Source organism: Pseudonaja textilis, chromosome 2, assembly GCF_049901715.1.
Source record: "Pseudonaja textilis isolate UNSWEBS1 chromosome 2, rPseTex1.2, whole genome shotgun sequence".
Taxonomy (NCBI): Eukaryota; Metazoa; Chordata; class Lepidosauria; order Squamata; family Elapidae; genus Pseudonaja; species Pseudonaja textilis.
Window position 1 is genome coordinate 176,325,565 of NC_141991.1, and position 144,179 is coordinate 176,469,743.

The 144,179-nt window shown below is 38.6% G+C and overlaps 2 protein-coding genes across 2 annotated transcripts; one reads left to right on the forward strand and one right to left on the reverse strand.

The window, feature by feature from the left end:
* The first annotated feature begins 36,711 nt into the window (after window positions 1–36,711).
* Window positions 36,712–101,154, forward strand: LOC113444610 (atrial natriuretic peptide receptor 1-like). Its single transcript, XM_026713442.2, has 25 exons — window positions 36,712–36,720; window positions 44,314–44,410; window positions 48,654–48,786; window positions 48,837–48,845; window positions 50,350–50,473; window positions 56,836–56,940; window positions 58,618–58,720; window positions 59,933–60,078; window positions 61,679–61,751; window positions 62,391–62,406; window positions 64,008–64,139; window positions 64,972–65,058; window positions 67,097–67,240; window positions 70,178–70,299; window positions 71,770–71,899; window positions 75,573–75,621; window positions 76,854–76,958; window positions 79,573–79,692; window positions 82,154–82,247; window positions 83,987–84,074; window positions 87,511–87,650; window positions 89,315–89,467; window positions 90,107–90,205; window positions 95,262–95,353; window positions 98,657–101,154. The coding sequence occupies exons 1-25, from the start codon at window positions 36,712–36,714 to the stop codon at window positions 98,786–98,788; spliced, it is 2,502 nt and encodes an 833-aa protein (XP_026569227.2). The 3' UTR covers window positions 98,789–101,154.
* A 3,044-nt stretch (window positions 101,155–104,198) lies between these two features.
* TMEM215 (transmembrane protein 215) lies at window positions 104,199–106,769 on the reverse strand. Its single transcript, XM_087926530.1, has one exon. The coding sequence runs from the start codon at window positions 106,081–106,083 to the stop codon at window positions 105,340–105,342; it is 744 nt and encodes a 247-aa protein (XP_087782656.1). The 5' UTR covers window positions 106,084–106,769; the 3' UTR covers window positions 104,199–105,339.
* Window positions 106,770–144,179: the final 37,410 nt, after the last annotated feature.

Below are 144,179 nucleotides of genomic sequence, written 5' to 3' on the forward strand. Positions count from 1 at the left end.
ATGTAAAGTACGCCCTGGAAGGTTTGTGGTGGCACAGGAACCGTCCTACTTCTATCCCATAGCTGGAGATGGAGGCATGGTTCTTTTAGTGAAGAGAAGGACCAGGGGAGACATGATAGCAGTGTCCCAATATCTGAAGGGCTGCCACAGAGAGGAGACGGTCAGTCTATTTTCCAAGGCACCCAAAGACCAGAGAAGGAATCATGGAAACTGATCAAGGAGAGATTCAACCTAGAAATAAGGATAAATTTTCTGACAGTGAGAACAATCAACCCATGGAACAGCTTGCCTTCAGAAGTTGTGGAAACTTCATCAGGCTTTCAAGAAGAGATTGGACTGCTATTTGTCCAGAAATGGTGTAGGGTCTCCTGCTTGGGCGGGGGGTTGGACTGGATGACCTCCTTTCCAACTCTGTTGATTTGTAAATCTGCAAATCCCAAAATACTTCTGGGACAGCAGATTTGGGATCTCCAGATTTGCAACCTCTCTGCCATTCACTACAGCAGTTTGCTTGTTTCTCTGTGCTAGACACACTATCAATTTGACAATTCATCTTAAACTGATTCGAGCTTTTCAATAATTCCAAATCATTACATAATTATTTTTAAATTCTCCAATATTAACATCCATAACGATAATGAGCCTCGATGGCGCAACGGTTAGAGTGCAATACTGCAAGCTACTCCTACTGCAATTTGGCAGATTGAATCCCACCAGGCTCAAGGTTGACTCAGCCTTCCATCCTTCCGAGGTGGGTAAAATGAGGACCCAAATTGTTGAGGACAATATGCTGACTCTGTAAACTGCTTAGAGAAGGCTATAAAGCACTATAAAGAGGTATATAAGTCTAAGTGCTATTGCTATCCAGGGGGAAATATGAAATTATATTGCAAATCAATCCCTAGAAGATGACAAGCTATTAGTAATGATTACCATTAGCCTCTGTTTATTTAACTCATTTTAAGCCTGCGCTCTTCTTTCAAGGAATTCCCAACAGCACTCAAAGTTCTTCAATTGTTTAGGCCAGGGGTCTCCAACTTTGGCAACTTTAAAACTTGTGGACTTCAACTTGAATTTGAACAAGTTCAACAAGTTGAAGTCCACCAGTCTTAAAGTTGCCCAGGTTTGAGACCCCTGGTTTAGGTTAAGAGTTAATGTTGAACAAGGTCACCCAATGAGTACTTTGGCTGAGTGGGATGTTATTCTGGCCTAAAATGTTGACTCTTAGACAGATCATCCACGGAAGTACTGTATAAAAGTCCAAAATCTCTTTTCTCTATTACAAATAAACGACCTATGCTTAGACAACTTGCCTACCATTCCCTATCATGTTGCGATATGCCAATAAGTTTCATTGCTTATTCATCCGGATCCCATTGAAGCGACATACAGGTAGTTCTTGACTTACAACAGTTCATTTAGAGACTGTCCAAAGTACAACGTCACTGACTTATGACCATTTTTCACACTTAAGACTATTGCAGCATCCCCATGATCATGTGATTTATGTTTGGATGCTTGACAACTGGTTCCTATTTATGATGGTTGCAGTGTTCTGCGGTCATCTGAGCATCTTTTGTCAACTTCTGACAAGCAAAGTTAATGGGAAAGCCTCATTCAGTTGAGAACTAGCAAGAAAAGTTGTAAAATAGGGCAAAACTCACTTAAGAAATTTTTTTCTCACTTACCAACATAAATTTTGGGCTCAATTGTGGTCGTAAGTTGAGGCTTACCTATACTTTTATGCCTTTTGGGTTGCAGAAGAATGTAAGTGGAAAAGTGATTTCAGATATATATATACTCTTGTTACATTTCCCAGCACACAAAAATGTTGTGGAATAAATTATCACTCTTGTTATCTCTAGGCTTATTTTCTCTTCTGGTATTATCTTCCCCGATACAATTTTTTTTTGAAAAGTATGTAAAAATTCAGCTGAAACAGCTGGACCAGAAGAGCTGAACTGGTAAAAATATGCTCCACACACATGCACGAAAGATACACACAAATACATTTTAGCTCAGCGCTAAGAGTGAGACAGAATTGGCAGGGGAAAAAAAAAATCAAGGGAATTTCCATTACAACTAGGCACATGTTGAACCAGACAGACTTAAGCAGACATTCTAATTGTTAGGATCCTGCACTCTTCAAAAATCTTCTGAGAGAGTGTTTTGGATCTTGCAAAGCATAGCATTTTTCTGGCTTTGATAAAGCAGCCCATCTTTTTCAGATTTTCATGCAACTCTGGAAAAAACTCTGGTGATGCCTGAAGGAATCCACTTATTTAAATTAATTTACATTCAAGCAGCAGATTTTTTTTTTTCAGGCTCACATCTGAGCAAGCTGAAAAATTCACTGGCTGCTTCAGTGAATAATGCTGTGTTTGTGCTTGGGTGAGGTGTCAAGTGTTTCTTAACCATTTTTAAAGGACACACAGTCTTATTAAATCTGTATTTGCTATAAATGTACCATCAATCTGGAATAGTTTGTAAAGCAATACCAGTTTCTCCTCAAAGCCCTCTAGCTTTCTTATTTTTTTACAAATGCACTCAGATTTTGTCTTTTGCTACTCCCTTTCGACCAAGTCAGGTGTTTTCTTCGGCATTGACTAAAGTAACAGAAAAGGAGCAGTTGCAGTTAACACAGTACATTCATTCTCCATCACTGAAAAAGGAAAAAAAAAAATCCCATCTAATTTTTCAAGACTAGCCATTCACAATACTGGAAACTAGACTATAATTTCCATACGATATAGTGATGTGGTTTTGTCATGATGTGGTTTTGCATTGCACTTTATAATATTTTGCCATTATATGCCAAATAACATGCCATTATCAGAATATAACAGAGTAACAGAGTTGGAAGGGACCTTGGAGGTCTTCTAGTCCAACCCCGCTGCTCAGGCAGGAAACCCAATATCATTTCAGACAAAATGGTTGTCCAATCTCTTCTTAAAAACCTCGAGTGATGGAGTACCCATCAGAGTTTTTGGGGAGCATCGTATGTTGCCACAGTTGCCAAGATCGCTCCCCAACTTCATCTTGTGTGTAGGAATTATTTCCCACAATAAACTTTGTCTTGTGTGTAGGAATTATTTCCCACAATAAACTGCGTTTTATAGCTGAAAAGTCATTACTTTTGAAAAACTGAACCCAGGGGGTTCCTGTTCTCCTTTGTGGAGAAAAAAAAAAAAATAGGATGGCAGTTGCCATTATTCCTCCTGTTCCTAATATGCTGTGGCGAGCAACAACCATAGCTGAAGTCTATAAATGTCAGCTTCGTGTCATCAAAAGAGAGGAAGGGAGCAGCCGTGCATTCAGAAGCAACTTTTCAGCTTCCCTCAAAGGGAAAACACTAGCAGCTTTGTCAGTTCCCTGCTGGATCCTAACCAGCTTTGCTGAGTACCCTGTGCTTTCCAAGAACTTGCATTTGAGTGTAAAGTCGCCTGTCAGCCTTCTGGATTTTTAAACCTCTTCTGAATGATTTGGATGAAGTAATTGAAGAAAGGTGGGGAGGGGAAATGCCAACAAAGCAGACATCTTTTTACTTTCTTTTGTTCCTGTGCCAGACGTTGCTGGAATTGGCAAGGCCAGCAAAGCTTCAGGTTGCAAAGACTTTCAATACATGCAGTTAGGTTAATGTTCGCTGGAGTGCAGGCTTGCCAATCAAAGAACAGATTTTTTAAAAAGTAGCTTACAAACAAGCAGCTGGGCACATTATTTACCACAGGTAAATGGTTGAAAATACTTTTGTGTGTGTGTGTGTGTGTGTGTGTGTGTGTAGCTAGCGGTAACAGTTGCCAAGTCTATGAAAAGAACCAAATGAACATTTCATTGCCTGGAACACATTGAAATTAATTGTTATACTCTGCCATTTGACTGGGTTTTTTTTTTTAATCAGATAGTTTGAAAGGTCGCATAATTAACCCATCAGTAGGGAAAAAAAGAAGCAAGGACAGATTAAATGCTTGTTTTGTTTATAGTGTGTATATATCTCTGGATATACGGATGTTTGTGCTTGCGGAGATTAGGCTTCTATATGTAACAGAATATGCCAAATATTCAAACTGGTTTTTTAAAAAAGGCCAAGGGGTGTGAGATATTATTGCTGATGCATGCTGGATTATTGAGGAAACGGCAGAATGTCCAAAAGAAGTCAATATGTGTTTCATTGTGTTGGAAGAAATATCCTTCAGTTGCAAGTGGAGAAAAAGACATTGGAAATATGGAGGCTGTTTGGAAAGATGGTTTAATGGTGGACAGGACCACATGCCTTGGAGCTCCTGAGTGAAAAAGGACAATCACATGCTTCAAAATGTTGGGTGAAGAAAAAAAAAAGGGCTGAGATGCTGAGAGTGCCTGAGTTTTATACCCTCAGTTGGGCCCCATCTTAGTGTTTCCTGTTCCTGTGCAAGAAATGTATCCCACTGGCTGTCAGACTCCCAGGGGGCGGGGGTCTTAGCTAACTTTGTAGGCTTTGTCTGTGTCCCAGGCTTGTTTGAGTGCTGGCTGATGTAATATTCCCAGGTGCCATGTGGTGAGATGGGTAGAGGGCTAATCCTACCTTTGTTATGTAGAATAGACTGGCTCATAGATTAATGGCCCATAGACAAATGGGGTGGGGTGAGTTTCTGCCTTTTTAACATCTCCTAGGATATTTTATTTCTCTAGGAGAGGGGTGGGTTTTAACTTCCAACAATTGATTACAGAAAGGCTTTTTTGATGGTGTTGACCATGTCTACCTGTGACATGAGCTTCTTAAAGTAGGAATTTCAAACATATCATTCTCCACACGAGGAAGCTAGACCCAAGTCAGAAAGGCGTGGTCCAAATGAAACAAATGGCAAAATATTTGGATTTTGAAGAAAGAGCATAGAAAGAGTATGAGTGCTTTTGAATCAGAGGTGGTATTCAGCAGGTTCTGACCAATTCTGGAGAACCAGTAGTGGAAATTTTGAGTAGTTTGGAGAACCGGCAAATATCACCTCTGACTGGCCCCACCCCCATCTATTCTCTGCCTCCCATTGAGTCCCAGCTGATTGGCTGGGTCTTCTTTTGTTGCCCTGCACAGGAGAACGGAGCTGGAAAGCAGGTTAATGGGGTGGGGAAGGAATGGAGATTTTGCAGTAACCTTCCCCTGCCATGCCCACCAAGCCACACCACGTCCACCAAGCCACACCCAAAGAATCAGTAGTAAAAAATTTTGAATCCCACCACTCTTTTGAACATTGGTGTTGGAGAGGGCTCCTGAGAATTAAATGGACAGCTAAGAAAAGAAAACAATGAACAAAACATCCCAGAATTTTCACTGGAGGCATAAATGATGGGGCCGAAATTATCATGCTTTGGATACATTATGCGATATATGCACTGTTGAAAGGCCAGAAGAACCTGGAGACAGATTGTCCTGGAGAAAATCTCTGTATGTGGTTGCTAAAAGAATGATAGAAACTTGTTGAACACATTATTCACTATGTGTGTGTTTTTGTTTGCATTAAATGGTGAGTTGTAATTATCATATTATTTTGAAGATGATTACATTTAATAGTTTTGATCAAAATCACTGTGCTAGAAGCTCTTGCTCAGGAGCACGTTTCTTTATATAATAATGAAAGCAAAAATGAAATGGTCAATATTTCTACCCGACAAATTTATAATATACTATTCAGTACGAGCAAATTAAACAAAGAAATAAAAATTGCTTAATGCATGCTTTTCAGCAGCGAAAGAAGAAAATACCTATGTTTATCTCTAAAAAGCTTGACGTGTTAGCAGTCAAGATTTCACCCTGTCATTTATCAAATATCAACGTGGCAATCAGCATTGTTTGCTCGGCAAATGAACACAACACGGCCCGAAACACTACCTGGAATTTAAGTTTAGAATTGGCTGGTTAGATCATTTGCTAATACAAGCAAGACTCTGAATGGTTTCTTGACTAGAAATGCTCCTTAATGGACAGTTTATTTTTCTGTTTTAGATGACTCAGGCAGGAGGGAACCCTACCTCTTCTTTTGATCACTCCGGGGTATCCAGGGAAATGGCTCAGGAGTGCCTAATCCCTCCCAAAACAAACTGTCATTATAGGAGACCAGGTGGACAGATGCCAGAGCCTAATTAACAGCATGCAAGTTAATGAGGTGTTCAAGGCCTTTAGTGAGGGATTAGTTTTTTAATTGTTTAGATAATGCTTTTAATGCCCGCTCCTTGACAGTTTTTATCCTGCTCAATTTTTTGTTAGCACACTGTAGTGGGAAAGCCATGTTACAAAATTATAGCTGGTGTGGTGTAAGTCCCCATGGTATGAACCTGAACACCGGTTATACAGTTCCAACAAACTTAGGAAATCGTTCTGCCTTTAGGCAACTGTCTGACTTCACGCAATATTCTAAACCAGGCTTAATAGAATACAACTGCAGTGTTTGTACTACGTTCCATTCACTCAGTTGTAGTAATTTATACTACAACTGAATAGGGTGAGGTCCGATTCCTACAGGTAGTGCTTGACTTACCGCAGTTCACTTAGTGGCCATTCATTTAGTGGCCATTACAACGTCACTGAAAAAAAAAGTGATTCAGGATGATTTTTCACACTTATGACGGATGCAGCATCCCCACGGCCAAGTAATTTACTTTCAGGATCTTGACAACTGACTCACATTTATGACGGTTGCAGTGTCTCGCGGTCACGTGTTTGCCTTTTGCAACCCTCTGACAAGCAAAGGTCAACAGGAAAACAAGATTTGTTTCACGACTATCTTAATAGCTGCAGCAATCCACCTAACAAACGTGGCAGGAAAAGTCGTAAAATGGGATAAAACTCACTTAGGTGGTTTCTCACTTAGCAACAGAAATTTTAGGCTCACTTATGGTGGTACATTGAGGACTACCTGGACCATGATCGTTGGGTCCCATTGCTTAAACAATGAACTACCTCATACCAAATAAAGTGAGGCACCTTGAAAAGTACTTCAGCATTTTTTTTTTAATGTATTCTTCCATGTGTGAAAGGAATCAGTACTGACTGCAGATAGGAGAGGAAGGTCAAACTAGGATAGTATATTCCCCCCTTTACCCTCGGCATAAAAGAAAGGGATGGATGCCTTGGATTTTGACACTGCATTTGCCATGTTTCCTGCTTTGGCCTATCCTTCCCCCAAGGATAGAGGTCTCTGCTCCTGCTTCCATTGGAAAGAAAGTAAATAATATCAGCCACAACCTTGGAGGTTTCTGTGTAGCTGGCAGGGGGTTTCTGAGGTCAGATTCTCACCCGAAGGGTAAATTTCTTTCTCCACCTTTAGAGATGGAGTCCTGAATATCAGATAACTCCAAGGATTATCCCTGTGGAGGCCACATGTTTGCTTCATTAACTAGGGTCGATTTTCTTTCTTTGTTTCTTTCTTTCTTTTTTACATTTCTCCTGCAAGCTATACTTTGCCTCTGAAATTTCACTTCCTGCAAAATCTACTGGTCCTTCTGATCAGAAGTTTCCCTTTTCCAAAGTTCTGTTTCAATGAGAAGAAATATATCATGAGGGAAGGGCTCCATCTTCTCCTGAGAGAATTATTTGGCCTGAACCAAATGTTTTCCTCCGATATTTCATTTCCCAGCCATGTCAAATTTTGCTTTAAAAGCAATTCTGGTGCAGAATCTATACGCTGACAGGAAAACAATTCTTTTCCACACATAACTGCACTACACAATTTTTAAAATTCTTGACAGGGGACGGGGGTCCTGTCACTCTGTGAGAGTGTGAGGATGAAATTCCACTTTATCTGAAAGTAAATGATTGGGGAAGGGGGCATCTTGTCCTCATTGCGTGCCAATTTTTCATTAGCATGATTACATTCATGGAAGAGGCGGACGGAGTGGTTTCCTCAATTTAATTAGGGATATTTCGAGGGGCTCAGGCCCCTGCTCTGATTTACAGCCACCTGGCTTTCATTAAGTGTGGAGCAAGGAGTCAGAACTTTTCATGTCATTTTTCAAATAGAAACCAGGTGCTGCTTTGCAAATGCTAGATGCCATGCAACATTCTAGCTCTTGTTGTGTTTTCGTCTGGCAATGTTTTTAAGAGCATTCCCCAACCCCCACCCGGATTTAGGAATTTTGCAGGAACAGTGTTACATTTCTTTGCATGTTTTTCAAAACTTCTTCCTTGGAATACAATTAAGTTTTATGCAGATCAAGGTCAAAGAGAAGCCATAATTTTACTCTACCAAGTGCATCTTCAATATTTGGGAAGGAAAACAAAAATATACGCAGTACAAAGTGGAAATACTCATTGAAAATACTCAGGAATGCTGACTGCAATAAAATATCTCTAAAAGCCTCTGGGTACCATATTTCCATCAAGAACAAAGTAGTAAATTTTGGATAGCAATCTTGTAGCCATGTGTAATATCAGTGCTTTGGAGGCAGGTAATTGCCATTGTCAGTTTTTCTCTTTTTGTTCAAAATAAGATTAAAGATCAAATGGTTCAGGATCTTTTAATGTTAGTGATTGTGCCTTATTGTGGAAGATTTGAGTTCTTCAGGTTTTCCACACATGTGGGTTTGTGGAAGTTTAGTTCTTTGTATTCTCTCACTGATGACTTCCAGTCTATATGTTTTAACACAGACACCTACACACATACCCTTTTGGCTGCTTTTAGTTTGAATAAACCAGAAGCATTTGCAAAGGAGATCAGATAAAGATTGTCTCTAGAACAGAATGGTTGTCTGAACTTTAGTCTAATATTTTGTACAGTACTTTCTGTGTTCTCTTTTAAGTAGGCTGTAGAAATATATGTCCCTGAAAGATAATGAAAAGCTGTACTTTTCCAGAGCAGAGAGATATGCTGATTAGTGGATAGATTTATAGTGGCATAACAATAATTATGTTCGCTCCTATTATTTGTCCCTACAGCAGGAACCTCATTATGAGGTCTGTTGGGTTGAGAGAGAATGAGTGAAACAACCACTCAGTGAGTTTTGTGATTGAGAATAGGCTACAAGTTGGTTGTCCGGCTCTACATCTTAAGTATGACACCATGTGCGTCGGGGTGGGCTTCAAAAATTTTAACAAAGGGTTCTCTGCCCAGTTGCAGGGTGGCGTGGCCATGATGGGCGTGGCCTAGTCAACTTCCTGCACCATGATGAGGAAGCGTTTTTGCCCTCCCCGGGCTCTGGAGGCTTTCCTCGATCCTCCGGGAGGGTGAAAATGGCCTCCTCAAGCTCTGGAGGCTCTCTGGAAGCCGGAAATGGACCCATTTCTGGACTTCCTGAACTTCCAGGAGGCCCATTTTTCATCTCGCTGAGCCTCTGCACGCGCCATGCACTTACCTGCATCCAAAATGGGCCATGGGGGGATTCCTTGGAATGGTGGGGTGGGCAGGGCGGGGCCAGCCAGGAGTGGGATTTGGGGATTCTTTGAACTGCACAGAATCTTAGCTAGGGGCTCTCCCGAACCCCTGCAAATCCCCAACAGCCCACCCCTGATGTGAGTAGGCTTACCTCTCCCTTCTTTTTGGGGTCCTCCAGTCATACTTGGCTCTTGGCACTGCCTGGACAAATCCCTGTAATATTCTTGGGAAGATTTTTTTGGCCACAGCCTGGTTCCTAGGACTGAAAAGAGTCAGACACCCAAGAAGTCATCCAGCTGGAATAGAACTTATAGGCAGTACTAGAACTTGTAGTCTGCCAGCCCAGGGCCCTTAGGTGCTACCCAAACTGGCTCTCTCCCATTGTAATGCATATCCTAAGTATCAAATACTTCCTTTGCTGTATTGTTTGGTACAACAAACTACATATTTGGGGACATTGTCTGAATTATTACAAAAGTCAAAGTTCACATTGTAAAGATAAAGTTTTTGCAACTGAAAATAGCGAATATATGGAAATTTAGCAGCAGATTCCAACACAGCTACATTACACTGGAAAAGGAAAAATTCTAAAAAAGGAGAAGATGTGTAAAAAAAGAGGTTGAAAGGAAACATCAGGAGGTGGCCTAGTGATCCTGTACTGAACATGAAGCTGTAAAAGATAGGAAGGGTTCCTTCAGGAAACCATCATTTTAAAGAAAAGAGTCCAAACTCCAACAGAAAAAGTAGAAAGTAGCAATAAGTAGAAAAATAAAAAGAATTCAAAAAAACAGACTAAGGGTTGCAATGAGAATTTCATTAAAATATTAATAATAAGAAATCAGCCAGGAAATTGTGTAAGCTATTAGACAACAATAAAAAAGAACCAAGTTGGATATGCAAATTGAATGGAAACTGAATGACTTTTTGTGTTGTTGTATACTACACAGATAGAGAATGGGAAGATAGTCATTGAGGCACCATTTTAAAAAGGAACCCAGAAGAGTTTCAGCAAATTAAAGACCCGTTATTTTAATGTTCTTCTAAGCAAATTGATGGAAACAGTAATCGAAGAAAAGTTATTAAACATATGGAAGAAAACAGTTTGTTGTAGAAAAATAAGCACCTGGAGGGAGATGACTCTTTCAATATTGTCTATTTATATTTTTAAAAAATCCTATTCAAATGCTCTTGAATAAATAGTCACAGAATAAGAGAACTGTCTTTTTATCGTTAAAATCAGAAGGCCAAAAAATAAACAATAAAATAACGGTCTTCAAACTTGGCAAGCTTAAGACTTGTGGACTTCAACTCCCAGAATTCCTGAGCTAACATGACTGAAGGAGGGATTCTGGGAGTTGAAATCCACAAGTCTTAAAGTTGCCAAGTTTGGAGACTGCTGTTCCAATGATATCAATGGTAAATATAAAGACGCTCATCTGATTCAGAACCGCAGTGGAGTGCCAAAGATTAAAGACTATCATCATTCATGTTCTCCATCCAGACTGGGCTGCAATATTTACTCTAAACTTTCAAAGTATGTCTGGCTCTCAGGAAAATCTCAGTGGTTTAATGCTGGAGCGATATGTATCCTTCCATAATCATTTTTGGAAAATTACTACTTTTCTTTTCCCGGCACATGTATTTTTGTTTACAAGAAGTGAATAACTAAGGAAGAAAATAAGTACATTCAGGCATTTGCTTGTCATATCTGTATGTTTTTTGTTTATTTTGAAGCATAAAAAGGAGTACAGAAGCACGCTACAATCCATCAGTGATTGAACTCAGGGCCTCCTAAGATTCTTATGATAAGTGGAAGGCAGATTATTCACAAATATAGCATTGTCTCCTGCCTATCAGATCATTGTTGCAGAAGGCAAAGAAAAAAAAAGGACTATATAGTAATTTGGGGGCAGGGGGGCAAAGGATAGTGGAAAGGTTTTTTAAAAAAAATTTAGAACATGGATAGTTTGCTAAATAAAATGTTTTAAAATGAGACTAGAAATATCATTTCCCTACCAAAGGCTAATGTTTTAATTCAGAGTAGAGCTGGAAGGGACCTTGGAGGTCTTCTAGTCCAACCCCCTGCTCAAGCAGGAGACCCAACACCATTTCAGACAAGCAGGGCACCCATAACTTTTGAAGGCAAGCTGTTCCACTGGTTAATTGCCTCTCTGTTAAGAAGTTTCTCCTGAATTCCAGGTTGCTTCTTTCCTTGATTAGTTTTCATTCATTGTTTCTTGTCCTGCCCTTTAGTGCTTTGGAATCCCCATCTTCTTTGTGACAGTCCCAGAAATTCTGGAATACCATTATCATGTCACCCTAGTCCTTTTTTTCCCCCCTCTAGATTAGCCATAGCCAGGTCCTTCCAACCCTTCTTCACATGTTTTCATCTCCAGGCTCTTAGTCAGTTTCTCTTCTCTGCACTTTTTCAAAATATGGAGACCAAAACTGTATGCAGTATTCCAGATGTGGTCTGACTAGGGTTTTATAAAACGATACTAATACTTCACGTGATTTTGCATAGACAAAAATTCTGCTAAAACATTTTATATACAAAGAGTCACAGAGGCCAAGCTCCAACAATTGAATAGCTCTCCTTCGGCTATTGAAAGCATGGATTGCATGGGGTGTCTCCTAGTGAAAACAGAAAAGGAAACTTCCTTCCATCTGTCCTTGTAAGACTAGAAAACTTTCAGACTTGTGAATTGAACTGAAAAGAGTCTCCTTCTGTACCCTAAATAGCTTTCTGGGGTTTCAAGCACAGCTGCAAAAGTTTGCTTTAAAAACAATCAGGTATTGATGTGACTGTTTATCCTAGGCACACATGCAGTGAGGTTAGGGCTACAGTTAGTTATATGATGGAGGAGCTGTCAATACACTTCCAGCCTTATCTTCTCAATAAGAAATATTTACTGTTGCTTGCTGCAACATTTGAAAGCCATCAATGTTCAAATATTTATATGTGTAAGTTATATGTATGTGAAAAATGGATTATTTAAGAATAACCGGAGATTCATACTACTGCCTTGCATATTTTTGATCTAGTTTGCAAAAAAAAAAAAAACCCACCTCTCCATTAATGCTACCTATTATGTATGCCTGTATTGTCTAGAATAGCTGTTCTTAGGCTACCAAGGGAAAATGTTGATTAGTGAGTTAAAGATGAAAAGATTGACAAACTGAAAACTGGAAGGTGAATGATGGGTAGGCACATTTCCTGGCCCTCTGAAGTATCATAATAAGATAAGAGCCATGGTGGCACAGTGGTTAGAGTCAACGGTGGGCTGCAACCGGTTTAACAAATGGTTCTGTGAGCACGCAGCATTCAAAATACAGCAATTTGAAGCTCAGCTGCATAGGGCAGCCCCGGTAAGTAGAACAGCTGAGGCGTGGAAATCAGCTGCACTGCGCGACTCAGCTGAGGCCGGAAAGAAGGAAACATAGGATAGGATAGGGCGAGTATGGGTGGGCAGGGCCAACTGATGGTCGGAACTATTGGTTCGCTAGAACCGGTCTGAACTGGCAGTAGCCCACCACTGGTTAGAATGCAGTACTGCAGGCTAACTCACTGCTCACTCCAGGAGTTCGATTCCCACCGGCTCAAGGTTGAGTCAGCCTTCCATCCTTCCAAGATCAGTAAAATGAGGACCCAGATTGTTGGGGGCAATATGCTAATTCTGTAAATCGCTTAGAGGGGGCTTTAAAAGCACTGTGAAGCGGTATATAAGTCTAAGTGCTATTTCTACTGCTATAATGTTTACAGTATTCAGAACAGAAATAATTGAATTTTTTGCAGGTACAATATTTCTTCCAAACTTCAAAATGCTGGATTTGCCGAGTCTTAACTGACTATTCTGTCATCTCTTGTCTGCATTATCTAGAGGCCTATTCTTCTGTAAATCTTTAGTCTCATTTTGGAAATGCTGAGTAATACATGAGGAAAGCAGTGCACTTGTAGTGACTGTCTTTTGATGTGTCTGTAGCAGCCATGGGGATGCACAATCAAAGCAGCCCCAGAACTCAGAGCACTGAGCGTCAAAATTGTCTGTATAGGTCCTGTATAGGTCAATGCAAAAATGGGCTTATTCTTCAGGATTTTAAATTATTTCCATCTCTACTGCTGATATTATCTGATAATGCTGTTCAGGACTGAATATAAGTTGAATAAGAATTGTGTTACTGTTTCTTAGCAACATTTCGTGTATTATCTTGCAATCTTGTCTTTACATGTATGTCCTTTTCTTGCAAATCAGAGTGAAAGGTTGAAACTGAAGTTCATTGCCTCTGTTATGGGAGCGCTGGAGTTGAGGAATAGGTGAGAAAGGGATAAGGATTCATTTAAGTTATTGTACTTCTTCATTCTTTTTGCATTGCTTATGGTTTGTGTTGGACTCTGTTGCATGGTAAGAATACATTAAAACTATCAAAAACGATAATCTCTCTACAACAGAGATCAACCGTTTTATTATAGCTTCAATGTTCTGCTTATCAGCTCTATTTAATGGTCTTAAAATTGCTGTATTTGTATATGTGTGTGTGTAGGGTTTCCTGCCTAGGCAGGGGGTTGGACTAGAAGACCTCTAAGGTCCCTTCCATTCTATTCTATTCTATTCTATTCTATTCTATTCTATATTATTCACTTAAACATCAGTTTCATAAATTTAGCCAACAAGCAGCCTACCTTTTTATAAATTTGTTATATCTATTTGTCTTGGATAGGGATTTTTCTATGTTCTTGTGGTACTGTACAACTTTATCCTTTCTGAAATCTTTTTGTCCTACTCTTTCATTACTATATGTTTCTGCCAGGATGCAAATACCTCTTCATAAATCAGAAAATGCCTTGGCTTTTCCATCAGATTCCATCAGAATTGCACGGATGTTATGAACTATAGCAATAACTTTAAGAGATCAATAAAATGTTACCATGTCAAAGAAAATGCCTGCCATGTTTCAGATTTGCCACCTCTAAGTTCAGTTTCTTATTTTTATAACCCATTAGATTCCTACCCATTCCTCATATTTAATTCCTGGACCAACTGATAACTTTCTCTTCTTTCAAATAAGCTGAATTGCAAATTGTTTGATTTCCTGAACACCTGCACATTTCACGCTGTCAAGTCAGCATATGCCACAGACTCAATTTAATAAAGATGAAACAAATTAAAATGAAACGGTTCAATAAGAACTTTTCTAAAATTGGGGCTAATGTGTTTATAAGTTCTTTATGAAAACTGATTATGAACTTTATGAATATTTAATATAATGATTCAATCTTATTTACTGTCAAAAGACACAGACACGTAAGTGGAGAAGAAATGGACATGGCTCTTTTTGACATTAACTGAGTATGTTTGTACTTCCAATTCTTTGTTTTTAAATATCAGCCTTGCAATTACTGATGCCAACTTAAACAGTATCTCAGATTTCAGTAGTAATTGTTGGAACGGTTTTAATGCTCTAAAATAAATTGAAATAAATAAGGCTTCTTATTTAATTGCTGCATTTAGTTTTCTCAAAAATGCTTTGAATATGCCTCCCTTGCCTTGACTGACGCATGTTTATATAGCGTTAGCATTTTAGTGAAATGGTGGGCTAATAAGAAATACTAGGACGCTCACATGTTACAGTACTTATACCTGCATGTGGCGAAATGGATATGGAACACAGCCATGGTGTTAAATTGTATGTTTATACCAGGCACCCAAACATCTGTATAGAGAAGACGGAAATAAGAGAATTATAGTTATTGTTTGTGGGAAAGCTGTGTGAGAAACATGATTTCTCCTTCAATAATCACCCATACTGTTGCCTTTCCTTCCTACTCTATGAATGTCTCTCAACAAAACGGATCCCTGTAAGAACTATACATGTGATAATTTTTGCCTGAATTTGCTTTCTTCCACTTTCTCTATTCCTTTTTCTTATGAATCTTGAGTTTGTGATTATACAGAAGGCAAGATTGCCCCAGTGATATTTGTAAGCTGCAAATTATTATCCCATTGATTAAAGAATAATCAGACAGGGCACCAAATTAAATCTGGGATAAGTTGATATGGTGTTTCTGAGCAGGTAATGCATCAAAATGGGCTGCTATATTGAACAGGATACATTACATCTCTCTCACCATTGGCACGGCTATTTTTCTAAGGAACATAATGTTCACTATGAGGAAAATTTTATAAGGACATGTAACTTGCATTGCAACAAAAAGATAACCAGGGACATGGGGGTGGGTGGGATTTATTTATTTACTTGTGTGACTTATAATATTATATACTTCAGATTTTACAAACTTTTTTCAGGTGATGGAATCTGTTAGTTAAAAAAAAATATCACACAACCCCTGATCTGCAAAATGGTGGATTTTCTTTCTTTTTTAGGATGTCATCTCTGTCATCTTTGATGATCCTGTCCTGATCACCATAGCACACATTCATATTTGAGATGGTATCTGTTGTACCAGGCATCCTTGTTTTCTGCGAGGACCATTTCAGGCATATCTTTGCCAATTTCATTTCCCAGAAATCCTTAGAAAACCAAGAAGCCAAATGGGATTGATGAGTAGGAGCAATCCACTCAGGATAATCCATTTCGATCCCAGATTGGTGGTATTTGTGTTTTAAAATTTCCCAGTTCCAAAAGTCTGGCCTAGTCCAAAATTATCCTGCAACCAGAAGGAATGCTGACATGAAATTGGGAGGATAGTACAATTGCACTACCACCCGTTGTCCTTTTAACCAAACCTGAAAAACATAGCCTCACTTCTGCTCCCTGCAGAACAATGCTTCTCACAACAGCCAAGGTACCCTGGCTCACAATCCTCACACAATCTCCATATCCCATTTTCAGTAGTGACACAAGACATTAAATCTGCTGCCTCCCTTTTCATCCAGCTAAAGGGACTGGGACTCCTGTCAGGGTTGCTTTTTGTTTATCAAGTCATAGATGAAGCTGGGTTTATTATAGATACTCAAAAGCATCAACAAGCAACAATTTGATTTTGGGCACCCAACAATCCAATTGCCTGCTTCCTCTTAAATAATCTGGGAAAGAAAAAGAATTATAACAGCAGTTAAAGATATATACTTTCCTTTCCAGAAACGTGTATCAAAACATTTGTTATTATCTTAGTCAGTTAGCCCATGTTTTATAACACTGAGGAACAGATGAATGAGAAAAATTGTTGTACATATTTCATTTCCACACAGCTTTTGTAGTAGGTCATGGTACTATATTACTGTACCTTAAAGAAGAGCTTATCAAACGAATTTTGATCCTTATGTGAAAGTCACAGTGATACTCTTCCATTTCATGTAGAGATTCTGTTGAGGTGTCAGTTAGAATCTTGGAATAGTATTTTTCTTCAGTCACACTTGGCCAGTAGCCAATATAGTGAAGTGGAGGCCACTCTATACACACATGATATTGTCTTCCAGCACTTTACTAGTCACCATTAATACCTCTCCCAAGCCCATTTCTGCTTCCTCAAGTGATGGCACAAAATCATATATTTATAAAGTAACATTGTGAAAATTATAAGTGTAGACCATAAATAACTATACCTCACTATTCTTATTCCTCCCAACCTTCTGGATTAAGATAATGGCTAGGACAGTCTTCCCAACACTGAAACAAACAAAATTAAATTCTGTTGGGTAGGAACCCTCTGCATTACTACACACTTCTCTAAATACAAACAAAAAACAAGAACTTATGATCACAGGCCTTTTGAGGGAGCATGTTGAGTCAACTATTTTCTTGCCCAATGGCCTCAGAAAATTACTTTCATTTTTTCAATGGCAGAATAAGCCAATGCTTAGCTCTCCAAGGCTTTTGGTCATGACTATTGATGTAAAATAATTCTGCCACCAACTCCACTGAAAGCTATGTTGAGCATCTCATTCAAATGTGTACAAATGCCTGTCAGTGAATACTTCAGCTTCAACCACAACAATACAAGAGCACACAATAGATACAAACTCAAGGTAATCCGCACCAAACTTGATTGTAAGAAATACGACTTCAGCAACAGAGTGGTCAATGTCTGGAGTACTCTATCTGACTCTGTGGTTTCTTCCCCAAACCCGAAAAACTTTAACCTTAGACTGTCTACTATTGACCTCACCCCTTTCCTAAGAGGTCTGTAGGGGGTATGCATAAGTGCACCAATGTGCCTACCGTCCCTGTCCTATTGTTTCTTTTTTATTTGTATCCATTTCATGTATTCATAACCATGCTTATACCTGTTATCTAATACTTGCTTGACAAATAAATAAAATAAATAAAAAAAGTTCTGACTGACAAAAATAACTCTGTCTTTATTCCAGGCTCCATATATGATTGTTGAAAGATTTCTGAATGTTTTAGTGATATATGCAATGGTTCTAACTTATGGAGTAATTCTCTCATGCAATGAGAGACCAATGATGGTTTTCTTTAGGTGATGGAGCTTTTTCCTACCATTGTTGATCTGCCAGTGTGGATGGGATTATTAGAGTCTTAAGGATGTGCAGAATCTTAGACCCTCTTATGGAATTCTGACATAATTCTAGCATGAAAACAAAGATGGAAAATTAACTTGACTTTACATTGGAGTAAAAAAAATAAATGCCTCCCATTTTATGCCCTGGTAGCAATTAGCTAGCGTGGTTTAAGAAATGTCAGTGGCTCAGTCGGCGATTGTATAATTGGAGAGCCAATGTGGTGTAGTGGTTAAGGTATTGGATTTGCCCCAGGGAATTATAAGTTTCCTCCCAGAAATAGAAGGTCACAAGGTAAGTTTGGGCTAGTCATTCTAACTCAGCTCATCTGACTTCACAGGATTGTGGTTGTGGAGAAAACTAAGAGGAAGGAATGCTGTGTATGCTACTGACCTCCTGAACAAAAGGCAAGATACACATCTGACAAATAAATAAATAAATGCTCTACCCAGTTAACCACATTAAGTAATTACTCATTTACAAGCAAGATGATAAAACAGGATTGTGTTTTAGAATCCCCCTACCTCTTTACTTCATCTTAGATACTTTTTAGGGTATTTATGCCACAAAATAGTAATAAACTTTGTTGAAAAACGTAGAAGACGTGGAGAGAGAAGTAGATAACTCTCCATTGTATTGGTCTGTTTTTCATTAAATGGGACAACAGATCTGTGTAATTTGTAACTACAGGAAGATAAATGCTATTTAATGGTGAAGCGTTCATATATACAGAGAGAGAAACAAAGAGGAGTAATTGAATGACCAGCCAGTGTAATGGAAAAATAATTTGTGCTGACTCATATAGCAGCACCACTAAATTTACTCAAGAGTATCTTACATACGTACGCATGCAGATGTACTGGTGAAATAAAAATGATTGCCACATGCTGGGTCCCTAAAGCAAGTCATTTTTAATAAAGCAGAAAACTTAAATTACTATTGAAATAACAAATACTTAATAAAGAAAAGTAATTCTCACATGGTTTTTTTGGACTGGACTTTCATTGTGAGGTGCTGAACAATGTTTTATGTATTGTGCCAGCTGGTAGAAAACTTTCTAAATTGCTTGATTTTTCCTCTCTGCTCCTCCATTCTAGTTTGTTTTCCTCTGTTCCTTCCCTTCCCTTCCTCTCCTCCATCTCCACTCTGTATTTTTCTTACTTTTCTTTCTGTTTCAGTTGGAAGAAAGGAGTGTAAAGGTATGTGTATCCTTGTTGTAATATGTGTGTCCACCTTAGAGAAAGGCTAATAAATGTGTGAGAGAATTGATTAATCTCTATATATGCATATAGGGGATTTCTCAAATGGGTACTATGTTTTACAGGGAATTAGTTTTTATCAATAATTACAAACTCAATTATATGGTGTTTATTTGTTTGTCCTGTCCTATATGCAAGGGTATCACTTTATCAAGGAGTAAATAGCTCCAGGATGGTTTGAGCTGGGATAGGAAATCTAGGTTGACAAAATGAGGAAGTTGGTAACTGAGTAAATGTTTGTGTATGTTTATACCTACACTGCTGTCTCATATTCCCTTTGTTAGAAAATTATGGTGTTTTTTTTATTTTAAAAAGGAATGTCTTACTCTGGAGTGCTTGTTAAGCAAGGTGTAGCTGTATGGATCAGCCCAGCTTCTTTCTTTCCTCTAATAAACTTCTCAGAAGATTAATGAACAAGTTTTATTCTTGGGGGAACTTCTCAAGGACCATGGTTTATTGGGGTTTTAACCTGTCCTGTTTTTACTGTGGCCAATCATAGCTGTCTGCCTTGTGTTCTGAGAATAATCTTATGTAAATGAGTATAAAATAACAGGATAAAGCAGGGATGTCAAACTCACATCTTCACCGCAATGTCACGTGATGTATTAGGACTTTTTTCCCCTTCGCTAAACCAGGAGTGGGCATGACCAGAGCATGACGCATCCAACCCTGGGGCCAGGAATTTGACAGCCCTGGGATGAAGTGTTTTGGTTGGATCCCAGTGGGAAAAAATCATATTCCAGTAATTTGTCACTTAATAATATGAGCTGAAAGTTTAGGGTTTAATTATCCAGGTGTTGTGTATGTGAAAAAGTCAGCTGTTTTGAAGGTCAGTTCATCTATATATTACTAAATCACTTGGGTCTTTAACAGCAGGGCAACAATTTTTGAACCATGGCACCTCAAATGGGCTAACCTACTGAATGCATCCAAAATCTAACTCCCATGGAATTGAAATTCGGCAAATTTCATAAAACATTTTGTGACATAAAATTTATAAAACATAGTACAAACTGTCATAAAACAGTTACTGCGGCTATCCCCTGTTGTTTGTCTGTGCTACACAGTTCAACATGGGCAACTTTCAAGGCAGATATACCTCTGAATGGCCCCCTGAGTTTTTAAGAAATTTTCCAGTGAAAGCAATACATTAGAAATTCTGTCATTGTTGGAGGCATTGAGGAATCTAGTAAGGAAATATCTCTGAAACTATTGATGGGAGCAATGGGTTACCTAGTTTTAAACACAGCTCTAAGTGCAAGTCCTTTGTTTCAGAAATAAATCTAGTGGAATCTGGTGGGATTACTTCCAAATAAGTATTCACAGAATTACAGCCTAAAGGCTGGAAACTGCATAGTTCTTTGCCTGTAAATCCTGTAGCCATCCTGAGCATATTTTCTCAAAGACCGCTAATTTCAAAAAGAACTTCCTTCTGTGAAGATGTGCATACAATTGCCACCTTAAAAAACCTATTGACTAAAACGAAATCAATTGGTTTGGTTGATTTGCAAATCAGTTAAAGAATGTGCTGTTAATTTAGTTGACTATCCAATTTGGACTACAAAAATCCAGATGACCACTAGAAGGAGTTTCAACTCAAATGTCTTGTGTTAATTTACCCCCCACCCCCCAAAAAAACATGAGACAGCTACTACAGCAAATATTCCAAATTTAATGGGACAGATCAGGCTTTCACCTCTTCCTGAGCAGTACATATTTGAGAAGAACAAAGCCTTTTTCTGCTTAGCTGTATCCCATTATTGCCAAACAATTGTTCACTTTATTCTGTCTAGACTCTTATTTAAAACCAAAATGAAATTAAGATCAGATCTTAAAATTAACCCCTCAAATGTGTCCTTTCGTAACAGACTTTTTAAGATACATTTGTATTTGGCCGTAAAAAAAAAACTTGACTCAGAAGATAATAGTCTCATTTTCTAAAGGAAACATATTTAGAAATGTTGAATTGTTCCAGCATTTATTAAACAGGCTCCTTGTGTGCAATTTTGAAGCCTGGGATTTTTCATTACAAAATCCATTTAGAATTGTTTCCAGAGATGAAGATGTTTTGGTATATTATATAATTAAAAAGAAACAACAAGAAGAAGTATATTATGCTATGTGAAATGCTTGTCTTTAATTAAAAATGCACATTATTCCCACGAAGCAGCAACATCCTACAAGTCCTGCAACTCATGCAAATTAATAGAATCTATATTTGCTTTTATTATATTTTTCCTGGCATGAACTTTTGATGCAAGATTTGCTGGGGATTGCATTCTTTTTTTATTATCTCTCTCTTCCATTTAGAAAGCATTATCCAGAACACCAGACATTTATACTGAAGCAGATATTTATAATTGTATAGATATTTATGCTATAGTGATGTTTCTATTGCTATTAGCAATAACATTTAGGCTTATATACTGCCCCATAGCACTTTACAGCACTGCCTGGGTAGTTTATAAAGTAGAAGCATTATTTGCATATTGCACCCCCAACAATCTGGGTCCTCATTTTTCCGACCTCGGAAGGAAGGAAGGCTGACTCAACCTTGAGCCCATCAGGATGGAATTCCAATCTGTTTGCCTGCAATATTGCACTTTAACCACTGCGCCCCAAGACTCTTATTATTATTATCTCCATAATTTATGTTTAACAAATATTTGGGATATTTTCAACATGATTGCATGGTTGAATGTTTTGCTAATTTGAATGCCAGCCTAAGAGTGAGTTTTCAGGCTACATAAGCTTCTGCTGTCGATAGATACCTCTTGGAACAACTTAATAGATAATAGCAAATCTGGATCTTTTCTGTCCTGGAAGTTATTGGCTGATGTATTGCAAGAAATAGTAGAAGAGATCCTAAAAGAGGTAGGAACCCAGTTTGATCAAGAACATCCACCGGTTATTTCCAATACAGCAACAGAAGATGATTGAGACTAATGAAGAAAAGGGTATGTACGTAGTTTGCTGTAGGCGGAGCCAACGTACGCAATAGGCAGAATTTATGATAAGTGGAGTTGGGCTGCAATAAATAAAATCATTTCAAGTGAAAGATGCCTTCAGGATCACGAAGAGGAGAACTGAAGCGTTCAAATTCATTTTTCTGTTTAGGAACTGGTGGAGGCTCTATGCCAGGGATATTAAACTAGATTTCTTTGTGGGCCAGATCAGCATTGGAGTTCTCTTCTACAGGTCAGGCAGGCGGAGGAAATGGGATGGATACCTCCTGCCCCCTCCCCATAACCCATTTTTGGCCTCCTGCAGCGCTTTGCCAGCTAAAATGGGGTGCAGGGGGTGCTGTGCTAACAGAGGCACCATGGGCTGGTCTTTGCTATTTCCAGGCCAGTCCCGCAGGCGAGATTTAAACACCCCGCAGGCCATATCCGGCCCATGGAACTTGAGTTTGACACCCCTGCTCTGTGCTAACAGAGAAAGAAGTGCTATGCAACAATTGAATTTGGCAAGAATACTGCCAAGACACGTAACAAATCCATAATCGATGGCAAAGGATCCTCTTAGAAACATTAATCGATTAATGAGGGTCATGTGAAATATACAAGGCAAGTTCATTTACATTCATATTATTGTAATTTCATGTAGTAAAACTGGAATGAACACAATTGTGAAACTTGGGAAGACCCTTTCAGACCACGGGTTCCCAAGCTACAGCTAAATCCGACTCTGGATCAGGGAGTTCTACTCAGAATAGTGAAAATATGAAAGCATGGAACACGCTTCCATTGGGGAAGTAAGTAGTAATGTGCTTGGTGTTGCGTTGGAAACAGCCTGCAGCCTCCCTACAGCCTCCAAAAAGGTCTGGAACGCATATTATGAAAACATTCATAACTCGACTTACACAGTTGATTTAGTGACCATTCAAAGTTACAAGGGCATTGAAAAAGTGACCATTTTTCACACTCACAGCCATTGCGGTATTCCCATGGTCACGTGATCAAAATGCAGGCGCTTGGCAACTGACTCATAGTTATGATGGTTTACGTGTTCCCAGCAACTTTTTGCAACTTTCTGACAAGCAAAGTCAATGGGGAAACCAGATTCACTTAACAATCTTTTTTACTTAACAATCGCAGTGGTTCACTTAACAGCTGTGGCAAGAAAGGCCGTAAAATGGGGTAAAACTGACTTAACTAATCTCTCATTGAGCAACAGAAACGTTGGGCTCAATTGTGGTCATCCGTTGAGGACTACCTTTAATATAGAATGAATGGAAATTTGCCTAGTTTTTACTTGTAGCTATGACACTCCTCCAGCTTGAAGGTCTGGTGGCTTATTAGCTTACTAATAAGTAATTGGAGGCTTTTGTAAGCTACTAAGTAACTTTAGCCAGAGTTATTAGTTGTGCCCTTTCCTGCTTGAAGTAACATTCCTTTAATACCTTTTGGAAAGAACTAGAAGGGTCAACCACAAAATAGGTTGACCACAAATGTCTCCCATGTAGACTAGCTAACAGGTTGTGGCTTTGACACTTGGAGGAGATACCCTGCAAGTGAATCCATTACTAGAATCAAGGAAATGATGAGATATTTAACTTAAGGAGTGGTTACGGAGATCCAGAAAAAGGTCTGGAGAAAAGCAAAGTTCATCATTAGCATAGTAAAAAAAAATCACCCAGAAGTGATCAACTGATATGATAATGAAGTAGAATTAAATAATTAAGGGAGTATTATGGGATGGCTTTGGTTTGTGTGCATGTGCAATTGTTGTGTAACTTTGTAACCAATCAACAATCATCTTCCTTTTGTTTCCTGTGGTAAATTGTATAGCAATAACTCCGCCTGATTTCTGAGGCACTCCTTGGGACAGCATAGTGGCTCAGTGGTTAAGACGCTGGGCTTGCCGGCTGGAAAGCCAGCAGCCCAGGTTCGAGACCTGAACGCCAATAAGATGGAGAGAAGCCCCTGTCCTTGCCCCAATTCCTGCCAATCTGGCAGTTTGAATGCATGCAAATGCAAGTAGATAAATAGGTACCACTTCAGTAGGAAGATAACATCCCTCTGTGATGTCATGCTGGCCACATGACTGCAGAAATGTCTTTGGACCATCCTGGCTCACAGCCTTGAAAGAGAGATGATCTCCACCCCTTATAATCGGCAACGGAGTAAAATCTGCAGGGACTCCTTTACCTTTTACCTACCTTGGGTGTGAAGAGGTGACTTCGCTCTACCTTTTCTCAATCCCCCGTGGACAATGGCTTCTTCACAACAACTTCCTGGACCTGGCCAGCCTTCTGGCCAATGCTACTAGAAGGCCAGTTTAGAGTTCCCAGTCTGTGTTACATAAGGAAGAGATGAACGGACAGAAGGCCTCCTCTGTTACAGACCCTGTTCTTTGAAACTCCTTGTGATTGGCGTTTCAAACAGTTCCTTCTCTCCAGGTACTTCATAAAGCTGTTGAAACATGATTCCCCTATGGTTTTAACCAGGTCTGAATCCTTCATGTTGCAATCTGGGGATTTCTACTAATTGCCTTTCATTTGTTTTAAATTTGTACTGATTTTTAAGCTGACTAGAACAGTGTTTCTCAACCGTGGCAACTTTAAGGTACGTGGACTTCAACTCCCATTCTAGTTTTGGGACTTGAATTCCACACATCTTAAAGTGGTCAAGTTTGAGAAATACTCGACTAGAGTCTGCAAATGCGGGCAGCAGGTAACAAAACCTGTGAAACATGTAAATAAATAATACAGACACAGACACAAACACAAATGCAAACAATATCATGAATAGCATAAGCCAGCCATTCAATAAGAGCGGATGCTATTGATTTCCATAAATATAGAAACAAATAGCAGGTTTGTGTATGGGGGGATAGATTTTACATCTTAATAATTATATATCAAGAATGGAACATTTACAGCTATGGAATAATGCAGAGTTTATATGTATTATAAGATTTCAAAATGAGCCCATTTGTCCACATTTTTACATAGGGACCTGTAGGAGTTAACTTGAAGAGTACTTTATATAATACCTTCATTACACTGCCATTCCACGGTTTAATGAGTTAATTTTGAGAGAAAGGTTTATAACTTAGTTTTATACTAGAGTAGATTGGGGCTTTTATGAGTTTTATCAGTCTGGAAAGATAGAGCCAGCTATTACAAGATAGCTAATCAATGGCGCCAGATAAAGGAGGGGAGGAGGGGAGTGTGGAGATAATGTAAGCCCCATTGTGAACTTTACTCAGTAGATATTTTATCATGCACTACTTTTCACTGTTACATTTTGAATTGCTTGCCCTGTATTTGATACTAAAAAATGTGTATAATGTCTTTCAAAAAAAAATCCCTGCCCCAAATGATTTTTTTTTTAAAAAACTTGCTTTAGCCACATTTGCTAAATCTTTAACTAAAATCATTAAATATCTAAACAATTTTTCAGAAAAACATATTCCATATAATTCTGTAATTCATTACTCTCTAAAGATGGACATGTCATGTTGAACTAACTAATTATTAATTCATTAAAACAGAAAATTTCTATTTTTCCACTTGTTTTTCCTTTCTAGTCTGATTCTATTCTATTTTATTTTAATATTTTACTTCATTTTTTTATACTTTATTTATCAGATATGTACACTATCCATCTCATTATCCAAGAGATTCTGGGTGGTTTATAGGTTAGAACCATAAAACCATATTTTAAAAAGGCATAGTTAAAAAAACAATTAAAATAGAGTTTAAAACAAGGGTCTGGGTAACCCTAAACTGGCTACTGGATGACAGTCTGCAAATGCAAAAATATATTGGTATTTCCCTGCTCTTACTACTGCTAGGTAGCCCTAATGTTTTTGTAGATTTTGACGGGTACAGGTCTTGGTGTGTTTGGGTCTTTTCCCATGTAAGATTGAAAGTAACTTGACACCATTTCAATGAGGTCCCACTCGCCATCTTTAGGCTGGTGCTTTCAGCTTCCTGCTTTTAAGAAGATGAAGATATATATATATATATATATATATATATATTTTCAATTCGGTATTTGTATGTGGATCTTTGTTGTTCAGCCTAAGATTCAAGTATCTAGGTATGATGAAGTCTCATATCATCATCTTCAGGCTCCTGTATATAGCTCAGGAGCCTGAAGATGATGAATGAGAAGAGAGAGAGAGAGAGAGAGAGAGAGAGAGAAGAGAGATATAGATATATAGTATTCAGCTTTGTTCGGGTATTTTCCTATGTCATTGTAGTTGTGCTTTTAAAGTTGTAGCAATGTTTTGGCAGAATCTCATCTGCCATCATCAGGCTTCTGTATTGTGTTCATACGGACCAGAAGCCGTACCGCAGCTGCATCGCTACCCGCTTCAAACCCCTCCAACCCATACATGAAGCGAACTGATGCCCACCATGAAGATGTGGCACGACCATGAACGCGAAGCCAAACAACAGGATCACAGCTCACCAGCTCAAATCCCCCAGCAACTAAGACTAACCTGAGTACAACCAAGCCCCCACCTGAACAGAACACACCCCCAGCCAACCAGAACACAGCCAACCCCCCACCCAATCAGAACACAGCCAAGCCCCCACCCAATCAAGTCACACACATCCTAGCAGTTAAAAGGAAGAAGCAGCTGCAAGCTCACATTACTCCAAGAAGCACAAAGCCGAAGACACAAGCCTGAAGATGATGAATGAGATTTTGTCGAAATGTCACCTAGATACTTCCAATTTTACACGGGAGAAAACCCGAATAACCAAAGATCCATATGTGTGTGTGTGTGTGTGTGTGTGTGTGTACGCACGTGTGTGTCTGTAAATGCAGTATTTATTTTGGTAAATGTTAATAAATATGACAGTGGGGGGGAGAAGGGAACAGGAAGAGATTTTTTGGCAGAAAGAGGAGACGGAGGGAGAAGGGGAGGGAAAAAAAAGAGACGAGAAGGTAAGATGTGGGAGGATAACTACCTTTCGGAGGGAGGGGAAAAAGGAGGCCAAAAAGGATAGGAAATGGAGAAAGAGGCTTGGGAAAAGAGAGAGGGAGTGAAGGCAACAGGGAGAATAGGAGAGGTTTCTGTGGGGCAGGCCTGGGGGAGAGAAGAGGATAGGATAGAGGAGGCTTCTGTGGGGCAAACAGAGGAATCCATGAAGGCGCAGTGGAAGGAGAGCTCAGCAGGCAATTCAAGAGAGGGTGAGAAGAGAGAGAAAGGAAGAAGGGCTGACCAGCCACATGAATACCATCTCATCTTGTGACCTGCCAGCTGAGAGGAGACTGACCACCACAACACTACATGACTTAGGCCACCGAAGGTGCCTAAGAGATGGACCAGTGTGGGCTGGCAGCCGTACCAAGAGGGCAAGGAGAACCCGGACTCCAGCTGCCCTTTCAGGGGTAGCGCTACAAATATATTTAGAAATTAAGAGATGATAGCTAGCTAACTAGCTAGACAGACAGACAGACAGACAGACAGACAGAGTCTCCAAATGTATGTGTTAACATTTACCACAATAAGTACAGTATGTACTAACATAGCACTAACATTGCAGTAATTGGGTTGTCCCTTGGGGATTTATTTATGTATTTTGGATTCTTCTTGTGCCATATCCGTCATCGGAAGTTGGTGGTGTTGGCAATCCTATTTTTATCAACAGCCACATGAAATAGTGCTGTTGTGTTTTAGATTTTGAAGCCACGGTATTCTTTTTCTGCCTGGACCTTGTTTGCCTTCAATCTTTCCTTGGAGAATTAAGTGAAGTATGCCATATTTTTCTGGGTGTCGCACCACATGTCCAAAACATTCAAATTTTCTCTTTTTTATGTTTTTGATGATTTTCCTGGGCTTTCCCAGGTGGCTTTTGGATTTTGGATAGAGCATTCCAAATGAGGCACTAAAACAGAGAAGCCGTTATAGTAATTCTGCAAGTATCTCCAATATTATTGGGGAACATAGTAATCCTGTCCCACAATCTGACTTCATTGTATTTCTCACTGTAACAGATGTAGAATTCTGTCACTGACGGTATATCCAACATATGCTCCAAGCTGATATCTTGACTGTTTTTCATTTAGAAACCCACTTTTCCTTCCCTGTTTTATGACTATTCTTTAAAGCAGTCAGGGCTAATACAAGTACATTATGTTTCATAGATGTAGTCTTATTGGATATTTTTTTTGTGGGGGGGGGCGGTATGTTACTAAGGGAAGTCTCTATTTTAAAAAATATATATAAGGAGAAAAAACAAGCTTGAAACAATAAAATGAACTGGAAAGTACTAATGTTTGCTAGAAGGAATTAAATTTGGATTTGCTGATAAAATATACGTATAAAATCGAAAAGAGGCCAATGGTTGAAATGGTTGCCCGGAACTCTTCATCTCACTTAAGAATTGGGGAATCAAGAAATTAATTTCTTCTCCCACCCCTGTCCCTGAATTTTAAATCTGAACACATCTGCAGGTAGACAAAAAGTACCTGGCTTCTTAAGAACCTCCAGTACAATTATTTGCCTCCAGTACAATTATTTAATAACCTAAGTAGCACATCCTATTTCTCCTGAAGTTAGATGTGTGTCTCATACTCATTTTATAAACACAGCGTAAACTTGAGACATTATGCTAAATAACTCTATGCCCTAGCCCTTATCTTTGAAAATCCCAATGAGCTGCCCCATTTTTCAGTTGGCCGATTGATGAAATTATAAGGATGTCATTAATCTTAGCAATGTTTTGGTCATCATCAAAATGTTAGCCATATTAGAGTTATCACCATTTTATTCCAGTTGTATTCTGTAGCTGTAATCAATATTTTTGCTTGATTTTTATTATGGCTTATTGACTTCAATACATGAAATCTACAATGGATATGCTTTGGACAATGGATAATTTTGATCATATGACCATGAGGATGCTGCAATGGTTGTAAGTGTGAAAAATGGTCATAAGACAATTTTTTTCAGTGCCATTGTAACTTTGAGCGGTCATTAAATGAACTGTTGTCAGTCAAGGGCGACCTGTATATGATAAATTAAAATAAACTGGAAAAAGCTGATTAAATAAAAGACTTTCCATTGTATGAGGAAAATCTTTCCTGATTAGGCATTGGCTGCTACTGAATAGTGCAAATAGTAATACATTTCCATACTCAGAAATTATAGTATGTTAACTATTATTTAACTAGCATTTTTATTGTGGGTATACATTAGAGTCTTCCCCAAATGGCAAGAATGTTTGTCTCAGTTACTTGCTGGAATGGCTAGTTCTCATAACACAATGCAATATACATACAAAGCAGTAGCTTCTTTTTTGTAGTCATTTTGAAATGGACATAATTTACAACCCCTAAATTAAATTAAAAATTAAAAATAATACAGTTGCAGAGCCTCTACTTCACTACTGCTATATCTAAACAAATTACAAAACAGAAATTCATGTAACATTATTTTCAAGACATGAGATATATGTAGGACTCCGTTGGGTCTGCTGATAAAACTTAACTTAGTTTCCTTTTCAGCTATTGGAGAGGACATCTGGCTGGCATTATTTGTTTGATCTTTTATTTGTAGTATTTATACGCAAAAACCTGAACATCCAATAGCTACAAACCACATCTCTACTCAACAACCACAACCCAATCCACAACCCAATCCACAAAAAAACATAACCCAGACAAATATTGATATCCCAATCCTCATCAGAGAAGCTGTTGAGCGTGAACGGAAACGTCCAAACGCCATCTTATTTGGTCTAGAGGGCATCAATGATAATGATGACAACTGTCTGAAACATCATCAGTGATTATCAAGCATCAACCATCTCCCCTGATGAAATACTTGACATTTCCCGCATTGGCCGAGAGCTCAAAAACAGAGACGGCTCTGTGACCCCACGCTTCTGCAGGGTCATTTGCAAAAATGAATCAAGCAAACGCAAATTCATTTACACTATAAATTCACTCGCCAAAACCAACACCAACCATAAGAACCTCCGTTGTCGCCCTGACCTAACCATACAGCAACGTGCCCGCTCCCGTGTACTCCACACTGAACTCAAAAAACGTCTAGACAATGGAGAGAAGGGCCTGTACATTGACTACCACGCTGACTGTATCAAAAGTAAGTCACACATCCCGCAACTCAGCTTTAACCTTCAACCACAACCCTACCTCAACCAATCCACCATCACCCAAGACTAGGCACGCACGCCCCTAACTACCTCAATTCCAACTACTGCTGGCCTTAAATGCAAGCTCCTCAATGCAAGAAGCCTTGTAAATAAAATACCTGAATTTTTCCTCCTACTAAATATGGATAAATTCGACATTATATTTGTCTGTGAAACATGGCTCAGCGCATCTCTCCCTGACTCCATTACCACAGTAAGAGACTATCATGTTTACTGATCAGATCGTGAAATTCGTAGAGGAGGTGGTGTTGCTATCTTCTATAAAAAGTCCTTACATCTAAAAAATTTCCAAGTTACCCAGGAGCTTGCTCTTCCTGAGACCATTATCTGTGAACTATCCTTAAATATCACAATTCGATTCTTACTATGTTACAGAGCACCTGATTATGACATCGAACATGTAAACAAGCTAAACACACTACTAACATGGGCAGCATCCTGCCCATACCCTTTTATCTTTCTTGGTGATTTCAATCTGCCTCATATTGACTGGACCCTAAATGAATGTACAACTGAAACCATACATGCAACCTTTTACAATGCTGTTACAAATCTGGGACTGGAACAACTAGTAACCAACAACACTAGACTAAACAACTGCCTCGATCTCATCTTCTGCAATAGTTTGAATTTAATTTATGGAATACAAACTAAAGAACCCTTTTCCAGCAGTGACCACAATATGATTGACTTTTGTCTCAACATACGTCCACACAAAAACCACCACAATGATGTAATCCCCAATTATAATTTCAAAAAAGGCAACTATGATCTTATAAACAACGATCTCTCATCCCTTGATTGGCAATCTCTATTCACTGGATGCAATACTGTTGAAGACCATTACAACATATTTTTACTTGAAGTCAAAAGAGTCATCAAACTATATGTACCAACAACAGCTCCCAAAACAAAACAAAAAAAAAGATTGCCCATAATAATAAGGAAACTTCAATCCAAAAAGAGATCACTCTGGCGGAAAAACAAATCTGGTCACGTTGCCAATTTCAAAAGCCAATACAAAAATTTATGCCACCAAATAAAGACCAAATGCACCAATTATCACATTAAACAAGAGGAAAACCTTCTAAGCACCAATTCCACCAGTGCTTTTTACAATTTTGTAAACAACAAACTAAAAGATTCAAGGTCCATCCTACCCCTGATAGGACCTAATGGTAAAGACTGCAACGACGACACCATTAAAGCCAACATCTTTAACACATTCTTTGGCTCAGTATTTGTAAACAACAATGGATCATGCCCAGTATTTCCTAGCCGAACCACAGATAACTACAATGATCTAATACATATCGATTTTACAGAAGACAATGTTGAAAAAGCACTACGCAATCTAAAACCATCTCTATCTATTGGACTGGATGGAATATGTGCCTATTTCTTAAAAAAGCTATCCACTGCCATAGCCAAACCTCTAAGCATAATCTTTGAAAAATCTTTCAGGACCAGCTCCTTGCCTAACCTATGGTCACAAGCCACAGTCATCCCCATCTTCAAAAAGGGAGACCCCAGCCTAGTTGAAAATTACAGACCAATCTCCTTATGCTGCGTCTCCTGTAAAGTCATGGAATCAATTATTAACCAATCCATCATCCTCCACTTAGAGACAAACAACCTACTCTCCAATAAACAATTTGGTTTCAGAAAAAAACTATCCTGTAATCTGCAACTCTTACACTGCAAAAACATATGGACTACACAACTTGATCAGGGCAAAACAATAGATGCAATCTACATAGACTTCTGTAAAGCCTTTGATTCAGTGGTACATGACAAACTACTACTAAAAATAAAATCCTATGGTATCTCTGGACAACTGCATAACTGGATAGAAGCATTCCTGTCAAACAGACAACGAATGGTCAAAATTGGGAGCGTCCTATCAAATTCTGTATCTGTCAATAGTGGTGTCCCCCCAAGGCAGTGTTCTAGGACCAACTTTCTTCATACTCTACATAAATGACCTCTGTGATCATATTAAGAGCAACTGCGTTCTTTTCGCTGATGATGTAAAGCTGTTCAATACCACAGACAATACTGCTACCCTTCAAAAAGATCTTGACTGTGTATCAGAATGGTCAAACAAATGGAAACTTCAAATCTCAACAAATAAATGCTCTGTCTTACATATTGGCAAAAAAAATCCGAAAATAAAATACAAGCTGAATAGTCAAGATCTTGTTGACGATCCAAGGTCTGTAAAGGACCTTGGAATACTCACCTCTAATGATCTAAGTGCTAGAGCCCACTGCAACTACATAGCCAAAAAGGCATTAAGAGTTGTTAACCTAATCTTACGTAGCTTTTTCTCTGGTAATATCACACTACTAACTAGAGCATACAAAACATTTGCTAGACCAATTCTTGAATACAGCTCATCAGTCTGGAACCCACATTACGTATCTGATATTAGCACAATTGAGAAAGTCCAGAAATATTTCACAAGAAGAGTTCTCCACTCCTCTACTTGTTGTAGAATACCTTATGCCACCAGACTTGAAATTCTAGAACTAGAAAACCTTGAATTACGCCGTCTTCGGTCTGACTTAAGCATGGTATATAAAATAATACATTGCAATGTCCTACCTGTCAATGAATACTTCAGCTTCAACCATAACAACACAAGAGCACACAACAGATACAAACTCAAGGTTAACCGCACCAAGCTTGATTGCAGGAAATATGACTTCAGCAACAGAGTGATCAATGTCTGGAATACTCTACCTGACTCTGTAGTTTCTTCCCCAAACCCCAAAAACTTTAACCTTAGACTGTCTACTATTGACCTCACCCCTTTCCTAAGAGGTCTGTAGGGGGCGTGCATAAGCGCACCAATGTGCCTACCGTCCCTGTCCTATTGTTTCTTTTATTTTTCTTTTATTTTTCTTATATGTACCCATTTCATGTAGTCATAACTATGTATACACTTATACTTATTATCTTGTAAACAATTGACAAATAAAATAAAATAAAATATCCTACGTATAGGAGTTTCCCCTAATTTTATCCTTACAACAAGGATCCTGTGATATGAGATGCATGTGCCAGGGACTTACATTTGGTGGTCATGGGCTGTCATGGTACCTGTCTTATATTCTCCCACTTCTCCAAAATTAGATTAGCTCTAGCTCTTGATGATATGGAAGTCCCTAAAGATCCAGCAACATCACCAGGTCTGCAGTCCCAGGGAAGTGGAGTTGGCCATGGGGAGTTGGCCTCAGCAAATTGGCCATGGCAAGTTGTCCCATTCTCTGTTCAGAAGCCCTAGAGAGATGGATATATTTTCTCTCTTTGCTTGGAATTTTGCTTTTAATAACATTAAACTTTTAATGCTGACTTTTATATTTTTATAATGATCGTTTTATCTGATTGTTACACTCTGCCAAGGCTAATTTTTCATGAAATAGGTGGCCATACAAAATTGATTAAGAAATAAATAAGTAAAAACCATAATAGGTCTAAATTCTCTCAACAATTGTGTGAAGATATGAAATAAATTTCCTTGGTTCAAATGCCAATAACAGACACAGCATGAAGATGTTCAGATAAGGTCAGAAACCCAAGCAATAACAATTACTGAAGCAACTCCTTGCTCTCCTGAAGGTCAGTCTGTTAACATGTACTATATACATTTTTGCAGCGAACTCAATCAGAAAAAACATTGCTCAATTTTCTTGAAAATTGTAGCATATGGTTTGTAAAAGTGAATAAATTAAAAAGAAATAAATAAAATGTTGGAGAAAATGTTTTTCTGTTTATATCCCTTAAGTGCTGTTGAAGAAAGACCGATTTTGTAGTTTGTTCAACTGGTGAACTTAATTTTTTCCTAATTAGGGATTTCAATTCCATTCCTTTGTAGGTGGAAAAGCATCTTGGCAAGGAATTATTTAAGCCGAGAAATGACTGATAGGAAAATATTTCATGGTATTATTTTTTTAAAAAAAAATCTAAAGAAATAAATATGTACTTGAGGAGTTGACTGTATATACCTTGACTATTAAAATTAGCAAAGGCAAATTAGTCGGTTGTTCTGATTGCTAAATGTTTTAAAAGGGTAAAGACGCACAGACTGGGACACTATCTTGAACTCTTTGGAGAAGAAGCAAAATATAACTCAACTAAACAATGCAGATTAAAGTACTGTACCTTTCTGTTTGTATTCTGTAAAAATGTCAGTCTCTAAGTATTTTTTGTATGTTGTGTTAGTCCGCCATCTATCGGTATAGATCAGATATCCCTTACATGTGTTTGGGGGTGAGGGGAATGGAGGAAAGGGGAAATTCCATTTTAAAAAATTATGTGATTTAAATATTTGTTTTGAAAAGTTCTATACTGGTTGAATCTCTTTTCTGCTTGCTAAAAGATTCATATTTAGTGTTTAAAGGCCTCACACTTTCTAGATGTTAAACTTTGAAAAGCTGTTATATACGCAATACTGATGAAACATAAAATCAGAAAGTGCTACTATTATCTAACCTGGTCAATACAGTTTTTGATGTTTTCTAATCCCGTGCTTTGTAGATTTTAATCAGCATTTTAATAACTGGAAATCAATATGCTTCTGAAAAATAATACCTTGTAGTATCTAGTTCTTCTTCAAATGGCACCTCATGATGAAACTGATTATTGTAAATACCTATTTCCAGTTTAGGCCACTAATTTGTGAATGTTAGAAGCAGATTTATTGTATTAATATGTAGAATTAAACTTTCATATTAGATTTCAACTGGAAAAGATGGGAAAGATATGTATGTATGTATGGATGGATGGATGGATGGATGGATGGATGTTGTTAGTTGCCTCTGGAGTCTATTTAAGCTCACACCTACTGCTTCAGTGACTCCATCCAGCCACCTCATTCTTTGTCGTCCCCTTCTTCTTGCCCTCAATATTTCCCAGCATTGGGCTCTTCTCCAGTGAGTTCTTCCTTCTCATTAGGTGGCCAAAGTATTTGAGTTTCATCTTCAGGATCTGGCCTTCTAAAGAGCAGTCAGGGTTGATCTCCTCTAGGATTGACTGGTTTGATCGCCTTGCAGTCCAAGGGACTTGCAGGAGTCTTCTCAGCACCATAGTTCAAAGATCTCAATTCTTCAGCACTCAGCCTTCCTTATGGTCCAGCTTTCACAGCATACACACACACACACACACACACACACACACATCACATCACATCACATTCTCAAAAGTAGGCTAGACAAGACAGAAAGGAGGGAGGGCGAGACGCAAAACTAATTTGTGTTTGACTTAAAGTAGCATTAATTAAAATTCAATTCATAATGCTTATTATTCTACTTTTGAAACATGAAAATAATACTAATTGAAAAACTGGCTAATTCCAACAATTGGAAAAATGGCTTTTATATTACTGAGCTGTCTTCAAGACTTCATTTTCATTAAAATGATGAAAGCAAGCATCATGACACATGTATGCAACCATTTCACTATAAATAACATTCTCTGAATATAGGAGACCTTCATGACAGTGTAACATTATAGAAAACTTTCTATAAGCACCTTTTCTGTGCATATGATTGTTTTATAAAGGAAAGGATTGAAACAATAATCAACTTCTTTTCTCATGTGTTACAATTCAGCAAGCCTGTAATTCTTGAATATTTATGGATTTATTGTGTAAACCAGACTTGAACTATATTAATTTTAGATGACTAACAGTGGGTACAAGTTAAGAACCCCTCAAGCAGCATGTTTTGTTCTGAGTTACCAGTTACTGGGAGATCCAGAAATTTATAGAAACAAACAAAACCTTGAGATATCTTGTGGCAAAGATCCTGGATCCTTTATTGTACCATTTGATTTTGACACAGTAAACCTTTTTAATGGATGTATGAAACATTATGCTTTGCTGTAGGTACATAAAGGCATGCATGTTTACATTGTACATAATGAGACTGGAAAGAAAAAAAAATCTGTAAAAATACGGACTACACCATGTGCACAATTATTAGGCAAGCGAGTATTTTGACCATATCATCCTTTGTATGCATATTTTCTACCTTCAAGTTGTATAAACTTAAATGCTTAGTGGGTATAAGCAGATCAGATGATGTGTATTTGTATAATGAGGGAGGTCATGGCCTAAGGAGATCAACACCCTCTATCAAGGTGTGCATAATTATTAGGCAACTTTTTTCCCTCGGGCAAAATGGGCTAAAAGGGGGATTTAACTGACTCTGAAAAAGTCAAAAATTGTAAAAAGTCTTTCCGAAGAATGCAGCACTCAGCACTCTTGAAATTGCTAAGATATTGGGGCATGACCATCAAATGTTTTGTTGCAAATAGTCAACAGGGTCCCAAGAAAAAAAAGACACACCTTCACTGCCAAAGATTTGAGAAGAATCAAACATGAAGCTACCAGGAACTTATTATCTTCCAGTGCTGTCATATTTCAGAACTGCAACTTACCTGGAGTGCCCAGAAGTACAAGGTGTTCAGTGCTCAAAGACATGGCCAAGGTAAGGAAGGCTGAAATCAGACCACAACTGAGCAAGACAGAAGAATTGAAATGGCAAGACTGGGCCAAGGAATATCTGAAGACAGATTTTTCAAAGGTTTTAGGGACTGATGAGATGAAAGTGACTCTTGACGGACCAGATAGATGGGCCTGTGACTGGATCAGTAACAGGCACAGAGCTCCACTTCGACTCAGATGCTAGACAGGTGGAGGTGGGGTACTAGTGCGGGCTGCGATTATGAAAAATGAGCTAGTTGGACTTTTTCGGGTTGAACATAGACTTGAAATCAACTCCCAAACCTACTGGCAGTTTTTAGAAGACACTTTCTTCAAGCAGTGTACAGGAAAAAGTGTGCATCTTTCAAGAAGACCATGATTTTTATGCAGGACAATGCTCCATTGCATGCAATGAAGTAGTCCACTGTGTGGCTAGCCAGTAAAGGCCTTAAAGATGAAAGAATAATGACATATCCCCTTCCTCACCGGACCCTCACCCTATTGAGAACTTGTGGGCCCTTCTTAAACGGGAGATTTATGGTGAAGGAAAACAGCACCATTTTCTGATCAGTGTCTGGGAGGCTGTGGCTGCTGCTGCACAACAAGTTGATCATCAGCAGATCAAGAAACTGATAGACTCCATGAATGGAAGGTTTATGACTGTTATTGAAAGGAAAGGTGGCTATATTGGTCACTGGTTTGTTGTTTTTTGTCAGAAATGTTTATTTCTGTCAGAAATGTTTTTTTTTGTCAGAAATGTTTATTTCTAAATTTTTGAGTTATTTGTTTATTATTCGCACTTTAACAGATGAAAATAAATGAGTAAGATGAGAAATTTTTCATTTAGTTGCGTAAAAATTCTGCACGCTAATAGTTGCCCAATAATTGTGCACACATAGATATTCTCCCAAGAAAGCCATAACCTCCTTTTTATTTTCTAAAATATTCAGGTTTGAGGTTTATTAATATTTTGGATTGATCGAGAGCACGGTAATTGTTCAATAATAAAATGAATCCTCCAAAATGCATAATAAGTGTGCACACAGTGTACAACAATTATATTCAAATATTGTGATAGTTACATTAAAGTATTAAGTATTTACTGGCTCATTTCAACAAAAAGTAATTGGTGATGAAGCAGGTATTTTTAATGAACCAATTAATACTTCTTAGCAAATTATAGCCTAGAGCCATGATGGCGAACCTATGGCACGCATGCCGGAAGTGGCACGCAGAGCCACTTCTGCTGGCATGGAAGAGCCCTACCGTGCATGTGTGCACATCCCCCACCAGCCAGCTGATTGTTGGGTATCTGCCAAGCATGCATGAGGGAAGATGTGCGCATGGGAGATGTGTGTGCATGTATAGAGGCATGCACCATGCAGGGAGGTTGCGCATGCATGCATGGTGCACAGGGGTCATGCGTGCATGTGCAAGGGTTGGGGAGAGTCGAATGCACATTGCATCATGGGTGCAGGCATGCGAGCAAGCGCACGCATGCGCGCACACTTTTAGCATGCAATGTGGAAAAGGTTAGCCATCATGTTATAGGTGAAAATTTGGTTATTACACCTGAGAATATAAAGAGCCGAACTGAAGCCATTTTGTGTTTGCAGTCTGAACTTTTAAAGCTCAGAACATTTATGAAATGTGTTTTCTGCTAGAAAAAAACACAAGATTGCAAAAAACTATGTACTTGGCATAAGTTAGAGGTATGTGCTGGGGCGCTCTGACATTATAAATCACATTAAGAGATATTAATGGTTTTCTTATAATCTTCTGGTATTTGAATAACAGGAAATCTGACTATAATGAGAATGTTGGGAGTTGTCCATGGAAGATTGGAACTTCCTATGAAAACGCTGTATAACATCCATATATGGGAAACAGGAAGTGTTATGTAACCATGTGATTTGATAAACCTATATAAGCTGTATTCACTAAATGGGAGGGTCTCCTTTGCTTCTAAACATGGTTTTGGAGTCAAGGGGTCCATACTACAGTATTTTCCCTAATAAAGCATCCTATGGATCAGATTATCAAAAGTCTGTTGATTCATTTTTATGTACTTCTCACAACTGGGCTAGAGCAATGATTTGCAAATGGTCTGGGAACTCTTTGTGGTCCCCAAGACACCTTTCAAGTGTTCCACGAAATCAAATAAATATCTAAGCTATGGTCATTATGTTTTTTTTTTAATTTTGTTTTGAAGATCATACTAAGGATCATACTAAAACAGCATGACTGCCACATGCCTTACCTTCCCAAAGTAGCACATATAGATTTGGCTCTCGTTCTCCTTTTCTTACTGCCTGGCCTCTAACAGAATTCAGCCACGATTTAGCCATGAAAATGCTTCTCTGCCAGTAATATTGAGCAACTATATATCGTGCTGTGAAAGCTAGAATGTCAATAAACAAGGACAGATTAAATGCTCTTCTTTCTTGTCATCGATCATTCAGGATAACATTGAAGTAACACATGCTAACAAAGAGATTTTACAATGGGTTAGCTTTCCTACAAAACTCAGATAAGATTTGAGTATAAGTCTGTAGAGATTCTCAGTCCTCCATGTCATGGTTGTCCCAAAGGTCAGGGGTCCCCAACCACCGATCCCCGGACCGGTCCCGGTCCGTGGAAAAATTTCTACCGGGCCGCCGGTTTGCTGGGCGCTGCCATCTTGTTTTGATGAAAAAGTGCTTCGGGTGAGCTTTTCCGGGTAGAAAGCGGCATTTGGGTGCTGAAAGAATCCTCGCGCCTTAGTTTCATCGAGGGGGGGCAGCGGCTTTGAACAAAACTAAGGCGCGAGGATTCTTTCAGCACGCATGGCAAGGCGAGCCGAGCGACCGTCCCGAAGCCGTCCCGAAGCCCATCGACACAGGTACAAAGGGCGAGTTGAAGGTGGCGGGGAGAAGCGGGGGACAGCTGGCTGGCTGGTCACTCGGCTCGCCTTGCCAAGCGTGCTGATACCGGTACCGGGCCGCGGGTGATTTTGTGATGCCGGTACCGGGCCGCGGCACAAAAAAGATTGGGGACCACTGCCAAAGGTGCTTTTTCAGGAGGCAACTGGACTTCCTTGTTTTTTTTTCTTTTGAAGACGTTTCGCTTCTCATCTAAGAAGCTTCTTCAGGTCTTCCAATCCCCACTGTCACGTCAGAGCTGAAGAAGAAACTTCTTCTTCTTCAAAAGACAAGAAAGTCCAGTTGCCTCCTGAAAAAGCACCTTTGGGACATTCGAGTATGAGATTATTTCTCACTTGCCTGATTCTAATCCTGGAAAGAACCAGACCAGATTTACACAATTGTTATATATCTCCTCAATATGTAAACTAGAAAATTGCTGGAACACAAGGTCTATTCCAAAACATCTTCCTTATGCTCTTTTGGGGCGGTGGGGTTGCGTGCGTGCACACATGCACCTTCAACCTTCAAGTCAATTTTGACTCCTTGACAGTTGCCTAAACAAGTCCCTGCAGTATTCTTGGCAAGTTTCCGGAAGTGGTTTGCCCTTGCCTGCTTCTTAGAGTTGAGGGACAGGGACTGGCCCAAGGTCACCAAGCTGGTTTTGTGCCTAAGGCAGGATTAGAACTCATGATCTCCCAGTTTCTAGCCTGATGCTTAGCCACTATACCAATTTAGATCCCACTTAAATCAGAAGACATATCTATAGGTTGACTTAAGTTTCATTGTTTTTAAATAGGGATATAAAGGATGTCTTTCTCCAGTCACAACTTTGAAGATGGAGATTCCAGTGAAATAAGCATGGTTATTACCAAATGTTTCTCCTGTTTTTGGCAACTGTTCATCAGTAGGGCCTACTTCTTCTATATTACCATATATATTATATTACAAAAGACGGCTATCATTTTAATACCATGCATAAAATAGATAGCTATAGCCTGTTATTGGGAGCTAAAACCACTAGATGGGAGTAAAAGAACTCTCATTTTTCAAACATCCTCCAGGTTCAGAATTATTCTGTAGTCCAATTTCTGCTTCCTTTGTCTTAATAAATAGCATATCCATAGCATAGCATAGCATATTATGCTTAAATGGCAATTGCTAAAATCAATAAATCCTAGAAGCCCTATATAACTGTCAAAAAATAGTGGCAACTCAATTTTGGTAAGCATCTCTTTCAATTGTGTTAAATTGTCTTTTGCCATGAGTTTGTTATAACTTGAGTTTTATCAGGTGATTGTAAGATTTCTATTGAGTTAAAAATAGGATGATGAAGAAATAAAAAAAAACATTTGCTCCATAGTAAAAGAAGAAATATTCTGGCTTGTTTCACTTTTGATAGTTCAAATGATAGAGCTAGAACAGGGGTGTCAAACTCAAGGCCTGTGGGTTGGATCTGGCTCATGAGGTACTTAGATCTGGCCCTTGGGGCTACCCTGGAAACCGGGACTGGCCTGTGGTGCCTCTGCCAGCAAAAACAGACCCCGTGGCCCTCCCAACATGAGTGATGTTGAGCTGGCCACACCCACCCTGGCCACATTCACCCAGCCCCCGAGGGTCAAACACAATCCTGATGCTGCCCTCAATGAAATTGAGTTTGACACTCCTGAGCTAAAGGAAGGTAATTTCCCAACTTTTTCTAAGGTAAGAAAATAGATCTGGTTGTACTTTGGTGAATTGCAATGTCCATTTCTCTCTATCATTTTCTCAGATGAATCCTTATGATTAAGTTGAACATTAATTCCTGATGAACATTAATAACAGAAATTGAATCTCAATTTCTCCTAAACTATGGCGTATATCCATTTGTGAGGTGGAATCATTTGTGCCATATCTTGGTAAATTTCTGAAATATAGCGAGAATGCAGACCTAAAACATATGAAGTGGGAATTCCATATTTCACAATTAAATTCCACATTTATTTACAAACTATAAAAATAGTTGGTATTTTTTTTCCATTCCAGATTAGGTTGATGTAATATTGAAGAAAAGTCTTGCTATGAAAGAGAAGTGACAAAGATATCTAAAGCTGTTATTATGCCTGGATTATTTGTATTTTAAAAGAAATTCTAAATTAGTCTAATGGCATTTTGTGAAACTGCATTGCATAAACCTGATGTTTTATAGCCATCATTACTTCTTGGGGTTTATGTAGGTATACCCCTTTTGTCTAATAAATAGCAGTCTTCAAAAGTTATTTGGTGAATAACTTTAAAAGGTATTTGATATAAGAAATCTTGGTAACATGTAGCCGTCATTTCATTTTCCCACTTATATCCAACCTCAGAAAAAAACATATGATAGCAATTTTATTAATTGTTTATTTATACAAGTGCTCACATCACAAAAACCAACCCCCAAATGGGAGGACTGGGAGCAAGAAGAGCTGTGTTTGAATTTACCAGCTCACAATTAAAGGAGTCTGAACTCCTGAGTGTAAAGTGAGAATTTTATAGCCACCAGGGGGCGATCGTGAGGCACGGCTTTGTTCTCTGGCACCTAAGACCTGTGCCTGGGATACTTTCCATAACTATTGTGTTGTATGCAAGGGGTATAATAAGAGGAGGGAGATATTGAGCTGTAGCCTAAGATCTGAGGGGAAGTTGGGCTCGTTCAGCAACAAGCATCTGCTTCTCTGCATGTTGAGGAATATGGGAGCTACCAGGACACTCCACCCTGAGCTGCAGATCTTCTTTAGTTTACTGGTAGGCAATCTTCCTTCATGTTATTGACTTCTGTAATAAAAGCTCATTCTTAATAGTAATAATCCTGACAATAACAATTTGGCAGGAATGTTTTATAGTAATACATCATTGAATCACATCATTGAATCAGTTGAGGTAACACTTATTTATACAGAGAGAAAATTACAAATGTTATCTACACCATAAACTAAATTGTTTTCAAAGAAGCGTTTATAGAAGCTAAACAACAGTGATCGTAATGGTAGTAAACAAGAATTGGATTTACTCCCACACTCCCACAAATTAGAACACAAGCTAATTTCCTCCTTGTGACTAAACAAGATCTAAAAATGCTTGAGATTTTTGGAACATTTCAAAAACGATAATACGGCAGGGATGGAGACAGTGAAAATAGTGTTAGCTGACATACACTCAAAAATGAAACAATAACCAAGGAATGTACTTAACATTTAGCAAACTAGTAAAGATTATGGAGTACAACATGGTCTGTAGGCATGATGATAGTAGAATCAAAAGCAACTGTTAACAATATGTAGTAATCATAATTCATATATCTGTTGAGTCTTCGATATAGTTGTTATAATGTAAATACCACCATTCTTATTTTTTTCATGCATTTTAACGTCTTTTTCTTTCGTCCCACGAAAACAAAGAACTAATCTGAAAGCTCTTCTCTTGTATACGATGTTTCCGCACCAGGAACAGACCAAATTATAGAATTTTAACTGCTCTTAACCTGCTATTAGATGTCTTTTACTTGACACCGATGTAAAATGGTGGTGATAAAACCCTCATGTCTACAATGAACCATGGTATTTCCAGATATTTGTAATGACATTATAGGCATATTGTTGTTGAATGACAGGAATGAACAAAAGATTAGTTGAAGAACAGCAATCCAACTAAAAGGATTTGTTTTCATGTAAATAACATGCCTTGGATGTAATATTTGAGATTATGCTTCATGAAAAACTTAAAACTTAGGAAGGAAGGAAGGAAGGAAGGAAGGAAGGAAGGAAGGAAGGAAGGAAGGAAGGAAGGAAGGAAGTCAATTGGGAAATCAGATTCACTTAACAGCTGTGTTACCAATTTACCAACTACTATGATTCACTTAACAACTGTGGCAAGAAAGATCGTAAAATGGGGCAAAATTCACTTAACAACTGTCTCACTTAGCAGCAGAAATTTTGGACTCCATTGTGGTAGTAAATTGAGGACTACCTATATATTTTAAAAGGAGCATGGTGACTCAGCATTCACTATCTGAATTTTATGCATTTGTTAAGTTTGTTTTATTGTTTTAACTTTGTGAACTGGCCAGAGGCTCTCAGGTGGTACATACATACATACATACATACACAAAGAAACAAATAAATAAATAAATACACAAATGAAATTATGTAGTCTTCCCATATTTGAAGTGTCTCATTTATCTTACAGTCCCTTCATTAACCGAATGCTAGTTTATAAATACTAATATATAAATAGTAGGGAAAAGCGTGGTTTGCACTGAGCTGAATCAGCAGATAAAATTTTTCTTTTTAACCAATTTTTGCTTACTGAGCCTTTTTCTTAGTCTGGAATCTACATTACTTTCTAAAATTGATAAATATGAGAGCCTGAATTTTTGGAAACTATTAAAAACCTAGTTTCTTTTCCCAAGCCTTTGGTTGGGTGTTTGTAGAAGTTTTTCCAGTTCAATTTTGCTTGGTTACTTTGGGCATTTGTTCATCTGATTGGCGAGAACACTTTTTATATATATTGTATTTTTCTTTTGTCACCCAGAGATATCAAGGAGTCAAGCAGGCTTAAAATCAGATAAAATAAATAAGTAAATTAGTAATTCTTGCTCCTCTGAAAGAAAATGTTTTACTGAAGAATGAAATCAAACTACTTTCTATCTAAGAATCTTTTGATGTTTCTTGTGGCAGACTCTTTTAGCAGAAGGGTGGCATGATTTGGACAACACAGATTATGACTGCTGGCCCTTGGAAAAACCGGATGAGTATAACATGCTGGACTGTGGAGGTACTGTTCTTGTTTTTATAGGATGAAGCAAGCCAGCAAACAAAAAAGACTGCAAATACAATTAGAGAAACAGCTCAACTCTACCTTTTATCTGGCTGCAGATTGCAGGCATCAGCAAGAAAAACTAATTCTAGGTAAAATATATTTAGGGCAGTAAATAACATCACAGAAGAGAATTACATACTTTCTCAACACTTGGACATATTATGAAAAACTGAAGAAACAATGGGATCTAACTGAAACTTGTTCTGTGTACCATTAAAAAGAGATAGGAGCCACCCATACTAGTAGCAGATACATTCATTCCAAGAAATACTACATTAGAGAAATACCTGTTGCCTTGCAATTATTAGTCAAAATCAGAGCAACTTTACACTGTGTCCACCTTTCCTATAGAGGTCTTACATCCATGATTGTCTGTTACTAACACACAATGTAGGAATAACATACACTCCTTTCTCAATGACTATATGAGGATGAATCTGGGAGCCATTTTGGCTTTGAGATATTGCTTGTGAAGGTTCTTTGATATTTCCAAGGACACATCTGACATTGAAATGTTACCGGATTTTTGAAGGGAAAAAATAAATGTACCATTCCTCTCAAGTACCTGAGATCATTTTTGGCAGTTCATATCTCACCAGGCTAAAGGTTGACTCAGCTTTCCATCCTTCAGTAAAATGAGGCAATATGCTGTCTCTGTAAATGGCTTAGAGAGGGCTGTAAAGCACTGTAAAGTGGTATATAAGTCTAAATGCTATTGCTGTTGGAGAATGTGAGGCAACTTTTAGAACAATACAAATATGGAGACTGCTTCCATTAGAGAGGGTTAAAGCATCCGTGTATATGCACAGATAGTCAGGGAAAGTCTGTGAAGTGCTGTTCCAAGCTTTTGCAAAATATGACTGCATGTAAACCTGGAGGAGGAGGGGTGCTTAGTTTCTGTTAATACATTTTGTAAAATACTCCTTTCAAATCCTTTGTTTGGCTTTGCCTATGCATCCACCATCCATCCATCCATCTACAATTTCACAATATCAAAAGTGCAAATCATGAGCAATCGTTCTTTTTCTTGGGGAAATTCAAGGAAATTCAGGAACATGTAACCATGGCAATTGATAAGAATTATTTAATGCATCACTTTCAATAGAGGAAGATACTAATTTAGGGAAAAGTGCATAAAGATCATAGTGAGGTCTTGCCCACAGAAGAAAGAGATGGTCATTCAGTCAGTCCCAACTCTTTCTGAACCAATGGACATTATTTCACAAAACCGTCTGACAGTGAGGTCCTCTTTGAATTCTTGGAAGTGTAAACATGTATCAGTAGATAACCTGTCTTCTTTCAGCCTGTTTTCTCAAAACATTAGGATCTTCTCCAATAATTCTTCTTTTCCGTGATATGCCCAAAATATCTCAAATCTTAAGCTGATTAATATTACTTCTAGTATTCATGCCAGGATTGTATTAGATATGTACTACATAAGAAATAGTTATAACTTCAGTGCTATTATTTTAATTCTGGTTCTACAGTAAGTAGCTATTCCTTCTTATTCTGCCTAGGATCACTAAAGGTTTCCAGGCAGAAAGGAACAGTGGAGAATCTGGGATTAGCAAATCGATAATCTGTATGATTATTATGGTTGGTCACACAGTCAGCCAGGTGTTTAGAAAATTTTTATCAACCTAATTGAGTTCTTCTCAAGGATCTCAGAAAGCAGATATTATTTAATGGTGTTAAAGGCACCATTCTCTAATTATTATTAACTAGAGAAATAGTTTGGTGCAGTGGTTAAGGTATCAAGCTAGATTATGAGTTCTAGTTCTGCCTTAGATATGATGTACTATATTAGATGTACAGTAAGCTGTTCCAAGTAAAACTGCCTTTTGTACGCCTTTGGCCTTAAGCTTAGTCTTATGCAGCCACAGAGCTCCTCTGTCTCTGTCTTCAATTTTCTTACTCTTAGAATTATAATGGAAAAATAATGAATTAAATGCAAGGGTATCAAATTTGATTTCATTGAGGGCTACATCAGGATTGCGTTTGACCTGGGGGGGGCATGGGGCGTGGCCAGGGGGGGCATGGCCAGCTCAACGTCACTCACGTCGAGGGCGCAGGTGGTGGTCTGAGCACTCTGCCAGAAAAAATGGGCTCCCGAGCTCTGTTTTTTGCTGCAACGGCTGCCTGTAACCCTGTGCCAGCAAAAATAGAGTTCAGCTCGGTGAGCTCGGTTTTTGGCTGCGACGGCCTCCCACAACACTCTGCCAGTGAAAACAGAGCTTGAGAGGGCCACACATGACCCTCCCAAACTCCATTTTCGCTGGCAGAGTCACCACCGGCCAGTCCTTCGCTGTTTGCAGGTGGCCCTGTGGGCCAGATCTAAGCACCCTGTGGGCCGAAACCAGCCCCCAGGCCTTGAGTTTGACACCCCTGAACTAAAGCAACAAACTCTTCCCCTTTTCTCCCCTCTGCCATTCTTTGCCATTTCCTGCTTCTCCTAATTGCACATGTAGATCATGGAGCCCTTCATAATCAGGCGTGAGCACCAAGTTGTCTCAAAGTTCCACTTGTCGCAAAGTTGTGACATTTGTTTTACAATAGAAAAACACTTTCCCCCTGTTTACCGCTTATCTCACTTTCTCAAAAACTTTCCCGCCAATCAGATCTCCTGTATTTCCTACTTGTCAACCCCCTCAATATAGAAGGATCTCTGCCTTGCTATTGTTCAGGGTCCCGCTTTCTTGGAAATCAGGCGTGATTGAATGAATTTTAGCAATTTCTCCTCAGCTTTGTGTTCCTTTCTTTGGCAAAATATCCACATCAGAGCCAAGATGCTATTTGAGAGCCATGAACAATGTTTTTCATGAGGACTATGGAATAATATGGAGCTTTTAGATACACAGAGGTCTAGCAAGGCAGGTAGTTAAATGTTGGAAAACCTGTTTAAACTGTAGACCTTTTGCAAAATGACTTTCAGACAATTTAAATTGTTATCATTCAGCCATGCCATCTATTATTATTATGGATCATCACACAAATAACCAGACATTTAGACTGAATTTGGCATTTTATCCACTTATCAAGTCCTTCCCAAGGATCTGGAATAGGCAGATGTTTTTATTTGATGGTATTAAAGGTATCATAATAGATTAGATTACTATTATTATCATGGTTCATCGCACAATCAGCCAGTTGTTCGGACTAGATTTGGCATTTTTATCCAGCTATCAAGTCCTTCCCTGGGATTATTATTAATTAGAGAGACAGTCTGGCATAGTAGTATCAGACTAGAAACTGAGATTCCATGAGTTCTAATCTACCTTAGGCACGAAGCCATCTGGGTAGCCTTGGGCCAGTTACTCTCTCTCAGGCCTAGGAAATAGGCAACAGCAAATGTCTTCTGAGATCTGCAGGATCTAGCCAAGCAGTCCTCAGGAGGCAAGGCTGACTTGAGGGAATTTTAAAAAAAATCAATCATATTCCCTGTGGTCTTCTACAAATTAGCATCTTTATTGAGTTGGTATATTCTTTTATAATGACAAGGCTGTGGCAAAAACCCACATTTAACTTTCTTGAATTTTGCATGGGAATTCATTTGAAATTATTATTATTATTATTATTATTATTATTGATGATGATAATGATAATGGTGATAATAATACTAATACTAATAATACTAATACTAATAACAAGAACACTAATACTGTTGTTATTGTTATTGTTGTTGATATTGTTTTTATTTATTTATTTATTTATTGTTGTTATTGTTATTATTATTATTATGCTTCTGATAGATCAGCTTTTGCAGATCATATAAAGTCCTACTTATTGCAGATCATATAAAATCCTACTTATAAAACATGTGTACTCGGTTTTATTTTTGCAGCTAATGTCCATTATAATATTAACAAAACAGTACAATAAAAATCACAATGGAAACCACAAAGACAACTGCCACTCACAAAACAATATCTAAGTTATATCAAAAACAGGACCTATTAGTCTGTACAGATTTTCCCCCCATCAGTTTGCATCATCTTAAATGCAAGAAACCAAAAGCAGAAATGAAAACCATCTCAAGTATGTTAACCTGGTTTTCTTATGCTACCCCAAAGAATCTGGATAAGGCATTATCACTCATGGATAATATTATTGTTTGGATTAGTTACTTTAGTCTCAGGATTAAAGACAATGAAACGTTAATTGAGTTTTGAACTATGACCAGATGAACCTTTATTTCTAGGTCTAGAGATGGCTTGGGTCCATAGGCCTCCAGAAAAAATAATAAGTGGAGAATCCTTTGATGTCATCTACTCTGTCTTAGCTTCTGATTACTTCTACCACTATGCCGTGGAAAACGGGATCTTCTCCCACAGGTTAGCATTTATAGGTAAAGTTGAAGTAATCTATGTTTCTGCTTCAGGAGATATATAAGGTAGTGGAAGGTGTGTGTGTTACCGTTTTAATGAGTAGTTGAGAAAATATAATAATTATGTGTGTTTGTTGGGCAGCATTTTCCAAATATTTGTTTAAAATTGAAGCAATCCCCATTATTATGAACAAACCAATACCAATTATTTTCTCATTTATGGACAGATTTCCTCCATACAACTGTAAATTTAGTCTTCTGACATATAAACTTTTATTTTCTGACAAAAAGGAGTAATGTTTGGCTTTGGTCAGCATTTGTCTCTATATTAGGATTCTACATATTTTAAAAAAATATTTAGAAATTCTTCAAAGCTCCTGTAAGCAAAAGCTGCTACACCCTAAAGTAGTCTGATTTTTTTTCCGATGCCACAGATAGTGTCATCTTTCTTTTTACCCCACAAAAAAGCCAGAATAAAATTGGATTCTATTAATGAATAGTGAGCAGACATTGTGTTGCCTGTGATGTGAATAATTTTTAAAGAGTGTGTAGCATGACTGAGTATAGGCTGACTAGAATAAAGAACTGAGAATGGAAGTGATGCTTCAGGAAATCAGTATGTGATCATAGAGATAGTTCTGAGGTGAAACCTCCTGACAAATTTAAGTATCACAAAGCATTTATTTAGCAACAGTCTCTCATCTACAGGTAGTTCTTGCTTACTGATGATAATTGGGACCAGAAACTCCATCGCAAAGTGATGCAGGCATAAGGCACAACATCTCATGACCACACTAACTTATGATGGCAGTTCCAGCCACCCTAGTTGCAATTGTTAGGCAACTCCCATAAATCTGCACTGTCCCCTGGTCACATGATCACTATTTGCAAACTCCTGCTGGCTTTTCCATTGACTTTGCTTTTCAGAAGGTGGCAGAGAAGGTTAGAAATGGTGATCACATGACTGCAGAATGCTGCAACATTGTAATTTTGAGCTGGTTGCCAAGCATCTGAATCGAGCATCCTGTCAGGTTTCCAACTTCCAAGAAATAGATCCATTGCAAGCAAAATCTCTGAGGCAGGTTGAAGAAACTGGTTGTAATTTTGTAATTACACTGGATGAGTGGATGTTTAACAAGAACTACTAGAACTTCTCAAACATTGAAAAAATATCCTAGTACCAAAAAAATTACAGTACAGAAATGGATAATTTAAGAAATAAACATACTGAGTTGTGCACATTTTTTATGAAAATAATTTTAGGGAAAATAAAATGTAATGCGAATTGTAAAAAATGGAAAAAATGTAAATACACATTTAAATACAGGATTATGTTTGAATGTTCGTGGGAGTTTTTTTATTGCAGTTTTTTTCATATATGTATGTACATAAAATCTATAAAAAGAGTCCAACTTCAAGGAGCACACAAATATTTTCAAACAATTCGTCTCTATATTCATTCTTTGCTGTACGAATATGAGGTTGTGTGTTTGCTGCTTAAAACAAGTTAATGGAACGGCACGATACATTTCAGAATAATCTCTGCCCATGTAATAATGTTATTTTGAAGTGATGCAAAAGCTGCTAAGAAGTTTTGTGAGGAACAGGAATGTCCTCCCAACTGGAAAGATGCAAACGGAGAAAACTGTTGTGTCCATCATGCGAACATTCATTCCTGTCCATTGGCTTTCATGGTTAGTATTTCATGACAAATTTATTTAATATGTTTGTGTTGCATAGTAGGATAAACTTTTTTTCCTGATCTCAAACACAGTAGCTGTTTGGAGTGTTTAATAAAAGCAAGAAACAGGATTGAACCAAGGAGATATTTTTCCACCAACATGGTCCTTCCTCACTCAATATTCATTGGGCCCATTAACACTGCCAAATTGAATTTTAAACAACACTGTTGAACAAGGCAAGATTACCTTTTGTATAGGTAAACCCATGACCTTAATGTCTGCAAGTTATATAGCCTTCAGTGCCTGCCACATGAAGGAATCATCTCACTATATCTAATAGTAGAACCAAGTGCCCTGGCCAAATGTAATGGGCAAGTGCTATTGAATAATCATTCTTTGCAGGCCTCCCTTTTGCTTATTGAGCCATCTTCCTGTTCATAAAATGTGTCAAAAATAAAAGAAGACTACTGCTGGGAAGTGTTAAATTAAATTAAACAGAAATAAATTAGAAGATACTGTAGAAGTGCCATTTTTGAATAGTTACAGTCAAGGCAAAAAAACATCCATTCCTCAATTCAGAATTTTGATTTAAAATGTGAGAATAAGAAAATTGTTAAAATATAGTTAGGGGGAAAAAAATCAATTGTATTATGTACATGGTAGAAAGTATATAGCTCTGATGACACAGTGGTTAGAATGCAGTATTGCAAGCAAACTCTGCCCACTGCCAGGAGTTCGATCCTGACTGACTCAAGGTTGACTCAGCCTTCTGAGCTCAGAAAAATGAGAACCCAGATTTTGGGGGGCAATATGTTGACTCTGAAAACCATTAAGAGAGTGCTATAAAGCATTATGAAGTGACATATAAGTGTAAGTGCTATTGCTATATTAATCTAGAAGCTCAAAGTAGATTATATTGTATCTTAAGGGAATTTCCTCTGAAAAGACAGATTCCATAAGCATCTTGCTAGGGTTCAGGGAAGGCAAGTGACATTGTGACATACAACTCTGTCTTTTCTATGCTTGCACAGATATATAACAAGTACAAAGGGGCAAAGCTTATTACATTTTGTAATTTGGCATGATTGTGACTAAGTACTGGTGCATGCAGTAGGTTCCCAGGGACAGTAGTAGAATAAAAGGCTTTCAGTATTCATCAGAGTCAATTGGCAACCATATAGTTTTATTTCAGAAAGCAGTATCCAGTTGAACCAGATTTTACGTCTTGCCTTGGTGACCAGTTTATGGCTGAATTCACTGTTATATCGAAATGTAAGCCATGATTTATAACCCAACTGACTGTGTTTACACATAACACTGAGCCAAAAGTGGGGGGGGGAAAGCTCATGTTATAACTTACTGTAAAATTTTAACCCAATCGCTGAGATTTAGGTCTTCCCTTATCAGTTACATTATTGGTTCACTTTTACATTCCTGGGGCAAACAACATATACTATAAGTTGTCACTTCTATTTACACCTAAATGGAATCTGACTTTGATCTCAGCTTCTGGCTTTCCTTTGCATATTGTTTCTTTTATCAGTTGTTCCCTCCATTTGTATTGTTATTACTTCCAGGTTTTCTGTTTTAAACGGTCTGTGTATATTTATGGATGTTTTTGCCCTTCTCTTTGCTAAAGATATTGTTATTCAAAGAAGGGAACCACTGTATTACTGTCACCTATGGGCTATTGTTCTTAAAATCTCTTTCCAATGGAGGGAAAATTACTTTTATTTTGACCTTACCCAATGTGGGGCTTTTGGAGGTTTAGACCTTGTTGGAAGACAAGGATCATAACAAACCATTGTTTATTCTAGCCAGAAAATAACATCAGATCTGCAAAAAATAGCCATTTTTCTCATGTATGCATATAGGAAGTGATTATATAACAGTTAGAATATCTGATTGCTTACAGCACAGGTCCTCAAATTTGGCAATTTTAAGACTTGAGAAATTCTGGGAGTTGAAGTCCACAAGTCTTAAAGTTGCCAAGTTTGGAGACTACTGGCTTACAATGAGTGACTACCAGATTGTGTTAGTGATAGCAAAATCTCACTTTCCGATGCTAGATCTTATTGTTACAGCACTACTTTAAAGAATAATTCCATGTTTATTTTTGAACACATTGATCTGGACTAAGTTAAAACTTTGTGCAGCAAATGGAATACTGAACCTTCCCCCGATCCATAAAACTGAAGTCTTTTACCAATACATAATAACAGGGAATGAGAGTTTTGGAGATAGAGCCTGTTATTATCTATGACTGAGGCAATCCATAAGTAGAGAAATAGTAAATCAACTCTAAATTTTGCTTTGGTGCTGCAGTATTCCAAATCCCTTCTCAATCAGAGATATTAACAGTTGGACTAGGAAACTGTATTCTATTAATTTATGACATATACCTATTTTGGAAATAACAATGCTGTTATGGGAACCATAGTGCTGGCATCCATTGTTCAGTTCCAATTTTGAAATGCTTTTTAAAATGCAGGGTTTCTCCCCTGTTTCTTCCTTTAAAAAAAAAAGGTTTCTGATTTTATTGTGCGGTAATAAGACTTGTGAGTTGATTCCAAAAGATGAGCTCACAAGTCTTATTATCACATAATAAAAATCAGAAACCTTACCTTTTTTTAAAAAAAGAAAGACGTCTGTGAGCTTAGCCATTAGGTTATTAAAGTTACATTCAAGATCAGATATTCTATATTTATATTCCCTTGCTCAGATGGAATGAAGTATGAAGGCTAAGAAGACCATGCCTTTGTTATATAAAATGCATTTGTATTTCAAGAACTTGGCTTAGTTAAGCAGGGGCTATTTATACTTGGCACTTTTTAAATCATAGCTTGCAAGAGGTACCCACATTTTTGATATATCATATATATACAGATATCCAGGCAAACTCCTGAAATTAGCAAGGATAAATTAGATGTTTTTAGAATTAATATCTTAAAACCTTCGTCCTGCATAAGGATTACAACAGAGTGAGCCTTAATTATTTTTTCCTGGGAAATGAGAAGCTTTGAAAAATACTGATTCAAGATAGCATTATCAAATTAAAGAAAGTCTACAGAGCAGCTGTCAAAATGAGCTGAACATCAAAGGAAAAGCATGAAGGAATTCTCTGTGCAGAAAGTCTGTAAGGAAAATCTCCTTATGCTACAGTCCCCTAAAAAAGGCACTGAACAGGCAGCTCCATTAAAGTGAGTGGGGAAAATAACCTTTGATTAGGCAATCATATACAGAAGAGCATTACTGATGATGGTGACTGAACCAAAGGGATATTTCAACAATTACACTGCTCTTCGTAATGTGCCTCATCAAATGCAATTCTATTCATTGGCGTATAAGTATGACTGTCAGTTTGCAGTGATAAGGGAAGAGAAGTTCAGACTGATATCTGAGAGGACTCTTAAAAGAGAGCAGATCTTTCTTCTTTTACAAAATAAGGACAACTTAACCCATTATTTTATACAAGTGGTATTTCCGCACATCCCTCAGTTTCATCTCCCAAACTCACAAAACCATATTAGAGAAACAGCAGCAGTGAGGATATTCGCATGCGTCTCCACGTGAGAATTCACAGTGCTGCTGTTTCTTTAATTCCCAGCACTCCCCAGGAGTAGGACATAAGAATTGGCCGCCAATGCAGCTCCTGTAGGAGACGTGATACACGTGCACACCGGGGTCTGCATAAAACCATGTGGGCCGCTGCATTTTGCACCAATTGGAGCTTCCAGATGCTCTTCAAGGGCAGCTCCATGTAGAGCACATTGCAATAATCAAGAAGGGAAGTGACCAGGGCATGAGTGACTGTGAATAAGGACCGCTGATCCAGGAAAAGGTGTAACTGGTGCACAATCCGCTGTTGTGCAAAGGCCCTCCTGGCCACGACCACCACTTGCTTTTCGAACAAGAGTCGTGAGTCCAGGAGAACCCCCAGATTACGCACAGGGTCTGTTTGGGGTAGTGCTACCCCATCCAAGACTAAAGGTGGTGATTCTCCCTGAACCAACCAATTATACCCTGGATTTATATCCTGAAGTTCACTTTTGTTTTATTTTTTGGACACGATCCTAAGACAAATCAATCAATAAAGTGTCAATAAGCATAGTGAAATGGTGCTGAAATGCTATAGTATTATAATGAAGCAAAACCAACAACCCCATATGAGATTCTATTAACTGGGAAAAAAATCACCCCTCTTAGTGCAGCATTAATACCGCGCAGCTAACATACTTCATCATTACACTTAAGTCAGGAATGAACTGGCTCAACAGCAGAATTGTGGAATTGTGGCCAGAGAGCCTCAATATATATAGAGGGCCTCAGATTTTGTAGAGTTCAGCCTATCTTTTTATTCCTTGGGTATGATCTTGATCCTGATTTTTCTAGTTTCTTCTCTTCATAATAGGGCTGATAATTTTTTCATAAGGAAGAACGTGGATAATTATCATACAAAAAGCTAGATTGGCCTGTTGTGGGGAAAGTATTGATTTGCATGTAGCAGAGGTGAAATGCTTCTGGTTCGGCCCTGTTCACTTGAACCACTAGTAAAACATGCTACCAGTTCAGGTGAACTGGTAGTAAAAAAAGGCTAACAGTTTGGCCTAACTGGTACTTCTGGTGATTGGCTGAGCAATGATCAGCTGTGCTGCGCGATTTAGATTAGCTAGAAAGCAGGAAATGTCGGATTTCTTGTTTTCTAGCTAATTTAAATTGCGCGGCACAACTGATTCCCCCCCGCGCTGTTGTACTTACAAAATGCTACTTTTTTTCAGCACCCAGGAGGCTTCCCTGAGGCTGACTAGGCCAAAAACGGGGCGTTGGGGTGGGGTGCTGCGAAAGAAAATTTTTAAAAAGACTTTTGAACTCCCCCAGTCAAATGACCACATAGTCATGCCCACCCAGTCACATGACCACCTGGCCACGCCACCTAGCCAGGCCCACCTACTTTGAATCTACTTTGCCTACATGCCAGTGGTGGGATTCACATTTTTTTACAACTGGTTCTGTGGGCATAAACTAGTTATGCCCACAGAACCAGTAGTAAAAATGTGAATCCTACCACTGGCATGTAGGCAAAGTAGATTCAACTTCTTGCTTAGCTGGGAAGCTCAGCAGACAACTTCGGCTAAAGTGCAATAAATGACTTCCATTCAGAACAGAACAGAACAGAATAACAGAGTTGGAAGGGACCTTGGAGGTCTTCTAGTCCACCCTCCCTACCCAAACAGGAAACTCTAGTCTATACCATTCCAGATAAGTGGCTGCCCAGTCTCTTCTTAAAAGCCTCCAGTGATGGAACACCCGTAACTTCTGAAGGAAAGCTGTTCTGCTGGTTAATTGTTTTCACCGTTAGGAAATTTCGGTCCACTGAAAGAATATATCTAGGAGGTTGTGACATTGGACACATTACTCCTACCTTCCAGCATTGGCCTATATTTTGATCGTATCTTCACAGCAGATCACCACAGAAACACTTCCCTGTTGTTAGCATATTGGCTGGCGTAGGAAAAGAGGCTCTATGTACCCTTGTGTTTCTCCTTCATTAGCCAGATATCACTCAATGTGAAGGAACTTTCTAGAAGTACATTAGTTATTTCAGTGTATAGAAAATGGGACACCTATGAATGTTCCTGACATCTCGAGTCTTCTAAAGATTCAGCTTAGGTTATCATATAGATTCATCCCACATGTCTTACACAGCAGAAATGCCAGTAAGAGTTAAAGAACATTCAAGTGCAGAATTACTTGCATTAAATCAGTTTAATTAGAATACTGCTTTGTGTCTGATGTTTCAGAAGAATGAATGTTACAAACTTCGCAAGCCCATCTCAAGTTTGTATTCTGTTTCCACTGCCACTCCTTATTTTCTCCCTTTGTGATGTTTTGATAATGATTTGCCAGAGGGCTTTAGATGATACAAAAACAGTATATATCCTTTTTTTCCCCTGAATTAATTAGAGGTCATTCATTTGTCTAAAAATAATTCATAGTTTAAATTCATTCTTATTCATGAAGCCTTAAATGTAATGTCTCTACTTTTTTTTGCTATCTGTTTGTTACACTAATTTAGCCTCTAAGTTCCAATGCCCGCTGTTCTTTCTTACCATTTCTTCTGCAATGACCTAAAAATGTACAGATTAATGAAATTAATGATGTTGAATGTAAGAGTTACACCGGTAATATTCTAGTATACAAAGAAAAATGCAGAATAAATGCTTTACTGTAATTGTGTAACTCATTTTATGTTCCTGGGAAGTTAGCCAAACTTTCACAAAAAGCTGAGTTATACAATATAGAATAGTTGTCTGTCGTTGGATTCTCCATAGAAAACATTTAAGGTAGATTATTTCTAATCTATTTGGCAAAAGGCAAATGGTGGCATATGTGGACCATGGATCCCAGATGATGGTCAAATATTTACACATACCGTGTCTACTGCTGGCAAAATGACACAGACAAACTGGACTGCTAAGGTAAGAAAAGATTTTATCTTCACTATAGAAATAATCCTCAACTTATGACCACAGTTGAGCTCAAAATTTTTGTCGCTAAGTGAGACATTAAAGTGAGTTTTGCTCCATTTTACAATTTTTTTTGCCACAGTGGTTTAAGTGAATTACTGCAGTTGTTAAGTTAGTAACACGGTTACTAAGTGAATCTGGCTTCCCCATTGACTTTGCTTGTCAGAAGGTCACAAAAGGTGATCACATGACCCCAGGACACTGCGACAGTCATAAATATGAGTCAGTTGCCAAGCACCTGGATTTTGATCACGTGACCATGGGGATGCTGCAGTACTCAGAGGAGTGAGAAACGGTCATGTCACATTTTTCAGTGCCGTTATAACTTCAGTTACTAAATGAACTGTTGCAAGTCGAGGATTACCTGTACTCTCAATTTCCCGGCCTTTCGTAAAAGGCTTTTTCATCCATTTTGTACAAACATGAGCTTCTTTCCTTCATCTCATTCATTCACATGGATAACACTCTGCTTCTCTTTGGACCTGACTTGCATTTGGCATCTGTTCATCCATGTCTTCAAAACAAAAAACAAAATACCTGACAAGATTCCTATGAATCAATGTGTGAATATTAAAGCAATATAACTCTAAATTACAGGTGCTTGGAGAAACAGGGAAAAGATTTTATGAGGCCTGCTTGTGAGATTCCAGAGCAGCTAGAGCAGAGGTGGGGAAGACTTTATGACTTGTGGACTTCAACTCCCAGAATTCCCGAATTAACAGAATAATAAAATAACAGAGTTGGAAGGGACCTTGGAGGTCTTCTAGTCCAACTCTCTGCTCAGGCAGGAAACCCTACACCATGGGTGTCAAACCTGTGGCCTCACACTGCCATCACATGATGTTTCTTGATGGTTTTTTCCATTCGCAGAGCTGGGGTGAATGTGGCCCAGTGGTGGGATTCAAATTTTTTAACTACCAGTTCTGTGGGCGTGGCTTGGTAGGCCCACAGGGGAAGGATACTCTAAAATCTCCAGTCAGAGGTGGCATTTGGCGGTTCTCCGAAATTAGTCAAAATTTCCACTACCGATTCTCCAGAACTGGTCAGAACCTGCTGAATACCACCTCTGGCATGGCCTGCGTGTGACTCATCTGGCCCATGGGCTGCAGTTTAACACCCATGCCCTACGCCATTTCAGACAAATGGTTGTCCAATCTCTTCTTTAAAACATCCAGTTTTTAGAGCATTCACAACTTTGGGAGGCAAATTGTTCCACTGATTAACTGTTCAACCTGTCAGGAAATGTCTCCTTCGTTCTAGGCTGCTTCTCTCTTTGATTAGTTTCCACCCATTGCTTCTTGTCCAATTCTGGGAGTTGAAGTCCACAAGTCGTAAAAGGGGCCATCATTTCCCAATCCTGATCTAGAGGAAGCACAGCACTCTAGATTAGATTCAGAGGTGGTATTCAGCAGGTTCTGACCAGTTCTGGAGAACCGGTAGCGGAAATTTTGAGTAGTCCAGCAAATACCACCTCTGACTGGAGATTTCACAGTATCCTTCCCCTGCCCTGCCCACCAAGCCACACCCACAGATCCGGTAGTAAAATTTTTTTGAATCCCACCACTGATTAGATTGTCCTTCCTGATGGAAAAGGCTGACTGTCTGTTTATATTTCTTCTTTGTTTGTAGGTAGTCCTGGTACATGTGGGTGTGACGTCTCTCATAGCCCATGTCAGAGTAGGAAAAATGCAAGTGGCTTTAGAGGCCCAAACAATAGTGCTCCCTGCAATAGGTATGTCCAAATTTAAGTATCTGTGGAATTGGGCTAAGGCAGGCAAATAGTGAAACAAATGTCCTGATATAAAGCTCTGCGTCTTATGAAAGGATGGAGTTTGCATCATGGCGTCATGACACACCTTTCATCCTTTTGATGTCATGATATAACTGGACAGTTATATATGGAAACAATCATGCTTAAATTGCCAGGAAGTTTTGAATGTTCATCAGAGTAAGAGGGGAGGAAGGAGGGAGGGAGAGGTATATGCAGAGGTGGTATTCAACAGGTTTTGGGCAGTTCTGCAGAACTGGTAGTGGAAATTTTGAGTATTTCGGCAAACTGGCAAACACCACCTGACTGGCCCCACCCCCATCTATTCTCTGCCTCCTGAGTCCCAGCTGATTGGCTGGGTCTTCTTTTGTTGCCCTGCACAGGAGAACGGAGCTGGAAAGCAGGTTAGTGGGGTGGGGAGGGAATGGGGATTTTACAGTATCCTTTCTCTGCCATGTCTACCAAGCCATGCCCACCAAGCCATGCCACGCCCACCAAGCCACACCCACAGAACCGGTAGTAAAAATTTTGAATCCCACCACTGGGTATACACTGCTATGTGACTTACAGACAGACATGGATACCTCTTTTATCTGAAGGGAAAAACTTAGCTGAGAGACTACAATGATAACATATAGACCACTGAATAATCCCTTTCTAAGGCCTTTTCTTTCCAACATATGTAATCCTACTTCTTAAAAAAAAAGCTATAGAAAGCCCAATAGTCTTCCTTTTGTGGAATGCAAGTGAAGACTAGAACAAGAACTTAAATGGTACTAGATTTTTGCACTAATTCAGTTTTCCTCAACCTTTCCCACCCAGATCTATTCGATTACATCTCCACATCACAGCCAGAGGGTTTCAGACCAGGTGAAATCGATACATACATACGTTTAGAAGGCCAGAATTGAAGAAGAGGTTTCAAACACTTAAACTTCTTTCGTACTGGACAATATATATATTAGAAATTTTTTTGCCTTTTGAGTTTCATTTACACCTAGCTGGCCAGTTACCAAGTCCACGCTAACATTTGCTGACCCAATCTTGCCCTACATTTAATGGCATTCAATGCTTTTTGGAATACTTTTCTTTTAAATTACATAATTACCATTAAGGCTTATTGTGTTTCTCTTTCTTCCATCACTGATGTTGATCGTTCTTTCTCTTTGTGCTCAGTCTGTGGGGATGACATTTGTGAAGATGATGAGAGCTGTTCTATATGTCCAGCTGATTGTGGGGAATGTCCCTTGACAACTGAAATCAAGATAGCCATTGTTCTACCAATATGCTTAGTCTGCACTGGTTCCATTTTGACAATCTTGGTACGTATCAAGTTAGATGTTATCACATCTTCCCATTTTCCTCATTCTCCTCTAGTTCTTAGTTTTTAACCCTCTTTAATGCTATAAGCTATGATGTATTGTTCTATTTCTTTGCTGGCCTCGTGGATATACCTGGGTAAAATGCAACTGTGATGGCCTTATACTCAGTGATATATTTTTGGAACTGCTAGTTACAAAGATCCTCCCTAGAGAACCTGACAGATGGGTACATTCCTTTGCCATTTTGTTCACTATAAATTGTCTTTCCGCTGCGGATGGGTAGACCGAGACGGAGCATAACGAATGATTACACATGCATTTTGTTATGGGGTTCCAAAATAATAATAATAATAATAATAGGACTGTCTTTTCAGCTTTTCAAGGAAACACTGTGGGATGGAAATGAATTAAAGTTAAATTCATACAACCATTTAAAAACAATATGAGGAATATGTTAAAAGACACCTCAGGTTCTTTGCTCTGGAATGATCATCAGCCTTATCAAATTGGGTCAGGATTATAATTACAACCAGAGTAAATGTACTCCGTGCTTTTAGATAATGAAATGGCGTTTCACCACTTCACCGCTCCATCTAGTTTCTTCTACCATTGTCTCTTTCTCCTGCTCTTTCTTATAGATTTTGCATATCTTTATATTGTACTGTCTATTCTCTCTTCCTCCACTCGACTGAAATTCTGACTTTTTAAAATGTAAGGTAATGTTGATGGCCAAACAGCTTCTCTCCCTCTCCCTCCCTCTCTCTCCAAAAGGATATAGTAATATATTTAGTTTCTTAAAGGAAATGGGATGGAAAACTGCTTTCCACTCAATTTTCTGAGTACATTCTTAGGCTGATGCATGTAGCAGATGCTGGTCTATAATGCACTGTGAAAAGTGCATTATATATTATAGCAGTCATGTTCTTTCCTGTGTTAAAACTGTCTCCATGGATAATATGAAGAGGTCTTTTTTTTTTTACTTCCATTCATAATCATATCTACCTAAATAAGTCCCTGCAGTTTTTCTTGGTAAGGTTTTTTTTTTAGAAGTGGCTTGCCATAACCTCTTTCCCGGGGATGACAGAATCCACTATCTCCCAGTTTTTAGCCTAATGTTTTAACCGCTACACTAAACTAGCCCTCAAAGAAGTCTTAATTATTATCTAGTACTTTTTTTGTATAAATAGCCAACAGTGCCTATTGTCGGATCATTTACTTTTATTTCTCTCATATGGTAAACTGCCTTAAATCTCTTGAGAAATTGGTGGTCTGTAAATAAATTTATAGATAAATTGCCTGATATGATAAAGAATAGATGCAATTGCTATAAGATTCAGATTAAGAATTGCTAATTCTATATAATAGGATTCTTTTTTTTGCTTCCTGTCCTAACTGTAACTCTTAAAGGAATCATATAATCAGGCATGAGCTTTGGTTAGAAAGAGCTGCAGTATAGAAGTGTTTGTACAAATACCATTTGTTAAATTGTTCAAAACTGCTTACATTTGACAATGTATGAGATATCCTCTCCCTTGCTGCAATATTACTGGACTCAAAGGAGCAATTCCTAGGAATAAATTTGTTCTGCTCTTTCCTTTAGTGGTTTCAGTACCAAAAACAAAAAATGTTTTGGGATGAAAGCTGGATTATAGATTACAGCTGTATCAAGCAAGGTATGTAAGTCTTGTGCTTCATGAATCAAGGAATTGACAAATTGGGAATTGACCAGTTTGATAATTACCCAAGGAAACATTTTACTAAATTCCCTGTTATTTATCTTAAAGAGAAGGGAAAAAATGTTTTATCAGTCTATTGTAAATCCTTCAGCCATTGTTTCAAAATGTTGGGAACTTGAATGTTCCTGGAAGTCCATGTGAACATTTTTAAGAGCAGAGAACCCAGCCAGAGCAATAATTAATGAAGCAGGTTTCATAACTATAAAAAGAAAGAGAATGTTTTTCAGAAATACATTATAGAGATAGGAAGTGTTTAGCACTAGCTAGCTACTCGGATGGAATGAAGTGACCTGAAATTTGCAATTTCTTAGAAAAAAATGCAGGGAGAGTTATAGACAAGAGGAAACATAGAATAATCTTTAACTCTTTATCTACACCCTGCTGCCCCTTTGTGGTTATTAGGTTATTATTACGAGAAAAACCACATGCACAGGTATAGTTTTGGTGGTACCTGGCCCAGTAGTAGTAACTGTGAGAGGGATCTTGGAGTCCTAGTAGACAATCACTTAAATATGAGCCACTAGTGTGCCGCAGCTCCCAAAAAAGCCAACACAATTCTAGGCTGCATTAACAGAGGCATAGAATCAAGATTGTGTGAAGTGTTAATACCACTTTATAATGCCTTGGTAAGACCACACTTGGAATACTGCATCCAGTTTTGGTCGCCACAATGTAAACAGGATGTTGAGACTATAGAAAGAGTGCAGAGAAGAGCAACAAATACCATTGCTGGAATTGGGTATGTCTAGTGTAATGAAAAGAAGGACTAGGGGTGACATGATAGCAGTCTTCCAATATCTCAGTGGCTGCCACAAAGAAGAGGGAGTCACGGTTATGAATAGTCAATGTCTTAGATTCATATATTCAACACAACAGTCAATGTCATGTTTCATGCTGTTACAGGAAATAGTTCATCACATCTTTTGAACTAACGTATTCATTATAAGAAGCTGTTGTGCCCACTTTACCAGAGTCTCTTGTGCATTTGATGGCTTGGGAGAGTCACCTCTTTCTGCAAAGTTGTGCAGACTGGGGAATTTTAGCAGATGCTGGAACATAACCAAACCAAATATGATTAATCTACTATCATGACTCCATGAGGTGACAGAGAAGATACATCGTTTTAACCACTGTATATCTTTTTTTCCATTTGACTGTCTCATCCAAGAGCCCCTATTATTATAATATACCACTTGGAATGTTAAACTTGATTTATTTTCTGTCTTATTAGTTCAGTGTGGATTTATCAGCTTATGATGAAGCAAGTATTTGTTTCAATGCGGGCCCTGTGCAAAACAAAGTTGGCTAATACATGCATTCTATCTAATGCTAACAAGATCAATAAATATTAATGTTGCAATTAGCCTGGATTTAATAAATATTCCAAACTGAAACACATAAATTAGGCAAACAAAAGAATGGTAAGCAAAATAGATTATTGCTTCATTCACTAAGAAATATGGAAAATAAAATAAATAAATACAAATGTGCAACTCTAAGAGAAATAACCAAGATGACTAAAAAGATTGGTGGGCAGGGAGATCAAGATTTGTTGAAAACCTGCACCAAAGTTCCACCATTTCAAAAAATGTCTCAGCTGTTTCCTTTGGATGACGCTTTTATTAATGCATTGCAGTCTATTTCAAGTACAGGTAGTCCTTGACTTATGACCACAATTGGGACCAGAATTTCTGTTGCTAAGCAAAGCAGTAAGTCCAGCCCAATTTTACAACCTTTTTTGCCGCTGTTGTTAAAGAAAATCACTGTAGTTGTTCAGTGAATCGTGTTGATTCTTAAGTTAATATGGCTTCCCCCGTTGACTTTGCTTGTTTAAAGCTGGCTGGGAAAGTTGTAAATGATGTAAATGATCCCAGGACACCATCATGTATACAAGTTGATTGCCGTGAGACAAAAAATTTGCTCCCATGACTGTGGGGCTGCTGTGATGGTCCTAAGTGTGAGGACCAGTTTTAAGTTACTTTCTTCAGTGCTCTTGTAACTTCAAATGGTCACTAAATGCAGGGCTGTCAGTCAAAGACAACCTGTAGAATACCTGGCAGATTACCAGTACAACAAACTAGTGTATGTACAGGGATATGGATAGCACATTATAGTAATTTGTGAGTATTCATGCCAATGGGTCTATAAACTATTGAATTTCTGCCGCCCCCCCTCCTTAGACTGTTTTCCAAGAACTGCCATGAGTGCCTTAAGTATCCCACGTGCACCCAGCATGTCCAACACCAGCTGTCTCACAGGGTTGAGCTCCTGTACAGCATCTGCCAATGCTTCCAAGATGAACTACTTCTCGCCCTCTGGAATCTAGTAAGAATTTTTCGATTGTTCATGCAATCCTTTGAGCTTTCATTGGTCAAACACTATGTTCTCCTCAAAGATGATCTTTTTCGTTAGTTGAGCCATGGTGGCGCAGTGGTTAGAGTGCAGTACTGCAAGCTACTTCTGCTGACTACTGGCTGCCTGCAATTTGGCAGTTCATATCTCACCAGGCTCCAGGTTGACTCAGCCTTCCATCTTTCTGAGGTGGGTAAAATAAGAGCCCAAATTCTTGGGAGCAATATGCTGACCCTATAAACCACTTAGAGAGGTCTGTAAGGCACTGTAAAGTGGTGTTAAGTCTAAGTGCTATTGCTGGTTTACACCTGAAAGCATGTTCATCAATTCTTTTTCTTGGTTGCTACTCCTAACATATGTGTATGCAGATACATACGCACAGTAAGCATGATTAGATGGTTTGTTGTCTGTTGTCCTGCTTCCCCCATTTCTCTGTACCAAAACTGATGAACCATGCTTTTGAACACTGGTTATATTTCCTCCATCATGGAGATGAGATTTCAAGGGCACATGGAAAACTGCAGGAGAAAAGGAGGGGAGAAAATCTTATTGTGTAAATTTACTAGCCTAACATTATATTCATCTTGAGCGTCCCACAAGTCATAGTGGAGATATGAAGAGATTTAATATAGATTAAACTTATGGTTGAAACTTACTGCATAACCAATAGTTAGTTGTTACTTTTAAACATAGCTTGTTTCATAGGATGAAGGAAAAAAACAAAGTAATTTCAATGTGATATCTTAATGTATTTGGATTTTTATGATTGTTGGCAATTAAGACAAGCATCTCTGTATTTTTTCAGTGATGGCAGAACAGTTGCCATCAAAAAAATAATGAAAAAGACATTTACCCTTACCAAGACCATACGGAAAGAAGTCAAGCAAGTAAGGTAAGGTATACAACTATATAATCTATATATGTCTGGGTATGTCTACTAATGAACGTAATAAGCATCCTATGTGATTTTACCTTAATTTTCCTCTTGCTTCAAATGTGCTGTATATTTCATTTATTTAACAACTGGCTGAAAAATAGCTGCTATTTTTCTACATCAGTCAGAATTCAAAAAGGAAGCAGAGAAATCTTCCTCTTTTCTAAAACAAATTTCCTCTTCACTCAAATATTAGCATTATAAACTGGCTCATGTAAAGTTTTGCACCTAAACAAGAAGACTAGAAATGTGATTTCTTTAAAAAATAAAGTAGATTTTGGAATTCTAAAAAAAATAAATAAATCAAAAGAACTTTCAATCATGGAAGAATGAATGGTAAAGGGAATGGGGTTGGCAGGGATGACAAAATTGGCTGTTTTAATTCAACAGAATAATTTATCTAGTTTTATTTTCATTTGGAGACCATTTCTGGATTTTGTACTTGAAAAAAAATGAAACTAATTTTAGGTTTTCATCGGAATGACGTTTTTTTTTTTATATAGAAATGGCTTGAAAAATTGTGAAATATAAAGTAAAAGGCTTTTTTATAATTGTTTTTGTATTCTACTGTAGTGAAGAAAGTCATTATTCCCTTCCTTTCTTTTTACTTCATTCTGCACTTCTCTTTTAACTTTCTCAATTTTTGTTTCTATTTGTATTTTATCTTATAATAATTTTATTTTTGTAAGCTGCCTGCAGTGAGTTGGGCAGCCATATAATTTTTTTAAAATAAAAAAATAAACTTTAATTAAAAAAATTCACAAGAACTACTTGTGAATATTGATGTGGGTGATAAAGGATTCCCTATCAGGAATGAAGGCAGTGAAATAAAATAAGATTGGATTTTTCTTACCCTGTTCTAAACTTACTGGACCTTCACTTCTCATCAGATTCCATCATTCTGTGGCTTACATGATCTGATGCCTCTTCTAATCAAATAGATTTTATTAGCTTTCCCCAGCTAAGCATCCACCACACGTACTGGGTACTATGCCAATGCATGCTTGCAAAATGATTAGGAAAAATTGTTCCACAAGCACAACATCTCTGCTATTCGTTAAAGCAGCAGATTCCCTATGAAATCTGGGGGTGGGGGAAGAGATTGAACCCCTTTAAGAGACAGATGTTTTTAACTTAATATAACTTTTCAGGCAGTGCCACCTTTTCTTCCTGATTTCTTTGGAAGCCTTAAAAAAGAAAATCTGCTTATGTATTGCCGAGAGGTACCGAGTTTTTGTGAGGTCGGAAGCACTTCTAAAGCATTTTCAAAACACGAGCGGACATATTGAGAATGACACCGTCATTCCATCTGGAGAGGAAGTTTTTGTTCCTCCAGCCAGCTCTGAGTATGTTTGGTGAGCTTTACTTTCCATTGGGTAAAGTGTCTGCTGAATAAGGCTGTGCAATGTTTGGGGTTCAATTCCAAACAGATGTTTCAAGGAATTGTAAGTGTACCTCTTGTCTCCAACCCTTTGAAGCAGTTATGCCTTTGGGGAGAATGTGGCACACTCTGTGCTTTCTGTGAATAGAAAGAGTACGTAATTTCTGATAGAACTGAATGCATTGATGCTCTGAATTTTCTACCAATAGTAAGTTTTTCTGGAACTGAACTGAACTGAACTGGATTGGATCTTGATCACATTTTTATCTACCAGACATTTTGCTGGTTTTGAGCTTCAATTTTTGAATACCCCACTGTCTGGAAGCAGCACAGCAATATTCAGAATAACCAATCTTCACAGTCCCAATAAAAGCTGGAAAAGGCCTACATTAGATTTACTTCCAATTCCATCAACTTGGATCAGTTAATCAACCCAAATAATCTACAATTCCCCACTTCAGTAATTAATGTTCAAGTGAATTCTGGGATTTGATCCCAATATATTTCTATTGTAATGAAAATGCATTTCTGAGAAACAACATAACACAATTTAGATATTATTGAACTGATAATTCTGATAAATACACTGGATTTTGGTTTTTTTTCCCCCTACAGACAATTAGATCATCCAAACATTTGCAAATTTATTGGAGGCTGCATTGAGGTACCAAATATTGCCATAATAACAGAATATTGCCCTAAAGGAAGTTTGAATGATGTGCTGCTTAATGAAAACATTCCTTTAAACTGGGGCTTCAGGTGAGAGAATCAATATAGCAGATAGAATACTGTATATTTATTAGATTGAAACTTCATTAGATAAACAAAATAAAAACAGTGCAAATTTAGCGTTACCTTTAGGAATAAATAACAGGTTGAGCATAAATATGTAATCAAATACTGATGAGATCTTGGTGATGGTAAGATTGCAGCTGGGCTTTAGAATATTATATTCTGTGTATTACTTATTACTACTAACTACATTACTTAGAAACCTAAAATCAGGAGTATTACCTATTGGTTTGGTCTGTTATGTAAGAACACATTGTTAATTTGTTACATCCATCATAGCTAATCCAGAAACTTACTCTCGTCCTGCTCAGAAGGAAAGCCTTGAGTGTGACTGACAAATATCAAGAATTTTCATGCAAATAGGATTGTGGTCTGAGTTTGAAGACACATACTTTTGCAAGCAGGGTGGGTGGGTGAGGGGAAAAATAAATGTATATCTTCCAATTGTATTGAAAACTATTAGGAATTAAACACGTAACGAAAATAAATTCTACTGATTCCTTGACAGAACTTACTGACAGAACTGCATGATCATAGATTATGGATGAAACGTTTTCTCAATTTTTTTATATTTGCATACATCTATTAAGTAAGACTCTAGACATTGAATTATATAAATCTAGTTCTAAGGAGAACAGTAGCCAGTGAGTTTAAGATGTCCCTTAACTTAAACCTCCTTTAATTAGTTAACTGTTTGCTGTATAAGAAATGCTAGAAAATGTGAGGGGAAAAAATCACCTTGGATCATTTCTAATTTTATCATACCCAAGAGGAATGTCGGGCTATGTATTCTTGCCTTCAACTCTCTGAATAAAATAACGAGGACAAATTTTCTAATCTTTAATTATCACGAATGTGAAATGAAATCTAGCTCAAAAGGAATTGTTTTGTTGGAAAGCTTTTCTGTCATACCTTCAAATAGCTGCTTTTCTTGAGTTTACATAATTGCATTGCTTGTGGGCAGATGCTTGAATTTGAGGATAACAAAATGTTGAGAAACATAAACCTATACAAAATAGTTGAGAAACATAAACCTATACAAGATTGTAACTTGTAGATTTTGAACAAAATACAGCTTTTTTTAAAAAAAATGCATTGATACATCCTAATTAATAGATATTTCAATATTATTTTGAAGCACTCACATGACATGTTATTGTCAAAAATGGTTGTTGCCTAAGTTAGAAAACACTAATACCTAGGATTCTAAGTGGCCAGTTTCAGAAGATAAGTGCCTAATTATTAGCTCTCAGTCATGTCTAGTACACTCTTATTTAATCTGGTTTTCAACTATGTATATTGGACTGCAAATTACTTCCACACGAAAATCAGGTTCGGGAAGGTTGCTCTTATAAAAATAACTTCTTGTCCTGACCTCATACCCAGTTTTCTTTGACTATTTCTTTAGAGCTTTATTATCTAGAAATCCAAGACATTTTTTTTTCACCTTAGCTGTTCTAAAATAAGGTTATACAGTGGCTAAGATTTTACTCAGAATCCAAGCTCTGTATCTGAAACATTCATAAAACATTTTAGGAGACCTCTTTATATATCTTTGATTTTGTAGGGCTACCGAATCTGGGCTGTGAAAAGATACAGAAAGCTACCTTTGCTGACAGATATTAGACTTCATACGTAGCTTGTATTATGCTAATATAAATCATACCATGTATTGACATTTTCCAGAAATATTATATACCACTGAACACTGTGATTTCATACTAGTCATTTTATTCAGTAGGTTCCAACCCCGTACTCCTCTATCTATGGGAATGTTCAATTTAGTGTATGGTTATGGCACCAGGCTAAAAAGTGGGAGACCACGAGTTCAAGTCTTACCTTAGCCATGAAAGCCAGTTTTGTGACTCTCAGTCACTCTCAGCCCAACTCACCTCACAGGGTTGTTCTGGTGAAGAAAGTAAGAGGATGAAGGTGTGTTGGATATATTCACTGCCTCGAATTATTTGCAAAATAATAAAGATGGAATACAAACAAATAAATGTTGGATAAAACTCAGTGGGCAAAAAGTTACCATTAAGCAAATGTCTGTATAATTACAATACATGCATGTTCCAGAAACTCGTTCCTTGTCATGCAGCCAGATTTTTTTCAGTTACCTTAATAAAATATGGAGATAATTATTCCCCACTCAAAAGTTACTTATTTTTTCATATACAAAATGATTAAATTTAGCCAAGGTTAATATATTTGAGAAAATGCAATAGTCTGCAGATTTATCTCCATACAGATTAACGCTTATGTCAGTTTGGAATAAAATCCACAGTCCAAGAAAAGGAAGGAATTGAATTTAGCATAAATAGTTTTGGCCATGGAGATATATTTTCTTCCTTTTATCCTTCCCTTCTTACGTTAGTGTCTTTCAAGTTACTTTTTTATGCTGGAATAATTGGGTGTGATGTATGAGTTGTGGTGGCACAGTGGTTAGAATGCAGTATTGCAAGCTAACTCTGCTCACAACCAAGAGTTATATCCCAATGGGCTCAAGGTTGACTCAGCCTTTCGTCCTTTTGAGGTCAGTAAATTGAGGATTGCTGGAGGCAATATGCTGACTCTGTAAACTGGTTAGAGAGTGCAATAAACACTACAAAGTGGTATGTAAAGCTAAATGCTATTGCTATTGCTATCATGAGAAAGAGAAGATGCATTTGGTGGTGGTGGGGTGGAAAGGAATGAACAATATGAATGAATGTTTCCTTTATGGCTCATTATTGTTAGTGTAGGAGAGGATATTGAGGAGTGTAAGTCAGTTATAATTGAACACTTTCCTGTTTGTTCTATTGAGTTCTTTTAAATCTTATCATCTCCTTCTCCTCTACCTCCTCCTCTCCTTTTCCTTCTTCTTTAATGTATATTAATGCTAACCATTGCTCCATCCTCTATTAGGCTTTCTTTCGCCACTGATATTGCCCAAGGAATGGCGTATCTTCACCATCATCGGATTTATCATGGACAGCTGAAATCAAGGAACTGTGTTATCGATGATCGATGGGTTTGTAAGATTTCAGGTATAGTAAGAAGAGAAGAAGATGAAAGTATTTTCAACTAAGTTTTAGGAGACTAAATTAGTTACTACTGGATAAACAATGTTACATCAAATGACAATGTTAGGGTTACCAGACAGGAATCTTGCTGACTAGGAAGACTCAGGTTCAAGTCTTCAGTTCATCATGGAGTCTACTTGGTATTTGTGGGTTAATATTGTTTGAAAAAGGATTTTTTAAAGTAATTTTACTAAAATTACACTTGCTGCAATAAAAGCTAATACAAACTAAAAAATAAAATGAAAAAAGAAGGTGCAGGAAAGAAAAGAAAAGAGAAATAGAAAAGAAAGTTAGAATATAGCAGGGTAAGAAAAAATATTTTTAAAACTGACTGTCGCAACAGGTATAAACCGTTTGAGTAATTTATCATCTTCTCTCCAAATGCAACAAATGAGCTCTTTGAGGAGCAACTTTGGAGCACTTGTGGCTGTTCTCAAGTCCTCTCCTTGTTCAGAGAGGAATTACAAAGAGCTGATCTCCTCCCTGGCTCTACATACTGCTGCAGTTGTTGGGAATCATCTTCAGCTTGCTATTCTTCCCCGAGAGTCTGAGAAGGTTTTCAAAAGAGGGCAGATTTGCCTATCAATACATATTCAAGCAATCAGTTCTGTGTTGCTAGAATTCAGCTGGAAACATGGGAGCAGGGGTGGTATTCTAATGGTTCAGCCCGGTTTGGCCGAATTGGTAGCTCTGAGGATCATCTGTGAGCGAACTGATTCGCTCCGATGATCAGCTGCTGGGCCTGCCTACCTGCCTTGGCTCTGTACTGACCTTTATTTCCTGGTTTTGAAGCTCAGCTGCTTTGCGCGGCACAGCAGATTGCCGTACATCAGTAGTTGAACACACAGGGAGAGTACAGGATTGCAGGAGAAGGTCAATATCAAACCCTCTGTGCGCGCGTTCACATCCAAAGCACGCCCAAGCCACACCCACAAAACCGGCTGTAAAAAAAGTTGAATCCCACCACTGATGTGGAGATCTGTCTGCAGCTATGACAGGCTGCAGTTCTGGTCCCATTTTTGTTTGAAACACGTCCTTTCTTCCAGGCATGATAACATTATCAATCAGATTTGGCTCTATGATTCTATGAACAAATGAGACCAATTCCAAGTGCCATCATATGTTGATGTTTATAGTGATAGATATATTTCAACGCCTTCTCAAAAAACAGCTCTCAAATTCATTCTGAAGTTAGACACGGCAAAACTTTGCATGCTAAATACTGATCCTGGATGTAAAGCAACATGAAATCCTCTTATCGGGAGGATTCTTTACATATCCAAAATTGGCTGAGAAATTTGCAGATAAATTAATTTGTGTTCTAAAATTGGAAATGTCTTTGTACTGATTTGCATGTTTAGATGGTTCTAGATCAAAATAGATTGCAAAACCTCAAGGGAAAGATAGTCTCTTTGTTCCTTTTCTTTGTGGCAGACTATGGTTTACAATCCTATAGAAAAGAGGATTCGGGGATGAATTCCAGTATTGCTCATCAAGTATATTTGGCTCCTGAAGCTCTCTCCATGCCAAACTTTGAACCAACCCCTGCTGCAGATGTGTATAGGTGAGGACAATACGTTCACTTATGGTTACCTTCCTATATCTATAAATATGGATTGCTTTATTCTTTTTATTGAATGAACGTACACAATTTTACATTTCTGGGGTGGCTGCTTGTTTTGCAAATAGGCAAGAAGTTCAAAATATTATCTTTAGGATAATTTTTTTTCCCTTTTACAATATACAATAGGCTGACTAAGCCATATGTGATGTTTTATGAAACTAAATCCCCCTTCAGTTGCAATCAATGCATAAAAAAATGCAAGGGAGATTTGCTCGTTTTGTTGCTGGGCTGCTATTTGCATTTATCTTCCACAAATATAGGATGGCTTTCTGCAGAGGAGTGCAGAGCTCTGGAAGTCAGGTTGTCAATATTTTTAGAATGTTTTAGTGTGGAAGAATAATCGTAAAATTACCCTTACCATTTCATTTGCTGACCAATCAATAAGCCATTCTCAAACATTCTGAGCTCCATCTAAGCTCTTAGTCATCTCACGCATTTGCTCAGTGTCTGAGGGTGCTGGTTGCATTTCTTAAGCCTCCACATTCTACAGATAAGACTCCTCTGTATCTAAGCCTTGTCTGATTCTATTTCATCACCGAGAAGATGAATCAGCAGGGTGGCCGTGGAGGTATCTTTGCCAGAGGGAATAATCCTGATTGCCATGAAGGAAATGATTGTGAGATTATTCCCTCTACGGGGTGCAAGGACTGTAATAATGGTAGGCCAGTTGAATGTTCTCTTCTCTCTCTCTCCTCAAATCCTCTAAACCGTAACTGCTTATGTTGCACGCAAATATTTAGGCACCCTTGGTCAAACTATGTTTTCATGAATCCTTAAAAGAAGCTGACACAGCCTCTACTTGCTGCAAGGTAAATCTTTTGGAAAATTTGGATGTGTACTTACTATGTACGTGTTTTTAACCGATTCAGTGAATATATGGAAAATTAAAAAATAGTAAGCATACATTCAGATTTTGGAATAGAGGGAATCAGTGGTGGGATTCAATTTTTTTTTACTACCGGTTCTGTGGGCGTGGCTTGGTGGGTGTGGCAGGGGAAGGATGCTGTAAAATCTCCAGTCACAGGTGGTATTTGCCGGTTCTCCAAACTACTCAAAATTTCCACTAGCGGTTCTCCAGAACTGGTCAGAACCTGCTGAATACCACCTCTGGAAGGAATGAAGTGTTTGTTGTAGTAGGCTACACTTTTAATACCATAGATCAGGGGTCTCCAACCTTGGCAACTTTAAGACTTGTGGACTTCAACTCCCAGAGTTCCTCAGCCAGCTTTGCCATAGATCATTGTTTCTCGACTTCAGCAACTTTAAGACCTCAGCAATTTTAACGTCTGTGCAACCTTAAGACATTAAAGCTGTTGAGATGGGGAAACACCAGCCCTGATCAGGATACACTTCTAGACAAGTGGTTTAGTATTTGAATACCTGCAACACTGAGTAGAGGAACACATTTTCAAATAACAAGAGTGCAATAGTATAGTCTAGGGATACTTTCCCCCTTCTACATAACATCAGTAATTCCGTATCATGCTATGAACACTTTAGTTTAGAGAAAATAACTTATGGTATGTTTAAGCATTAGAAAATGCATTTGTGTTTTTGGATGATATCCCTTCTATACTCTGTATCTTAAAAAAATAAAAAAGCTAAAAATCATAATTATTAACTAAATCAGAGCTCTCCAAATTTGGCAACTTTAAGACTTGTGGACTTCAACTCCCAGAATTCTGGGAATTGAAGTTGACAAGTCTTAAAGTAGCCACGTTTGGAGACACCCCCCCGAACTAAAACATCAAAAGCTATAAAAAAAACTAAGCTAAAGTGAAAAGTAGATGAAGAAATGTTAACAATAATGGAGCCAGTTTACTAGCTCACCCATCTCCGAGGTCCCTAGGCATGCTGACACAACCTGGTCTTGTGGATGCTCGGAAGATCAGAAGACATGAAACCAACCTCATTTCAGTGGGGAGAAAACTCCACAATATGGGTGAGAAGGCCCACTATGCAGGGCCCACTAAATGTAGCTCCCTAGATGATGACACCTGAACATACCCTCTCTGCTGCAGCCGGTGGGATGAGCAGATGAAACTGGGGTGAGGCAGTCCTTCAAATTACCTGGTCCCATGCCATGAAGAACTCTAGAGGTCAACATCAGCACACTGAAATTGAACCTGAAAATAAACTGGTGAATAGTGCCGCTTGAGGAGTAGAGATATAAAGAACATTCTGCAAGAGACTCACATAGCTGCTTGCAGTCCCATGTAGAACTCATTGGAGTAGTCCAACAAAGTGGTGATCAGGACCTGAGTGATTGTGAGTAGGTCTTCTTGATCTAGGAATGTGTACACAATATGAAATTGCACAAAGGTCCTTTTGCCACAACTGCTACCTCATCAAGAAGGAGTCATGAGTCCAGGAGGACACACACACACACACACCCATTGTACATAGGGTCTGTTTGGGGCAATACATCCCCATTCAGTAGCAAAGATAGGATAGTCCTAGGATCAGAGGGCCTCAAAACCCAGAGCCATTAAGTCTTACCTGTTGAAGACTGTTGTTTCCCATCCATATCTTCACAATATTCAGATTTAGGATAAGATATCCATTGCTTAATTATCCAGAGGCAGGGATGTACAATTGGGTGATATCATCATACTGATCTCTTCCCATGATGATGTATGAGCTTATCCAGTGATCTCATGTAGATGTTAAATGAAAGAGGGGAGAATACCAATCCCTACAACACCCTACAGAATAGGGATGGAGGTGGAAACTCTTCTCCCCAGTCACCACCAATTGAAATCAATCTCAAGGAAAGGAGGGAAGCTAGCCCAACACCGTACCCCCCAGCTCCAATCCCCTGAGTCAATCTAGAAAGATACCATGGTCAATGATATCAAAAGCCACTGAGAGGTCAGGTAAAGCAAGGGTAGATGCACAGCCACCATCTCACCAACATCAGACTTCAACATCAGACCAGAGCCATTTCCATTCCATACCCAGGTCTGATCCTTATCTGAAAAGGATACAGTTTGTATGAGTCTCTGGCATGTTTTTAATACTCATTTAACATTTGGATGTGATTATTAATTTACTGAAGCCCACATTGTTTGTTTGGTCCTTTTTTTAGTAGTACACAAAGCTTAAATACATTTAGATGTGTCTATAAAGAAAAAGTGTGCAGAGAACTTGAATTCTCCTGCTGGCTAACTGGAGATGCTAGATAGTTGTCATTTATTTCTAATCAATACTTTGTAATTCTGCATATCTTCTTACATTGATACCATGAAATAATATCAGCGTACTAGTAACATGTCATAAAAATTTGCAATATGTTTACAGTTACTAAGTCTAGGATTAATAGGCTGAAATGTTTATGTGAGGGAAGATGACTAAATATTTAAAGGAGACAAAGCAGCAATCCGCTGTGATGAAAAGGCTTCATTAATGAGATCTATTGCAGAGACAAGGCTACTGTATTCAGCTCATCTTATTTATATGGCACTGTCTCTTTGAAAGCAAGGAAACTCAAGTTGTATTGTTTTCAGAGGACTCGGTTGCAATTAGTCTGAGCTAGATTAGAGTCTGTTTGACTTCTTTCAATTTTTTTAATAACTTCCTCTTATCTTATAATGTTTTGGCTTCAATCCTACAGCTATGCTATCATTCTTTTAGAAATAGCAACAAGAAGTGATCCATCACTGGTAAGAAATGCCATAAAATATGGTTCTTCATTAAAGTTAATCTTATTGGTATCCTTGAAGACTTTGGGGTAAATGTGTATATCCACTGGATTTCTGATACCTGCTTCCTCTTTAGCTGTGGCAATTCAGTATAAGCAGAGGACATAATTCATTCAACATTAACACAACCCAGCACTCTGCATAAAACTAATGAACTACATTTAAAGTAAAAATAGACTCCCAGAAAGCTAACTAAGCCTCTTTATACAACTCAGGAAGTAAACATAAACCAAAGAAATTAGAGCAAAATCCTTTATTATTTAAAGGATAATTTATGCAATGGCAATAGCACTTAGACTTATGTACCGCTTCACAGTGCTTTACAGCCCTCTCTAAGCAGTTTACAGAGTCAGCCTATTGCCCACAACAATCTAGGTCCTCATTTTACCCACCTCATAAGGATGGAAGACTGAGTCAACCTTGAGCCTGTGAGAATCAAACTGCTGAACTGCAGCTAGCAGTCAGCAGAAGTTGCAATGCTGCCTTCTAACCACTGCACCACCATGGCTCATTAATGCACCTAGAATTTCCCTTCAAAATTACATAATTTTTAATTTGATCTGGGATCACCAATGATGGGCAAGGACCTTCCTATATAGAATGTTTACATGCAATGGCTGAAATGTGCAATAATAGATCAAATGTGCAAAATCTGCCTCTTAAAGGGGCAATATCACTTCCAGTCTAGAGTTGCAATAATAACCATAACAAACTCAGTTTGTGAGTCCATACATCTACCTTCTACAAACCTTGACAAGCAGGGCCATAAAGCTAAATGCACTGTGCAAAGAATGATAGCTGAAGCATTCAGTTCCTAAAAGAGAGGCCTGATGCACGTAACATCTTAATACCAATAGCACTTAGACTTATATACCACAGTGTAGACTTATGTACCACAGTGTGCTTTACAGTCCTCTCTAAGCAGTTTACAGAGTCAGCATATTGCCCCCAGTAATCTGAGTCCTCATTTTACCGACCTTGGAAGGATGGAATGCTAAGTCAACCTTGAGCCGGTCAGGATTGAGGAAATCAAACTCCTGATGTGAGCAGAGTTAGCCTGCAGTACTGCATTCTAACCACTGCACCACCCCGGTTCTTAACACTGATTGCAATAGCCTAGGTTCCCACTCTGTCTATTTCTATATTTGTATAGCTATATGTGAAAAAACACCAGTATTGTCTGTGTTTTGCAGAAGGATGATACACATTCAGAAAAATATTCTTTGTGCCTCCCTTTGGCAGAACTAATATCTGAAAAATCTGAAAATGCTTGTCCCTGTGCCACAGAATATATAGAGGTAAATTTAACATTTGGAATCTTTTCTGTCTTCTTTATGAGTGAATTACTGTATCTTTGTAATTTATATCCCTAAAAATCACCATATGGGCCTGCTATTTGTGCCTTAGTATGAGTATTATTATTTCATGATATTGATACTCCCTCTGTACTTAACAGTATCTGCAAGTCAGTTGCTGTTAAGGAGAAAATGAAGCACACAGTTTAATCTATAAAAGCTGACAACTTTTATGATTCCTGTGCATATTCCCTTTGAAAGAAATGAAATGTTTTATTTTTATTAAAAACACAAACCAACTAATGTTGCTCTTCCAATTTCTCATTTAAATGTCATGGAACAGTGAAGGACATTAATATATATTTTTAAATTGTATTATTGTCACAAACTGATATTTCAGCTTGTCTCACAGAAACAGAAGGCAGCAAATGATGCAGTTAATTTGCAGTCCTTAGAGGTTTAAGACTTCTGTTGGTTATAATCTGTCAGTCCCACAATCATATTTAATAATTATGGAGCTTTGGCTTTTCCATTTAAAAGATAGCTGTCAGCGAGCCAAAAAGATATGTCTTTAGGCTGGATCTATTTTTTTTAAAAAAAGAAAAAAGAAATCAAATGTTTGCTCATCATTGAAGAATCACTGTGCCATACTTTAATTTCATTCTTGTTCTTGTTTAATTACCCTAGAAGCAACTGCTCTGATATTTCAGCCATACAGTAATCTATCTACAGAATGCATTTTTTCCAAATGAACTAAGAACATCTCCCAGAATGTGTGCATGTGCATATGTGTGTTTGTAAACACACACACATACAAGGAGATATATACTATATAGATCAGAGAAATGGTATGCAAGAGTTAACTATTTTGTTCCCAGAGTCACTCCTACAATTTTCAAAGCCTTCAGCAATTGAGGATATTAAGTATTTAAAAAAACACCAGCAAGAGTTCCTTGTCACCTCATTCATTTCACTGAGAATATCTAGCAAAAACAGTAAAAAGTCTATTTTAACTCATATTAGAAGATGCTATTTGTAAAGCCAGATAAATTAAAAAATAGGTATTTGATTAAATTATCAATAACATACAATCTGATTTATTTCTGATTTGTCTTGGTTTCAAAACTGAAGTTTAAAATAATTCAGGTGAATTCTCTGATATATAAAAAGTAACAGGAAACAAGATCAATCATAGGCATTCCCATTAAAGTGAGAGTTTGTCAAAATAATTACAGTATTTGAATTTATTTGTTCAATTTTTATGGCCAGCCATCTCAGCAAGTGTCTCTGGATGGAGTACTGTAGTGCCATGATGAGAATCCCATCTTCTTACATTTGAATTTCCCCTGTGATACCAGAATGCAGGTCAGGGTTGTTGTACTATCATGCATACGTATTTTATAATTAGCCCCACCGATCATGGACACCCGTGTGACTTGCGTATATAAAAGAACTGTGCAGTGGTTTGAATGTGTTTCCAAAAAATATGCGTTTTTGGTACTTGAAACTGTGAATGCAGCACCTGTCAATGACCCGTTGCATAGCATACTATAATAAAGCATATTTTAATAAGGTACAAATAGCTGCTGTATTCATTCCCCTGCCTATTCTGAAGTATTTCTTGGGAATTAAAGCCAAACTAACTCCAGGTACTGAAATGATGGACCTTTTTTTTCCTACAAAAGTCTTCAACATGTATTAAATAACTTACTTAATATATACACAAACAAATGCTAATGCCTATTATCCATCCTCTCTATGGTTATAAAATCCAAGAGATAGACATTGACATCATCATCATCATCATCATCATCATCCTTTCAGTTCTTTGAATGCAATGAGACATAAAAGGAAATACATTTAAGGTATCTGTATTTATTGAACAACAATTTTGATGTGACCAATCAGAATAGGTTGTCCAGGAAGGAGGTTACAAGCAAAACCAACCAGCACTATTCCTCATACCATCAAATCCAGGGCTCATAATAGATTTGAGGAGAGGAATCATTGCGACTGTTGCTAGGAAAAAAGTTAAATCCCACCCACCCCTCACCCCCACAACCTAATCACAATCCAGATTGGCTCAAATGTTATTTAAGTGGGGGGGGAAAATCACTTTGATGAGGTAAATGGAAGTGCCTATTTATTTTTAGATGGCTAGTTTGTCTGGAGAGATTTAAAGGTGGATTCCTGGCTTTTTAGAAAGCTATGAAGACTCTCCTTTCTGAGTGGGCATTTGATTTAAGTAGACAGGATTTAGGTATTTTAGTTATTGTTATTCAGATTTGTCAGGATTGACTTTTCTTTATAATTTGCTTTATAATTTGCTAGTTAGCAACTCAGAGTTGATTGAGTGGGCTGCATAACATTTTTTTCTAAAAGAGAGAGAGGGAGGGAGAGATAAATTTAGTAGTAAAAAAGCCAGGAAGTGTTTAAAACTGAGGAAAATATGGCTGAATTGCACATAGGTTATGTCTGGAGTTGAATTAAACTGGGATTTGTCAACATTCTTAATTGGATGACATATGATGAATGATAGAAAGAAAAGATCAGAAGGTAGGTATCTTGAACTGGAATGACTGAATTACTATACTATATTCTTTTATTTTTTTGGCAGCTCATCCGGAAATGTAGAAAAGGCAATCCATCACAAAGACTTACTTTTGAGCAAGTGAGGAAATTGTTATGTAAAATGAACCCAAACAAAGTTAGTCCAGTTGACATGATGATGACTTTGGTGAGAATCATGGTTATTACTTTAATTATATTAGATTTCTTCCTTCCAAGTCTCCAACCTTTCAATACATTTGAACATCATTAAAATGTTCTATAGTTACCTTTCATAATGCGGTCCCTTCCATATGTGTTATTAATTGCTAACATATTCAGCTAAACATTGCTAATATTGAGATAACTAATGTCATGCACAGAAAAAAGCAATAAAAAACAAGCAGGTCCTCAAACTTTTACCAACATATTGATATTTTCCAACAAAATGTCATCTATGCCACTCCAATAGTTCTCTCTGCTGGACTCGGCATCTGGAAGTAAGCCTAATTTGATTGACAAATCAAATAAATAAATACATAAATAAATTTAGATCTGTCACTGCTACTCATTCCGTTTTCTCAGTTCTCATACTCCCTTTTCCTGTATTCACATTACTTCAGATTACTTGATTGAGAGATGCAAGAACCATTACCCAGGCACAAAAGGGCTGGGGCATTTTTTAAGTCCAAAACTACGTGATAATTTTTCGAAGCAGCTGAGATAGATACCTCCCACTAGTGCCCTGAACTATAAGGAATATGAGGAGGAGACCCAGCACAAGAAGACTTGGAAAATTCTGTTTTTATAGCCATGGCCAATAAAATTAACCTTCCTGTGGACTTAATTTCCTGGTCTGGTCTTCCTACTATGGCTGATATGCAGTGAGGGATATGCATACTAAATTTATAATTAAAATTCTATTCTGATGAGTATCAAATGATCATAAGATCATTTGAGCAATGTTTGATTTCTCCATTAAAAAGTAGCATGCAAGCTGTTAGTCCCCTCTGGTTCTGCTTGAGGAGCAGGTGGTGGCTGTGGCCAGGAGGGCCTTTGGTTTCATTTGGGGTGCCAATTGTATTTTCCCTAAACTAGGATGCCCTTGAGTCAATCATTCACATGCCTTAGTTAATTCATGGCTTGATTACTTCAGCACACTCTACAAGAAACTACTCTTAAATACCACTGAGAAACTTCAGCTTGCCTATGGAGGCAGAGAGAGTGACAGGCACACCTCAGTGGGCTTATGTGACATAGTCATTCCCCCTTCCCTCTCTTGACCTAGAGCAGGAGTGTCAAACTCACATCGTCACATGACGTATCAGGACTTTTTCCCCCTTTGCTAAATAGGGTATGGGCATGGTCAGCGCATGACACATTCGGCGCACAGGCCAGGAGTTTGACAGCCTTGACCTAGAGCAAGACTCTCCAAACTTGGCAACTTTAAGACTTGTGGACTTCAACTCCCATAATTCCTCAGCATGGCTGGCTGAGGAATTCTGGGAGTTGAAGTTTGCAAGTCTTAAAGTTGCCAAATTTAGAGATCCCTGGCCTTGCAAGACTAGTCTAAGATGCTCTCTCAAATTAAACTTCTTCTTTGGAATGAAATTTCTTTTATCTAACGCTTGGCTGTGGCTCTTCCTTTTCCTCCTCAAGGTTGTTCTTACAATCCATTATAATCTGGCGTGAGATTGTGGCTAAATTTAACCAAATGATATAGTAATAGCCACAGCTATCATAGCCACAACCTATAAATCAGGAAGCATTTTGTTTTGTAAAGAGTGATACAACCTTTCTGCTTACATTATGCTAAATGTTTAAGCATCCATCTTATGCTGTTGATATTCTTGATGGATCCCATTGCTCAGTCATTGCCTTCTATTATCCATCTTTCATAATTTCTAGAGAGTAAGCTTTTATTTTCGGAGACATTTGTAAATAAATAAAGGACTACATTTGAACTAGCATTTGTGACTCTCCTGCAGGACTGTTATCACATTTGTGGAGAAAGGGTAGAGTTTGGGAACTCTTCTCCCTAAGAATGAGAGAAAGGGGAATAAACAAGAGAAAGGGGGAAAAAAGACTAGGGCTATCAGATCTAAACTGCAAAACATCTTGTGTCCTCTAATCTAGTAGACGGTCCCAAAGAGAGTTTTCTGAGCTTCTTTTCAGCTCCCTAGTGGTCATCCAAAACTTTGCAGCCCAGATCTACTAGCAGTCAACAAGACATTTTAATTGTTCCAGTTGCCCAGTGCCCAAAAATGATAATGGATAAACTAAGGAGAAAGTTGTTAGTTTTCTCCTTCTTCTCCACAATGTTTCCAATACTATAGCATCAGTTATGAGAAAATAAAAAGGCAACTTGAAATGTAACTTCATAATACAGTCACTTTCTAGTGCTGGATGGCAAGGCTTAAGTATTCTTTGAAGCACATTTCTTGACTGCCTATATAAGCGGTCCCCCTTTAAGCATTTTAATCATTGCCATGTGTCATCAAAATGATTTCAGATGCACACCTCTGTTTTGTTGCAGAAGATGCGTGGGCAAAGCTGTGCAAAATTTTCTCAGAGCCTGTTGGCAATGTGATTATTTCTCACTGAATATGCTCCGTGGTTGCTTGAGTTGAATGCATTTTTATTTTGGCTAGATGGAGAAATACAGCAAGCACCTGGAAGTGTTAGTGGCGGAAAGAACACAGGATTTAACATATGAAAAACAGAAGACAGACCGTTTGCTGTATAGTAAGTGATCAGCATCAACAGGAATACAATTTATTTTGAGAAATAGTGACTAATATATGCTGTTGAAAACAGATTTTAGATTTCCTCAGTGATTCAAGTATTCTGATTTCCCCTTTTTACAATTTTATAAGATAGGGTGAGTTAGTAAAGATAGAGAAAAAAAGTGGAAAAGAAACAAATGAAAGCTGATATTTGTCGAAAGTAGACAAATAAGGATTTGTATTATTAAGCTTCCATTGGAAACGTTCTTAAATTTGTTTGTTCTTTGAGCATCATCATTCAGATTCGGCCAAATTATATACCAGGGAGAATTCTTTGACATTTTCACTTAGTTTTTGCTACTTGCATTGCTTAACAGGTGTACAATTAACTCAGTTAAATTGCTAAACTGGCATAAGTTGTAAGTTCAGCTTGTAGTGAAAACATCAAAGAAAATTCTAAAGCTTCAATATATTGTTTTCAAAGTGTCCCAGTGATCTCAGTATATAGTACATTTTAGGATGTTTTGGTTTAATAGCTAGAAACCTGAGAAATGGAAAAGAAATTTCATATCCATTTGATAGTGCTAAAATAAAGGAACTAGTTCAAGGTTCTTGATGTAAATTGAAACTGTGATGACCCAGGACATGGCACAAAGGCAAGACAGTCACATAAGTAAGAAAAGTCCCTTTAATACCTCCAACTTTGCCCCCAATGTCCAGTTACCTTCGTCTGGAGAAAAAACTGTCCTAAGAACAGTCTTTAAGTGGAGGAAATTCAGTCTGAAAACAAAGTACTTATAAACTGTAAATAAAAACCCACACAAACCACACTCAGCAATTAACTGGACAGGGCAGGATAAGGAATTGCAGACTTCAAAAGCCAACAAAACACACACAGTTGGGAAGACACCAGAAACCCAGATAAGCCTCGACAAAACAAGATAATACATGATTTGTTTCCAACAAGTTGCTGTGCACAAACTCCCTTTTGAAACACTGTGTTCCCAGCTGCAGCTAATGAAGGGAATCGGGGCCCTTTCTTCCCCCATAAGCCACGCAACTCACATTGCTCCCCTCTCCATTCCTCCCTGCTAGGTTGAAGAGGGGGTGGGCCTGGATCTTCCTCTGAATTCCCTCTGCCTTGCTCTACCTCTCTCCTGCTCTGCCCAGCCAGACTGTGCCCTTCCCCAGTTTCTTTCACACCCCCATTCCCTGCTCAGGCCTCCCCCTCAGAATCAGATTCTGACAGGGGCACGACAGAAACATACAGTTAGTCATCGATTTACGACCCCAACTCAACCCAAAATTTCTGTTGTTAAATGAGACATTTGTTAAGTGAGTTTTGCCTCATCTTTCAACCTTTCTTGCCACAGTTGTTAAGTGAATCACTGCAGTTGATAAGTTACTAACCCAGTTGTTAAGTGAATCTGGCTACCCCATTGACTCTGCTTGTTCAGAAGGTCCCAAAAGGTATCTTCATAAATTTGAACCAATTGCCAAGCATCTGTATTTTGATCACATGACCATGGGAGGCTGCAAAGGTCACAACTCTGAAAAAACAGTCATTAGTCACTTTTTTCAGTAACTTTGAATGGTCACTAAATGAACTATTGTAAGTTGAGGACTACCTGCAGTTTATTTTCTGTAATGAAATACTTGCATATTTCAAGTGGGTATAGTTTTCCCGCTGTGGACATATTTCTGTTTCAATTGCCATGTTATGATAGCAATAGTAATTGCATTAATTATGTAAAACAGGTATGTTGCCAAAACAGGTTGCAGATGATTTAAGGCAGGGGAAACCACCACAGGCCCAAAGTTATGTAAATTCCACCATATTTTTCAGGTAAGTAAGAACTGCTTTTAAATTGCAAGCTAATTGGAGTGCGTGCATAATTTCGAAAGATTGAAAGGAGGTTCTGTAAATTACATTATAGGCAGACATTTACATCTTCTCACAATTGGCATTATAGTTACAGCACTGCATACTATGTTGAAGTTTAGAAAAGCTACTATACAAGAACACAGTGCCTATTTATCTGTTTTTTAAAAAACCAACCCACAAATTGGAACACACCTATTATTTGTCCTTATGATGAGTAAAATATTCTTCTACCATCTTGACTATACTTAATGATCTATATTAAAAGAAACAATGTTGTGTGCATGTTATTTATCTATGTGCATATTCATTCCACGTTGGACTTTGAAAGAAAGAGTTGGATAACATCCTTTGGGGGGATGTAATGCAGTATGTACACATAGAGGATATGTTGGTTTGGATATCCTGTTGGCTCCCACAAGGCACTTCTAAACGCCTGGGGAGAGCTGACTAGGTAGGCTGGCACCAGTCTCATTACTTCAAGGAAATCCTTCATGCCTGGCGTATGCACATTTTTTGTTTCAGGCTACGGAACCTCTTGGTTTAAAAAAAAAACAATCTCAGAACTCCTCATCAAGAGGCAAAACTCTAGTGAGAAAATGGGCCACGTTCACATCTCCATTTCCCTCTCTGTCATAGAACACCATCAAGGTATCATGGAACCCTTAGAGACCTCGTTGTGGACAATCTAAACAGCTGCTAAACCATCCTATTTTTCCATGCTAAGGACTGGGTCTTGATTGGGTTTCCTGTTTTGGGAAAAAGAGAGGGTTGGGGGGAAGCTCATTAGCTGTGTATTGAAAGTAGTTTGAAGGGACCGATTACTAACAGGCTAAACAGAACAAATGAGGGTGGATATATGGGTATTCTCTAGCAGGTCTTCTCTTTTCTCTTTTAATTGTATGATCCTAAAAGCTCTTGATGTTGGAACTGAGATAGTGCCATGTTAGCAGAAAGAAAGAAGTTGTTCTAATTATTATACAGAAATAATCTTCACAGTAGTTTTATGTAACGGTTATTTGATCTTTGCTTCTTAAGAGAAACCTCTGTTGTAAAAAACAAACAAACAACTGGCCTGAATTGTACATCTCTGTATTCAGCAAGCAAGTCCATTAAAATTCTGCAGGTTAATGTCTGTTGATTTATGCTTACATCTGCTTGTCTGCAGATGGGCATGATTTATACCTAACTGGGAAAACAACTCTGAGAGATTTATATACCGAGCAGATGTAAACCTAATATATAGATAAGAGGTTATCTAATCTCCTTGTAAATTAAATTTAAATGATTCAGCATGGCCTCCCCTTCACACACACCCCCTTTGGCTTTTTTGTCCTAAAAAAAATGGAAGATTCACAACATCCTTTGACACTAGGGGACCTGCTGGAATCTCAGCAACTACATTACAGGATTAGGGCAGTATAGTTTACACGTACTTGTTTTAATTTCATTAAAACATCTTCTTGGTTCATTTTCAATTCTCAAGTGTTAATGAAAAAAATGCTAATGCAATTGATATGGATGGAATTAACTCAAGCAACACTTGAGCAACGAAACCAAAACTCAAAACTATTGATTCTCTCAGTGTAAATGCTTAGAGTAGGCAGAGCTAATGCAATACTACTATACTTGGGAAATCAAAAGTAAAGCCAAAACAAAATCTAGGTTAAGAATGGATTTCAGGATTTAACTTCACTTGGATAACAAAACTCAGTTTAATTAGAGTAACCAGAAATAACATTAGATAATGACATGGGTTTGCCCCCTATGAGTTTTAGAATTCTACATATACTCATTAAGAGTAGAAGTAGAATTACATGTTGTATGGAATACAAATGTATATTCATACAGCGCACATAATTGGTGCTGATGATGAAAACTGAACACATGTGTCCGTGGGTAGCGACAAAGCAGTTGGAATGCAGAAATGCTAAAGCCTCAATTGACTAGACTGTTACATAACGGGGAATGAAATTGCCAACCAATTAAAATTTCATTTAATTTATCTGCCTTTCATCAACTAATTCAGTCTTTACATTGTATACTAGCATATCTCTGTAGAAATGTCATTTTACAGACTAAGAGCATTTATAAAATAACAAACACGGTTGTCTTTTTCAATAGAAGAGTGATATTTTATGTTATTTATATTACTTGCTGCTGCAATTCAGCAGGCTTCTGACTTACATGCCCTTCTTCAAACTACAGTCCAAAGTAATAACATTAGAAGTTATTAAGAAAGAAATTGAGGCTGCTGAGAACGGAAACATTGAAGCACAACTCAGAAATAATCTGTTTCTTATTTTCTGCTACAAAAGTGCTTTGAAACAGCCACAGCCTCCAAAAGTACTCATGGAGTACATACATTGGATATAATATTTCTTAAATTGAATTCCATAATCCTTGATACTTCCTCATCCAGCAGATGCCATGACATTATTAATCCCTACAAATCCCTAACAGTTTGTAAATGCTGGTCGTGCTTTCCTTTACAATTTAGTTTGCCATTTATTTGACTGAAAATTGGCAACCAATTATTACAGCGTATTTAGGGGTGGCAGTGAGAGGCAGTTTGATATAGTGGTTGAGGAGGCTAGAAACTGGGAGACTGTGATTTCTAGTCCTAGCTTAGGCGTGAAGCTAGCTGGGTACCTTGCGCCAGTCTCTCAGCCCTATGAAGTAGGCAATGGCAAACCACTTCTGCCATGTTGCCGAAAGATCTTTGGTGCTCTCTTAGATTGCAAACATTATCCTCATTAGTGCTAAGAATACTTCAGGGACTAATCTAGAAAATCACCTGGAATCAACAATACAATAGAGTAGAGTAGCATAGAGTAGAGTAGAACAGAGCTGGAAGAGGAGATCTTTTAGTTCAGCCCCCTGCTCAAGCAGGAACCTATACCATTTTAGGTAAATTACTGTCTAGACTCTTCTTAAAAACATCCAGTGATGGAGGCCTACGATTTCTGGAGGCAAGCTGTTCCACAGATTAATTGTCCTCACTGTTAGGAAGTTTCTCCTTAATTCCAGGTTGCTTCTCACTTTGGATAGTTTCCCTCCCTTGTTTCTTGTCCTGCCCTCTGGCGCTTTGGAGAATAACTTCACCCCCTCTTCTTTGTGGCAGCCCCTCAAATACTGAAATAGTGCTATCATGTCACCCCTAATTCTTCTTTTCTTTAGACTAACCAAACCCAAATCCTGCAGCCGTTCTTCATGTCTTTTAGTCTCCAGGCCTAACTTGAAGGTGCACAGAGAAAAGTGGTGATTAATGGTGGTAGAGGAGGAAACTGTTCTGTGTTCAGAATTTGCAACATGTCATGAAAATCTCATGTCAATTTCAAAACATTCTGAAATCCTAATAGGACACACTATGACTTACTTGCTTCTTTCTTCTTTCCAGTGACATTGTTGGCTTCACGCAGCTCTCCAGCACCAGTACACCTTACCAGGTCGTGGACTTTTTAAACAAACTCTACACCACTTTTGATGAAATCATAGATAATTATGATGTCTACAAAGTTGAAACTATAGGAGATGCCTGTGAGTTAAATACATATATATGCATGATACATGCATGCATGCATACATACATACATACATACATACATGTATATCCCTGTTGTTCAAACTGTCTTTAGTTCTAAACCTTACTATTAGGTAACAGAAGCCAATAACTTCAGGTGGTAAAATTAAAGGAGATTTCAACAAACTGTATTAATATTATTAAATCATGATTCAGTAAAATGCAAACGATGATCCATTTAGATTAAATAAAGATGATGATCGAAAGAATGAGGATTAATAGTTATTTATTATAGGTACAGTGGTAAGGTGAATGAGTTGTGGTTTTCAGTTGTTCTCACAGCCATGTGGAGGTTACATTTTCCAGCAGAGCATTCTGAGGATAGGCTGTTCCTGCAGAGAATACTGGGACTTCTTCCAATTATTTAGCATCTAGGCTTAACTAAAAGCCAGAGGATTTTAGGATTAAGATAGCTGTCATGTGAATGGTTTACAGCCATTAAAATGAATGGGTCAATCAATGTTAGGCATGGAAGAAAAGATTAAGAGTGACATGCAGAATAACACATGTCACTAGGAGCAGGGCATTGGTGTATGTCATGCAACTAATGTATGCAACTAATGTCTTTCTGTTATGATGAATTGCAATACTCATTTATATTATGAATTAACATAAATCCCAGCAATTTAACTGAATCATGTTGAAGCATAACTACAGAGTTAGGCATAGTTATATTTCAAATTGACTCAGTGAAATTGCTGTGATTATGCTAATAAAGACTAACTTAATTACCATTATTATAAACTGGATCCAACTAATGAATGCAAAGGAAGTACTTTGAATGTTTACAATGCATTTCACAAACGGTCCCATCATTCGGGTTTGGATAATGAAAGTACATATCAAAACTGGCTTTGCCTTTTACACAGCTTATGAAGCCCCTTTGTCTATTTTTAAATATTTCGGAATTATTTGGGTCATAAAACAGCTTGGTATCTGTATTTTAATAAATCATTTTAATGTAATGAGAGATTGGTAGATTTGAGATGTAACTATTTAAAATATTAATACAGTGCCAAGATGAGATAGATACATCTAGCCATACTAGTGTTTGGTTAAAGAATCTTTGTGTTTGGCTAACTCTATAGGAGGTGAAAACTTCTTAACAATGGCTGCTATAATTCAATAATCAGAATATTTTGCTTTCCTGGTGTGCGAGTTGTTTTGCGTATAAGCATGTGCAATTCTGGTATGTTTTTCTGAAGGTTTTATAGGGCAGTGTTCTAGAATTATTTTTCATACTTTAAATACTTAAAAATCTGTCCATTCAATTTATGATTTCCCTACCATAATGAATGTTTTGATCATGCCAAAAATGGTTATATTTTATATTTATGAATTAATATAAATTCCCCAGGAACTCTTTCTCTTAACTGCAAAGCTCTTCTCAAACAAATAGTTACTTCTTTTTGTACAAAACTTCCAGAAATAGTTTTTATAAATAAGTGATTTACTTTTGCTATTGATTTTTCATAGAGACTATGGGAATGCCATTTAGTGCTGCCTGATGCTATGGACTGTATACGTGTTGAGGTTCGTTTATATGTATGTGTGAAATTGCAACTGGGATATGAATATTGATTATAATTGTCCACGTTTATGTACTTAATGTTATTTTCAGATATGGTAGTATCGGGAGTGCCAAGAGAAAATGGCATTTGTCATGCCAGTGAAATTGCAAGCATGGCTCTGGAGCTTGTTTTGGTGTGCAAAACATTTAAGATTCCACACAAGCCTGAGACTCAGCTTAAAATCCGAGCAGGAATCCACTCAGGTATTGGGCTGTTCACCTTTCAGACTAATACTGGTAATGAATGTTGCATTGGCAAAGGTGAAATATGGGTACTGGAAGCACTAGCCATGTCACCTATCTAGTGACAAAATGGCAGCAGGTGGATTTCCTTCATTCATAATAGGGAAGAAGTGGTAATAGGAGGGAGAACTAGTAGTGTAATCCTTGGAATCGGCGCAAAGTAAATGATCATTATGTTTCACATTCTTAAATGTTTTGATCTAGCATTTGAACCGGTCATTGAATTTCCCTCATTTGCTTCAGTTTCATTAACTCTGGTACTTAAATTTAGACTACTTGCTAGTTGCAACCAACTAATTTATATGATTACAAGCAACTTTGTAGATTTTATTCTGAATTACTGCACTAATGGGGTACCATCTATCTTTTCTTTCCAAGTGTAGCTGTATCAGCTAAGCATCTACTTTCTTCTTAGAATTATGTCATTTGGATCATCGCTTGTTATCCTTCTTCTCTCTTTTACATCTTGCTCCCTGTTCTTTAGTCCTATTTGACGCAATTACCCCTCATATGGGTAACCTATATGCCTAGCTTTTCCATTCTGACAAAGTGTAATTGATGCACAAGAGCGAAATGAATCTTTCTACTTGCCTTCTTTAGGTCCAGTTGTGGCAGGAATTGTTGGAACCAAAATGCCACGGTATTGCCTATTTGGGGACACAGTCAACACGGCCTCCAGGATGGAATCTACCAGTGAAGGTGAAGTGCAGTATTTAACAGTACAATCAAGCAGTGAGCTATGAGTTGGTGCCACTTCAGATTTCTTTCCTGACTTAGCCTGGCAGGATGGGTATTTTTTCAGGTTTTCTTGGCTAAGAAACTGTGGGCGGCAGGGCACAGAGGATGAGGTATTCCTGTATGGTGCCTGCCCCCTTGAACATTATCCCTCAGAGTTTAGGTTGTCTCTGATCCTGCTGGCCTTCAGTATGGCTTTAGCATTGATGGGCTGCAACTGGTTTAACAACTGACTCTGTGACCATGCGCTTCACTTGCGCACAGCGTTCAAAATACAGCAATTTGAACCTCAGCTGCTTACCTTCTAGGGCAGCCCTGAGGCGTGGAAATCAGCTGTGCCGCGTGACTCAGCTGAGCCAAAAAGAAGGACATATAGGACCAGGGGTGGGATTCAAATTTTTTAACAACTGGTTCTGTGGGCGTGGCTAAGTTGGTGGGCATGGCTTGGTGGTCATATTACTGGCTGGGCGTGGCCAACTCAATATCACTCACATCGAGGCACGCACCTGGCCACTCATGACTGTGGGGATGCTGCAACAGTCGGAAGTGTGAAAAACGGTCGTAAGTCACTTTTTTCAGTGCCATTGTAACTTTGAATGGTCACTTCACACAAGCAAAGTACCAGCAAAGGAGGAAAAAAAAACTCCAGAGAAGTTCCAGAGCCAAGAATGTAATAAGAGTGTAATAAGGGTTAACGGAGAGGCAGTTTCTGTAAGCAACACCGGACTGTTTCCTTCCTGCCTTCCTTACAGGATTAGGCCAGTAATTTCTTCTAACAACCGGTTCTCCGAACTGCTTAGAATGTTAACAACTGGTTCTAGCGAATAGGTGCGAACTGGTAGAATCCCACCCCTGTATAGAACAGGCTAGAGCAGGTGGGTGGGGCCAGCTGATAGTCAGAACTACCGGGTAGCGAGAACCAGTCCAAACTGGCTGCAGCCCACCACTGGGCCTTAGAGACTTGGCCCTGGTTCTGCCTTTGTGTGTTTTCTCCTGGCTATGTGAATGATGGTTAATGATCTTGGCTGCTGTATGTTTACCATTTTAAAATTGTATTACTGTGTACTTCCCTGTGTCACTGCTGAAATGGGTGGCACTGGCTATATAAATTGATTTATATTCATTGCACAATCAGCCAGATGTTCAGACTGGATTGGGCATTTTTGTCCACCTATTGAGTCATTCCCAAGGACCTGGAATAGGCAAATGTGGATGTTTGGTGATGTTAGAGGTATCCATTGCAGGATGTAGATACTTGCAATCGACTGATGGTGAATTTATCAATGTCTATGGTATTCAAGTGGTGCTCCAGTTGTTTTGGGATTGTATCCAAGGCACCTATTTGTATTGGTACTACCTTTTCTTTTTTTGCTACAGTCATTCTATTTCTATTGGCAAGACTGTACTTTAGATTTTGTCCAGTTCTTTCTCTTCTTTTTGTCTGTCTCCAGGTACTGCCATGTCCACTATCCAGAATTTCTGTCTTTGTTATTGACAATTGTTAAATCTGGGTTTGTAATGTGGCAGGTGTCTGTCAGTTTGAATTGTAAAGTCCCAAAGCACTTTAGCTTCTTCATTTTCTACGTCTTTCTCTATTTTATGGTCCCACCAGTTCTTGATGGCAGGCAAAGGGTATTTCTTGCAGCTCTTCCGATTCACCATTGCTGCTGGTTTGCCATGCTGTTCTTTGCAGTCTGTGTGATCTTGTGCTTAAATTATTATTATTTGATTAATTCAGATATGGAGTTATATAAAGAGAAATAGAGTTGTTTGGAAAATTGTTGCATCTTTCTCTAATAAAGTGCAGGAAATCCTCAACTTACAATCACATTTGGGACAATTTTGGCCGTACGTTATTGAGGATGTAAGTCAATGCACCCTTGTGATTGGCCCTGATTTTTTTGCCTTTTTTGATGGCAATCATTAAGTGAATCATATGGTAAAAAAAACTGAGTCATGCAGTTATTAAGTGAATCACATGGTTGTTTGCCAGAAATGGGCAAAATAATAAAATGCTGGAAACCAGCAAAATATGCCATCAATCACATGACTGCAGGATGCTGCAACTGGTCATAAATGCAAGCTGGATGCTCAGTCCCCCAAATGAAATCACGTGACATTTTACAATGGCTGGAAGTGTCTTATGCTTTATGAGCCATAAAGCAGCTTTCCAGAGGCTGCCATAACATGGATGGTTGTTAAACAACCAATAATAAGTCAAGGATTGTCTGCAAGGCTGTGCCATCCTAAACTGTTATTACAAAACTACAAATATGTCTAAGAAAGCCATAGAAAACAGTCCTAAATCCCTGTTTTAGATCAGAGGTGGGGAATTATAGCCCTTTTATGGACTTCAACTCCCAGAATTCCTGAGCCACAAAAGTCATAAAAGGGCCATACTTCCCCACCCGACTTAGATTAACAAATTTAGAGCTGCAAATTCCTCTCTTTACTTGGAGGCGGTATACTCAGTAAAAAAATCTCAAACATTAGGTGTTATCTTCTAGGTTAATGTTTCCTAAAATAGTGTCCTCCAAAGAATTCTTGAGGTTGAGGGATGCATTTAAAAACAATAGAGTTGGGGAAAGCTCTGCAAGAGAATCATAGAGCTGGAAGAAGTCCCCAAATCTGTGAAAGTTAACTGTCCAGATTGTGCTTGAAGACAACCGATGAATCATTACCTCCCTTAGTATCTACTTCCGCTATCAAATTCTTCTTATCATTAGTTTTTCCTACCATTCCACTGAAATCTTTTTCCTGTCTATTACAGTGTCTGGGACTCTGGAACAATAAAAAACGAACCTTAATCTTCCTTGTGACATCCCTTCAAGTATTGGAAAATGCCAATATATCTTCTCTTTGTCCATCTCTCCTTATATGATTTTGTTTCTAAACTTTCTTGTTCCCTTGCCTTGTATCTGGTTCTTTTGTCTAGGCATCCTTTTTTAAAAATACAGTGTCCTGAACTGGGCATAGTACTAAAAGAGTTCTGATCAAGAGTTCTGAAAACTACAACTTTCCATGATTTGGAAATTGTAGTTTTATTAATGAAATGTAGAACATCATTTATCCTATTTAAATCCAGTTCACACTGCTAAGTCGTATTCAGTTTCTGATCACCTGCTATTCTTTTCTGACATATCATTAGTAAACAAGTTTCCTCTATTCTCTACTTGTATTTTTGATGTCTTTTTCTTAACCAAGAAACTCTCTACTAAATTTCATTTTATTATTTTCAAGTCACATGTTTAGTCTAACAAGGTAATTTTGAATTTTGCTTCTATCTCTAGAACATTGGCTTTCTCATATAATTTGTGTTGCCTGCAAATTTAAAAAGCATTCACTTTTCACTTTTTTTATCCAAGTGATTAATAAAAATGTAGAATACAGTGTTGTGGCCAGAACCAAACATCAAATGCCCAGTTTGCTTCCTTTGATTTATTTTCAACCACTGATGAATATTTTTAATTTTACTTTTTAAGTTTGTTGTAGATCTACAATATAGACATGCCATCCAGAGGTGGTATTCAGCAGGTTCTGACCAGTTCTGGAGAACCGGTAGCGGAAATTTTGAATAGTTCAGAGAACCAGCAAATACCACCTCTGACTGGAGATTTTACAGTGTCCTTCCCCTGCCACGCTCACCAAGCCATGCCCACAGATCCAGTAGTAAAAAAAATTGAATCCCACTACTGATGCCATCCAATCAATAGTAACTAGCTTGCTAATCAGAAAATTACATGGTACTTTACCAAATGCTTTCCTAGATATATTATGTCACAGAGTTTTCCTGTAGATGCCTGAATGAGTTACAATTCTCTTGTTCGGTTAGACCATGAATTTTAAGTTATTAGTGTTTTTACTGAGCTTCTTAAGCTTATTTAGCAACCCCATGTCTTGAAATGAAGGATATTAAGCTTTTCCATTTCTTAATTTTCATAAAAGGGTTAATATAGAGCAGGAATGTCAAATTCCATTTCACTGAGGGCCGCGTCTGGGTTGTGGCTGGGGGCAGGGGCGGGCGTGGCGGGGTGGGCTAGCCAGCTTTACATCACTTGTGTTGGGGGCACCTGTGGTGGCCAAGTGCTAAGATAGAACTTCCCTCAGACCCTCCCTCACTCTCATTATAATCTCCTTCCTTCCTTCCTTCCTTCCTTCCTTCCTTCCTTCCTTCCTTCCTTCCTTCCTTCCTTCCTTCCTTCCTTCCTTCCTTCCTTCCTTTTCTTTTTCCTTCCTTCTTCCTTATCCTTCCTTTCCGTCTTTCCTTATTTTTCCTTTCTTGTTCTCTTTCCTTCTTTTTCTTTGTTTTTCCTTTTTCCCTTTCTCCTTTCCTATCCCTTCTTGCATGCTCAAATGCAAAAGGGGAAACATTTCTCCTTTTCTTTTGTTTTTAGTTTGTTGTGCTAGCCCTTTGCCAGCGAAATTGGAGTGGGGGGCCCCTCACACACGGCTTCCCTGAGCTCCATTTTTGCTGGCAGAAGGCTGCATGATGCCATTGCGGCTGAAAATAGAGACCAGGGAGCCGCACACAGCCCCCCGAGCTCTGTTTTCACTGGCAGAAGCACTGGGGGTTGGTCATTTCCTGTTTCCAAGGCAGCCCAGCAGGCCAGATCTAAGCACCCTATGGGCCCACGGGCCTTGAGTTTGACACCCCTAATATAGAGGAAGATTTTATATTTGCTGTTTACACAATGAATAGCAATAAATTCCAAGTGAAATTATATGTAAGTCGGAAGCACTCCTTGGCAGGTAAAAGAATCATTCTGTCAACAATTATAAGACCTTAACAAATACTATCAGATGTAGAGCTGTGGCTTTGAGCTTTTGTTGACTTTTGTTATGTGTATGTCTACTTTTGTTATGTGTATTCCAAGATGCTTTCAGAGTAAGACTGAAGGTTAGCATAATAGTAGAAGCATGAGCTGTTTTAAGAGTCAGGATATATATTGTTCATTGTCTTTGAAAATGGATTTTTCAACTATGAAAATAATGGCAACACCGCTTCTCATTTTCCCTTTAGCTCTCAAGATACAGTGCAGTTCAACCACATACCAGCTGCTGCAACAGATTGGAGAGTATGTATTGGTGTGCCGGGGGAATTTGCAAATCAAGGTAAATATGTTCAAGCTTTCCCCAAATGGGAAATGAATGGTCATTCTTTAGCAGATTTTGTTTTAACCCTTCTGTCTGTATTTGAAATATGAATTGCATTTATGTTTGAATCGCTCCTTGGGCCAATTTGCATTTAATGTTTACCCTCAGGGACCCTGGGAATTGCAGTTTGGTCGAATTATTGAGAGATATTATCACCCTAGAGTCTAATTTGTGCTGAGGTTCTCCAGAAGCTATTTTTAACCTCAAGTTATAATCCTGGAAGATGTAGCTATAAAATATGGTTGAAGAAAATTGAGAAATGTTTTCTCTCACCACCAAATAGGAGAGCTTCAACGTTCATTATAGATGGCAAAAATGCCAAAGACAAAGATATCCAGGCTGTTGTTCTGAGCTCCGAGCTTGGCAATTTGGTTGCAAACGTTTCGTCACCATTCGAGGAGACATCATCAGTGTGCTTTGAATTGTGTTCGTCTGTCAGAACGCTGACCTTTAAATATCTTTTTTATGTGATGCAGATTAGTGTGGATGTTATTTGTTCGGCTACTTTTGAGTCATGATCTGATTTCAGACTGTTTGATTGGCTGACTGTTGTTACCGGGGCATTATTTTTGGTTTTAAGTACTGTCTGTGTGATGTAAATTAGTGTTGTTTATTCATAACCCATCAGATCACAAGAAATCGGACCATGTCTCAGTTAACAGCCACCAGCCAATCAAACAATCTGAAACTAGCCCATGACATGATGAACACAATTCAAAGCGCACTGACGATGTCTCCTCAAATGGTGATGAAAGGTTTGCAACCAAATTGCCATGATCTGAACACTAATTTACCTCACATAGATGGTACTTAAAACCAAAGACCATGCTGCAGTAACAACAGCCAGCCAATCAAACAGTCCGAAATCAGATCATGACTCAGAAATAGCCGAACAAACAACATCCACACCCATTTGCATCACATAAAAAAAGTATTTAAAGCTCAATGTACTGACAGATGAGCACAATTCAAAGCGGACTGATGATGTCTCCTTGAATGGTGATGAAATGTTTGCAACTAAATTGCGAAGCTCAGAGCTTAGAACAACAGCCTAACTACTAACTGGGACTACTAATATTCAAATACATTTCAACTTCACCCACCCAATTTATTTAAATGCAGCAATTTAAAAAAATGCTCAGCCTGAAATTCTTGATTAGGAAGACTCCCAGAACTTCTTCCTTGACCCTGACTTGCCTTGAAGGCACACCCACTTGAGATTGCTCCTTCTTTCCTGCTGTATATGTTCGTACGTGATTTCAAGTCAGTTTTGACTCCTGGTGATTTCCTGCACTAAGCCTCTGTAGGGTTTTTTTTTGGCAAGAAAGTGGTTTGCCATTGATTTATCTATTTTATTTATTTGTCAAGCATATATTAGATAACAGATATAAGTATAAACAGGATTATCACTACATGAAATGGATACGAATAAAAGGGAACATTAGGACAGGGATGGTAGGTACATTGTGTGCTCATGCACGCCGCTTTCAGACCTCTTAGGAAGGCGATGAGGTCAACAGTAGACAGTCTAAGGTTAAAGTTTTTGGGGTTTGGGGAAGAAACCATAGATTCAGGTAGTGTATTCCAGACATTGACCATTCTGTTGTTTATTGTCTCTTCCCAGGGCTGGGAGAATGCCTGGCTCAAAGACATCCAGTTGGATTCCTGCCCAAGGCAGAAATAGATCTTACACTTTCCCCATTTCTAATCCAATGCCTTAAATTACTACGTAAAATTACTATATGCCTTTAAAAAAAATTCCAGCTTTCAGCAGCCCTATTGGAGAAAATAGAAAGAAGTGACTGGAAGGCAGATACCAGGAGAGGCTCTTTTAATTTCCTGAGAGTGTTAACTGGGTTTAGATGGTGATCCTTTCTTTCTCCCTATTCATTTAATTCCTTGAGTTTGTTTCCCTCCGTATATTCATTGCCTAGAACCCTGCTTACTTCTGCCTGTTTGATTAATATTTCTTTTGTTCCAATTTGCTCCCTAACAAAGGCGTAACTTCCTTACAGGCATTGCCTTTTTGTCAGGGGGTAGGGTTTTTATTAAGAATGATAGATGTGCTATATATCAGAGGTCCCTGCATTCATTACCTGGATCCAGTGAAGCACTAAAGAATATGTGCCATGCAAAGCCTGCATATGGCTTGCAGATTGTTAGAATTAAGAATAGGTTTGAATAACTTGCATGTGGTATAAGACCATCACAGTTCTGAGGTATCTGCAGTTTCATTCTAAAATAAAACTCGGTTATTATAAACAGCCATTTCACTGTTTGTTGGTGACCAGTGATTTGATTGACAAATCAGAGCATCTTCAGTAAATCAATCAGTTACTTAATCATTAACAACATCAAGACAGCGTCCAGATTGTTTAGCCCAGTGTATCTGACCCTCCCTCTCTCTCTCCCTCCCTCTCTCTCATATAGGGAGGGAGGGAGGGAGAGAGTGAGCGAGCGAGAATATGTATATGCATGCGTGTATGGTTATATATTTATTTTCTTTTGAGAGCAGGCATTAAAATTTTATTTTTTTAATGTGTGCCAGTGTGTTCATGGAAAAAGTTTACAATAAAGGTTATCTTATTATCTTATCTTATCTTATCTTATCTTATCTTATCTTATCTATCTTACCTTATTCTGTTAAACACAAAGTGGGGAGGGAGGAATTCACATTGGACATGGACAAAAGGCTGGTTCATATTTTTTATATCCTACCTTTATTATTTTTATAAATATATAACTCAACGCAGCAAACACACACAGTACTCCATCCTCCTCCTATTTTCCCACAACAGCCCTGTGAGGTGAATTGGCTAAAAGACTGGTCCAAGGCCACCTGGCTGCTTTATTAAGCTAAGAGAGAATTAGCAGAATTTTCATATTTTTTTTCTTATTTCAGAAGCATATCTAAGCCATTTCTCAAAATTATGTAGATCATTAGTCCTCAAAGGGGAAGTAGTAAATAATGTTTCATTTCAAATTAACGTAAGACTCAACTGAACTTTAGGTTCGCAGAAAATAAACTTCAAACCCTCCTTGTAACCTTTACTTGCAGCTCTGTTAATTAAAATGCACATTTTGAGTTCATTAATGTCCATAGTAATATTTGCCACCTGTAACTCTTTTCAAACTTAATTTTAAAAAGCAGTAGGCTAGTCTGCTTCTCTATTGCCATAATGTATAAAGGAAATGTTCTCAGAAACAAAGTATGGTTACTGACACTACTGAAATGCTCTATTGTTGTGTTTTTAATTTTAGGGAAAAGGTGATATGGTAACATATTGGCTGGAAGGGAAAAAGTCTGGAATAATTCAGAAGAGATTAAGCCCATCTGCGACCTCTGAAGCTATTAGCCAGATTGGTTTTGGTATCATTCCTGGTGTTGTATAGAACGATCCATTTTCAAATCCATTCGAAAAAAATATTATCAGACGGCCGATCTCTGTAGCTTTTTAGAAAATTATAAGCAGGAAGAACCTCAGTTATCTCAAGTTTGTTTTTTAAAACAAACCATACAACCAATACAATTCTCAGCTCACGGATTAACCCAAGTAGTCTTTGTGAAGGTTCAAGTGTTATATCAAGCTATGGTTTTCCCTGAAGACCCAAGGATACATATCATTTTCATTCTGCCAGAGGTTGTGGCTTAGCAAGAATTGTGAGTGCAGTTCTTGTAATTTGTGGCCGTGCTCTGTAGCTTGTGTTAGGTCACTAGTTCTTGTTCAACAAAACAGGGTTAAAATGAGCCATAGTTTAGCACAAAGTATAATCCTAATCCAGTTCACATTCTACCCCAAGGGTGCTGTGATTACTATTGAAATATAACTATTAGCAGCTTTCGCTGCTGCCTATGATGGGCGGAGCTATCAGGAATCATACAATTCAAGTCAAGAGTAGTTTCTGTCAACATTCAGCTTGAGTATCCAAATAAAAGTCCAGCATCATTTCACTTCCAAATATTCCAAATGAATACATTGCATGGTAATGGCAAGATAAAATTAACACTGAAATTCTCAGGCATCAATTCACAGTATTAAACAATGATTTTTCCCAGCCAAACCCCCAAGGTTCCTCATAGACCATGTAAACAAGTTCTCTTTGTTATGGGAACCATCAGCCTTCTTCTTCACACCTGTTAAGATATCCTTGAAAAGTTTCCAGACTCTCACAAGATTCAGTGAAATCTCCATTTCTTCAACTAACCCATTCGTAATCAATGACAAGTTGAAACGAAAAGGCAGATAGCTGCAAATGTTTCACTCTTGACAGGTTTCATTCCTCCCCCTTGAAATGCCCCTTATACACCATCCCTGTTAACAGCTACCCAGATGGCATAATTATTTGGGAGAACGTACTCTATAGATTATATGTAGAAACTCACTGTGGTTTGTCCTGGATAAAATTAACCAGTTTCTCTTAGACTCTCCCTCCTGCCTTAGAACACAACTGCTAGGCAAGGTTAGAAAGAATTTGGAAGTACCAAGCTTGCTCAGTTTCCCATTTCCAATTCGGTCGGGAACATTAAATAGGGAATTTACATTCTAAAAATGTGAAAAATAGGAGACAATGAAATAAATGGCAGTTTGTGTAAGATGTGCTGTCCAAAGCAGTTTTTATTAAGATTTTTTTTTCCAGTCATTGTATCAAAACTCATACATGGTGGTATAATTTTTTTACCTCTATTATAGTCAGAACTTTTTTGACGGCTGAAAGGGTTCCAAGCTGGCAACAAGCACCCAGTAAAGGCACAAATGCAAGGTCTGAATGCAAAGCAAACACTTTGGAAAACATACGGGAGAAAGCATCATGAACACAATTACTGCTGTGTTCCTTTTTTGTATGAGGATAAGCATTCTGTGTTGGCATTGTTTAATTCACCTTTGGGAAGCTGAATTGCTACTGAAGGACGCAATGCTTTTTTTCCACCAAGGACCTCAAAATCACTCTGGCTTTTCTTGGAATTTGGGATGTTGGCCAAGCGGTCCAATTCCTGAAGCAAAAGCTTGGCTGTTTCCTGTAAGCATTCCTTTGTTCCTAAATAACTACCACCATAAGTGATACTCACTCACGTTGCAGAACTGTGTAACATCAGTTAAATGCACATGCATTCAATGACGCTCAAGAGAAGTCTTGCTTGATCAGATCAGGGACGGATGTTACTTTGGCTGGTTGAAAAAGAAACATGAATTGGGCTTAAAGTGATTGTGTATGTTGTGAAAAATACCCTCTGAAAAAATTGCCATTTATTAGAGCACCCAGTAATTATTACACTTTTTTTGCTCTTTATGCTGATTTGTGTTGAGTTGAAGAACTTGATACTCTTGAATTTAATGGAGAAAAATATTGTCTTATACAGTAACTAAATATTTTTGTGTTAGTTAGGTCAAAGTAAAGGTTTTCTCCTGCTCATTTGTTATATTTAGAAAAATACTGAGCTTTACCCATGACTCCAAATTGTAAATCAGTAATATTTCAGTAATTGTTTCCTTATCTACGGTACTTTTTAAAGATTCATATTGTCTGTAATGTCTCTTTGCAGCATGTTTTTGCTTCTTGTAACTTCCATTCTCTTCCAAATTTCTTTTCAATGTATAGACAATATATGAAATTGCTATTGTTTTGCTTTGCTTTGTGATCTGGATTAATTGGATGTCAGATGTTGGATTTAAAAAGTTGCTTTCAGATGTTAGAGATAAAAAAAAAATTGTTCTTTATTCTCATAGCAATTGTAACTTTTTATTTAAGAATATATTAACATTTCAGTTTCAATACTTTTTTTTCTGTTGCTTTCTATCTTGAAAGTTTCAGTAATTTCCATAAGCATAGGAATACAGCCTCATGGTAGGACTTAAACTATGCTTCTAGTTCTTGTTACTTCTACTGAATTTTTTTGTTATTGTTGTCTTTTTCTTTCATGTTTTTTGAGTTTATAAATTATTTTGTATTACATGCATTTGGATAGTTCTTACCACAATTTTTTTCAGTATTAGTAATATATTTTCAAAATTTGGAATAGAATATATGAATGTTGAAATTATGAGTTGTACACTAAATTGTTTAAAAGGGAAAAGAAGCATATATTCTTTTATATTTAATTAATGATATTGTGAAATTTTTGACATTTTAATCAATGCATTTACAAATTCACCATTTCATTTCTAAAATGTTATCCAATTTTTTTAATGAAATACTGATTTCCAGTATCCAGTCAGTTTTATAGCCCTTCAGCTTATCTTTTGTACTCCCTTTAAACAGCTGTAATTAAACTTCAAGGTTCATATTTAAATGAAAGCAACAGGTCCTGCACTTATAAAAAAATTTCAAATTTAGGCTATTAAGTGCACTCTAAATAACCCCCAAATTAACTAACATAATAAAATTATACAGACTAACCAGCAAACTCACATATGGTTAAGTTAGCATGCATAAATCTATTCTGAACACTCAAATTCTTTCATTTAAATAAACTTCTAATTTTTAAAACAAGCCACCAGAGCAGATCAATACAATTATTCCTATAAGTGCAAATAAAAAGGCTGAGTCCCCCAAAGAACACATTGCTTTCTGTAATTTCTTAAAAGCATATTATTCATTTCTTAATAAATTTTCCCCTTTCCCCAGCTATTTGCCCAAGGAGGTACATTATGGGCACAAAACAAGGTGTTGTTGAAGAATAGTTTGGGACAGTAGGTGTTATTGGGTTAAAGTGTTATTTATTGTTTATTAAAAATTTTAAATTGCTCAATAGCCAGACTGGCTGACTTACAATAAAACATATTAAAAGATACAATTTTAATAAAAACATATACCAAAAAAACCCAAATAAAATGCAAGCTAGGCAGCAGCAAGGCAATCATATGAAGCTAAAACAATATAAATTAAAGTACAATTAAAGTGCAGTAAAAAGGCCAGGGGAAATAGATTTTCACCTGGTATCAAAATGATCAAGTGGAAGCTAGCTGAGTCTCTGTCGAGAGAATTTCACAAATGGGGTGCCACTGCAAATAAAATAAAATCAAAGTCCCCCTTCGTTGAGATCCATGTCAAGTTCTTTGCTGTGATGGGAACTTAGAAGAGGGCCTCATTAGATCTTAAAATCTCATTGGGTATTGAGAGGACATGCTCTTTCAATTAATGTGGTGCTAAACCATTCAAGGCTTTAGAGAAAATAGGGCTTGACTTTTAATGCCCAGAACATGCTACAGAGAATTTGGGAGGAGGGTATTAATTTGGTTAGAGGGAATGAACTTTTCCCATATGCAGTTAATCAAATTCCACCTTCTTTCATTGTATCTCCACCTTGATTAAACCTGAAATTTTGCTCCTCTTTCCTTATGGCATAGCCTAGTCTTAATGGAATCTGGTTACCTTTGAATTTTGAAATACTTGGAGAATCTAAAAGGATCTAAGGGATCCGAGAACACATGTTGCCCTCAGCCATTGAATGCACAATTTTTTTTAGCCCAAAGCCACACGAGATCTTCGTGCATCTTCGAAGACCTACACCAGAAGAGGGTATAACTAATTGCTGTTCCTCAAAGAAGAACAGGAGTTTGAAAGGGTAAAGGTGGTGCATTGAACACTTGCTATCAACTTGAACCTTTAAGAGACCAACTTTGGCCTTGCTGTTTGGGGAACTTTGGGGCCCGAAAAAGGAATGCTGGAAAGCCACCTGTGGTCCTGGGATAAATCTTGCTCCGTTCTCTTTAAAATCAGTTTTTTGCAGACCTGTGCTTTGATGTAGGCTTACTCACTTTCTGTCTGGTGTTTCTAGCTGTTACCTGAAAATGTGCAAGGGGCCAATAGAATGATTTGTTCCCATTCTACCTTCCTACTCCAGTAACAATTTTACATAACAAGTAAGAAATATCACATGCGTACTAACAGGCAGTGTAGTATTGTGGTTAGGGAAGATTCAAATCCATCCTCAGTCATAAAAGCTCATTAGGTGATTTTGGGCCACCCAGTCTGTCAGCCCTACCTACCTCACAAGGATATTAATAGTAAGCAAAAGTGGGAGGAGGAATCATGATGGGCCTGCCTGTCTTTCCCTAAGGCAGGATAGAAATCTAAAAAATTCATAACAGAAAACGTAAGTTCCCTTTCTAATATTCTGCTTTGAAATAAATGTTGCTTAACAATGTTTTCCAGAAAGTACTTCCAGGTATTTTTCATTTATCTGTTAAGATGGACCATGTGCACAAGGATTAAATAGTCAACTGCTCTCAATAAAATCGAAGGATGATTGTGCATGATTCCTTCTTACTTTCCACTGAGACGGATCACAGGAAGCTTAACAATCCTATCAGAAATAAAATGTGTCTGACTAAAATACGAGGCTTTTAAAACTGGGAAACCTTTTAGAAGACATTTCTGGTTTAGGCAAACTTAAAAAGCTCAAACAAAGTGCAAATTGTTCTAAACTTATTAAATATGTCGTTCCTCGCATTTCATCCCTGTAAGGTATCCTGCAACATGTAACATACATATGAAATGATGTTGCATATACATTTAGAGTACAAAAATATGTTTTTGAGGTTTGCTGATTCTGCCATTTCTGATAGGCTTATTTTTGTTCTGTGCTGAGTCATAAGAATTCATGGTTATGGAGTTACATGGAGTTTGTAGCACGGCCAATTAAACTTCTAATCTTATATAAAAAAATAGGGGATAGGGAGCAAAAAACGCTAGAAGGATAACCCACCCAAATTTAAGCCCTTTTGAACACCACAAATTTCAAACTGGAGAGATTTCACAATATGTTCAAAATTCCCCACTAAACTAATGGAACACAAATGGCTTGATTTTGTCAGATTGTATTGCTGGTTACATAACATTTTTAACTTTACTGTACATTCAGAATAGTCACAGTAGGATACACAAGTATGCCTCAAGTCAAAATCTAGTGCAAGTTCAAAATGAGAACTTAGCTTCCATCATTATGTCCATTTCATTGGAGACCTTATGCAGAAGAAGGGAGATTGCATGACATACAATAAATACTGAGCATATTGGGGGAGAGAGAGAAAGCAATTGGAAACTAATGGCATATTAATAAAGTTTGAAAACTCAGGTATTAATATAATTTCACTCATTTCCCTTCACGGATATGGTCAGTCCCCACTGTTTTCAGGCTTTGATTTCTGCACACAACAGTCTGAAGTATCCTGAATTTGCTTAACATAGTAAAAGTTGGAAGAGGGAATGACACACAAAGGGAGGCACACAACTTCAAGGATCTTAACGGAGCTCCCTCCATGTTAACTTGCAAAAGTTAATAACCGCACCCATGGGTGAGTTTTCCAAAGGCAACTGGGCTATGCTTGTCATCCAAGAAGCTTCTTCAGTAAAACTGAAGAAGCTTCTTGGATGAGAAGAGAAACTTCTTCATGGAAAAACAAGGCCCAGTTACTCTTTGAAAAAGCACCTTTGGGACAACCATGGCCTAGATGACTGAGACTCTCCATAGGCATGAATAAGAGCAGCAGCCAGTGCATTTCCCGACGAACTTTGAACTTGGCAAGTGCACGGGAATTCACCCCGTTTCTTTAGCCCTGTATTAAAAAAAAAACAGCTGAAGCCTCGCTGCTCAGAACTCACCATACCAAAGATTCTCCTTGAACAAGCCATTATTACTTGCATTGGAACGAGAACGAAAAGTATTTCAGGCACCAAAGGTTCGCGTGTCAGTCCCCTTATACCAGGTTTTAAAAGTTAGCAGCCGAGCTAGGAGTCTAGCCCCATGCAGTGCAAAACCAGCTAAATATATGATTATAATATTATCATTACTACCGTTACGGTTATTTGGGGGGTGGGTGGGGGGAGGGGGTTGGGAAGAGTCGGAAGGGTGGATCGTCAGTATCTTTTGTCCCCGTTTGAAAGAACGCGGGGCCAAGTCGAAAGAGGAAGGTCGGAGCGCTGGCAAAGACGGGGCGGTCCGTTCAAACGATCGCCTGGGGTTCCGAGGTGAGGTCTTCGGTGGGGTTTATGTAACAACAGTACCTGTCGTAAGGGCTGCTCTCCGTGTAGGAGCAAACGATGATGCTGTCGCTGGGGACCACGCTCAGATCGTCCTCCGCCGGCCAGGGAGAGGCGGCGGCGGCGGCCCCCTCGGGGATAGGGGACTCCCCTCGCGGCTGGTCTAAGGCACTGTAAGGAGAGGCCTCGGCCACAAAAACGTTCCCGCCGGGCATCTCCGGATAGCACTTCTCCAAGTACCTCAACATTTCCTCCTGAGCCACTTTGGGGTCCAAGGCCAGGCAATCCCGCGCGGCGGGGGTGGCGAGTGAGCCTTTCCCCTCGCAGGCCCCTTGGTGGGTCGCCTCAGCCGGCTGGGCGTCGCGGGCTTTCAGGGCCAGCTCGTCGCAGCTGCTTTTGCCGGACTCCAGGTCCGAAGGGGTCCTCAGCAACTCCAGGACCTCTTTGTCCTGGGGTTTCTTGCGGCAGCAGCCGCACGGGGGGCAGTAGCTGACGTTGGGCCACTTGGTGCAGCCGTCGGTTTTCCTCGTCAGGGCGATAGCGGCGATGCCGGGCAAGCAGATGGCCGGTCCGATAGCCAGAAGTGGGATGTCCCCCAAAGTCTCGCCTTTGATCCCGGAAACGGTGAACATGAAGCCAAACACCAAGAAGACGCTGACCAAAGCCACCACCAGTCCGGTCCGTGGGTTGATGTCGTCGGGTCGCATGGCTTACGAGCCCTCTAAGGTCATGGGATCCCGTCGCTCCCCGAAGAAACGCGGGGAGGGGGAGCGGGCTCCGTTTCCTCGGAGCAGCCTTGGGGCGGGGGCGGGGGGAGGGCAAGGCGCGGCGGCTCCACGACGGGCTCCAAAGTCGCTCGCAACGTTTACCGGACGCCTCGCCTCATCTCGCACTTCCCCCTCTTCCCCTCCCAGCCGGGCTTCCCCTTGCCCCGATTCCCGCTGCTTTTGCTGCCGCCGCCGCCGCTCCTGCTTGCTTTTAGCTCGGTTGCTGCCGTTCGGAGAAACTGCCTTTTTCCTCGGCAGCCCTGAAAAGCACGTGAAATCCCGAGGGCTTCTTGGCTCTTCCCGTTTGGATACCCGGGCCAGGGTTCAGCGATGCATTAAAAGCAATTGCAAAGACTTTTTGCCCTAGCGAGACGTCCCAATATGCCCAACGCGGGAGCGAGCGAGGGAATTATTAGGTAACACACGATTGCGATGCGTAACTCAAAACGATTGCAAAAGGGATTGGGGGGGCGGGTTCGGCCTCGTGCGGTGAGAGGGGAGCACGTGAAGCGGCGATCCTCACCTAGTCCGCCTGGAACTCAATGAATTGAATGGGAGTTCTCAAAAAAACAAACCCCCCCCCCCATGCTTGTGGTTCTGAGTTGCATTCTGCCCCATCAAGAGGAAGAAAACAAAACCGAGCACCCATCCACCCACATCCTTGGCTAAGAAAAAGAAGACAAAATCGCGTAAAAAGGACCCCTTGGGTGTTCGGATTCTGGAACCCAAACAGTTGCAAGGAGACAAGCCGTGGGTCTTCCGGGGCAACAGACCTCCTTTTCAAGCCACCTACGCGTGTAGATAAGAGAGCATCCCGGCGAGCTCAAGGTAGGCTCGAGCGCGGTTCGCAACCCGCGCTCTTTGCCCAGGGCGAAGAAGCCCGCGCGCTGCTCCGCAGCAACAACCAGAACTTTAAGTCCTACGGCCCCCACCGCCCCGCTCAGCTCGGCCCTCTCGCTCTTCCAAGGCGCCCGCGGTACGCGGAAGAAATGGCGGGAAGTTTCTTGGCGGGTAGTAACAGCCGCTGCCTAGTATTTGGGATGCCAAACAACGCCTTGGTTTGAATAAGAGGGAAGCCGTAAAAGCACCTAGCAGTAAACGGTAAATAATAACTGCCGCGTTCCTCCCTACGGAGAGCAGCAGTTCTATGGGGAAAGCACGTGAGGAGCTTGTAACACTAATACGACAGAGGAGAGCTTGGACGGGGGCCATTAGTCTGGTTTCAAAAGAATCTAGGAAAAGGGCGGCAGAGTTTTAAAAAGTGACGGCACATCACACCATAACATTTACTGTTCGTGCAGGTGGAAGGCTGTGGTTAACCCATGCGATATGCCAGTTTCACATTTTACGTGTGATGGGATGTCTCGGGTGACACTTGGCACGGTGTCTTTTTACACAATGCGTGACTTAGACTTAGGGACTGAGTTCCTGGTAAACGTGAGGCTGTCATGAAAGAGATGTTGTGTTCACAGCCGAACATAGTTTATGAGCCCCACAAATGGACCGTTTTGCGTTTGGCACTCCCTTTGTGAAAATATCTGTCGGTAAATTCCAGTTTTAGATGTACGTGTGGGTGAGAGAGAGGAGCCTGGGGGCGCGAAATCTGACCTTTAATGGTATTGATAGGAAAAAGAAAGTGTTTGGGATACTGAATCAACCATATCAGAAAAAAGCATTTTGTTCTTGGGATTAATACCTCGGTTTGGGGACTACATAGAACTTTTCCTTTTTATCAATATTTTACCTTTTTTCCCTACCCGTCTGATACTGTTTCCAAATACATTATTGTTTGAAACTGTAAGCCAAAATGGAAATAAATGGAATTATTTGCTTGTTTAGTAAAATCATTCCTCTTAGATCAAGTCTCTTTATCATAGCCCTATCTATTCTATCTCATAATGGTTCTGCAAGAGCTAAAGTTGACATCCTTCACATTGCTTGCTATTTTATACTTTTCAAAAAAAAATTCATTTGAATGGAATTCAAAGAATTAAATTTGAAATCTATAAACATGTATTTTAAGACTGAAATTCCTGTTTATTCTTAAATATATCACACCAGAAAGTTCAGTCCTGATTAAATGTCTGGATTACAACTGGGGTATTAGTGAAAAGATTTATTTTTTTTATGCCCAGTTAATTGGTTGCTTTGTGTATAGAGGTGTCTCTAGTAGGCTTCTTTTAGAGACATTATTTCAAAATTCATGGAATTCATTAATGGAATAAGTGGATATTTCATGAGAGATAATCTAGTGGTAGATAAGGTACTTGAAAGAGATTATTTAAAAAAGATTATTCTTCAGGCTGATCTGTATTCTTGATGGCTTCATGGACCCATCAGTGATCTTTTCTTGATTTGTTATTGCCTGGATCCAGGATGCTTCCTCAATTTTCCGCTTTAAACTGGAGTACTCATGGACTACATGAAAATACTAACTGGCCTCAGCCCTGCTTATCTTTCAAGCAAATACATGGGGTGTGTGAAAGAGCAAATACTGTTATATAATTGCAGATTAAGACATATGTTCTTTGTTTTCTTCAAATTTCCTTGCCCAGATCCCTATGTAGGTTTATTATATTTGTGTGTGAAAGAAAGAAAAACCAGTGGCAAGAGTTGTAATATTGAACCCATGTAGTGTGGGGGAATTCACTGGAGAAAGCAATTATGTTTGGAAGAGTTAGCCGTAAAAGGAAACCAGGCCACCAAAAAACATGGTGGGTGGACACCATCAAAGCTGATACCAGCCACAACAGAACAACTCAAAGAAGTAGTGCAAGATCAGAAGATGTGGAGAGATCTGGCCATAGAATTGCCAAAAGTTGGACATGAGTGAATAGATAACATCATCATCATCATGTTGCATAATATATATACATATCTTTTGCAGATGTGAGTGTACATAAATATGTTTTAGTTCTGTGTATTGAACCATGTCTAACATTGATGACAGGATCACGTCTTAGGTTCTGAAGTTCTAAGTGGTGAGGTGATGGTGCCAAGAAGACAGATGGAAAGAGTGAATTATTTGCGTCAAGCATTTTATGCCAGTTTGCTTCAGAACACTCCCCCAAACCAGGTGTTTGCTAGTATAATCAAATGTCAGCTACTAGAGGTTTCTCATTTTTTCACAGAAAAAGATAAATGCATGTGAAGATCTTATTTTCAGTAGAACTCACCTCAGCAATCTAATGTTTGATACAGATTTAAGTGCTTCTTTGTGCCATGGTTTCTTTACCTTCTGGCTCAATAATATAATATGAAATAAATCCTGAGGGGGAACTGCTCTCTAGAGAAATCTTTATTGCTTGTGATCAATCATGCAAATTGCATTGAAGTTAAAGAAATCTGGGAATTGATATTGGGCTGTAAATGTGAATAAATTGGGACCATAAGTGAATGGATCATTTGGTTGCAACCAATGTACATGGGAGAACAAATGGACCTGGGTTTTTTTTCCCAGTGCCACATTTCACTTGAAATTTTCTGGTTCCTCCTCTTCCTCCTCTCCTTCCCCAAAAAGGTTTTCCCCAAGACAATCCCTGCCAAATTAAGATCCAGATTAACTAAAGGAATTGTTATATTGCTTGACTTTAGATGAAATATTCCTCCTTTCAGAATGCCATAATTCTGTAGAATGCAATTGGGATTCCTTATCCTAAAATCTAGCAGTACTACTGAACTCTAATGTTTCCAGAAGTTTCCTTTTTATTTGACCTGAAATTAGGAAAGTAGTCCTGAACTTACTATCATTTACTTGGCATGAGTTTGAAATTATGGTGGCATTGAAAAAAGTGACTTACAACCATCTGGCACTTAACAATTGTTGCAGCATTTCTGTGGTTCGTATGATCAAAATTTTGGAGCTTGACAACCATTATGTATTTACGATGGCGGCAATGTCCCAGGATCATCTGATTGCCATTCCCAGCCAGCTTCCGATAAGAATACTCAATGGGGGAAGCAGGATTTGCTTAATAACCATATGATTCACTTAACTGTAGTGATTCATTTAACAACCATGGCAAAAATGAGAATAAAATTGGACACAATTCAACAACTGCCTTGCTGAGCAATGGAAATTGTGGTCCCAATTGGGGTTGTATTTGATAGAATGAATGTGCGTGAAGGGTTGCAATAATGAATAACGTGTGAAGGGTTGCAAACCATGAATGGATTGGCCTTTTTTGTTGTAGTTTCCACCATCTGGAATATCATCCCATCAGAAATTATATCATCCCTGTCTCTATTGGGGCTCCCATAATACTTGGCTCTGGGGTCAAACTTGGGCCCCTGGGTATGCGATAAAATACATACCTAGGTTATTTCTTGAGTGGCTGATGATTGCTCGTGTAATTTTTCCTCGATGCAGTATGTTTTTGTATATTTTGCATTATTTTTAATATTGTTAGTTACCCAACGTCACATACTTGAGATATATACATCTAAGAAATGATGGGAAAAGAATAGAATACAGAATAACAGAGTTGGAAGGACTTTGGAGGTTTTCCAGTCCAATCCCCTCCTCAGTCATATATCATTTGGGACATGTGGCTGTCCAATCTCTCCTTACAAACCTCCAGTGTTGGAGAAGAAAAGAAATAAAAAAGAAAATATGCAAACTAGCTATTATCAGGAAAAAAAGGCATTGTGACTGGCCCCTTAAAAGCGTCTTGACATGTTCTTGACAGATGTGGAGCCTAGAGTTCATTGGCCTGGTTGATGTACAGCTCAAATTAAAAACTCCACAAGGGCTAGTGTTTCAGTGTGTTTGCAGTAGCTATTAATTCTAACAGCTTCTACAGTCACTTTGCCAATTTTGTTCCATCCATCTTGCAGCATCGCTTCCAAAGTGCTTGCTTTTTCACACACCGGGATGCCCAGTGGTAAACAATGTATGTGCAGGGTCTCTTAATTATTATATCAATAATTCATTCTAAAAAATCATTTTAAAATTTTTTGCATCTAATTCTAAGTTATCTGGGATCCATCAGAAGCAAAGGCCACAAGGAACAGCATAGCAGGTGTGCTAGAAGATCTCATTATGTTGTTACCCCTTTGACTTTTTTTTATCTTTTGGAGCCAAATTATATGCTTTTCTTCTCTCTCATCATAACCATAGAGCAGGGGTGTCAAACTCGATTTCATTGAGGGTTGCATCAGGGTTGTGCTTGACCTCGGAGGGCCAGGGGTGGGCGTGGCCAGCTTGACATCACTTGTGTCGGGTTGGCACATGTGGTGGCTAAGTGCTAAGGCAGGACTTCCCTGAGACCCTCACTCACTCTCATTACCATCTCCTTCCTTCCTTCCTTCCTTCCTTCCTTCCTTCCTTCCTTCCTTCCTTCCTTCCTTCCTTCCCTCTTCATTCTCTTTTCTTCTTTCTTCCCCTCTTATATTTCATTCCTTGCTCTCTTCCCATTTATCTGTCAGCAGAAACAGCTTGGGTGGGGCAGTCCTTCACTGTTTCCATGGTGGCTACAGGCCAGATCTAACTACCCCATAGGGTGGATCCGGCCTGCAGGCCTTGAGTTTGACACCCCTGCCATACAGGAAAACGTTCTTATATACAGGTAGTCCTCTAATTACAACTATTTATTTAGTGACTGAAAAAAAGTGACTTAAGACTGTTTTTCACACTTATGACCCTTGGAGCATCCCCATAGTCACATGATCAAAATTCAGATGCTTGGCAACTGATCGTATTTATGATGGTTGAAGTGTCCCAGGGTCATGTGATCCCCTTTTGAGACTTTCTGTCAAGCAAAGTCAGTGGGGGGAGGCCAGATTCACTTAATAACTGTGTTACTAACTTAACAACTGCAGTGATTCATTTAACAACTCCGGCAAGAGAAGGCACAAATTGGAGCAAAATTCATTTAACTGTCCTTTTAGCAACAGAAATGTTGGGCTCAAATATGGTTGTAAGTCAAGGACTACTTGTAATAATAATAAGGGGAACTCTCAGATTTGTTTGTTTCATGGGACATATTTTATCCTGTGCCAACATGTTGCTTATAGGGAAACAGTAGGTTACAGAGGGTTAAAATTTTGTATCAGCTGATTTTTGTAAAATACGTAATCTGTCTTTAAATTTACATTTTGCTTATTCAAGTTTTCTATAACCACATGATTTGTGGTGAACTTCCATTGATTTTCAGTCCTGCTTTCCATAATGGGCATCAATCCACAAATGTTGTGAGTATTGTAGTGTACATTTTTCTAGTGATACAACTAACATATATAATTCACAAAATTTGTGCAATGTGACATACCACAAATTGAATTATTGTTTGTTTCCAGGTCGCTAACAGAACTGTGCAAAAGAAGGGGTCATATTTACAGAACGTATGAATGTACCTCCCTTAAAGTTTCTGCAGCTGGAGCAATAAAAATTTCATTCTAAGAAAAAATAAATTCCTAATAAGTTCCTCTATTCATTTTTTCAGTACATGTGATGCATATTTATCTGATGGGGTGGTAGTGGTGGTGGAATTCTTGGTAGCATGAAGGAAACATCTTATGTACAAGATTCCATTCCTTGCCTCTGTGATGGTGAAATAACAGCATGTTGGCACTTCCAGAACCAAGCATTTTCCCCACTATTTGCAATTGTCATTACATACCACTACAACAACTAGAAAGGGGGAGAGGAATTGTTTAAAATGGCTGTACGTGGAGAACAATAGGCTGAAGCTTTAAAAAATGGGGCAGGGGTGGGGCTTATTCCAAGACCATGTGCTTTTGCTAGTGGGCACAAGGCCTGCCCATAAACTATGCAAAATTTCATTCCTGCCAAAGGCAAGATTGCCTTTTCTGCCATTCTGAATATGATGCAGCTGGACTGCCAAGTATAAAAGCATCCAAGTCTGCAGAAATGTGGAGTTACCTATGGTGCAGGGCAAAGTTCATATATGGAAATATTGACTACATGCTGTGCTGAATTTCTTGAATAATATAATGATACTCTCCAATTAGAGATCATGCTGTAGCTTGTTTGTATTTTAAGGATGAAGATTGCCAGGTACTTCAAGTTTAATAGGGGTGGCCTGTTTCTGAACAAGTATTCTTTGTTTCACAATACATAAAAACACATCTGCATCATTTCATCATTATTCAGAAGGCTTCAGAAGTATTATTATTATAAAAAATTGCTAAGTTTTTTTTTTAAAAATAGAATAGAATCTATGCTGTATAAATATGTGGGTTTTATGAAATTACTTTAATACATAACTAATTACAACTTAATTGAGATTTTAGTTAAATTATAGTTAGTTTTGCTTTTAGTTGTTTTTAGTGCTATTCATTAGCAAAAAAGTAAACTGATTTAATGAAAACCAAAAGATAACTCTGGTAGTCATGTAAGTTGGAGAAATCAGTTTTGTAAAACTAAGCCATGTTGAACAATATATATTTGGACTGTTTTTTGAGGTATGGATAATTCCCGCCAAATCAGTTGACATTCATATCTCACTACTAATACTAATAGGATAAATATGTTATTTGCAGAAACTCCAACAAACACTGATATACATTGCTTTTACATAGGATTGTAATTAAAAAGAGTAATGGTACATTAGATTATATTACAGATTATTCTTTTAAATTTTTTGTTCCTTTGACTCAGTGTGGCTTCTGGTGACTTCCTGGACAAGTCTCTAAAGTTTTCTTGGCATGATTTTGGAAGTGGTTTGCCATTACCTTCTTCCTAGGGCTGAGAGAGACAGACTTGGGCAAGGTCACCCAACTGGCTTTGTGCTTAAAATGGGACTAGAATTCAGTTTCTAGTCTAATGCTTCAGCTTTCCTACATAAACCAGACACAACAGGATAACTAATTCTACTTTATTGTAAGGCTACATTAACAGAATGTTCCAAGTCTGAAGGGACAACTTTTCCATCTCCAATTTTAATGACTTAATCCATTAGGATGGATCTTTCCTAAATTTCTTTTTCTGACTGGTAAGTGACTCCTGCCCCTCTTCTCTTACGGTTTCCTGGATAGCATCTTCCCCCTCTTTCTGTAAGGTCATCCATACATGCAATTACACTTAACCTCTACATGAAATTGGCTCTCATATTGCAGAATAGCAAGGAATATTCTCTTAAATATTAAAAAAATCTAAATGGAAACAGAACTTAAGATGAAGGATCCAGTTATCTTTTGATAATGCTGAGGAAAAAAACCTCTCATGCCCCCACTGACTCCCATGGAGCTAGGAAATCTTGTGGGCAGTTCTGGTCCATGGCAGGAAGTTTATTTGAATACAAAATACAGATTAAAAACCCTTCGCATTCATAGACAGCCACTGAACAAGATCATTGATAAACTCCATATTTTTAAACTCAATTTGGAAGTCCTCAAACAGAGGAGAGAGAAGCATCTTCTGATAATCCTTTAAAATAAATGAACAGCCTACAAAATTAGACACATAGCCTTTCTATATAAGAAGGAGTCCTAATTCCAACAGAATAGTAAAATTAAATCTGAGAGCCTAAAGGGTTTTGGATGTTGACAATGATGATTGATGTTAGCACAATAAATTGTTTTTGAAATGGGAATGGATGCTTGCATTTGCAAAAGTATATGTGTTTATTTGATACGCAGGTCAACAATTAAAAAAATTGCTGTACTAGCAATAGTTGCTTATGTGAGCCCAGATAGCTTTCTGGATCAGTGCTTCCATCATTGCCCTTTAGGCAATAATTTGAATAGTACATTTCAGCATGAAGAGAGAAACCCATTTTTAAAATACACTTTCGATGGTGACAAATAACCACAAAATAATTGAGGCAATTTATCTTGAAAAGATCAAGTGTTTTGGGGCGTTCAATATTTTAATTTATTTTGTAGCATGGAACAAGAAAGGATTTATTTGCTAGCACAAATTGGTTAAAAATTAAACCTAAATTCCTTTTAGGTTTAATTTTCAAATTTAAATACATTTTTCATCAAGTTATTAATATTTTATTAATAAAATAAGTATTAGGCTATTTTATATGTTATGGTTTCCTTACCTTTTCAACTATTTTATTTTGTACTTGAATATAAAATGCATTCAGGTCCTGAAGATTCAGGCTACAAGGATATGTTGTTTGAGCAGAGAAAAACAAGAATTGAATCAAATGATGCCAGCTGAGCTGAACTTCTACAATTTCTTACTGATGGATGTCAGCATAAAGCTTTTTAGAACTAGATAAATTCTTGGCTGTTCAGAAAAGTGGCTCCATAGGAGAGTGTTGTGGTTCGCCGGCAGCAGGTGCAGATGGCAGTGGTCTCTAATAGCGAGGACTCTGAGGAGGGGTCTGCGTGTGATACAGGGATGGAGTCAGGACTGTCGGAGGTTGCTGCCTTCGGAGCTTGTGGAGTCAGAAGTGACGCAGAGGACCCTGGGGAGCCTGTGCCCAGTGCATGTGCGCGCAGGGCTGCTTGAAGGAAAGAGCAGCTGAAGCAGCAAGGGTGACTCAGGAGTAAGGCTGGAAAGTGATGGTCCCTCCCATAAGGGATAAAAACTAGCCCTCGGGGATGTGTTCTTTGCAGGAAGCAAAGAAGTTCTTTCGACTCATAGTCCTGGTTGAAACCCTGCTTACTCCAGTTTGTTTTTGAAACTTCTGTCGGTGGATATTTAATCAGTAATTAGTCTTCTGTTCTTGGCAGCCTTTTGCAACCTTGAAAGGGCTTGCTTTTAATATCGGACAATTAGGTTTACATGTCTCTTGGTTGGGAATGCACTGAATTCCCAGCACCACATTAAAAAAAGGTTTGCTTTTATACATAATTTGTATCTGTTTAATGTGAACAAGGCTTGGGTCAGTACAGGAGAGGGTGTTAGTGGCAACAAAACAATTATAGGATTCCACCTTAAAGAATGTTCCATTAGTTATTTGGAAGCACGCTTCTCATTTTTGAGTGTGCATGCCTGTACATGTATGTTGAAGACTTGTTAGTGTTTTGGGGATAAACCCACGAGCAGAGTGCACAGCAGCAGTCAAGCCAGGCAGCCAAATGAGAGTGAGGCTGGGCCCAGGAGTATACACACACTTGAGACAAAAAACACTGTTTGTGGTTTTTAAATAGATATTTAATTCACACAGAGATTAAGAATAGTCATTCAGTCCATATGTCAGTATCCAGTATATCAATCCAGTTACCTAGTCTTTTAAACAGTAAATACAATGTCTTTATCTGCTTGTTAATCTTCTTCTTCTGATACCTTTCTCTCAAAGACAATGCTGAATCCACAGCTCACCAAGCAAACAGTCCTTGTGTTCAGTAGAGAGAAGTATCTTGCACAGTAGACATCTCATACAGGAGGAAACAGTAGTAGGCAGACAGACAGCAGACAGACCAGAGACCGGTAACACCAGGAACCAGGAACTCGAAACAGGAATCAGACCAGGAAGTGTTCAAACCAGTTGGTGTATTCATATACCCAACAAGACTAACCAACTTTAATAAGTCAGACATTTCATATGAAACAATGTACGTTAGAGGGAGTTGCTTACAGAATTATAATTATCACGTGAAAGTACATATGCATTTTTGGTTTTGTTTTAAATTTATTGGAAATTAAACACTGGGGTTGAAAGAACATGTAATGCTATCAAGAAGATGTAAGTTTTATATGAGAAAAAAATTCCTGCAATAGTAATTGTTTTAAATTTATTGGAAATTTAACGCAATGGAGTTGAAAGTACATGTAATGCTATCAAGAAAATGTAGGTTTTATATGAGAAAAAAAAAATTCCTGCAATAGTCATGTTTGATTTTCATCATTGTTTAGCCAGAACAGATAAGATAAGCCTCTGGAATCTCAGTTTACCTTTTAAATGTTTTCTGAGGTGCAAGGGAGGGATTGAACACTTGGTTATGGCTTAAATACAAAAGAGTTATAAAACTTTCCAAAATATACATAAGATAAACGTAGAGGGCAAGTAAATTTCAAGTGTTCAAGCCGTAACAGAACATTTTTCTCCCACTTGTTTCAGGGAGAAAAATATTAGCGCTATATTTTGGACATATTTTCTGTATCTAAATTTAACATACATTTCTATTGTGAATATTAATTTCCATAAAGTAACAAAATAAGAGACGAGAAATGGAGCATATTATGAGAAATTATGCTATACACACCATTAGAATACATTACTGAATAATTGAATCAGATTCTAGACTAGCAGTAATCAAACATTTCGGTCTCAGGCTCTCTTCACATTCCTAAAAGTGATTGAGGGCCTCACAGAACTCTGGTTTATGGAATTATATCTATTAATATTTACTGTATTGCAGAGCTCTCCAAACTTGGCAACTTTAAGACTGATGGACTTCAACTCCCCTTCCTCAATGGTTTGTTCTATGACATGACATCTTTTGAGCTACGAGTGTTTTTGTTAGGCCAACTAACTCAGAGTTCCCTGATCCATCTTTTCCCCATTTTGAATATAGGAGAAATTATTCTTTTTTAGGCATCTGGTGTTTCATCTTTTTTCAGCTTTTGTAAAGATAATATATTAAAATTATTCCAGACCATGCTCTTTAGAACTCAATTATGCAATTTATTTAGACCTATGGATTTAAATTAATTCAAAGTAAATAGATTTTCCCCTGCAAAGTTTTATCTATCTCAAGTTTCAGTTTTATCCTTCCAAATCTTACTCTTGTCTGTTGCCTGATGGAACGTGTTGGAGAAGGCTGGATCCAAATTGTATTTAAGTAGCCTATTTTTCATTTCTTAACTGTCATCCATTTCCTGCCTTCACGGTACAGCTGATACACAGAATCTTTTTATTTTGACCCCCATTGACATTTTTACCCTCACCAATTAACATATTTTGACCTTAAATGTTCTTGTCTTTCTGTTGTTCTGGATAAGCAGGGTATGCTCTCTAGTCCATTTTTCCATTTGATTATGTATATGTATGTGATATATATGTATGTATATCTCCTTTCAATTTACATACACAGTGCATGCAGCACACAGACATTTTCTCTTGGTTCTCCTTGATGCCTCCTCTTTTCTGGTTGAAACTCTTTGCAATTTGACTTTTAACAGAAGCACCAGATCTAAGCCTTCAAATATCAGGCAACTGTTAGACGGTAGCAAAGAAATATAGAAATGTTAACTCTTCGGTCTAATAGCCAATGATCATTTTGATTTTTGCAGCCCAACGTAGGAGAAGGAGGGGAAAAGGGAGAAGGCAGAGGGACGGGAGGAACAGACAAACAGACTGTTAAACACTTAAGGACTGATAAAGGTGTTTTGTTGCAATCATAAGCATCATCAGGAGAACTTTGAATTGGTTGAAAACACAAACTCTTAAGGAAGGATTAAATTAATGCTCTTTAAAATTAAACAATTTAAATGAATGTTTTATGAGCTGCAGCTCATCTGAGGTCACAGACTATCATAGTCCGATAACTCACTCAGTAATCACAGAAACGAAAAATTCCCCAGTTAATAGAATCTGCAGTTTAGAAATCCTCCCCCCTCCTCCACTTTCCAAGTTAGTAGAGACTGCCTTAAACTCCCTAGGTGTTTAAGTTTCCTAGGTAGATCTTCAAAGGGCATGGTAATAACAGTGCATGTTTTTTGCAGGAACATTTGTCTCCGTATCAAGGGATAATTGTCAGTAAATTCAATAAGCCTACAAAGTTCTGCCTTATCTCTAATCTGCACTTTTGACAGATAATACACATCATAATCTGCAAAGCCCAGTTGACACACATTTATTTGGATTGCTTATAGTAGTGAGTCATCATGTACTATGATTCTTTTAATCCTTTTGCAAGGCATAGCTGCATCCCCCTTGTCTTTTCTATTTTCTGTTCTGCACCATTTCTTTTTCTTCCCATGAGGTTTTAGAATGGTTTCTTCTCCGCAAATGGCCTGAAAGCATTTTCTGACTGTCAGCAGTGCAGAATATTTTATAAGTCTCTTGCTTCCACTTATCACTCTGTTCCATTGGGCTTGTTCCATTGTTTGCCTTCGTTATGGAGAGTTGCTTTCTCTATCAGCTCTGTATCTTTCTTGGATCTGCTAAACCGTCATTCCGTTTGATAAGATGTGAGCCCTCCCATCCTGTGGCTTCCACCTCCAATACTGCTGAAGTTTTCATGAGTTGCAAAATATGCCAGACTGCTTAGGCAGACACACAAACTTGCCTTAAGCACTGTGCATCATGACTGCTGAGTTCCGACCATTTATTTTTTATTTTTGTTTCTTAAGGTGCTACCAGTACAGCGTTTTTATATCTTTTAGTTCCTTTCTCAGACTCTTGACATAGCCCAACGTACACTGATTACCTTGAAAAAAATGCTGCTGGGAACTTTTTCTGCTACTCAGACTCCACTGCTTCTGTTTCAGAGTCTGTTTTCTCAATTGGCATACTTGCTGGAATTTGGCTACTTTACATTCCTCCTGTGCGTAACAAATTCACACAATACTTGGATCAACCAGAAGTAAGATTTATTAAAAGTTTTTGCAAAAACTGGTGGAACTTCAACTTAGCACAGCAACAGAAATCTACAACTAGTTACAGATTTCAGCATATTTTATATCAGGGGTCCCCAACCACCGGTCCCCGGACCGATACCGGTCCGTGGATAATTTTTTACCGGGCCGCAAAGCTTGGGCACCGCCATCTTGTTTTGACAGCACTTCCGGGTTTTCGGTTGCTTCCGGGTTTTTGGTTGGAAAGCAGCGTTTGGGTGCTCGCGCCTTAGTTTCGTCGAAGGGGGGGCGGCTTCGAATGAAGAGCCATCCCGATGGCGGTGGAATCTCGCGTTACTCAGGTACTGGTCCGTGGAAGAATAAATAATCGTGAAACTGGTCCCTGGTTCAAAAAAGGTTGGGGGCCACTGTTTTATACAGTTCACCAACCGCTTGTCCCTCTGGTTGATAGGCCCAGGTCAGTCACATGTTATCAGTCCACCTATAATCTTCTATTCTACTTACACTTTAAAATTAGTTAGGCCTGTGTTGCTAAGCACCCAGCCCCTTCAGTTCTCATCTTCTTGGCATTCTCTTGTTTTTCTGTACCACCCAGTACTGGTACATATCTCAAGCCAGAAGCTGGGTATGTCCAGGTTTCACATGCCAGGCAAACATGGCTATCCTTTAGATGTGTAATGGTGCGGCTATACTTTAAAATACCAACTCTAAGCAAATGAACAAAGAATAAACCTTATAAATTGTATAATACGTCTTCCATAACCTATATGATACTCTACATTACGGACAATTACAAGTAATATTGTATTTATTAGCCAGTGTGCCCCATTATCATCTAGATTCCTATGATCTACATGGATTCTTCAGTTGTTATAGAAGGCTCTGTCAGAGCTGAAGTACCTTAAATAGTACTCATTTTTAACAATTGGCAGTTGGCTCACTGTTCGTATGGAACTGTTTCATAATCGCCAGTATTAAATTCTGAAGTGAGATTCTCATATCTATCAAAATAGAGGAAATGCAAAACTGTCTGAAAATGTTAAGACAGAAAAGCAAACAATCTTTTAGGAATAATGTTTCCCCAAGAATGAAACCAAAAGTATTGAACTAAAAGAGTAAGGAGAATTTTGAGGAGTTCAGATCTTTTTTCTGACTTTTCAAAGCAATTTTAAATTACTGAGATATGTTTAAAAGTTAATTGTAAGGATTTAGACATTTTGGAAACTGTCTGGAAGAAGTACCTCTGTCTTCCCTTGCACAAGCCTGAAAAAGCACCAGTACCAGCACCATTTTTTTCAAGCCTGCGCAGAAACTAAAAATAAAAACTGGGTTACTTTATTGACTAACAGCTGCTGTGCTCATATAATATCCCTGAAGCACTTTTTCACAATTGTTATCAAATATACACAAATGACTATTAACTAAACAATTTTAAATCCCCCAAATTATCTTTTTATTTGCTCTTATATGTGCCAGTTCCCTCTAGAAAAAGATCCATTATGGGTATCGAAGTTGCCCACTTATGGCTCCACTATATTGGGAGTTCTATTTCAGTTTTGAAATAGTGCCCAATTATTTTCACTGAACAAATGACTGCTCCATGGTAGGAATAGACAGTGATGAATGTTAGTGGCAGACTTAGATCAGGGGTGTCCAACTTTGGCCAATTTTAAGACTTGTGGATTTCAACTCCCAGAATTCCCCTGCCAGCCTCTCACAGAAGCACTGTGCCAAAACTTCATACCTGCTAGACATCCCTGCTCTATCCACAAAGTTGTGTGCTGCAGCTGCCAAAAAAGCCAACACAGTCTTAAGCTTCCTTAACAGAGGGATATTTTCAAGATCCCATGAAGTATTAATGCCATTTTATAATGCCTTGGTAAGACCACACTAGGGCTACTGCATCCAGTTTTGGTCGGCATGATGTAAAAAAGATGTTGAGACTCTAGAAAGAGAGTGCAGGGAAGAGCAACAAAGATGATTAGTGGACTGGAAGCTAAAACAGAATGGTTGCTGGAATTGGGCGTGTCTAGTTTAATGAAAAGAAGGACTAGGGGTGACATTATAATAGTCTTCTGATACCTCAGGGGCTACCACAAAGAAGAGGGAGTAAAGCTATTCTCCAAAGCACCTGAAGGCAGGACCAGAAGCAATGGATGGAATCTGATCAAAGAGAGAACCAATCTAGAACTAAGGAGAAATTTCCTAATGGAACAATTAACCAGTGGAACCACTTGCCTCCAGAAGTTGTGGATACTCCACCACTGGAAGTTTTTGAGAAGAGATTGGACAGCCATTTGTCTGAAATGGCATAGGGAACTGATGGCTAACCTTTTTGGCACCGAGTGCCCAAAGTGTATGTGTGCATGCATCCCCCAAATACAATATGCGCGTGTACTCCGTGCATGCGCCCCGCCCCAAAGACCAGCTGGCCGACAGGAAGCACATGTGCGCATGTGTGGCAGAGCTGGGCTTCAGTGACAGCTCCTGTGCCCACAAAGAGGGCTCTGTGTGCCACTTCTGGCACACGTGCCATAGGTTCGCCATCACGGGCATAGGGTTTCCTGACTGAGTAGGGGGTTGGACTAGAAGACCTCCAAGATCTCTTCCAACTGTTATTTTGGACTGAACTGGTCAGTTGGTGGTAAGCTCTGTGCTAAATACATATATGTCCCTTCCATTGATGACTAGATTTCATTTTTGTGATTATATCATCCAATAATATAGTGGAAGAAAGGAAAGAATTATTTGGTTGTCACATTTATTTTGAGAAATGGAATTAAATCATCATTTACCTCCTGAAATTCAACACTTATTCAAAATATGTTGGTAAATACATAATTTTTTGTATATTTTTTCTTTTGATAGTCTTAAAGCTAATGCAGCATAGAAATAAAATTTAAGCTTGTGTTATTCGCATAGCGATGAGACAGTGGGGCTTTAGAAAAATGCATACTGTTAACTTTAGAAATAATTTTAAAAAGCAGAGTGAGGTACTTATTAATATAACATTCAAAAGCTATGGCCATATTCTAACAAAAATATACAGCTTAGGAATCTGAAGGAAAAATGCTTTTGCTGGATCAGAGCTAAAATCATGAGGATGGCTCACTAAGCAATTTGAGATGATCAGCACAGGAACTACATTTTGAGTGACGCAGAAAGGAACTCAGTTAATCTTTTTATTGTGTTACACTGTTGATTCCAGAGAGAGAGATGTATATATTGTATGTTAACATTTTCTGCCACAACAACAACATATTTTGGGTAACAGCAATAGAACTTAGACTTATATGCCACTTTACAGTGCTTTACAGCCCTCTCTAAGCGATTTGCAGAGTCAGCATATTACCCCCAACCATCTGGGTCCTCATTTTACCAACCTCGGAAGGATGGAAGGCTAAGTCAACCTTGAGCCAGTGAGAATCGAACTGCTGAACTTCTGGCAGCTGGCAGTCAGCAGAAGTATAAAAGAGATATTTCAAATGTAAAGGAATAGTTGTTAGAAATGTGTAGTTTCTGTTTCGAAAAGGCAATATTTTCTGTTAATCAAGGCAAGATATATTGCTATGGCAGAGATTTTGTGATATTTTATGTAGTAATATTTTATATATTGATTATATTATAGTTGTATTTTTATTAGTAACATTGATAAATATAATAAATTATTTTCCCTTCTTCTTTGAATCTTAGGTTTGCAATCTGGAAGGAGTCTGCTTCTTCATATCTTTGCCTGATGCCTTCTTAGCCAAATGAAATGAAATGGCAATAATGAAGCCATCCTTTTTTCAAAGTAGAACTTTTTTCATTGATGGGAAGTTCACCACAAAATGCTTTTATCACATCAGTTGATCCCCTCATCTCAAACTACGGTATAGGTAGTTCTCGACTTATTACCACAATTTAGCCCAAAATTTCTGTTGTTAAGCAAGACAGTTTTTAAGTCAGTTTTGCCTCATGTTATGATCTTTCTTGCCACAGTTGTTAAGGGTATCATAGCAGTTGTTTGGTTAGTTACATGTTTGTTAAGTGACTGGTTTCCTTGTTGACTTTGCTTTTCAGAAGGTTGCTCCTAAGGCTAGATATTGAGGAAAAGTGTTTTTAAAATGACTAGCTTGAGGAAACTACAGTATATTTTTCTGGCATTGAATATGGAGATGATTATAGTCCCAAGGGTGAGATATATGTTAAGAGATTTCTGATGCAGACTCTTTAAAAGTCTATTCAGTGGGGAGCTTTTAATGAATTCTTAGCATCTGTGTAACTACTTAGAACCAAATGGCAACTTATCTGAGTCAGCTCATACAATTGCCTGAATTTTAAAATGAATATCATTTTTACTTATCCCTTTGTGTACCGCTACTGTATTTCTCTGAACAAAAATAATTTGACTAATGAAAAAATTATGTCAGTAACAAGTGACCATAGTAAGGTCATTGCAAAGATGGATTATTCTAATTTTCAGACATTGAAGAATGGGAAAGCTTTTCTAACAAAGACCCCACAGTATTTACAACCTTTTCAAATTACTTCTAATGTTATATTGGGAGTTCCAATCACTGATTAAAAAGTCATCACTAGGATACCTCTAAATTATTGAGAAATTATCTAGAAAGAGTGCAGAGTCCCCTAATCATCTTTGTTGCTCTAAAACTGGAGGTTTTAAAGAAGAGATTGGACAACCATTTGGCTGAAATGGTATACGGCAGGGGTGTCATTGTCATATGACTATTACAGCTTTTTTCCCCTTCGCTAAACCAGGCGTGGGGGTGGGTAGTGCGTGATGCATCTGGCCCACAGGCCATGAACTTGACAACCCTCCTGCTTAAGCTAGCAAAACTTCCAAGGTCCCTTCCAACTCTGCTATTCTGCTATTGATTATAATTATCTATCTATATGTTACTCTGTTGTCTTAGTCCTCCTTTCCCCAGAATCTATATTATTCCAACCTCCCACATTCTGAGGGTGGCACCACCGCTCCCATTCAGGTGTACAATTGTTGAATGTAAATGTGATAGTTATGCAGCTACCAGTATAGTGTATTGGAGAGAGAATGAAAAGGGAAGCTTTCAGTGCATCATCTTCTTGAGGCAAATAACAGTTCATATTAAAAAAATTTGACCTTTTATATGCTATCTTTCTAGGGCAGTGTCTTCCAACATTTCAGCTTTTTTTCCTATCGCTGATCCAAACTTAGAGACTTATGATAAGTCAGCCATTTGTGTTAGCCCAGTGGTTCTCAACTTGTGGTCTGAAGACTCTTGGGGGTGTCCACGAAGGCTTGAAGAAGTTATGATTATGATTTAAATCTTGAGTTAAGTCTTGGGGGGGGGTCCGTGGCCATGATCCATGGCCACAAAAGGTATGTAACAAGGGTCCATGGTGAAGAGAAGGTTGAGAATCACTGTGCTAACCTATAAAATGGTTCTTGTGCTGAGAGCCACAAAGTGTTTTCCAGCACAATCCGGATTTTTATGTATTCCGCATTCTCAATGTGGCATATCTAACCTAATGATTTTTACAATCCACTTTAACCTTCACTTTGATGTACCACAGATACTTGGCTCATGTCTTCTATTGGTCAGCAGCACCTATTCTTCCATTCAAACCAGTCAGCAAACTGCAAAACACAATTTAAAATTCGGTAAACAAAATTTTCTTTTACCTTTGTGTCTTGTAACGAACGTCTTCTGTTTAACTTGTAGTTTTTTACACCTGTCATACAGATTTAGATATATCATTTTCCCATTGTTTAAATGGTGCATCCATTTCAAAACACGTATTGTCGGAGCAAAAATATCCTTCCAGGTAAGGACATTCATTTTTATCATAGTAATTCTCCACAGCAATAACGATTTTAGTTTCTCTCATTTTAACATATCTTTTTAACCTTCATTCCATGTCTTAACATAGGTATTTCTTTAGCTGCAAATTAATTACATCTGAAAATGTTTAAGAAAGTGAGCCTTCTACAAAGCTTGGGTCCATATAGGTTGAATTACAGCTATGAGTTTGGTTGAAATCCATCTATTCCCAACACCTCAACTCATGAATCAACTGCAAAAACTTTTAGTTCCTGCACTCTACTCATAAAGAACAACTGTCTTAAAATATAGTTATCTCACAAAGGCATGATCGAACAAAAGTTTAGTCAAATTTCTTTTTTTAATAGTGATATTATGATTTATAAGTTTGTATTGACAATAAGAGTTATTATACAAGGTAATTGTAATTGTGACTATGAGAGGAGTGCACAAAACTGATGAACCAACCGACTCACTGTTTGTATATAAATATGGGGGAGCTGATGTTTTTATGTTTTGTCTGTTTGTTTGTATGTCAAAAAACAATAAAAAAATTTTTTAAAAAAAGAACAACTGTCCGGAATGCCAGTGGGTGATCTCACGATGTTCCCTTTAACTGGAAAGATCTTGTTGGCCAGAATTTGCCTTCTCCCTGCTAATCTCTACCACTGCACTGTCTCAACTCTTTCAAGGTCATCTAGTTCATCATAGATGAACTGGAAGTCTAATTTTCATCCGTTTGGATATGTTTGTAAAATGTTACAAAAGAAACACATTTTCTTTCTATGATTGTTACTATCAGTGACATAATAACAGAGGACACAAGAAGTTTTGCATTTCCCATTTAATTTGAAAAATGTCTTTTCTACCAGAAGTTTGGAGAAAACAAAGAGTAAAAGCGTAAGGCAGATCAATGTGTGCCTTCTGTACAGTCTATAGAAGACTGGTATTAGTCACAAAAGACCAAAACAGCTGCTCTAAGCAATACACCAAAAGCAACGCAGCTGCTGTAGTAATTTCTGGGTTTTACTACTCTAGTGGGAAAGATTATAGCAGCTGTTTTGTTTTATTGTATGTTCACCAAATACTATAGAAAGAATCTTTTCTGGGACCTCACATTTTTTTAAACATTGCGTTTACTTGATTCTGATGCAGCATGATAGTTAAAATATAATCACTCTTAACCATTACCAACACAAACTTAGCTTAATACAGCGTGTGAGGTTTATTATGGTGCAACATCTAATTGAATTGATGTGAATATATTGAGTTTTACCTTTTAAGAAACAATAGTTGATTTGACTTACTAAACTGCACAGCCAGACACATGTTATTGAAGAGATAAAAAATAAAGCATTCTGAGAAGATTTCATATAAAATCACACTTAGAAACACTAGTTTGATTGTGTTAAAAATGAAGTTGTGATTGTAAATAAATTTTGATTGCAAATAAATAAACAGACTGTCATTGGACATGAATTTTTATAACCACCAGTCTCTAACTACTGAGTGCTTTTGAGTGAGGAGAGGAAACTGATCTTCCAGGTCTGGATAGAACATAGAATAATATATAGTCCAACCTCCCACTTCAAGCAGGAGATTCTATGCCATGTCAGACAAATGGTGGTCCACTTTCTTTGAAAGCCTCCAGTGGTGGAGCACTCACAACTTCTGGAGGCAAGCTATTGCACTGGTTGATTGTTCTCACCATTAGGAAATTTCTTCTTAGTTTTAGGTTGCTTCTCTCCTTTCCATCAATTTTCTCATCTTGCTGTTTGGACTGTGGAAAATACACTGCTCAAAAAAATAAAGGGAACACTTAAACAACACAAATCAGTCACACTTCTGTGAAATCAAACTGTCCACTTAGGTAGCAACACTGACTGACAATCAATTTCACATGCTGTTGTGCAAATGGAATAGACAACAGGTGGAAAGCAGAGGCAGTTAGCAAGACGTCCCTAATAAAGGAGTGGTGCTGCAGGTGGTGACGACAGACCACTTCTCAGTTCCTATGCTTTCTGGCTGATGGTTTGGTCACTTGTGAATGCTGGGGGTGCTTTCACTCTAGTGGTAGCATGAGACGGAGTCCACAACCCACACAAGTGGCTCAGGTAGTGCAGCTCATCCAGGATGGCACATCAAAGCGAGCTGTGGCAAGAAGGTTTGGTGTGTCTGTCAGCATAGTGTCCAGAGCATGGAGGTGCTACCAGGAGACAGGCCAGTACATCAGGAGACGTGGAGGAGGCCGTAGGAGGGCAACAAGCCAGCATTAGGACCGCTACTTCCGCCTTTGTGCAAGGAGGGACAGGAGGAGCACTGCCAGAGCCCTGCAAAATGACCTCCAGCGGGCCACATATGTGTATGTGGCTGCTCAAACAGTCAGAAACAAATTTCCATGAGGGTGGTATGAGGGCCCAACGTCCACAGGTAGGGGTTGTGCTTACAGCCCAACACTGTGCAGGACATTTGGCATTTGCCAGAGAACACCAACATTGGCAAATTCGCCACTGGTGCCCTGTGCTCTTCACAGATGAAAGCAGGTTCACACTGAGTATATGTGATAGACGTGACAGGGTCTGGAGACGCCGTGGAGAACGTTCTGCTGCCTGCAACGTCCTCCAATATGACCGGTTTGGCAGTGGGTCAGTAATGGTGTGGGGTGGCATTTCTTTAGTGGGCCGCACAGCCCTCCATGTGCTTGCCAGAGGTAGCCTGACTGCCATTAGGTACCAAGATGAGATCCTCAGACCCCTTGTGAGATCATATGCTGGTGCGGTTGGCCCTGGGTTCTTCCTAATGCAAGACAATGCTAGACCTCATGTGGCTGGAGTGTGTCAGCAGTTCCTGCAAGATGAAGGCATTGGTGCTATGGACTGGCCCACCCGTTCCCCAGACCTGAATCCAATTGAGCACAACTGGGACATGTCTCGCTCCATCCACCAACGCCATGTTGCACCACAGACTGTCCAGGAGTTGGGGGATGCTTTAGTCCAGGTGTGGGAGGAGATCCTTCAGGAGACCATCCGCCACTTCATCAGAAGCATGCCCAGGTGTTGTTGGGAGGTCATACAGGCACGTGGACGCCACACACACACTACTGAGCCTCATTTTGACTTGTTTTAAGGACATTACATCAAAGTTGGATCAGCCTGTAGTGTTTTTTTCCACTTTAATTTGGAGTGTAACTCCAAATCCAGACCTCCATGGGTTGCTAAATTTGATTTCCATTGATACTTTTTGTATGATTTTGTTAGCACATTTAGCTGTGTAATGAACAACGTATTTAATAAGAATATTTCATTCATTCAGATCTAGGATGTCTTATTTTTGTGTTCCTTTTATTTTTTTGAGCAGTGTAGTTTGACCCTGTCATCTTTGTAGGAGCCCCTCAAATATTGGAACAGTGCTATTATATCACCCCTACTCCTGTAACCGTTCTTTGTATATTTTAGCTTCCAGGCCCCTAATCATTTTTGTTGCTCTTCTCAGCTAGAATGAAATTTTCAGCTTTCTAGCTGGTCAGTATTGCCTATTGAGAGACAGTAATTCAGAAATATCTAGCAGAGCTGCCTTGAGAAAATAATGAGATAACCATTATCAACTGCATGACTTTGTCACCTGCTTATCAATATTCAGACCTGTTAGGGTTTCCCACACTCGTATTTATATTTCTTAGATCCAACAAATAAATTATATCAAACGTTAGCTGCTTTTGTTTAATGACTGGACCTGTTGCAGTTTCTAATCAAACAGTACAGGTTGTTGAGATCATTTTAAAAGGAGCTTTCATAGTTTGAAATTGGTTGAAAATGTGGAAACAGAGAAGCATTTAGTAGCCATGGAAAGTTTCAGTACAAATAAGAAATAGAAACTCTATTTCTGGAACTGGAACTAGAAGTGGCTAAATATTCTTAGAATGCAGTTTCTTTTACTGCATGTACTGCATGTAGCTGGTTAACTGTGTTGCCCTCTGTAAAAGCATCTGTTTGCACCATTTTCTGATTCCAGGGTGGTAACTGGAAATAAAGGCAATGAAGCGCTTTGTGTTCCCTTACAAATGATAATATTGCATAACTTTTTGTGGACTAAGACCCAGTTCTTCAGATAAACGAAGCATAATATTTCTGCCCATTAAGAACATTTGGCAGGCAAACATTCTTATGAGAAAACAAATGTATTCTTACCTCCACGCATTATGTCTATTGACTGGGATCACTGACAAACATTTTTTAATTTCATGAAATTTATTTTTTGTTAATATTTAATGCACTTAAATAACATATTAGTCAGACTGTAGGGTTTGCCCTGATTAGTATTTGCTTGGGAACCATTTGAGAATTGTAGTCTAGATGTGGAAGTTAAAAATAACAATCTTAGAAAAGGCAATAACAAATCACTTTTATCAAGAAGCCTATATGGAATTGCCCATAAACTTACCAGAAATCGTTTATTTTTTTGTGTCAAGCTTGCCTATTCTATATTAATTTTGTCGAGCCCCATCTGCAGAGCAGTCTTCCTATGAGTCCCTCTTACACTTTTTAGCATGGTATTTCTGCTTGCAAGCTTCAGCAATAAATCACTTAGACAATTGATAGGGTAAACGTATCTTGAGATTCTGACATATCAAGGTTGGAAAGACTGGTCTTCTGAGAATCTCTGAGGTGAACAATTTGTCCTGTGGTACACTAGGCCTGGAAAACAAAGCAGCTAGAGCTAAACAAAAAAATTCTCTAGATTGGCAGTAGGAATAATTAATTAGCCTCCTACTGCCAGAGGCACTTAGAGTCCTAGCTGATGACAGTCTAATTAAGAATTTCCCTACTGCGTAAATTTTAGATAATCATTTGCTTTGGAACAAATTAACAATGGCTATTCTAATGGTTTGTTTCATAGGGGATTAATTAAAAGAATTAGTGGCACAAACTGAGAAAGGAGCCTGAATAGTCATTTCAGATTTGTGAGTCATTAAAGAACAAATGGTATTGTTTGAGAGTGTGCCTTATGGGGTGCGGGGAGGGGGATATCAAGGGAGAACACTTGCTTCCATCCAAGCCTCATATGGCGCTATTGATAGTGGATAAAGCAGCTGAACGTTAAGAACTTGGATTCCTGCTGAAGGTGACTTTGAGAGTTGAAAATGTGTGGAAGTTCCAGGATGGCTGGACATTAATGTGCTGATGGTTTCTCCCACCCTTAGTGTAAGGCCGGGCATTAGATTAAAGAGGTACTGCAGATTTTGTCGTTCTGTAAATAAGCTGTGTGCTTGTAATAATTAGGCAAGAAACGTTCAGTGCTTCTGAAATGCATGTGATGATATCTTTTCTTACAAATATTTAACTTCGTATTTGTGCAACCAAATCTCAAAATAAAAAGAGACGAACAGTATCCAAATAAACTGACATACCAGTTACTGATTGTGTAGGTCTGTCAAAATAGAAAGAGTTTCAGAAATATAGGGCAGCTTCTCTTGTTCCCCTGGATTATTGGCCCTAGAGTAATATAAGGTGCTGGCAATCCTGAACTTGATCTCCAATACAGTTTTAGTACGTTTTGCTAATACCCTTTTTCCAGACTAAATTAATCAGAGGAATTCAGATAGAAACATATTAGCACCATCCCCTTCTATATTCCTATTGTCATTCTTAAATACAACCCGACATGTTTGGCACTGAATTTCTGTAGGATTTCTTTCTTTTTTTTTTTTGGCAAATTTTCTTGGCAAGATTTAAGAAGTGGTTTACCATTGCCTGCTTCCTAGGTCTGAGAGAGAGAGAGTGACTGGCCCAAGATTGTTCACTTTGCTTTGTGCCTAAGGCAGGATTAGAATTCTCTAGCCCAGGGGTCACCAACCTTTTGGACCCCAGGGACTACCAATCTCATAATTTTAAACCCCACAGACCAGAGACCCTGGGAAAATCCCCCAAAAAGCCTGCAAGAAAATTCCTCACCCCGTTTTCCTAACGATCGATCATTCTTTTTTGGGATCGCAGGATACCGTCTCCAGCTCCATTCTTGGGAGAGGGGGAGAGAGAGAGAGAGACTTTCGGCTTCATGCAAGGAAAGCAGCAAAAGCCTTTCTTTCTCTCCCCCGAACTCCACCAGAAATGAGTCTTCGCTGGTGCAGCCTCTTGGAGCAGGATGCCTTGCAGGGTCCCAAAGACTCATTTCTGGTGGAGTTTGTGGGAGAGTTTGCTGCTTTCCTTGCGTGCAGCCAAAAGCAGAAGAAGCGGAAAGAAGCAGCCCAGTGGCCAGGCCAGGCGTGTGCAGTGAGTGGGGCAAGTCCCTCCCACCCTTTCCCCCCCTCCCCTCACTACTTCATGTTGTTCGCAATGCAAGCGACGCAAGCCTTGTGTTCCCATGGGCCATGTGGGCGACACAGCCTTGTGTTCTCGTGCAGCTTGGATTAATTGCTTTGAGGGGTGCTTTGGAGGTGACATTTCTCTGCGGACCACCAAAATTTTCTCGCGGACCACTGCTCTAGCCTGATCCCTTATCCACTACCGCAAACTGGCTGTCTGAATTTTTGTAATGGGATGTTGTTGTTTTTTTCTGCAAAAGTTGGCTTCATCGGTGGCAGTGGGGATGTGTGACAATGATAGAGCTAATGGCTCTACTTTCTTCTTCTCACAACCGTGTATGTGTGGGAGAAAGACAGATTCTGTCTCTAACAACTTATATTAAAGGTGTTTTAAATTCTACCAGTGGGTTACAGTTTTGGGGTGTGTGGAGAATAAACTACATGCCTGTTAACTCACTAAGTACAGTATTTCAGACCTTGAATTTCTGGGGGACAATATTATGCAGAAGTAACGTTTTTACATTCTCATTTCCACTTTGTTATGTTGTTGCAGTGTGAAAATCTTTTATGTGAACATTTTTCTTTTCTTTGCATGATAATATAATTCCTTTCTAATATTACATAGTTTTGGGGGCTTGGTTAGATAGATTGATGGATTAAAAATTATGTCAGACAGTAAATAATGAATACAGTTTGTCTCGTAATTAAGGCATCAGGCTAGAAAGGGGGAGACCATGAGTTCTAGTCCTACCTTAGGCATGGAACCTGGCTGGTGACCTTGGGCCAGTGACTCCTCAGCCCAACTCAACTCACAGGGTTGTTGCTATGGGGAAAATAGCTGTGTTGTATATGTTCGTTGCCTTGAGTTATTTATAAAAATAATAAAGGTGGCATAAAAGTAAGCTAAGTAAGTAAATAAATAAATAAACAAACATCTACATGTGTTGTGGCTCCGGGCTTGGATTCAGCTCCTGTGACTGATGTGAGTTCAAGTGAGGAGGGCATGGCAGAAAATTATGAGCCGGCATGGCTCAGTGATTGGACTAGTTACCAGGATGAGGAGATGGACGTGACAAAGGAAGACAGACCTGATGTATTAGAATTGTCAGGACCTTTGACCTCCTCTGGTTCCTTATCTGATCAACAGCCGGGAATGGCTGACAGGGAAGTTTTGAGAGAGTCTTCTAGTGGAGATGTGAACTTGGAAAATTTGTGGTTAAATGTAAGGAACAGAAGACGGTTGAGAAGGCAAACCCAGCTGGGACGAAGGAGGAGAGCGAGTCAGTAAATTAGCACGTTGCCTCAATGAGTATAAAGGACACAGCTGGGCTGGTAAAATTTGCCAGGAACAAAGTGACTTATTGAGTGAGGACGTTACAGCAAGAAGCTCTGAGACTTGAGATTTATTGCCAGGACTGGTTTGCCGGACAGAGTAAAGATTTATGCTGTGGATTGAGATTCCTGCCAGCCGTTATCTTGTAAGACTTCTTTCTGTTTGATTTAAGTTTGAAACGGCTGCTTTCTGTTTTGTTCGTTTGAATTTTGAAGGGGAGTCATAACATACATGTATCTTGTGTAAAGAGGAAACTTTCAGTGAAGAAATGTTCGATCCCAGCTATGTCCTAGAAAGTTTACAAGCAGTGTCTGTACCCTAAATCACAAATGACCAATTTTTGGGATTGCCTGAGCCACTTTGAAGAAAGTGGAATTGTCCTGAGCTGTATATAAAATATAATTAATCTGCATAAATCATATAATGATATCCAAAGTTTATGATCTTGCAGGGCTGCATTACTATCTGTTAAGGGCCATGTGCAGCCCATGGGCTGCGTGTTGGGTTGCCCTAAATAATTAGCACAGAAAAGATTACTTCTAAGCATATAGTATATTCTCCTTTCTGAATGTATTGTTCTGAATCAAAGTGCTTAATTAAGCATTCATCTTCTTCAAAAAATAGCTAAACTATAGCCTTCCAGGAGCAGGATGCAATTCCAATGAGTCCCTATTAACAAGACCAAAAATCAGGGTTAATGGAAGGAACAACGTTTGTAGATTTACAGGTTTCTTTCCTACCCGTATTATCTGTTTTGGATTGTCAGCAACTCTTATTTCTCTACCATTGTTTGGAAATGCCAGTGATTGAACCTGGGACCTTCACATATTCAAAACGTATGTTCTGTCATTAAGTTACTTGTTCAGGATGAATACTTAATGAACATGGTGTGTGGTAGCAGCTTCCAATAGAGGGGTTCACTCATAGTCCATTGTGTGGTATCACAAGCATTACTAATCATTTTTTGTGCCAAATTAAAGCTTGTTGGAACATTAGGAAGGTATCTAGGAACTGATTCAGTATTCTAGAATGGTATCACTGATGGCATTCTTAGAACTTCTGCTGTTCCAAATTTCACTGAGTAGATCTAAAATCCAATTACACTCCATGTTTGAACAGGTTGATGTTTTTCATTACCATTACTTTAAAAGGCCAGTATAAGCAATTAGTATGCAAAGCCTAACATATTTTCCTCTGGAGTCACTGAATTGCCTATTTGGAAACAGCAGAGTCATTTCAAGAGTTATGTGTTGTCATGTTTTAATTCCTGAGGTATCTGTCACCTCTGTCAATTACACTTTGCTTAGGGAGAGACTTATCTTTGGTCTTTTAACATTATCTTCATGATGATTAAACGTCCTGAAATTGGTCTGCTGGAATGAAAGGGACTTAACCTCTCACGAGAAGAAGAAAACGCTTTGTGCTTTGGATTAGGGCTTAAAATGTGGAGATTTGGAAGGGATGCTGAACATCTAACCCAGATCCTTGTGCTGACAGATTATAATATTAGACAGGTTTTGTCATCTTTAATAAGTATTCTGGGATTCCGTCATCGTTTTTAACAACTTGTCAAGGAATCATATCTGGCTGTATTTATAAACAGTATTGAAATTGCCATTTGCACTTATAACATCTCTAAGGTAAATATAAACTGGCATTATGTACTTCATGCATATGATTTTTTAAAATTCTACAGTTTTCTATCGAAACTTTTTCCATTTTATTGTTAAAGTCCAAAACATGCAATACTTGTAAAAAGCAAAGAAAGAGAAAAACATTTAAAACAGTACAATTTATAAATGACTAGAACAATATTTTGAAAGTGGGGGTATGATAGCCTTCAGATGCTGTTTAAAACCTAAAAGAATAAATATTTTTCTAAGTAAAGAGTTAACACACTGAGGGGCATCACAGAAAATTTCTTTTTCATTACATTTTAAATCACAATTGGGCATAGTATCTTTGAAAAAGTGGTCCAAAGAAGACTATGAGGTCACTAGCACTGATGCCGTTACCTAGTTAGGGCAATGAAATGTCTGCAAGAAAACAAGCAGGCTCACCAAGGACCCTCGTGTCAACTTCAAGCTACAAATATTGTTCTTTAAAGAAGACTATAGATATAAGCTTGGAAGAAATAAGATGATGTTTCAGATGCTCTGAGCCAGCATGTTCCTATTGTTTCACTTATCAACATTCCCAAACTAGGTATTTTAGGACATCACAGTTTTTACTCCCTATTTTTCCCCCCAAAGGCTGCAACACTAATGATTGCCTTCACAATCCTCATCTTAAATTGTTCAGAAGTGAGCTTGGGCAGGAAAAGAAGGGCAAGGGGAGACAAGAATTTATGTCCACAAGGAACTGACTTCACAGAAGATTGGCAGAGCTGTAGCATTTTAAGGGAAAAGGCTAGATATAGTAATACAGTTTTACATACAGAACAACAGGGCTGGAAGAAGCCTTTGAGGTCTTCTAGTCCAACCCCCTGTTCAAGCAGGAGACCCTACACCCTTCCAGACAAATAGCTGTTCGATCTCCTATTAAAAACCTCCAGTAATGGAGCACCCATAAATTCTGGAGGCAAGCCATTCCACTCACTGACAGAAAATTTCTTCTTAAACCTAGGTTGGATCTCTCTTTGATAGGCTTCCTTCGGGTACTTCTTTTCCTATCCTCAGTTGCTTTGGAGCAGGGGTCTCCAACCTTGGCCGCTTTAAGCCTGGAGGACTTCAACTCCCAGAATTCCTCAGCCAGCAAAGCTAAAAGCAAAGCTGGCTGAGGAATTCTGGGAGTTGAAGTCCTCAGGCTTAAAGCGCCAAGGTTGAGACCCTGCTTTGAGAATAGGTTGACCCTCTCCTCTGTAACAACCCCTCAAATATTGGAAGACTGCGATCATCAAGACCCTAATCCTTCTCTTCATTAGATTAGACATATCCAGTTCCTGCAACCGTTCAGCACATACTTTAGCCTCCAGTCCCCTAATCATCTTTGTTACTCTTTTCTGCAATTTTCTAGAGTATCAACATCTTTTTTGCTTGTGGTGACCAAAACTGAACTCAGTATTCCAAGTACGATCTTACCAGCAGGACATATTACCATATATGATGCTCAGGTTAGTAGTAATTTCATTTGGCTCTTCCAGTTGGCCAGTTGGAATAAGGAATCTGGGGCTAATTCCAAGCTGTTGTAAAAATCCTATTTGGAAATGACCTCAGACTCATAAAACATGCACCTGGAACCAATCATGAAAAAGTTGACATAGCATGAGATTAAGAAAATGTATCCAGAAGACAGACATCTAAATTTCAATGGAATTTACTCCTTGTTTATTAAGATGGCCAGCTCATGAAGTGTCTGAGATCCAGCCTAACCTTCCTTTCATGCCATGTGCATTTTATTGCTTATCCCCTTTCTCCACTTATTCTGACACCATGCACCTTCACATTGTATAATATTTGACATGCTTTGTCACCTATGACCGTGGAAAAAGTTTGGGTATGATCACACATGTATTTTGAGAGTTGGAAGCTGAAAGCACATCTCCTTTTAGTCAATAGCCAGCCTCCACTGAAGTAATTTCTCTCCCAATATTTGTTCCTTCCATTAGTATTGTATTTCCTAAGTTCCTTTCATATCTTCACCTTCCCTCTTATTTTTTGATACGGATTTTTCTCTATGTTTCCAGAAAGGCTCAAGTCTATTTTATCTGGAGAAAAAGGGGAGGAATGTTTGCACTTAAGTGTTTAAGCAGTGTTTGAAAATGGAGCTTTACTTTTAAATACAATATCTGTTTCTTTCTCATTGCGTTACTCAGAGAATAAGGAAATGTTGAACATTTCTTGCTTATTTGCCAGTTTCCCTACTTTTTGTGAGTTTCATAACAATTTTCCTACTTCCCTGTACAGTGTGAGAATTGGTTGCTTGGTGTAGAGAGTCATGGAGATAGCTTTGAAAGGAATATTCCAAAACCATTAGTGAAACAAGCATAGAAGCATTTCAGAAGTCCTGGGAAGGGAGATAGTATTAGGAAGTAGCTTAGGCTAGCTCCAAAGTGGGGGTAGAAGAGGAAGGGAAAGTAAAACACAGACAAATTTGCAAGGTTCTATCAATATAGCCTATCTCAATAAAGTTTAGATCTGATTTTGTATACCTCATCCAACAGTTAGCCTAGTTCAGTTACCTCACTGTACAGAGCCTAGATAATTGTACAGCCATGGATCTGCCTCTCTCCATGAGGTCTTCCTTCATGTTTCTTTTACATTTGGAAGACGCTCCAGTAGGATGCAGTTGGAGGGCAGATGAGCCAGAGGGGATCCTGAAGACAGAATTTGCTGTGATGGGTATATTTTGGTTCCTTCTCTCTTTGATGAAAGGCTGAAAGGGGTCAGCAGCAATATCAGAGGAGAAAGCCCAGCACATTATAATGAATGCCACATTCACATATTAGGTTACCATTCAGCAGTAACTCAGACGCAGCAATGCTAAGATAAAAATTAACAGTGAGGTCTGCAAATGCTATTATACCAACATCGTTTTGTTTCTGTGCCAACTTGAGGAGAGGTAACTAGTGAGGAAATTACCTGATTCACTAGTGAGGAAAAGACCCACAGTCTCTTGCTTGGAAGTTTGCCTGCCCAGTTCCCTAAGTATTGCCTAAAAGCACTTTTGCTTGCATGCACAGCAAGAAGTAAACACGCACATTTTAGCCTCCTTCTCTATTTGCCTCTCAAATCTAAATGCATCAGCCTTCACTGCCAATCTGCACTTACTTTATTTGGCCCCTTGCCTAAGGATTATTTCAGGAATGTGCAATTGGCAATACGTACATAGTCAAGAAAAAGAAGAAGAAAAACACATAAAAAGTGCTTGAACCAAAAAAAAATGAAACAAATACATAGAAAAAAAACATGGTTTGGATAGTGAACACTTTCCTTTTAGGTGTGGCATTTCAAAAATGTGTGCAGGGGTGGGATTCAGCCGGTTCGGCCCGGTTTGGGCGAACCGGAGGTTAAATTTACATCTGGTTTGCCGAACCGGTAGTTGAACCGACTGGCTGGCCCCGCTCACCCCGCCCCTCCCAGGAGTCTCCACATGGCCCGTTTTGGATGCAGATAAGTTCAGAGTCCGCGTGGAGGCTCTGGGAGGGTGAAAAACGGCCCTCCAGGAAGTTCCATAAGTCCGGAAACAGGCCTGTTTCTGGTTTCCAGAGGGTTTCCGGAGCCCAGGGGAGGCTGTTTTCACCCTCCCAGAGGCCCGAGAGAAGCTTCCAGAAGTTCCGGTAGGCCATTCCCACCCAGCCCCTGGGCAGAGAACCAGTTGTTGGGATTTTTGAATCCCACCCCTGGTGGTGTGCCATAATTCTGACAGGAAGTTAAATAAGCCTAATAAGAGAGTAGATTTGCAAGAACTTTCAAAATCAGTGGGAGCACTGAAAGACATCTGCTAGCATTCAAAGGAGTCAGTTAAAATGAAAAGGAAAAAAAAAATAAAACGAGGGAAATCTGCCTTTTAAAAAATCCTCAGTGAGTAATTTCTGACTGTTAGTGGGGGGGATGAACGTTGGGGAAATTTTATTAATATCTAATAACTTTAAAAATGAATGCAGATTTTGTCAGATATCTTCACAAAAATTATTAAAATGACAGTGATTAAAAAATAATATGTGACTCGGTACATAAGGCTGATTAAAGTGATCTTTCTCATGTTATGGTTTCTATTCTCAGCTCATGAACCTGGAAGGGAATGGGATATCATCCACTGTGAATTGTACCAATTGTGACCCAAAGCTGGGGGATGGGACGGAGTGAAATTGCACATTTGAATGCTGCTATATATGGTATATTTTGATGGATGAGTATCACTAATCTCAGAAATACAGCCAGTCTTCCCGCTGATCTGTTTAAATTAGAGAATTGCTTACATACAGGGATAACAATAAAATGTTTAATATCGTACCTGCATATCAAGCTATATATATGCAGGACACTGATACTCTTTTAGCCCTGGCCTGAAGATTTCCTACTGATACTCACAAGAATGAGAATAGCTGAATTTTGGCTGAATCCTGGCCAAAGTCACAATCAAGTTTTCTATCACACAGGTGCTGTAGATGTATTTGTTCCTGCTTTCTGAGAGAACAATCGGTCATTCTTTTGGCACGAGATTGCCGGAGGGTGGGGGGTGGGGGGTGAGAAAGGATTTCAATTGATGAAAGAATAAGATTACACAGGTATAAATTCCAGCTCTGGTAATTATATTTTTCTCCTGAAATCCTTCCATAGGAGGCTCAATTAAGTCAAGGTTTTCTTCTCCAGGTCTGATATTATATTCTAGCACTGAGGTGTATCGCTTAACAGTTGCTCTTTTGGCCTGCCACATAGGTATAATTTAAGGTCCTTGAGTGATCCAGGCATGTCCTTCCTTGGACAAGACTCACTTCAGAAGCTTCTCAAGGAAAGTGTAATTTCTCAAGTGTCAGTCAGTACTTTAAGCCTTACAGTTGCATGGTTTTGAGAGTTGTTAGCAGAATGATACATATCAGAATAGGCTGCGCTTAGATCAGTGTTTCTCGATCTTGGTAATTTTAAGATATGTGGCCATGAGTTCAGGACTAGCTGAGCTTTATTTCCATACACATAGGGAAACTCAGAGGGCTGAAAAAATGAATTATGACCAGTCGTCGCACTTATGACCTCGCACCTAGCCATGTCCACCCGGTCACATGACCGTGTAGCCAAGCCCACCCAATCACATGACCACATAGCCATGTCCACAGAACCAGTAGTAAAAAAAATTGAATCCCACCACTGAGCATGACCAATGTGAATGGTAGTATAATATAGTGTTGCACTGTCTCAAACACTGGCTAATAGTTTCAGGTTACCCTTGAAAATATATATTCACCTGGTGGTGAACTTGCAAACGAGAAAAGACAAAGTACAAGGTTTTTAATAGCTGAGGTTTTGCTCTTTGCATTTTTAACCAAATGAAAATATATATACATATACATACATACATACATACATACATACATACATACATACATGTGTGTGTGTGTGTGTATAATTTTAATCATATTATGCAAGTTGTGGATTTCAATTTTTCTTCGTACAGAAATTTGGGCTATCTTAGTTCTGAAGGTTGAGGGTTTTCTTTCTTCCTTTTTTCCCTTTACTTACTGGTTGGTGCTTAGTCAGAAGCCCACTATCAACATATTTTGATTGTTACATAGCTAAGACTGTGGTAATTTTGCATTTTCTCTCCATATCTTCTCTCTTTATTTCCCACTCACTCATTACTTTCTTTTCATTAAGTAATCCAGCTTTGATTCTGTTCCAAGTAACATTTTAGTGATAGTCTGACAACTGTGTGAATGAGCACGGATGCAGCAGGAGGTAATCAAGAGAAATTGACAGTCTGCTGCTTGAAGGTGGAAGAGATTGTGATAGTGTCCAACCCATTGATGGAATGCTACAATAGAGTTGTTGTTTTAGAACATATCATATCACTTATTGTAGCTTCTGGCTTTCTATTCTATTTGCATTCATTCGTATGTATCTATGTATGTATGGTGACCTGACTACCATTGTGTGTGTGTGTGTAATTTATTTATACATTTTATATTATATTTAAATGGATAGATAAACTATATTTCCATGCGCTGAGTATTAATTTTTATCCTTTCCAATCCAATGGAATGTTAGGTAGAAGCTACGTAAAGGGGCTCGACATTTGGTTTGACTTTCTCTGTGTCTCTACAGATTTTCATAAAATGCACTCAATGGGATCAAATTTGCTCTAAAAGAATCTGGCAAAAGAAAGGTTTTAAAAAGCATCCAGATTAAGTTTGGGACTAGAGAGGAAAACAATCCCGGAGTGGTGGTGGGGAATCTCTTGAGCAAAATGCATAGCTTTGACAATGAAAATTGAGCATTATGTCTCATAATGTTGCTTTCTATTCTGGGGCAAGCCCCCTTTGCTTCCAATGGGGTGGAGCATAAACAGCCCGCCCTGTGCTTCCTAGGGCACACAAACTCAGAAATGCAACAAGAGAGGAAAGAAGAAACATTCAGCCACCCATTCCCTGCTACTTCATTAAATATAGACATGTCCAATGGGCACTTCTGGATTGAGTGGAGGTGGGGGATCTAGAAGCGACGCCCTGCATGCTTTTCCCAACCTTGTTATTTTTTTCCATCCCCCAAAACATTGGAGTTAAATTATGTAAAGGATGGTAGGGGTCTGATTGGCTTGTAAGCAGCAGGGCCTTTTCCTGGGAGTACTAAGGGGACAGTCTCTCTTCAATCTGGACAGTGAGCGGAAAGGACCTGGGGTGGGCAGTGGAGTAAGGGCGGTAGGGCTAGACAGGTATCAAAGCAGATTGTCATTGCAGGGTGGTCATACAGTCCAGCAGACCTGCACAAGACACCCCCCTTCATATCCAATAACAACATCTACCAGAGCAGAGTGAGGTGTGTTTTTTTTCCCTCCCATTATTTTCAGTCCCTGCAGCACGCTCACACACCTCATGCCTTCCGGGATGGGCAGAAAAAGTGACAGGAGTGTGCAGCTGTTGGCTCAGCTTGAGCTGAGTTGGTGCAAGGGATTGTCAGTGGCAGCAAGAAGGACGGCGACGTGGACCAGAAAGGGGGAGAGAGAAAGATGTGCGAAGAGGAGGCCCTGCTTGGGCTCTGTGCAGCTGCATATTTTATTTTTATTTATTTATTTGTTTATTTATTTATTTGTCAGATATGTACAAGATAACAAATATAAGTATGAACATAACCAAGAACAAAGCGAGTAAATAGAATGATCTCTTCAAACAGTCTCTGCCAACAAGATGGCAAGAAAGCAAACCGTGGTACCCTGTGCCAAATACTCATTCTGAGTAGCCGGGGCAAAGCCTAGCGGCCCTACTTAACTGTTATAAAGCGGTTTTGCAAGTGAAGACGGCCACCCCTTCTCTTGCTTCACTCCTTCTACCTCCATCGCTTTCCTGTGGAACAAAATAAAAGTTCTTCTGCATGTAAGATTGGAGAGGTGACAAGAGGCCCCCGGAGAAAAACTCGCCAGCCTCAAGAGGTATAATCCAGCAACGTCTGCTTAACAATGAACCAAAGCCAGGGAAAGGCAGGTAAGGAAAAGCGATGGCAAAAATGGAGTCTCCTGCCTTTCCCTTTCTCATTCTTTCTGGTCAAGAAGATGGAAATCATCCTTGGTTGACCTGCAGCTCACATGTTATAAAAGACTGTTCATTTCTGCTCAAAGGAACAGAAGGTAGTAAACATAAGCCGGCATTCCTGTCTATATCACAATGTTCGGACTACCTATAGTTTCTCTCCCTCCCTCCCCCATCCCTCTCTCCCTCCCTTGTGTGTGTGTGTGTGTGTGTGTGTGTTTACATTAAAAGAATGGGCATTTTCCCTTAGCTTTTTAAGAAATGGGAAAGTCAAGAGAAATCAGGGAGAATCAAGACAGCTTATTAGCTGCATCAACATTGAACTCTGTATACATTGCTTTTGAGACCATGCAGTTTCACACCCTCAACTAACTCTCTTGTAACCTACTTTCTTTGTAGCACCGAGCAAATGAGAGCAAAATGTCTTCTCTCATGGGAAAAGTGAGTGTTCCTTCTAAGGCTATGCTTGCTTTTTCCCCAGTATGCCATGTAACAGCCAAGCAAAGGTGTTATTCTAGCGTGAGCCAATTGTTTCTGTGTGCCTTGGGTCATCTATCCTTAATGCAGACTTGAGAGTAGCAGAGCATAGATTTTATTCTTCACCTGCACTTCTTCCCCATTCTTTTTATAGACTTGGTAGCCATGGAATGCGGTTATGTCAGCACAGGCCGGACCAAAGAAGAAAGTGTCTTAACGTATTCGGTTCTAGCCTAGAGCCCCTTTTTATAGATCAAGAAGATCTGTTATTGCTATCTTTATTCTGTTTGCTCCCACATCACTCCCAGTTAGAATTTTTAGCATATATTATGCCACATGCAAATGATGGCCTCCTCGGTTCATTTCCAAACCATTATAAAGCAAGACTCCCAGAGTTTTTTTGGTTGAGATAGATAGATAGATAGATAGATAGATAGATAGATAGATAGATAGATAGACAGACAGACAGACAGACAGACAGATAGATACGGATAGATGGATAGATGATAGATACGGATAGATAGATACAGATAGATAGATAGGGATAGATACATACATACATCCATTCATGCATACGTACGTACACATACATAGCGATAGATAGATAAGGATAGAGATAGATGATACATACAGTACATACATAGATACATACATACATACTGATAGAGATGGATGGATAGGTAGATAAATCTTTCTTTTTTTAATGGTCACCAAGTGACATCACTGAAGGAAGATCAGTTGAAATTTTAATCGTACGTTTGTGAGGTATGGCAATTTTAAAAGCAAAATGTGTGCATGTAATAGATGACTCTCTTTCCTATTGCATTTCAGAGGCATGAAATTGAATGGCTGTCTTAGCCCCCCTCCAAGAAAGTGTGATATGTATGCAGTTTACATATGCATGTTCAACCACCTCTTTTACCAAAATCACTGTTATAATATGAATTTAATGAAATACATTTGAAGGAAGAACAAAGATCCATATGAGTTTACATTCAAGCTCAAACATTGATACCTGGATGGTTTTACATATTGGCTATGCTATACTTAACCTGGTTCATGAGATAATCCATTGCAAATGAACTTTGAAGAAGTCGGGTAGGCTTGATTTAAAAAAAGTATCCACAGTTAAAATAGTCTCCAAACAAAGCAAGTTGCACAGATGTAGCTCCTTGTTCTTCAACATGAGGCGTATCCTGTGAACACAGTCACTGAACTGTTAATAGCAGCGGTAGCAACTTGGAATAATCAGGGAATACAATCTACTCTGCTTATATGTGTAGAGGAAAGCTGTGAGATAACACAGCATCATCCAGGAATCATGCAAAGATTCATTCAGAAGATGAGTGTTGAGATTTTAGGGGCTGCAAAGTACAAAGGACAAAATTTCTGAGATTTTTTTTTTGCTTCCTGCAAGAAACATTGCCTTTTTTTCTTAGCATCAACATATTTGCCCTGTTTCACTGGTGTAGTTCTCATTATTTTTAATTAACGCAGCA

Bases quoted from the DNA above. Each gene is read 5' to 3' on its own strand.
- LOC113444610 (XM_026713442.2), top strand. The intron at 56,941-58,617 runs GTAAGAAAAGAT...CTTTGTTTGTAG, and splicing joins AGACAAACTGGACTGCTAAG to GTAGTCCTGGTACATGTGGG. The intron at 90,206-95,261 runs GTGAAGTGCAGT...TTTTCCCTTTAG, and splicing joins GATGGAATCTACCAGTGAAG to CTCTCAAGATACAGTGCAGT.
- TMEM215 (XM_087926530.1), bottom strand. From the start codon at position 106,083: ATGCGACCCGACGACATCAACCCACGGACCGGACTGGTGGTGGCTTTG.